Genomic DNA, 126,297 nt, shown 5'->3' with positions numbered 1-126,297 from the left:
GCAACAGCTCTACCAACTGCGCCACTGTGCAGCCTAGGTTAATGATTGTTTTTATTTATTTTTGTTTCATTATTTTTATTATTTGTTATTCTAAGTAAGATAGAAACTGTGGATTCCTTCTGACTTACTCTCCCTATACTTTTCTTTAACTATAGGGACAAATGTTTTTTTTGTTTTTGTTTTACTAGAGCAGGAGAGGCACAGGAAACAATGAAAAGTTTGATTTTGTTATTTACTTGTCAACTGGATAAAATAAACCATAAAGAGCAACCTTCAAGTTTTGGACTCATTGATTCAACTTTTATAGGATGTTTGGTTTGGCAAACAATCGCCACTACATGTATTAAAATGGTTTGTCTCGCAATTTTTTTTTTCCGGATCACACCAGTCACATGATCAACAACCGGATGTCACCAACTTGTCACAGGCGCAAACCACAAACAACACCATAGAAAGCAGCTGGAGGAAGATGGCGCGGATGTTTTTGCTCAGATCACATGTGAGTAAACCTATTCACATGTGATTTTAATAAAATATAATTTCAAGTATTCAAGTATTGTTACAGACAGTGGTGGGTATTAATTAAAAAAGTTAGCTGCAAGAAGCGCTCAAGTGTTAAATTCAACCATGTTGATACCCACCATGTGCCAAAACAATCTTATCCTCAAAAAAAGGGAAAAAAGAGAGCGAATAAAGAGAGGAAGCGGAACTACTGCGTGAACAGTCTTCAAGCACTTCAAAATAAGAGCATGAAGAGTCGTTAGCCAAAACCTCAACACAGACGTCAACCTTTTCTCAACTAAAAATATTACAAAACAGCTAAGTAAATTATTGCTTTACAATTTCCACAGAAAATTAATTTATAATTTATGGGAAGTTCTGTGTGGTAAATGTTTTCAAAATTAGCAGAAATGCTAAAGCGCTAACCTAAAATTAACTCCGCTGTTAGCAGATTAGCAGAAGTGGCCACAGACTATGCTAAATTTATAACAGTTCATTTTAATAGTTCAAACACCAAATATACCTTAATATGCATTTGAAGCACAATGGAAACCATCTTAGCTTGTGAAAACCATCTTAGCGAGACAGCCAAAAGCATGTCAATATTTCTACTTGCCACGTTGTTGTTTTTTACTTAGAATATTTTGGATATGGTCTACAAAAAGTCCACAAATTTTTGGAGTGACATTCCACAGAAAAATCTACAAATAATTTACTTTTTGTCAATCACACAAAATGCCCCCCGAAAAAAGGTTTGAAATTTGAATTTAGCAAAAAAGAAGTAGCTAACTTTAGTAGGGTTATGTATACTTTTGGAAGACACTACACAGGAAACAGGTAGCTATAAATAAAAGGTGTTTATAAGAACTACATCACCCATATTGTGGTAGTTTGTTGTGTGTAATTCCATTACAGTCCTTAAAGAAACATAAACATACTTTTTTTCTTTTTCTTCTCATTCTTCAAAACAGCTTTTCCACTTCAGGCTTCTTTCTTCCTCTCCCTCATTAGCAGAAAACAGAACAAATATCATGACTGGCCCAATTAGAGACTCCCCATCCGTCCTGTGCGTTCCTGAACGGGATGGGAGATTAATGAAAGGCCGGATGAATGAGGTTCTGTCGGCCCACTGTGGCAGAGGGATCCTGTAATGCTGCCAGCTAGAGACATTTGGCAGAAGATACCAATGACTGTGGTAATTAAGCAAAAAGCATGTTAAACAATAAGAGCAGCTCCAGCAGGAGAAAGAGCTGCGGCTCTTTTTACCGAGGGCATTTAAGGACAAGAGGAGATCTACTTACAGCAAAGGTTGGGCGTTTTTATAATTCAACTCGCTGTAGTTAGCTGGCGAGTGGCAAGAGATGCTACAGTGAGTGTCACACTCTTGGGATGTCTGGGTGTTTTAACACCCTTGCTTTTCCTCCAGTTTTGCTCAAAAACTGACTTTGAGCGTGCAGTGAGAGCATGTATCTATTTAAGTAAAGAATAATTTGTGGTGTGTACATTTAAATTTCACAAAAATTCACACTCAACTTTGATAAACTCTTGTTTGACTTGGTCTCTTGCTCCTCTTGTATGGAAAGCCAGGAGGGCCAAAATACATGCAACATTTGATGTGTCTTTCACACACATACTACGTTTTTTTATGTCTTAGTTGTTTGTCTAATTGGCGTATTCATTTTTTACAGAGCCTAGTGCACATATTTCAAACTCCAAAGTTTGACCACCATGGCTCTTTATGTGGCCTTGTAGGTGTCAAATTACATTAGTCAGTCCCTTCAGTTTTTTGCGGAAATTCATGTGGAATCAACAGATCCTAGCATTTTTTCTTGCTAGTGAATAATTTGAATTGATTGCAAATTTTCTGCTTAACTTGTCAAAAACATTGAGTTTATTTAATGTTAATTCCCACCTACAGGTGGCAGTGTTTCTTACTTTTTCCTCCTCTGCTGAGTCAGCATTACTTAATGTCGATTTATGTCCATGATTGATGTGGCAAGGAAAAAAAGTCAAATTTAATGTCACACATAGGCGCAAATATCGCAAAAATGTGTGATTTTGATTGCAAAAAAATTCAAAAGCAGTGACAAAATCCTGGAGGGACTGAACTTCATTAAAAGATGTTCAATATCAATTTTTAAGAAATACTGAAGTCAGAGACTATATATCTGTCAATATTTTATCAATTTGTTTATTGTTTTCATCAATGGATTCTGCTATGAATGAACATTTTTGGGATTCAACAGCCTGTATTACCATTGCCCCACATTTTTGTAATTTTGCACAACCCAAAAACTGAAGAATCTTTATTGTAATCTAAGACTTAAAATAAGGCATACAGCTTCAATGTGAGTGTTTACATATTTTGTTTCCTATTTTTGGATCCTTTTCTTTAAGGAAAACCTAAATTAAATTAGCTGATTCTGCCTCTGCCACTCTCATGTCTAATTGATCATACGTGGAAGTTAAATATGTGCCAGGTTGTAATTCTTGTCCAAAGTCCAGCAGTTTATCTGTAGAATGCAAATGAGTGATGGTTAGCAAAGAAACTCTTCCTCTCTTTTAGTCTAGAGCAATGCAAAAGACAGCACAATTTGCCTAAGCAACGGCCGAGGTAAAAGTCTGTGAGATTTGGACAATCCATGTTGGGGAACTTTGGATCAGTTGAGGACTAAAGCAGTATTCAGAAACCTGTATCCAAAAATATGAGAGCAGAAAGGAAATCCATATACATATAAAGCTTGAAACATTATGGAACACTACAAACCCTCCTATGTCTTTAGACTCTGGTCTCTTTTCCATGTTATTCCCTCCCTGTATGATAGGTTGCATTCACACCAGCCTCTAACTCCAGTTCACTTGCCTAGAAGGATTGGGGAGGTGTGAATGCGTAAACTCTGGTCCGTCTACAAACTTGGTTTTGCTGAAGTGAACTCTGGTGCCGACTGAATCCAGATGTGAACCCCTAACAGACCGGAGACTGCTCCAAACCCAGGAAGTGGACTAAAACACGGGGCATTCTGGGTAAATACAACCCAAACAAACAGCCGTGTCTAGTTTTAGTGGGAGAAATAGCTCCCACTATTTTATCAAAAACAAAAGAGAAATTCTACAACAGCTAAAATCTGATACCACCCCATTTTTGTTTACATATAGTGAAGAAGAAAGTTCTACGCAATATCTTCTTGAGCGTTACCTTCAGTGGTTCTTGGTGCAGCGCCACCATGAGGAAGGAAGTGAACAGGTTGTTGAAGGGTTTTGTTTGGCAATCAGAGCGGACCAGCTGAAAATTTTATAAACATTAAGATTTTAGTAATTTTGCTTCTAAAAAGCTAAAATAATACTTGACCTAACCCAAAATCCTAGAAGAGTCGGAAAAGAGGCACCATGGATGAAGAGAAAACCAAAGAGTGGACAGAGAAGGAGGAAGTTCAAACCATCTCTTCCACTGATTATATGAGTAAGGATCATATCCCCTACTCCAAAGACAGATTTAAAGAAGAGTGACAAAAGAAAATTAGGTGGATTAGCAATGCTTGGGATGTTACTGTGGCTGCCTGGAAAATGAGCTGCTAGGATGTCATTACAGTCATACATCGTCTTCATTCAGAGGCTTCTTTCAATCTACTGCAAGACAGACTGCTACTTCAAATCCTTCCTGCCTAACGCATTACCGTCTACGACTCTTTGAAGATACTTGGATGATATGAGTTACAACAACACTTATTTTTCATTTTAGACAATTAAAGTAGTTTTGAACTGAACTGAGATGAATTGAACTGAGGATTATATATTGTATATTTGACTACAAAACAAACCAGAACTCATTGATAAAACATCCACTTTTGCTTTTTGTTAAAAGGATTAAATATAGAGGGAATTCATGTTAACTCAAACAAAGGTGACCCAAAAATGAAGCGTTTTACCATAATATTAGGCTACAAAATGCAAAATATGCAATAGCGAACTGTTGAATCAAGTTTGTCCATAAATAGACATGTGAGGATTGTAATCTAGGAAAAGCAGTACAGACTTTCATCTCTCAGTTCAGCTCTTTCTTCACCATAATCAGTCATCGATCCATTTCTTGCTGCATCCGGCTGTTAATAGTAAGACCAGGATACTTGAGCTCTTCAGGTTGAAACTGAATCTCATCTCCCACATTAAAGCAGTCCATCCTTATCATCACTTGAGACTTTCTTAGGAGATACACAGCTAAATGTTGTCTCCTCCTGCACTAGGCATGCAAATCACCCACATTGTGGCTAGTAAAAGTATTTATGATGCAAAAAAGAAAGCCCTGAGGTCATTGTCAAAGGTCGCTGCACAGGGGCTGCAAAACTAGTGTGGCTGCATTTATATGCATTGTGTTGTTGATTTGCTTTGGATGTTAAGTGTTTTTATTTTTAAAGTAAGGTAATTAGGAACTTTAGAAAGTTATTTACACACTGCAAAAACACGAAATATTACCACGTATTTTTGATCTAGTTTCTGGTGAAAATATCTTAGTAAACTTGAAATAAGGCATAACTAATTTATAAGTAACTTTTCAACAAGATACAGGAGCTTTTAAGTGAGTAATTCTTTAATATTAAGGAAAAAGTACTAGTTCCACTGGCAGATTATGGGGAAAATGTATTTGCTAGTGTAATTAGTACTTTTTTATCAACTGTACTAAGATATTTGCACTGGAAACTAGATCAGAAATACGTGGTAATATTTAATATTTTCTGCAGTGTAGGAATGTGCCAGACAAGACAGAACTACAGGAGTGTTTCTCAATCCTGACCTTTTGGATCCACTACACTGTATGGTTTATGCCAGTCCAGCTGATTCATGATAACACTGAATCAGCTTGTTATCATGTCCGAGGAAAGGCTAATGATCAATATGGAGGATTAATAAAAGACAGGTTTGTGCAAAACAATGCTTATATTTAAAAATGTGTTTTAAAATATTACTCATGCAAAGGTGTGTGATTTTAACCATCTTCTCAGTCAGTACCAACACTACTAACCTGTGTATGTGGCTGAGGTTGGGCTTTATGGTGTCACCTATATAAAACCCAGATATAAGTCTAAAGTGGGTATTACAAAAATCTGTTCAGATTAAGCAACACATCTAGGAACTTATGTGGGCCCCACGTTTAGCTATTGTGGTCCATATCAAGCTTATGAAAGCAAATAACATGAGGTCAATATGCAAGCCACAGACAATCCTATCTGGACCCATTTCTGTAAACAGTGTCGATATAGAATAGAGATGAGAAATATTCTCCATTGTTCCAAAGTGGGGAAATTCGTGTGTACCAGCAGCAAGTTAAAGATGAACTGGATGGCTCCCAAACTAAAATTATTCAAGTGTAATTTGGCATGTGCTGGATTTAAACTCTTATTATTTAGACCTTTTAAGAGCAGAAGATATATCTTCTACTAGCTGAATCTAACATTAAGGTGTTTATTTTACCTCCAGAAAACAAGCTGACCATCTTTGACTCTAAAGAACGTTGTTATGGACAAATAAGAGGTGAGAAAGAAGTGAGTGTAATCCAATTAAATGTTAAAACCTCTTGCCATCAGCTACGTGCAGCTCAGGCAGTGCTCCGCCCTCAACGCGCACGTGCGTTCCGTCTCCGCGGCTGGCACAGCTTCTTATACGCATGCGCTAGAGGTAGTTCGTAATGCCATCATCCTCCTCATCCTTTTCTGCTGGACTGTTACAGACTGAGGTCAGTGGGACCCGAAGCTACTATCGGACCGCAGAAAGCAAGGACTCCCACGGGGAGACAGTGAGCTTCAGCCGGACACCGAGCCGAAGAAACCCTGCGGTGAGTGAACGTCTCCCGTCACTGCGTGCTGCGGTGTGGCGCCACACTGAAGCTATTTCTGAATAAAAAAAAAAATGGTGGATATTTTTCTATTATGTTACGGAATACAGCTTGTTTTTTTTTTTTAAGCGACCGCTAATTAGCCAGGTAGATTGTGGAGTGTTTAGCTTCGCGCTCGGGCACCGCTCCGTCCACGTTACTCTCTCCACTGCGGCAGAAGATCACGTCTACCGGCTTCACAGCGGCGCTCCGTCCCGACGTAGCTTTATTCCGGGTGGCGTGATGCTGCCCGCATGGCGCTATTTTTACATCCACATGTGGATGGAGAGGGTAAGGGAGGGGGGGGGGGATCCACTTCACAGCTGAGCATCCGGTCCGGCGCGGTCCTCCTTAAAACCGACCTGACGATCCGGCAGGAGGGATTTATGATGCGTTTGAAGAACACTGAGCCTGAAACACAGAAAATGTTAACTCTATAATCTCGCTTTTAGGTTAAAATTGATCAAATTAAAGTTTGTATAAGCAATATTCCACTTGATCATTTTAAAGAAAATTAAAAACGACAATTTTAAGTATCTGCTTGTGCTGTTTTCAGCAATAAAATAAGGATTTCACAAATGTAGTTTTTAATTTTTAACCTATAGATGAACAGATTCCCATCAAAAAGCAGCTGAACAATAAGAAAATAAAAATTTGATTTCCCTCTTGGATCATTTTGCTTCTCCATTGTGTGGCCCTCCAGCCTCTGTGCGACTAATTTGCATGTTGGGTTGATTGGATCTTTTGTTGCCATTGTTTTCCAACCTTTTCACTCACTTCCTAAATTGTGCTTTAAACTCAATGGTACCTTGAAGACCCACCAGTGTAGCTTTTTGGAAGTCCTGCTAACTCTGTGTGGGTGCTCCCAAAGTAACAAAACCTCTCTCGGTTGAGATTAAAACCAAATTACTACAGATTTATCATTGTAATTTGAAATGTTTATCAATTTAAGAGATGTAATGTAACATAATTTTATTTTATATTAAGACTTTCATTCCATTTTTATACCTTTTCATCAAATTCCTGGTCAAGGAGGCCAGAGTGTGATCTACGTGGGTTTAAAAAAAATCAACAAAACACATAGAACAGGACAATGAATGAAACATAAAATATTATTTTAATATATTTAGAGAGCCACAGAGCCCTGATCTAGCACATGAAAACCAATTCCATCTCAATATGACTGAACTTAAAAGTCCAACCCCTTAATTTTCAAATTTTATTTTAACATGAAAATCTAATTGAGAGTAAAAATCTCTTTCACAAGAGAATCCTGGCCAACACTGGCAGAAGCAATTCATCGTTAAAGTGTAACTCATGGTTAAAAAAATCTTCCTAGATGAGTCATAAAAAATTAGTTTAGTACAAGAGTCAGGACCAGTTCTACAGGGGAGACACTGGCCCCCATTGGCCCCCATCTAGAACCGCCCATGGCTACATGTTCTTACAGTAGATGACAGGAAATTATTTTAAATCATCAGCTGCTGAAATGCGTTCATGTAAATCGACGCTTGTTTCTAAAGAATATGGTGTTGACTCAGAAAAGTTGCAAGAAACACGTCAACTAATGTAATTTGAAGAAGATTTACTAAAAATAAGCCAAGCTGCATCCATTAACTCCAATCTGATTCGACGTAAAGCCAGTTGCATGTAGTAATCTGTAATGTTTTGAGGATTGGCTTTGATTTCCTCCCTGGCTCCAGCAGTTCTTCTGGTCGTTCGCTAACCGCTTATCTATCTGCTGCACAGCGGCGCACGAGTTCAACTCGCCAGCTCCGGGAGGTCAGACCTCAGTGGAAAGATCGCATGACTGCCACACGCGCTGAACTCGCAGGGAATCCATTGTCCCAGAACCGGACCGAGTCGCTTGTTTATTAATAGGTGTGTAACCAGGAGATATTGTCTAAAAGTGGATCAGAAAGTGAGTGACTGCTGTGTCATTTTCGGCGCCCTTTGCTTTGTGCGCGGCTTAAATGTTCCTGAGAGTGTTGGGCCCTGAACCCTGACCTTTTCTGAATGTCACGGTGTAAGTTTAAAAAAAACTACACATCCCAATATCTGGCCACAGATTTGAATTATTTAAAATGACCTTCACGTGACGTTCTGTTGCCCCAAAGCTGCTGCTTCTCCTGGTACTCTGAAATTTGTAATCTCGATTGTTAATCTTGAAGTTAAAGCAATAGACCTCTTGTTTGAAACAGGAAGCACCAAGTACCGTATTTTCCGCACTATAAGGCGCACTGGGTTTTAAGGTGCACCTTCAATGAATGGCCCATTTTAAAACTTCATTCATATATAAGGCGCATAGAATAGACGCTTCAGTTTGGGTTGCCGATTTGTTCTGTACTCTATTATTACACATCCACATTTGTAAAGAAGTGGTCCCGAGTACTTTACATAGTAGCTGCTCCAGTCATTGTTTCACTCACGGTGTTGGTGTTGCGATATTGTGTCCAACTGCATTCTGGGTAACACAAACCAACCAACACGCTGCCACCACAGTCTCTGTCTCTCTTCGCCCGCCTCCCCCCGACTTTAAATGCATTATCAAACTTTATAAACAAACCTGCGATCTGACAACTATCCCAGCATGCACTGCGCACTTCTTCTTCTACGGGGGATAATGAAGTCGGCGGCTGCTTACCGTAGTTGCCGGACCTGTTGTGTCTCAATATTGGTCCACATATAAGGTGCACTATCGTCTTTTGAGGAAATTGAAGGTTTTTAGGTGCGCCTTATAGTATGGAAAATACGGTACATGGAATCTATTTTTTTATTGTGTTGCATCAGTCATATTTTTGCAACCTTACACTGGACTGACTGCACCCTTTATCTAAAATAAAGTGCTTTGTGCAATCTTTATTGTTGGATCTAATCTTTATTATCGCAGTTTGAAAAGATGCATTGTTGCCATGCACGATGCAGCCAGTGGCTTAAGTGTTGAAATTATCTGGAAAATCAGTTTTTTGTCTTGCATGTTTACATCACAGGTTCTTCACATGACTGGTAAAGTTGATGCATCTGACTTGGTTTCTTGATGTATTTAAATGCGTTCTGCTACACTAATTGAGGTTTGCCTGGTTTTAAAACATTAAAATCCAACAGAAAAAGCAGCAGAGCAGGTTTACTTTCTCGTGACATTTGAATCAGGTTTAAAACTTGTGCTCACTCATTCCTTGAAGCAATAAAGCTAATGCTGCTAATGGCTTTCTTCCTCTTTTTGTGTGACTCAATGACTTCACTGTCCTGTGCTTGAAAAGCTGCAAATAACTTGGAAACTACTTTGAGCTAAATAATTTTAACAGTATTTTTATGCACAATGGGAAAATTTCTTATGAAGTTTGGCTGCAGTTTTCATATAAAAAATTTGAGGTAACTTTTGCATCCCGCTCCGGCCTGAATGAAGCATCTGTGACGTCTGAATGAATGCCCTCATTGAGAACTCCTCCAGGATTTGCCCCACTTTTACTGGCACCCACACGCTATCCTGATGCCTATCTGCACTTCACCATGGAGCCGTGGGACCGCCTGGGGGAAACGGCAGTTCAGCTCTAATCCCACTGCGCCGAGGCTGCTTCACGTTAACAGTGGACCAAAATTAATTTTACCCATTAGCAAGATTTCAGTCTGAACACAGACACTGGAAGATTTACTGTGATTATTGTTGTAAAACTGAAGCTGCATTGTAGCTAGTAAATGGTTAAATATTAGTGCAAATTATTTGACCTTTTCCTCTAATTCCAGATATTTTCCAAATCAGTCACTAAATATGACTCGTACTTTACATTTACTGGTGCTGACATTACTAGTTGAAAGCTTTCATACACTGGGACAGATTGAACTTTGCTTTTGCAATTGTACTTTCTGGCTGATCGCTGATTATCAATCTTTAAAAAGCCTGACCTGCTGATTCTGATCTTTTTTTTTTTTTTTTTTCCAAAATGTTGCTAAATATAGCAAGAAAGTTGCTGAGTTGGCAACAGTGGGAGGACTATCGTTGACTGCAAACATGCAGACATGCCCTGGTTTGCCGATCTATCGGTCAAACCTCTCCCTGCAGAGCCGACGAGGACAGTGGCTGAGGTAGCTAAAATTGGCTTCACATGCAAGTATCGGCAGATCACAATCTTCCAAAATTAAGAATATTGGCCGGCGGATAAATTGGTGCACTCCTACTTTGGTTTGCTTAAATGGACCTCTAGCAAGTTAAGCCTCAATCACATGCTTTTATTTACTATTGCAATGTTTGCCGGTTTTACACACATTTTACACAAAGATTCTCAGTGAGCTCCCATAAAAAATTCTGCCAAGCTTTGTGTGGTGATGGGCTCAGATCTCACGCCTCAGTCACGTTAAGACAGCTAAAATCGGCCTTCTATCACCTTAAGAACATTTCTGGGATTAAAGGACTAATGTCCCAGGAAGCTCTAGAGGCAGACCTGTGAAGACACAGTTGAAGTAATCAATGTGAGTAAAGATAAATGCATGGATGAGTTTCTCTAGATCTTGCGGGGAGATTTTGCCTTCAGGTGATGGAAGGCTGGCTTTGTAACTGTCTTTATGTGGCTCTGAAAGTTCAGGTCTGGGTCAATCACTACACTCAGATTTCGAGCCTGATTGCTAGTTTCTTGCTGTAATGAGTGACTGTAGATATGAGCGCATGCAAACTTCTGACCAGCATTGCAGGTATGGAAGAGAATGTTCTTGGTGTATTTTGTGTCGCCACATTCCTGTCCAGTACAGGAAGCCTGAGATGGGCCTGAGGTTGAGGCTCTTTGCCTGAACACACTGCTGCTTAAGTTAACAGTGAAGTGCAGGAAACCGTTGGAGGGGGGTTGTTTTTGTCAGACGTTGATCTTGGAACAGATGTGTGATCTGCTGCAGAAACTGAACTCGTGTTTTCCCTCTTTGGTTGTAGCCGGACTCTGACCGGTCAGAGGTTTACTCGGGTCCGCTGGAGCGTTTGCTTTAAGCGCCTCTCTATGACACAAGCAGACCAACAAGTGAGTTCCAGGTTTACTCGGAAGCCCCTGGATGACCTTTTTGCTGCGTTACTTGCACTTCTCAGAGGTCACACTGGATTAGAAGGCAGCTCTGTCATTTAGTAGCCTCCAGCACTCACCGTTTTAGAGGGGATCAGTTGCTCTGTTGGACGGGGTCTAGGTTTTGTACTGAGTGATTGACTTGACCTCAAGTGCTCTCAGCTGAGTAAACACACAAACTGATACTCGTAGCTGATATCTGAGGTAATTCTGCGGTTTTATCCAGCCGGTGCTGTCGTTTTATGGCTGCCAGAGTAATGCAAACATTTTATTTTTTTCTTAATATTTAACGAGGAAATGGAGTTTCCCTCGTGTTTGTGTTCATATCTTGCTGTTTTTAAAGGTTAAATGTGACTATTTCAGGAGAGTCGGGTGCTCCTTTGTGTTCCTGTACATGACATGGGGTCGGATCATTTTCATGCTTGTCAAACTGGCCAGAGGTGGTTTGAATGTGACGTTTCCATTTTGGAAGTTATGACTCGTGTGTCCCTGGCGTCCCGTTTCACTGCATGTGTGTTGTAATGCAAACCCGCCGCAGAGCTCCTCAGATGAAATGTAGCACATGTTTGCGTTCAGCAAACTTCAGGCAGAATGAGGTCAAGTTCATGCTTCATCTGTATGTGTTTCTTCACTTAGTTACCACATTACTTGAAAGTAATGTGATGTAATGGATGAGGATGAGTTTGCACCACATTCTGAGTGAAACCAAAAACCAGAACTAACCTGTAGTCAGGATCCCCTCCCCACAATTTTTTTTTTATTTTTCTTTTTGTATTCTGTATGCTGCACACAAACTGTATTATAACGGAGTTAAAATTAAACTTTAACATGCTGTCAAAATGCATGTTGCACTCTTCTGGTCATTTTCCAGGTCTAGATAAATATGGAAACATGAAATTAAACAAGGAAAAATAGATTTTGTCAATTTTTTTTTAAAGGTCTTAATGTGAATAATTAAGCAAATTTATCTGCTTTTTGAATTTCTGCACCATATGTGGGCTTTTTATTTAGCTTTTTCAGTCTTAAAACTAAAAAAAACAACTAAACCTCAAATCAACTTTTTCTTGCAGATAAACTATAAATGTGGTTTTCAGAGTTCAGTGTTTTGTTACTGTACAAATTATATCACGTTCAAGTAAGTTTTGTTTAATTCCGTGATATTTTGTCTAACAGTCTCAGTGCTGCCACCTATGGGTTTAAAAGAGGCTACTGCGTTTGAGTTTTCCTATTGGTTGGTTGACGTTTACATCACACAGCCCAGGTCAGGTATAAAACCCATCTCACTCAGACACACGCCACCTGGGGGTGAGTCAGGAGTTGGAATTTTTTTATTTAATTTTTTTATTTAGGGAAAAAAGTTGCTAATGTCTGAAAAATTGCTAAACATAGCAATAGTTGCTAAGTTGGTGACGGTGTTTTAATTTCTAATGAACATTTAACAGTGTAGCTTGTAAACATTTTAAATATCCTAAATAAATAATCAAAACAATGGATAAAATTAATGATGAAGTCTCTCTAAACAAAATTGTCCTTCAAACAAATGGCTAGTTGGGACCAAAGTACCAGACTGAGGACTTTTGTCGTCCATTTGTTGGTGAAGAGGAAAAAAGAGAAACAATAAATCATGCAAATGGAGTTTGATTTTAAAATGTCAAGTATAGTATTTCAGCTTCCCAAGCTGCATTTTGTTGGGAATATTTTCGATAACCTCCATGGGGAAAAATCTATCATTTCAAACGATCTGATGATGGATGCTCTTACCTCCATATCGGCATAAAGATGTGACTCGTTTCTGTCCAGACCTGGAGGAGGCCTGCATCAGGCTGCAGACCTCCTCCAGGTCTGCAGCCTGATGCATCATGACACCAGGTCTGTGAACGCCTCACCGTCATGGCTGAAACTCTAAGGAGGAAAGAAGGGGCTGAAAGCTAAGCCGTGTTATGAAACGGAACATGTCCTCTCTGAGGTTACAGCTAATGCTAATGTTTGTTTCTGTGCCTTTTAGTTTCAGTTCTGTGAAAATGGTTGTTTTCAAGCAGAAATCAGCACATCGTTTTTTTTTAACTAGTTTCTCCTTGTGGTGAAGATATAGGAAGCTAAATATTTGGCTGATGCAAGTGAAAGCAAAGGCGTGTCGTCACACTGAGGTGTCAGCGTGTTGCTCTGCGTAATGATTGTCAGAGCTCGCTTGTTTACCGCCTGATCTGAGCTAAAAGCCTTGTAGGGTGCTTGACCCCTGGTTGTTAATTAGCTCTCCTTTCCACATACAGCAGTTTATTCTCCCCTGCTGGTTGTAATTTATCCAAGTTTAATCTACAGGGAGAGGTTATTTTGGAGTATAGAATGCCATGTAAGGTAAATGAACCAAACAGAAGCAGAGCTGATGATCATAGCAGCTGCATGTGACCTAAATAAGGGGAAAAAGGATATTTTGATCGAATAGGCTCTGGCATTGTGCTTGCTTATCCACTGTAACTGTGTGATAGGTTACTAGGACAACAAAACTGGCTTTTTTTTGTCTTCTGCAACAGAAATAGCTAAAATAATGTCAACACATTCATATTATAGAGTATCAGGGCTAAAATTGTGACCTCAGGGTACATTTTTACAAATTAATACAGACGTTTTGAGATGGTTTTCACGTATGGAAAGAAACATCTAAATTTAAAGGCATACATTTACAATTTGTAAACTAGGACATTCTCTGCCATGACGTCAGAAATTAACTTCTTAAATTTATCACAAAATATTTTCAGTTTAATAAAGCCATGTCCAGCTGAATATTTAGAAAATAGACATTTTTATGCATTTTTGTGTTTCATCCACAGAACAAAATCAGTTTCATCATTAAAAATAATAACTCCAACCCAACTGAAGATTTTGGCAAACTGTTTAACTTTTCTGAATCCAAACCCATGTTTACTATATGTACAGGTCCTTCTCAAAAAATTAGCATATTGTCATAAAGTTAATTATTTTCCATAATGTAAAAATGATAAAAATTAAAATGTCATATATTTTAGATTCATTGCACACCAACTGAAATATTTCAGGTCTTTTATTGTTTTAATACTGATTATTTTGGCATAAAGCTCATGAAAACCCAAAATCCCTGTCTCAAAAAATTAGCATATCATGAACAGGTTCTCTGAACGAGCCGTTAACCTCATCATCTGAATCAACAAAGTAACTCTAAACACCTGCAAAAGATTCCTGAGGCTTTTAAAAACTCCCAGCCTGGTTCATTACTCAAAACCGCAATCATGGGTAAGACTGCTGACCTGGCTGCTGTCCAGAAGGCCATCACTGACGCCCTCAAGCAAGAGGGTAAGACACAGAAAGACATTTCTGAACGAATAGGCTGTTCCCAGAGTTCTGTATCAAGGCGCCTCAGTGGGAAAGAAAAAGTGTGGCAGGAAACGCTGCACACGAGAAGAGGTGACCGGACCCTGAGGAGGATTGTGGAGAACGGCCGATTCCAGAACTTGGGGGACCTGAGGAAGCAGTGGACTGAGTCTGGAGTAGAAACATCCAGAGCCACCAAGCACAGGCGTGTGCAGGAAATGGGCTACAGGTCCCGCATTCCCCAGGTCAAAGGTCAAGCCACTTTTGAACCAGAAACAGCGGCAGAAGCGCCTGACCTGGTTACAGAGAAGCAGCACTGGACTGTTGCTCAGTGGTCCAAAGTACTTTTTTTTTGGATGAAAGCAAATTTTGCATGTCATTCAGAAATCAAGGTGCCAGAGTCTGGAGGAAGGCTGGGGAGAAGGAAATGCCAAAAGGCCAGAAGTCCAGTGTCCAGTACCCACAGTCAGTGATGGTCTGGGGAGCCATGTCAGCTGCTGGTGTTGGTCCACTGTGTTTTATCAAGGGCAGGGTCAATGCAGCAGCTATCAGAGGATTTTGGAGAACTTCATGCTTCAATCTGCTGAAAAGCTTTATGGAGATGAAGATTTCATTTTCAGCACAACCTGGCACCTGCTCACAGAGCCAAAACCACTGGTATTACTGGCCATGGTACTACTGTGCTCAGTTGACCTGCCAACTCTCCTGACCTGAACCCCATAGAGAATCTTTGGGATATTGTGAAGAGAAAGTTGAGAGACGCAAGACCCAAAACTCTGCATCAGCTTAAAGCCGCTATCAAAGCATCCTGGGCTCCATAACACCTCAGCAGTGCCACAGGCTGATTGCCTCCATGCCGCCTTGAAGGCTGCAAAAGGATTCCTGACCAAGTATTGAGTGCATACCTGAACGTAATTATTTGAAGGTTGACTTTTTTTGGTATTAAAACACTTTTCTTTTATTGGTCGGATGAAATATGCTAATTTTTGGAGACCGGAATTTTGGGGTTTCATGAGCTGAATGCCAAAATCATCAGTATTAAAACAATAAAAGACCTGAAATATTTCAGTTGGTGTGCAATGAATCTAAAATATGAGTTTAATTTTTATCATTACATTATGGAAAATAATGAACTTTATCACAATATGCTAATTTTTTTGAGAAGGACCTGTATGTATGTAGGTATGCATATTTAATATTTTTAAACAATGTGGCAGTCATATTAGTAGAATAAAGACACAATTTCTCCAGAAGAATGAAAAACGTTCTTTTGATTGGGGGAAACTTGTAGTGTTATCAGGATTTGATTGCAGTAATTCTGCTGTATTCTTTGATACAATTGTGCAACAACAGTTTTTCTAAATCCTCCTGCTGAAAATAGTTTTACACTGTTCCAATTTGAAGCGCAATCTTATTTGTAAAACTGATACTAAACTCTAAGCTCAACTTTTCTCATTTGTTTGTGTGATTTCTGTCATTCTCCTAACATTACGGCTTTATTCTGGTAATAATCAACCCATCAAGTGTATTTGTAGCCTTGATTTGAAGGAAGGCCCTGTTTCAGCTGTTTTGCAGTTTTCTGTAAGTTCCAGATTCTTGGCTTTATTCTTGCATTATTTCAACTTTATTTTCATGTGACTTCATTGAATTGCAATTCTAGTCTTCTCTCATGATGTCTGCAGAAACAAAACTTTGTTCAGAGGGACGAGAAAATGTAAAACTCATTTTGTTTTACAGCTGACTTGGATAAAATATTAATAAATCAGAATTTAGGAAATATATTAAACCTTTGCTTCATTGTTTTTCCACACAGGTGCTGTTTTGAAGCCTGATCCGAGCTCTTCCCCCACCAAGTCGAGTCCGTACGCCGCCGCAGTCGTCTGCTTCGCCTCTGAGCCATTATGCCTCCAGCAGTGGGTGGACCTGTGGGATACACCCCACCTGAAGGGGGTTGGGGCTGGGCCGTGGTGGCGGGCGCCTTCATCTGCATCGGCTTCTCCTACGCCTTCCCAAAGTCCATCACGGTCTTCTTCAAGGAGATCGAGGTCATCTTCGACGCCACGCCCAGCCAGGTCTCCTGGATTTCCTCCATCATGCTGGCCGTCATGTACGGCGGAGGTAAGACGTCCAGGCGCTCCGACACCGAGAACCCACAGCTTTTCAACCAATCGGGTTTATCTGTGGAACACATTTCATCGGTATGGCAGCTCAAAGTGCTTTACGTCATGAAAACAAACGCATCATTTAGTCAACAGCTGTGGAAACCAATAACAGACATTACATCAAGTGCTTTCATCAATACTCACTAAATATGTCGGTCAACGCTTCATTGATTGTGGTTCAAAGGTAACTCCAAACAGGTGGCTTTTTAAAGGAACTTTGTGTTTTGGCTGTTTTTACAGTTTTCTGGAAGTTTGTTCCAGATTTGTGGGGCATAGAAGCTGACTGCTGCTTCTCCATGTTTGGTTCTGGGGATGCAGATCAGAACCAGAAGACCTGAGAGGTCTGGAAGGTTCATACAACAGCAGCAGATCTTTAATGTACTGTGATGCTGAGCTGTTTATAAACTAATGGTATTTTAAAGTCTATTCTCTGAGCTACAGGGACCCAGTGTAGGGACTTTACAACTGGGGTGATGTGCTCCATCTTTCTGGTTTTAGTCAGAACAGCAGCTGCAAGTATATTTTTTTATTTTTAGGTGGACCTCTGAAGACTCTTGTAGTAATCACTACGACTACAGATAACCGCATGGATGAGTTTCTTTAGATCTCACTGAAACATTGGTCCTCTAATCCTGGAAATGTTCTTCAGACGATAGAAGGCCGACTTTGTAACCGTCTTTATGTGACTCTGAAGGCTCAGGTCTCAGTCCATCACTTTGGACACCCTGCCCCGTAGAAAATGTAGTGGAGGTGGGAATATTCAAATAAATTATTACTTCTGTTAATTTACACATTTGTTAGCTACACTACCAAAAGCACAAAATTTTACCAAGCAATTTTGGTCTAGTTTCTACACATTTTAAATGAGACAAAATAACTTTTTTTAAAACACAGGAGCCTGTTTTTAAGTCAATACTTTTCATATTGATGAAAAAGTTCTAGTCCCATTGGCAGGTTATTTCACTTACAGGACATTTTTTCCATGTTATAAGTGAAATAAAATGCTTGTGAAAATGGTACTTTTTTAATACTAAGGATTTTTTTTATTCTAAAGCTCCTATTTCTTGCTCATAAGTGACTTAAGTTTTCTTATTTCACTAGAAACCACATCAGAAATACTTTAATATTTTGTTTTTGCAGTGAATTGGCTAAAATGTGGAATTTCTAATAGATCTAAGTTGATTCTGGTATTTTATTTTTGACCTGCCAGTAAAACTTGTGGGATATCTCTTGCTGCAAGCTTCCCACTGTAGCTGGAATATTTTCATGAAATAACAGAAATATCTTGTCAATCATTTGTCTCATCTGGTGAGTGAGTAGATGATGAAAGTGACACTAAACATTCAGTCGGTAGGTCTGAGGAATGCCTTTCCTTAAAAAAAAAGAAAAAAAAAAAAGACGTCTTCTGTCTCCTGAACAGTCTCTGAAGTTTCAACAGGAAATTTAATGCTGGATTCATTTCGAGAGGAGAAGTATGGGGCTTTTGGGGTGAAGCAGTAGTAAATAGTTTTTTCTGGAGTAAGACTCAGCAGGTGAATCTGAGCGATCCAATTTCCCGCTGTTGGAGCTCAGATGGGATTATCCTGAGGTCTCCTGTTTTGCCTTGTCCGACAGCAAAACAGGATTACCAGAGTACATCGATTTCTTTTACTGATTTCATAAAACGGCTCTTTTTGTAAAGCATCAGGCGTGACATTTCTGCTTCTTTACCTCCTTATCTGTCTCTCTCCAGTGAATCGAGACAAAACCATGCTTTATCTCTTCTTTTTTGTTTTCATTCCCTTGGTTGGGTAAGCAGAGGTGTGATCCATGACGATGTAGAAATGCACGCTCAGGTCTGCTTGCAGGTGGAGTTGCAACACGAACGCTTGTTTGTTGTGATGTAATCCAGCTAAAGCTTCTGGACAACGAACACACGGCGAATTAATGACTGACTTATCTCAATATTTAGTCTGCTTTAACACCGGGAATAAAAACACAGCACTGCAATCTAGAGCTGTTGGGTTTGTGCAACATTAAACTGAACTCCTTCAAAACTCAGGATTTGTATAGATGCTTGAAATCCTTAAAACCACTGAACTTCATTTAGGTGTTTTCAAGGTTTGTAAAATGCTTTATATCCAAGCTGCACAGTTTTGCTTGATTTAAAAACCTAAATTTGAAAAATGTTTACAGTTGAATTCACATATTTTCATACAGATATAACAAATTTTACTGGACGATAAATTGTCCCAGACTTTATTGGGATAATCAATATTATTATTATTATTTTTTGAGACAAATTTTCAATTAATATAATGGTAATAATTCAAGAACACATTCTCAAAGATGAAGAAACTTTAAATTTAATGAATGTTTAACACTGGAACCGGAAGACATTTTAAATCTACAAAATAAATTAACAAAACGACAAATAAAATTAATTATGAAATCTCTTTTAGCAAAATTCTTTCAAAAAATGGACAAATTGAGACCAAAACACCAGACTGAAGACTTTTATCCTCTGGTTTTTGGTAGAAAGGGGGAAACGATAAATCATTCAAATGGAAATGACATTGTCCCTGTTGTAGCATGTAGAACACATTCACAAAAAATTAACGGTAATAAAATATATTTTTGTGAATTGAAACTGTAGTTTTTTTGTTTTTATCTCTAAAGTTTGGTGCTGCAAAAGCTTAAACTCACCTTGAAATTCCTTGAAAAGTGCTTGAATTTACTGTGGGGAAAAGTACAAACCCTGAAAGTTGGCAACCTAGTTTCTGAGGAAACTAGGATACTAAAAATCCTAAAAATGTAAGATGACGAGACGTTGACGAGCTTACCTTGCGCTGCTGCTGATTAATGTGAAGTTCAGTGCGTTTTAAATGCGACGTCTTGATGCCTTTCATCTGGAGTTATTTCTACAGTTCTTTGATCAAACATGTCGATACCTTAAAATCTGAAACATTTCAGTCATTCTGCTGTATTTATGTGCAGTTTGGATCTTTAGATCCTGACACTTGATTGACAACCAAACATGAAGGGCAAAAACTCAAAGTGTTGGTATTTGACATTTGAACATAATAGCTTGTTTATCTTTCAGCTCCATTTTCATATCTATTCTGTTGAAGTGAACAAATTAGGGCTGTTGTAAACGATTATTTTAGTAATCGAGTAATCTATAGATTTTTCTTACGATTAATCGAGTAATCGGATAAAAACAATTATGAAATAAAATATTGGTAAATCTTCCATAACACCAGTGTTACTATCGGATATCAACATCAGTCTATTTTTTCCACATTTGTGCTTCCCTACCAGTTACTTTTTTGTAGACCGGGGGGGCAATACGGGATATTTCCGGCTCCTCCGTTCAGAAACTCATCTACCAGCCATGTTCCGCCTCCCGTTTGTTCAGACCGGGATGATATAAGTTTATTGTGCGGTTCGTCCGTAAGCTGCTCTTACCCTGTAAGCATCAACCCTCAGCCGCCCGCCGTGTTCAGTCTCTCCGCTCACCTGTAGAAATCCTCCTCAGCTTCTTCCCGCCGTTCAACCAGCAGCTCCGGAGCAGAAAGGCTGCCGAACTCCCGGCATCGCGCCGGTCATTTTAAGGATGTTTATTGGTCCCACAAAAACGATGAAAACCCGGAATTATCACCAATTAGTAAAATCCCCACGGGCCGAACTTGAAGATTGGATGTTATGCCGCTAACACGTAGCTTCCGTCAACAACTCAGAGGCGGAAGTCAGAGCTCCGCGCAACGCAAATAATGTTCAGGCTGAAACACGGTGCGCTAAATGATAAAACATAAATTAAAGAAGCTTCGAGGCAGGTCAATTTTCCTCGAGGAATTTTAATAATCGAGGTACTCGAATCACTCGAGGAATCGTTTCAGCCCTAGAACAAATTGATTGTACTGTAAGCAGATGGCTATGATAGAAATGAAAGATTTTGTGAGGTTTTTTTTTTTTTTTTGCCTTTGCTGATGCATTGGTCTTTATCCTCCTAAACAAGTGGTTTGTAACACCTTCATTGTTGCCTAAAAACAAAAAAAATAATTTTTTACCACTTCTATTTAGTAGTTTTATTGCAGGCAACTACATGTTACTGCAGTCAAACTTACAAAATAAGCTTCTTCAGGACACGGCAGCAATTAAAGTGATTCTCATCCCCAACCTGTGCACAATAACTGCATTTAATGATATATTTTCAAAATGATCTATATTAATTTTATTATGGAAAAAGCAGAAGAGAAAATGATTAAAAAATAACTATTCTAAATGTCCAGGGGTTTCAAGCGTCATTAATGGGAACTTATAGTTGTGATAAATGAAACTTCTTTTTCACATTAATGATGTAATAAATTCCTGCCTCTTATGGATACTGTGTGAAATATTTTTTTAGCTAATTTTCAGTTTTTTCATGGAATAATTGTATTGAATTTCCACTAAAATTAACTAATCTATACCTTTTTAGAATTCTTTTGTAATTGGGTTGTAAGCCGCTTTTTCCACAAATGTTTCAATTTTTTAAATTTAAAAAATAGAAATAAAATTGTGGGTCTTTAAAGTTTTGTACAGTGGATTTTAAGTTTTAAATTTTTAGCTAAATTTAAAACTTATTCAACTTTTGCAGCTCTAAACAAGTTTTAATTTGCACAACTGAGGATAAAAATGGCTTCCCATCCTAAAATGATTGTTGACCAGATGTTTTTCAAATACTTTGGTTTTCATCCATCTTTGCTGCAGTTAGTTGTTTCTAACTTTTAGTTATCATTTGATTCTAAATACGTTTGTTTACACACAACCATTTTCTTGTGCCAGATTGCGACTCGGAAGTTTCTTATTTTTTACTTTTAATTTTTGAGTACCGTATTTTCTGCACTATAAGACGCACCGGATTATAAGGCGCACCTTCAATGAATGGCCTATTTTAAAACTTTTTTCATATATAAGGCGCATAGAATAGACACTACAGTAGAGGCTGGAGTTACGTTATGCATCCACTAGCTGGACTAAAGGGAATGTCAACAAAACAGTCCGACTCCGGTCGGCGAGGAGAGCCTTCCGCGACTGGGCCGGACGATGGTCACCCTTCTCCGTTCCCGCACAGCATGTTTGTGGAGAATGTCATGCTAAATGACCTGCAGACGACCTGATTCTAGACGGTCGGTAGGTAGATAGGTCAGTCAAACTTTATTAACAAACCAGCGTTCTGACAATTATCCGAGCATGCACCGCGCGCTGCTTCTTCTTCTTCTTCTACGTGGGAAAATTAAGTCTTAGGCTGCTTACCATAGTTGCTAGACCTGTTGTGGCTCAATATTGGTCCATATATAAGGCGCAGCGGATTATAAGGCGCACTGTCAGCTTTTGAGGAAATTCAAGGTTTTTAGGTGCGCCTTATAGTGCTGAAAATATGGTAGTTGCAAAGAAAAGTGAGTCTGTGCCACCTCATTTTTACCTTGAAGTTGAAGATTACTAGTTTCTTCAAATTCAAAGCAGAAAAAAAAAATCAATTACGTACCCTATGAGCTTTCCATACATTTTAAGTGCCAGGCATAACATGCTCAAGCTGGACTTCATGAGAATCAGAAAAATTGATTTCTTCACTGGAATCAATCTATTGATTGGATCAATAAGTTACTTTGATGTAAACAGATGTTCTGAAAATAAGCTGCATGCAGCTGATGTACTCTAAACAGCAGGTTGGATTTCTCTTTTATGTATTTTAGCTGATATTTATTTTCTGCACATTTACAATGAAGCAACTTGTTAAAACGGTTCAGTCATGCAGAAGAAAACCTGATCCAACGAGAAGGGTCTGAATATCTGATTATTTTTATCTTCAACTCAGCTGACACAAAGCAAACCCGGCTGTCCTGATCTCGTTCCTTGGCTTTTTTCCCTCTATGAACAAAGAGCGATCCAGTTCCAGGAGGAATTGGGTTTCCCTTCTTGTCTCAACACAAAGCGAGCGCTTTCCTTATTCACCAGGACTTTCTGGCTTTTTGTGTTCCTTCATTACTCCTCCTGACTCTGCAGTACGCGCAGCCGCCCCGCCTGCTGCACTTTTCATCAAGTTTGAAATTACAAGGCAGAAGAAACAGGGGAGGAGTAAAAGTTGCATAACAGGATCCAGATGTCGAAGCGTTTCATTCTGAACCTTTTCTTTATTTCATAATTGACGGTGACTCCCTGTTACGGTCATTAGGATTGCAGAAGCTACATCTGAACAGGAGCTAGACTGAACGTGTGTGCTCGCTGTTTGAGTCGCACCGCGGTTCATGTGAGGTGGCGCACGTAGACACTCTGACTTCCACAAAGCTTTTAGAAACGGCTACTCATTCAGGTTGACGTCACAGACTGCTGAGTCACTGCGAACAAGATGCTCGACATGTTGGCACACATCATTTCAGTTATGCTCTTCATATAAACAGGGTTTTTTTTTTTTTACTCATTTCTCTCCTGCCCTTTAGCAAAGCATTAACACCTACTATCGTTGTGGGATGGCTATTTAAAACCCCACATTAGACATTAATAATTCACTGATGGATAAAGTGAAACTCTTCTCTGGAACCTTCAGCGATTTATCTGCTTATGGGAAGTGAAGTCAACGAGGTCATTTTAGAGGAAACGGATTTTGTTAAAGTTGTTGTTCGGACTGTGGTATGTTAACCACAGCTATGATGAAGCTCAATTTGATTTAAAAGGACAAGCAGATGTGTCAGACGCATCATAAATTAGAAGTTCAGGCCAAATAATTCATGGTTTGAACACATAAAATGTCTTGGATTTTTGTTATTCAGCTGATTTATGATCCGTTGTTGTTGAAAGTTTATCATTTATCATGATAAATTTCTTAGTATAACAATTCTGATGTATTGTTTTCACAAATTCCAATTGTTTAATACCACAAACTGTACATATTATTTGAATTATTCTATCAATACATTTGTAAATATGATTAAATGCAGTTACTGTGAGCAGTTTAGTGACTCAAATCACATTATTTTTGTGACTGTGTCCTAAAGAAGCGCATTACCTGTATGGGTTTGTTTTTAATCAGCAGTATTTGTGCTTGAAGCTGTTATTGCTGTCAAAAGCATGAAACAGAACATCAATCCTGTACTTTGTAGCCTTAATCTACTGAAAGTCTTGCTTCATCTCCTCTTGTGGCCTTAAAAAGGAAAAAAAATGCAGTTTTCTTTTAGAGGTTTTGCTTAAATCTGTTTAATCAGACTAAAATATATTTAGGAGTGCAGATTGAAGTTTCCTGACTGATCACAGATTGTTTGAAAAGACTGACTGGTTAATTTTGGCAGATTTTTATTTTTGATTTTTTTGTCGGCTTGCAAAAATATATTATTTTAAATAATTCTGATGTATTTCTTAAGAAATCCACACAGCTGAGCTGACCTAATATTTGTAATTTAAGTAACAAAAATTTATGCATAAACATATTTTTGTGTATTTTATGTAAACTACTGACATTTGATACAATATGAAACGTTGGGTAATTTAGTTTTTCGTTTTGTAGTCTTTTTCTCTTACCATCCAATTAAACACTTTTTTTTTTTTTTTACCGTTTTGAATAGAAAGATTCAGGCCCGGAGCTATAGGGGGGTCTGGGGGGCAGCTGCCCCCTGGCCCGGATGGGTGCCCATGGGGGCCCGGGTCTGGAGGTGCCAGGGAGGGAGGAATGGTTTCAAGTCGCTTTAATGTCTGATTATAGATTGAGAAAGTGCGCCCTCGCCTGTTCAGAAAGGTGTATGTAATGTTAAAGTTACTCTCTCTCAATGGAATATATAGTAGTCAGTCCCAGTGACTGTTTGACTCACGGTTTAGTCAATGTGCTTCCTAGGTAAAAATGAAACAAGAAACGCTGCCCAAACAGCACCGCCCCCAACCCAAGCCAACGCCCGGTCATTGACCCCGCCCCCCGGCCCAACACTGACTTGTTCCGCTAATGGAAAGATTTGTTTCTGAATCAAATCATGACTCCAATGATTTGATTGGAATTGAATCAAATTGCTAGACAATAAAATATTTGCTGTAACTCAGTCCACAGCTGAACAAAAGTGGACAGTGGCAGATTTTTTTGAAGACCAATTTTTAAAAAATGGCTGAACTAATTTTAAGTGATTTACAATCTAATGTAAGCGGCAGCCATGTTGAATCTGTTTGAAATGGTTCTGTTAAAGTACCACACAGTTGGGTTTCCTACAAAGGAAATCTCTTTCCTCCTCTCCTGTGGGTTTGTATTCGAAGCTACAGCTCTCATGTCTCCTCCGCTGCTGCCGCAACAACGGACCGTTTGTCCTGCAAATCATGCATTGTTGCACGGCTGGACCGCCTCTCCAGGTTGCCGTAGTACACAAATGACGCACATGCTCAGGTAAACCGGAGAAAACTGTATTAAACAAGCAGTTTCGATTATCGCTTTCATGTTAATTGAATCAGTCTGTCTTCAGGCTGGTAGCTTTGACCTGCAATTGAACTGTTTAATTTTCTTCACTTTCGGTAGCGCTGAAGTCAAAGCTCGTTTAATCCGTCCTGTAAAAGAGACTAAGGCGATTAGTCGCTAAGAGAGTTGGTTGGTTCAGGTTTTCCTAAGCTTCCTGGACGTGTTTACAAACAAGCAAGATCTGTAACTATTCCTGTAACTGAAGGATGTTTCGTTTGTGGCTCTGATCGGCAACAACAGCTCTATTTTTTTCCACCAGAGTGGGAAAGCTGACGTGAAGGTTAATGATGTCTCATGCGGTCTGCGGGCAGGAAATGATTCTGGATGGACAGAGTTTCTGCAGATGTGCTCCGGATTCAGTAGTTTAACATGACGCTGAACCTCTAATGGTCTGTGTTGGTCGTCTGAGATGAATTAAAGGAATATTTCTAATTATAAAGCACACATGCTGTAGTAATTTCATAAAATCTGATACCATAAGTGGTGTAAAATCTGTGAAGGGGAAACGCATCCTAAAGAAAACTTGACATTTGTTGCCTTTTTATTTAAGAAGAGCTCAATTTTCATTTACATGACTTATTGTTTTTCTCTTTTCTTTCTTTCTACCAAAAATTTTATAAGTTTTCAGTCTGGTGCTTTGGTCTCAACCAGCCATTTGTTTTGAAGGAGCATTTAGTTTAGAATTTGTTTTATTTATTTTGGATATTTAAAATGTCTTCCAGTTCCAGTATTAAATGTTTGCTGTAATTTAAAGTTTCTTTATCTTTGAGAATGTGTTCTTTCTGTCATTACCATTATATTACTTGAAAATCGTCTCAAAACGGCAATATTATCGTTTATTGCAATAACTTCTGTAATAATTTATTGTCTACTTATCGGACCGATAAGTCCGATAAACTGTGGATCCCAATTATAAAGTTTGAAAAATCTGTTCCCCTTCTTGCCTGTGGTGGCGAGGAGGGGAACAGGAATGACTGAAGGAAATGACACAAGACGACACTTGAGTGCATCTGCGTCCTTCATGAAATATAAACAAATGAAGCGCTGTTATATTTTAGGGGTTGTGGGATTTCTCTTTTTGGCAGAAGATCACGAGCCAGTTCTCAGACACTGGTTTGTTTTGGTTGCATTTACCCAGAATGCTCTATGCTCTAGTCCAGAAGTGAACCAAGACGTAGGTTTTTAGGTGGATCAGACTTCATGTTTGTTTTTGGTCACACCTCCCCGAACAAACCAGACCTTCTATACAAACAAACCAAATTTTGATCAAAGCAGACTAAACAGGGCCGGTGTTTAGTCACCCAAAGTGTTCATCTGTTCTCTTAAAGGCTCTGCAGATGGATTGAGGCCGGTTTACAAGTCATGCAGCTGGTGCAGCGCCTTCATTGGCTCTGCTCCAATCAGCTGCTTCTTTTCTCCTCTTGTATCTCTAGTTTGAAGCTGTTGGGACTGACTCATCACCAGCTGCAGCAACTCTACCTTCAATGCTTCAGATCAGCCTAAACACTCAGCGGAGAAGTTTCCTCTGTCAGATTGTGGTTAATAAATAAACCGATGCTGCTGCAGCCTGAGAAGCGTTGCTGCTATAATTAGAAGCTGGAAGCTAAACATGGTTCGTCTTAATCTATATGTTGACTGGCTTGTGGATTCCTGGGAACGTCGGGTCTTTACTCCTGCTCCATCTTCCTTTAGAGTGAAGATTAGTTTATGTAACCTCAGGGAAACGTCCCGACTCGAACAAAGAGTGATCCAGATTCTGCTGCGTCCTCTGTAAAGCAGCCATGTGTGCATTCTTGTGACCTCTCCAGTGCAAGTGCAATGCAGAACCAATTCACCCTGACTGTGGCAGCTCTCCAGCACACTCGACCTCGGTGGCAGACACAACAGAGGCAAAGCGTTTCTCGGTGGTGTGGATATGCACGTATCCCCCAACCCCCACTCCGACCTTTCCAGCCTCATGCCAAGTTTCAAGGGCAGAGCCGCCATGTTTTATAAGGGCCAGGGGCCTCCTGGAGCGTATCTGGAACAGCGTCGCTTCTGAAATCATCTCTTATTTTATACTTCCAGCCTTCTCGCTCTGTATGTGGATGTGCAATCCTATTTTGGATAAGTGGGGAAAGGATGTTTGGTAGTGAGCAGCTGCAACACTTGATGCGTTATGTCTGAGCTGATCGAAGAAAGCTGCAGTTCTGGGTTATTTCTAGTAACTCATGTTGAAAACTTGAGATAATTGGCTGTGTCCACCTTGAGAGGGGAACGGGCTCTGATTTCCTGTTGGAAGTTGAACCCCTGGTATTTACAGCCACCTGTGAAGCCTGGAAAGCTCCTCCAAAACATTTGGAACCGCTTATTTTAATAGTTCAAATGTCAAATATACCTTAACATTAATTAATACATACAATAGAAACAGTCTTGGCACCACATCGCTGGAGAAACGGTTTATTAGGAGCTTTTTCAGTCTTGCTCAGTGATTCTGAAAACAACTGAGTAGTCTTCACTCTGTCACAACTTCCACACAGAAGAGGGTTGCTAGGACTTGGGTGTGGTATGCTTTCTGTTTCCCAACCAGATACTCTTCAGTCAGAAAACGCTGATTCGGGCACCTGCTGATTTCTCTGCATCTCTAAAATCCATCTTCACAAAGTTTAAACTTGGGACTGAAAATCTTATCACGATTTAAATATTCTGTATCAGATGATGTCGATAATTGTCAAAATAGATAATTATTGATTTAGTTTTTTGTTTTTAAATGTTTGAAATACTGCCAAACTGGTGGCTTGACCTTTTCTGTTTTCAATTTTTAAGCAGTTATAAGAACTATAGACTGCTGCTGTGCCAGTTACTTAACACATTGTTGCTAGGTAACCGAAGAGTGAGTGAGTTGCTAGGTAACCAAAGAGTGAGTTAGTGGATTCCACCAGTGGTGGATTCCACCATAATGCAGAAGTTCAGTTCTTCTTGTGCTTTCCTGGTGTCTCTATTTATTTTTTTATTTTTTGCACAGTTTTAAAGAATGGCAGTTTTTATTTCTGCTACTAATTCAAATAAAATACAGTTTTTAAAAAGCTAGTAAATGTTGGAGAGAGGGAAATGAAGCTTGGAGCAATCCTCTGGCTGCTATCCTCTCTCCCAGCATGGCTGCTCACAGAGCCACTGATCAGGAACTGAACTTTATTTTACACCAGCAGAGAATCTCAGCATGGCTCCGTCTGGAGACCAGATTCATTGAGATTCCACCACAAAGCGCCACACGAGAAGATATTTTTCTTTTCTCTGCCAGCTCCACACTTCCACCCTCCCGTGGCCTACCTTCTGTCTCAGTTACGCAATAATTGTCTTGTTTTTTGCTAACATGGCGCCCTCTAGTGGTTGATTGGGTGATGCACACATTTTCCAAGTTTTCCTCTGTCCTGAGATTGTTTTATAGCAGCCAGATGTTTATTAATCCTTTTTTAGTCATGAAAACTTTGATAGTTCAGAGTCTGATCATTTTTTGCATTCCAGGGAATCTGGATTGCAAAACATTAATTAAAAAAAAAATCTCTATTCCTCTTGTCCTGCTCAGGTCCAATCAGCAGCATCCTGGTGAACAAATTTGGCAGTCGACCAATCATCATCCTGGGTGGCTGTCTGGCCGGTTCGGGGTTGGTTGCTGCTTCCTTCTGCAACACCGTGGAGCAACTTTACTTCTTCATTGGCGTAGTAGGAGGTAAGAGTTTATCTCCATCTCTCATTCTTCTTAACGGCTGTGGTTCCATTACAAATGTGTAAATCTTTGTCTATGTTCTGCTAATGTCGAAAAAACACTTTCACAATTGCTGTGTTTTCATTAAATAAGAAAGGAAATTAAAATCACATGAACAAGTTTGTTCAAATGATAAGTTAAGATTCGTGGCAGCGACTGATATTGATAATTCATCCATCAGAGGAGGCGCTGGCGTTTTATTCAGGCATTGGGGCTTCAAGCTCCTACTTTGGAGCGGCTACATATGCAGCATTTTGGGGAAATTGAAGTCGGCCATTTTACAAAAGAGGATTAAACGCATTTGAATAACAACTTTTTATGAACTGAGCGAAGCTTTGGTTGAGCTAGCTTGTCCGAAGGAGGAAAAAAAAACCCAAACAAACCACGAAGAAGACCGCTTCCTGTTGTCGTCTTTGTTTTTGCCACCTCATCATAGCGCAAAAACTTCACCAAAAAACTTGAATTTTTTTTTTTAATTCAGCTAATTTATTTTCGTAGTTTCAGTTTGTGTAATTTTCTGGTTAACAGAAATGCAGCTACATTTCGCCCCTCATTTAACCTCCCCTGCATGTTCTTCCCAGGGTTGGGACTGGCGTTCAACCTGAACCCCGCCCTCACCATGATTGGAAAGTACTTCTACATCCGCCGGCCCATCGCCAACGGCATCGCCATGGCAGGCAGCCCAGTGTTCCTGTCCACCTTGGCGCCCCTCAACACGTGGCTGTACGACGAGTTCGGCTGGAGAGGCAGCTTCCTGATCCTCGGCGGGTTGCTGTTGAACTGCTGCGTGGCCGGATCGCTGATGAGGCCCATCGGACCCAAACCGCAGCCGGCCAAACCGGAAGGCGACGCCAGTGCACCGGCTCAGCCCAAGAAGACGGTCCTGCAGACCATCAACACCTTCATCGACCTGACACTCTTCAAGCACCGCGGCTTCCTGCTCTACCTGATGGGCAACATCGTCATGTTCTTCGGCCTCTTCTCGCCACTCGTCTTCCTCTCCAATTACGCCAAGAGTAAGGAAATCAGCAAGGAGAAGGCCGCCTTGCTGCTGTCCATCATGGCGTTTGTCGACATGTTCGCCCGGCCCTCCATGGGGATGCTGGCCAACACCAAGTGGGTCCGGCCCAAGGTGCAGTACTTCTTTGCTGCCTCTGTTCTCTACAACGGCGTGTGTCACGTGTTCGCACCGCTGACGAAAGACTTCTCTGGATTTGTGGTGTACGCCATCTTCTTTGGCTTTGCCTTCGGCTGGCTGAGCGCGGTGCTGTTCGAGACGCTGATGGACCTGGTGGGAGCCCAGAGGTTTTCTTCAGCCGTGGGTCTGGTCACCATCGTGGAGTGCGCACCTGTGCTGCTGGGACCGCCTCTAACAAGTAAGTCTTCCACATGCAGAATGTGAGCAGCCATACAACTGCTCACATTCTGTTTTATCAGTAACTACTAATGGTTTTTAAGTACTAGTACTTCCTAATACATTTTCAGCTGCTGTGGTTCGCTTTCAAACTACTGTCAAACAAACCAAACCCTTTTAAAAACCTACTCGTTTCCTCACCTGTGGGGGCGCTGCAGCAACAACCACTGAAGGAAACGGGTGTAAAACAACTTAAACTGCTTATATTATATTCTGCTTTTCTTCGCTCTCTGGGTCGGCTTTACTCTACATGCAGGCCTGTTGCCATGGCAAGTTTAAAGAACTTAAATAGCTTTATTATTATAAATGATCAGGCTAACTTGACATCAAGGATTAAGCATCAGCATAGAAGTAATTACTGCCACCTGCAGGTGGGAGTTGGCATCACTGAACCCAAAGTTTTTGACCATATTTGTGGAAGTTTTGCAATATGCCATCAATTGGCATGGAAAAATGCATTGATCTGTTTTTTTTTTCTGTGTATGTTTATGAATTTCTTCAAAAACTGGAGTGACTGATAAATGCCTGCCACACTTTTTAGATTTTTTTTTTTTTCTAAAATGTGAACTTTGGTAAAGCCTAGTGGATAAAAAAAATTAACCTCCCGATTCCTTCCTTTAGGTACTTTCTATAACTACTACCACCATTACGACTACACCTACCTGACCTGCGGCATCATCCTCATCATCGCCAGCATCTTCCTGTTTGTCGGGATGGGCATCAACTACCGCCTTCTGGACAAGGAGAAGAAAGAGGAGGAGAGGAAGGAGCGGGAGGAGCCCAAAGAGGAGCGTGCCGCCATGTTGGAATCTCCCACGCAACCCAAATCGCACGACTCGGGCACCGTCACGATGGCCGACGTCGCCAAGATGGACGAGGACACGGTGTAAAGCTGGCAGGGCGGATGGACTGCGACACGCACACACACAGGAGAGCAGCAGTCACAGCCACGCACCACAACCCTGACGCCATAGCAACGTGTTTTTGCTCGGGTCGTCGTATTTTCTGTGCCTTTTGGAAAAGCTTTTTGAGCACAGGTACTTTTTATTTAATTTTTTTGAAAACACCAGTAGACGGTTAAGAAACAAGGATTTACATTTACTCTCAGGGTCTGGAGCTGCTGCAAACATCCAGAACTTCACATTTCTCCTTCTAAACCACCCAAACGGAGAACAGACTGACTTGACCCATTTATTTTTACTACTAACGGTTCCCCCCACCGCCTTCTGCGCTTCACTGTACGTAAACAAAAAGCTCGCTTCTTGTGATCGCAGGGACGTTTATCTGTTAGCTGCGGTGCTGCAGGAAAGTTTAAAAAGTAGGAGCAGTGATGTAGATTACTAACGCACGGGGAAATGTGTATTTTAGGTAGGTAGGGTGTTTTTAACCTTTTTCATTCTGACTTTACAGATAAAAGGACAGGACTGCAACCAGCTGACTGTCCTTGTTTATCTTTTTTATTATGAAATCTTCCACACAGAGTGGCTCATCATGCAACATAAGGATGAGGATGAACAATTTCACTGTGGTCCACCTGCAGTATTAACACACCAGTCTGGAGCTGATTGTGGCGCATTGACACTCAATGAGTCCAGATTTGTTTTTATCTCGCACATCATGGCACCTTTTTAGTGATTGGAACACAAAATTCCCTATAAAATTAGATATTTAGCCTTTATTTTTAACAATAATCATGTCTGGAAGTTGGTTTTTAATGTATTTAGTTTCTCTTTTTTTTATTTTATTGTAACCAGTTTTTATCATCTGGAAACTGAACAAAGTGTCATATCACGTAAATGTAGAGGCGAAACGGTGAGGTTGTCTGTTCTGGATGGTTTGAACCCAGAATGGAGGGATTTTTCAATTAGACACGACCAAATGTGGGATGTCGAGCTGTTTCAGCCGTTTCCGGTACTAATGGGAAGTCCATCTCTCCGGCTTCATGGGCGGTTTCTTCTTCATCTGCTGTTTTAAGTGTGTACACATTCCTCTGCTCTCAACCCACGTTGTTCCTTCAATCACAGCAGATAGAGAAATTATTTTTATAGAAAACGAGACACGGTGAAACCACAGAAATAATGTAACTTTTCCTTTTTTTTTTTTTGTTGAACGGTACTGTATTTGGCCACAGCACCTTTTTTGTGTGTATGTTTCGAGATGGCGAACAAATACTTGTTACTTTTCTGTAAAGTTTATTCTCTTAGTTGCAGTGGGAGTTTCATTGTTTTGTGTGTTTCTGGTTGATCATGAATAAATGGCTTTTATGACTTAAACACACTTGAGTTCTTTTTATTTAAAAAATGAACAGTTATTAAAATGAGTATCTGTCCCCATTGGGTCTACATATAAACTCAAACAGTTCTGAGTGGATGTTTACATTTGCATGTTTTTAAACTTGAGCATACTTTGTTTTAGTCAAAAGTTTGACTTCATGCATTTCCATATAGGGTCAAAAGATTCCTTTATCCACTGGTTAGCTGAATCTCCTTTTTTACACAAGTTGCAGGGAAATCATTGGGTTACCTAATCCAATCCCTGATTCTGTGAAAATATAGACATTTCACTGTGGGAATCTCATGTAAATCAACTTAAAAAATAATTGACTAGAAACTAGGTTTCCTCTTTCTAACGGCTTTGACTTTTCTCTAGGTGGATTTTCAACATTTCACACCTTTTAACATGCCACCAAAACTTTGATCAATTCAAATAGGAGGGAAATGCAACCAAAATCTGCACCCCTCTTAAAAAGACGCCTCATTCTGAACGGCCCAATTCCTATCTTTTCACCCACAAAAAACCCCATATCCGAACTGATTTGGATACTGTCAAATTGTTTTCAAAGCATCTTGTCTGGTCATGTCGCTTATCTGACTTTTATCTTACCGACATGAGACATGCATAATTCTGCACCAGAAGAAACCAGATGCGGACGGTAAATCATATTTACCAGATGTAAACAATGTCTAAAGACTATGAATTTAGGAAAGACGTCTCTGTCAGTAGCTACGTTTCCATTACAAACGCAAGTCTATTTCGCCATTCTGCTGATGTTGAAGCGACACAATTCTGCAGTTGCTGTTTCCATTAGCTTGTTCACCCGATAAAAATGGCAGCAACTTTGTAAACCTATCACTTCCTGTTATCTTCATCGTTTTTGCCAGTAGTAACACCTAGCAGTTGATCACGTGACTCGTGTGAAGCGAAAAAAAAAATGTTTTCGTTAAAATTTAAAATCGATCCATAAACGGCTCCATCCGTTAATACTTCCGCAAACAGAGCGTGACGTCAAAGTTCTTTATGTGCGCATGCGGGGCGCCGTTGGGGACGTCAACGGTTCTCACACAGAAGACTGATTTAATTATTAGTATAAGTGGTTGTTATTACTATTAACGACCACGCATACGTGTATTTTACATATTTTTTCCAAACATGTAAAAGTCACAAACTGCAGGCTTAGCTATTCAGGTGATTAACTCGGCCGCTGACTGAGGAGTGCTGGACCGTCAGGAGTTGGAGGTGTGAGTGGCCGTGGAGTCGTTGGGGAAAGAGCCTCGTCGATGCGGAGGCTTCCGGCAGAACAGCAGCAGCCGCAGTTCCGGAGAAACGCTGCTGGAAAAGGCGGAGTAGATCCAGGGATTGGTGCAGGAGTTCAGGCTGGCCAGCAGCATCAGCAGCGTGAACGCTGTGTCTGTAAATATGAGACACTCGGTAGTATCAAGGTTATTATGTTAACGGAAAATGAGAAAACATTTTCTTAACTGAGATGAAAAAAACACAGCAATTAGTGGGGGCAAACTGGAACTAACTGGAACTACATGGTGTGTTTATAAAACTAACTAAACGTACTTCGTTTTCGAGTTTAGTTTATTACCCTTTCCTACAGATGAGAAATAGATTTTATTTGTATTTTTTGTAGCCCGAACACAAGCAGTCAACGTCAATAAAAAATGGTATCGTTTGTTGAATATTCATTACACCATAAGTGCCTAAAGAGATATGATAGCTTTGGAGTTAAAACAAACTTTAATTTGACAGAATTGGGTCTTTTGGGTCGGCCGTACCTCTCTGAGGCGGGTCGGGGTCCCAGGCGGCCCACAGCTGCACGCTGAAAAACGGGGCCCAGCAGATGGAGTAGACCAGAACAATGACCAGGGTCATCTTAACCGTTTTTGACATGGCAGCGGTCACCTCTCCACCCCTGGCCACTGGGGCTTTGTGGGGGGGTGTGGAGCCAACAACAGAGGGCGCTGTGGGGTCAGACTGCAGAATATCAACACGTCTGACTTCAAGTTGGAAAAATATTCCCTGATGATGATCATGTATAACAAAGAGGGAGGATTTTCTCTAATGCAGACAGGGTCAAACTATACATCAAGTCTGGCTGAAAATGTAATAGACTTGAATTATTTTAAATTTTTATCTGTCGATTTAAAATGAAGTAAAAACAAAATTAGTCTTAATTATTCCATCCATTACCACTATAGCTGATAGTTGGTACAGAGTTCTTCTCAATATTTGTCTTAAAGCACCAGATCAGATAGAGCCTTGGCAATTTATATTGTATAAACTACCAATATAAATTCACATGTCAGTGTGAATTTATATAATTATATAAATGTTTTTAATTTTATTTATTTTAGTTTTACATGTATTTTTATCTATTTTACTTTCATATTTTTTATTTTTACTTTTATTTTTCATGTTTTTTATTTAGTTTAGATTTACATGAATTTTTATTTACATTTATATTTTTCATTTTTACCTTTATTTTTGTTTGAAATTTGTTTTTTCATTTATTAATTGCATTTTAATTTACTTATGTCTTTTCTAATTTTTACTTATTTTGCAGATCTAATGTTTTGTTTTTCATTTATTTTACTTATATTTGTATTTTTATTTATTTTACTAGTATATTTCACTTATATGTACTTTTCAATTTTATATTTATTTGTATTCAATGTTTTATTTTACATTTATTTTTATTTCCCTTTTATTTAGGTTTTTATTCACTTTACTTTTTAAGCTTTATTTTATTTTTTACTTCACATTTTAGTTTTTTTGCATGCTTTATTATGTGAGAGCAACATTTTGCCACAGAAAATCATCCCAAACACATTAAATGTAGTTTGCATCAAGCTTCCTGACCTCAACACTGGGGAAAATGTTTGCACTTTGTTTAAAAATGGGTCAGAACCAGGAAACCAAAACATTTAAAATGAGCTTAGCAGGAAATGTGCCAGATAGTTGCTGAAAGCTACAAAAAAAGCATGTGATCAACGTGCAGCTTACCAATACGGATGTATGTAAACATTTGAGGCTATCTGTTAAATTTTGACTTTGTGTGGAAGGGAGAAAATCCACAATAAATGTACCTTTTTCTTTTTTTTTTTTTTTTTTTGCAACGTTCAATAACAAAACAAACATTCAGAAAGACTAACATTGAAGCCCCTGATGTGTAAACATGAACTTCTGACCATAAATCGATTATAAATGAACTGAAAGTGTCTCACCAGCACAGCTGCTGTTTGTTTGTGAAGACGCGCTGCCGGACCGGACCGGACTCATCTGAAGGGCCGATCCACCATCAGAGGTGTTGGGCCTCCCAGGGTTGTTGAAGGTGAGAGGTGAGACGTAAACCGGCAGGCCAGACCTTCCTCCTCCTCCTCTTCCTCCTCCGCTCTGGCTGTCTTGTCTGGATAGAGGAAGAGGAGTGGGGGACAGGCGGCGCTCTGATCTCCTGTACAAACTCTGATGAATCTCCTTGAAGATGCGCACCTGATGGAGGTGACAGAGGAAAAAGTCCAGCGGCAATCATTTTTAAACTTCTCATCTCTTCTGTACCTGACAAAAAGTGATGATGAGGACGGGGATGATGAAGATGGCCAGGGTCATCCATGTTATGTAGGCTTTGAGGCCCCAGGACTGGGCAAAGTGTCCCCAACATTCGTAGACGCCTGGCGCCACTTCAGAACGGGAGAAGATGAAAACCTGCAGGGCGAACAGGTGAGTGGATGTTAAAGAGGATTTATTACACAAAATTCACATTTTCAATGTTTATAAAAACACTCTGATGTTTTTTAGCAAGAATGTTTTTTGATGTCTGGTTTTAAAATCCTCCCAACTGTTAAGTCAGAATCAACTAGCTGCGCTGTTACCGAGCAACCGAAAGGATTTCAGCCCTGTTACCTAGCAACCCAAGCAGAGTTCCAGCAAATCTTATCAGCTGGTTTTACCGCTGTATAGCTGTTTGAAATCAACCCCAGGGATTTTCTAGAAAAAACAAGAACATTTTTGAGTTTCAAAAGCAGAAAATATTTGACTTTTGAAAATCAGAAATTTCCAAATATTTTCTACAAAATCTTTTAGATTAATCTCAAAATTTGAGTTTTCTCTTTCAAATTTTTGATTTTTCTAACTCAGAAACTTCCATGTTTTTCTAGAAAATTTTGGATATTAATCTAAAAATTTTGGTGCTCTCTGTAGCAAATTTTGTGACTTTTCAAACTCAGAAATTGTTTTGTTTTGTCTAGAAAATTTCTGATATTGATATAAAGATTTCTGGAGTTTTTTGACTTTTCAAACTCTGTAATTTCCAGGTTTTTCCAAGTTTGAATAAATTGATCTAAATACACTGCTCAAAAAAATAAAGGGAACACTTTAACATGTAAGTGAACACTGAAGTGTTCCCTTTATTTTTTTGAGCAGTATATATTTTTTTGTTTTTTTGCAGAAAGTTACTCTTTTTCCCCCCTATTTTTTTTTATCTGCAATGGCCCTAATACACTGTCGTATAAAAGAGCTAATTTTGAAAGGAGCTCTTGATAGCCAGAACTGACCAGACTATCTCATTATCTTAGAAAGATTTTACACAAAAATTGTAATAATTAGATCAGTTCAATTTCAAAATACTTTAATGATCTCAAAGTAAAAAGAAACATAATAGATCACCTTTAATCAGTTATGAAAAGCTTAATAGTAATTTTTAAACTGGTTTATGTCTCATCATGCTCGCTACCTGTGGAAAGCTGAGCAGCAGGGAGAGACTCCACGCCAGCAAAATGAGCGTGTTCCAGCGCTTTGTTGCACCACTGCGGTGCGCCTGCAGGGGGCAGCAGATCGCATAGTGGCGATCTATGGTCATGGCCACAATCATGTAGGAAGAGGCGAACATCCCCAGAACCTGGAGGTATTTCACCAGGCGGCACAGGAAGTCTGGGCCTGGAAAGCGCCCCCTGGCGTCCCAAACCAGCTGAGGCAACACCTGATGGAGGAAAACCACAGGGAAAAAAATCACTGGGGAAATATTAACTTGATATGTATGCTCATACCATGAGCATATGTTGAGAGAAAAAATATCTTGTCTTTTGTGATTTCGTCTATTGACATATTTTAAATATTAGTACAATAAAGGCAGAATTTATTTGTTGCCTCAATTCTTTAAAATGTTCTATTCACTTATTTCTGCATATTGATCTGGATATAAGCAGGTTTTGAGTGGTACACATTTAAATTCTGTAACTTTTTAAAAATTACTAAAGATGTTCATCCATAATAAACCCCAAATATACTTTTAGTATATATATTTTTCTTTTTTTAATATATAGTGCTTGATTACGTCGTTTCTGCTCTCCGTAAACGTTCTGGACCCATTAAAAGTCAGCACGCGTTTACCTGGAACAGCGCCACCACCAGGTCAGCCACACACAGGTTCAGCATGAACTGGTGCAGCGGGCTGTGGTTCTGCCTCCGCCGCAGCAGAACCACCAGAACCAGCCCGTTCCCGACCAGCGCCAGCAGCAGGATGACGGCCAGAACCACCACCTCCGCCGCGGCCAGCAGGGGGTCCCGCTCCAGCTCCGTGAGGTTGGCAGCCGGCGGCGCCTCGGAAACCGCAGGCCAGTCCGTTAACTGGTGGGACTCGGTTACCATGGAGACCGGCATAATGGCTGCCAGGCAGAGAGAGAGATAAATAAAAACTGAAATGTAGATCCAGCTGAAACACTTTAGACTCAAAACTTAGATACACATGAATTCATTTAGTTAATTTTCAAAGGTGATGGAGTACAAAAATACAAAAAAAAAACCCAAAGAATAAAGTAGTGAAATTATGGGAATAAAATATTACTAGTGTAAACTTATATGAGAATAAAGGTATAGTATTCTAACTTTTATTCTCATAGTTTTAGTTTTCAATTTTTTATTTTGAAATTATTGTCATCCAACATTATTCTTGTGACATTATGACTTTACTCCCATGAATTTACTTTATTCCCGTAATTTAATAACATTTTTTTTATTAGTGTGGCTCTAATACTCCAGTTCTGTCAACCAAAGAAGTGGCTCTTCTTTGCAGATAAAACCTGTTTACTTCCTGTCTCTTTGTTGCATGAACGTGTTCACAGCAGCCTGACCAGCTTTCTGTGTTTTTGTCTCTCAGATATTTAGAGCCGCTCAGCAAATGAGGTGCCAAGTTTACACCCAACAAGACCTCGCTCAGGACAAACACAAAAACATCTGATCTGCTGGGCAGCAATTGACCGGTGCATGGTGACTGACCACCAACTGTTCTGCAGCCTGTTTAATAACCACACCAGGTCAAAGGTCGCCTCCAGTCACAATAGGCCCTGTTATCTTCTCTGGCATGAATGGCTGACGACAGATGACAAATGGGAGCCACTAATTGGGATAATTAACACGCAATAATGCAGCGATGGTGAAAGGTAATCTAATTTTAGATTAAAGCTCAATCTCAAAGCAGTTTTTAAAACATTTCTTGTAAATATTTTCTAGTTTTGTAGAAATTTGGGCTTTTTATCCTTGGCTTTTAAAAACACGGTGTGAGTTTATTCTACCTGTACCATTTTAAATTCTCTCTAATATATTTGTAGTTTTTTTTGTTTTTGAAGCTGAATAATCTCACTTTAGAAATTTAGAAAACCTCAACATTTAATTTAAAATCCTGACCTGACAGAGTTTGATGGGGGAAGTTGTCAGTTTAAATTAATCCATGATGTCCTTCAGAACAGAAACATTAAATGATTAATTAAATCATGAAATAATTATTTCTAGTTTTTAAAATAAAATCAGGCACATATGATTAATTCCGTAGTTGATTAATTATTTCTGGGGTTTTTTCCAGCTATACAAAAATAGTTACACGTTTAAATAATTATTTAATAAGAGTGCCAAATTTATTGCAATTTGGCACTCTTCGCTCTCCATATTTATCTGCAAAGGGAAAAAAATGCAATTTTTTTTTTTGCTGCTAGCTAATCTGCATTTTGATTATTTTCAGTTATCAGGTATTTTTTTAATTTGTGTCTTTTCTTACCTGATCAGAGTGTCTGTAAGTTCAGATACACACGTTGAGCCTTAAGGCCTTTGAATCCAATATTTAAAATAACTCCAGAACTGTTCTCAAATCCAGTATTGTCAAGCAAAACAAATAGCAGAGGATGAAACAAATCAAACATCTTCAGTCAAGCCTCTTCAGAACAATTTTAATGTGAAAACATGGACACAATATTGATACATTTCATGCATATTAGGAGTAACTAGTTTGAGTTTGGTAATATTTTTTTAATTTAAGAATAAAAACAGATGGAAACACCCTTAATGAGCCCTTAATGAGATTTTCCATTAAAGCCCTCGAAAGAGAAATCAGATCCGACTTTTTTCTTTTAAAAACATAATAATCAGACAATCTAAATAAAACACGTTTTGATTCTCTGCAGACCTGCATATGAACTCAAAAAACAAACAAAAAAAAAACAACCAGCTCTGGACCTGCAACGCTTGAAAGGCACAATTTGAATGGATTTATGTCGGAAAAAGATATCTGCAGGAATTCTGATCAGGATCTGTGGAGGTTTTTCATTCCTGGCTTGCAGAGAAACTCGAGTCTCCGAGCGTGTTTTGGTTCCCCTGCTGAGCCGAATATAGTGTGACAGAAAAGCTGCTGCTGTGAAGTACCATTAATGCATTCCCAAATCAAACTATGAAACTGAAACTGTCTCTGTTTTGGACACAGATAATTCAGGACATACTCTTCCCTCTGCAGCTGAACCGAATGGATGTGAGGCATTAAAGTGATTTATTGACATCAGTCAGAAGTCTGGTCACCTGCTGTTCTGCTCTGTTTCTGTTTAGAAGCCAAGAGGAAAAGGAAAAGTCGATCAATCTGCATCTTTTTCTGCTTCTTTAGTTTTACTTTAATTAATCTGAGAGGCTTTAATGAATCAAACTGCCTCCTTACACTGCCTTACACAATCTTACCAAGTATTTCTGGTCTAGTTTCTGGTGTAAATATCTTAATACTCTTGAAATAAGGCAAAACTAACTTAAAAGTAACTTTTCAACAAGATGTAGGAGTTTGTTTTAAGTCAATAATTCCTCAATATTGATGATAAAGTTCTAGTTCTACTGGAAATAATTTCACTTATAACAAGACATTTTTCCAAAGTTATAAATAATCTGCCAGTGTTCAATTACTGTTAACCAGAAATTAAGAAATTATTGACTCAAAACAAGCTCCTATATCTTGCTGAAATGTTACTTGTATGTTAGTTGTCTCGTCTTTCAAGCGTACTAACGTATTTGCACCAGAAAATATTAAAAATATTTTGTAAGAATGCATGTTTTTGCTGCAAAAATACAAGTATTATCAAGTATTTTTAGTAGTTTGTAATTCAAATATCTCAGTTCACTTGAAAGAAGACAAAACTAACTTAAAGCCAACTTTTCAACAGGAGCTTGTTTTGCATTAATCATTTCTTAATAGTGAAAAAGTTGTAGTTCTCCTGGTAGATAATTTGGGAGAAATATATTAGTGAAAAAATCTGCCAGTGGAACTTTTAGTACTTTTTTAATCAGTAAAGTCAAACTGAAGCCAACTCTCAAATCTTGCTGAAAGTTTCTTGTAAGTTAGTTTAGTCTTCTTTCAAGTGCAGCAAGATATTTACACCAGAAACTAGACCAAAAATAGTTGGTAAAATTGCGATTTTGCAGTGAAGTTTAACAGATTCCCAGTTTTAGTTGAGAAGGTTCAGACTTACTGAGCTCGTCCTCAGCGTCCCATAAAGTGTCTGCAGGAGCCAGGACAACCTGATCTGCTGCTGCTGCTGCACCAAAACGCTGCATCCATGCTGCGCCTGCTGCATGTGTGCGTGCTTTCCATCCCCGGTGACCTCTGCTGCTCACGCTAGCCCCGGCTCCTGTTTTCATCTCCTCCCTCTCCAGCATCCCTCTCTTTCCTCTGCTCTGCCCCCTTCTGCATTCACCAGGAGGAGAAAAGAGGGGCTGTGGGCAGAACGTCGATGAAAGGACAACTGATATAATTTCCAGCTGATTGCTTAGATTAAGAGGGAGCTGCTGTTGGTGACACTTTGATCCCCCGTCAATGCAGAGCAGCGGATCAAAGAGCTTTCATACAAGCACAATGAGCCGACATGAGTACGTGTCCTCTTGCATCACCTGCCGACTGATGCTGCGTTCCAGTTGTACTCTGAAATGGGAAATTTCAACTTTCCTGTTGAAAAAAATCAACTGGATCGCCCTGCAAATTCAGTCAACTGTAACTGCAGTTACTACTTGTAATTCTGCGCTCCAGTAGCGCAGAATTATAAAAAAATAGAAAAGTTTAATTCAATTATATGTACTTTTCAATTGAGCCTTTCAAGTGCTAAAGTAAACCTGATTTAACAGTATGATGACATATTAGGCCTATTGGGAATAGAAAATAAAAAGGAATAGTAAATTTTTGCCAAAAACCTTAGAAATTTTGTAGAAAAAAGACATAAAAATGTTTGAGCTCCAAAAGTGGAAAATTTGTGAAAAAAAAAATCTCAGAATGTTTTAGAATCATCTAAAAAATTTTCTAGAATTTTTTTTTCAAAAGTAGAAAATTTGCAATAAAATACTCAAAAAATTACAAAAGACAATTTTTTTCTAGATTAATCTCAAAATTTTAGAAATTTTTTCTAGCAAATTTTTAACTTTTCAAATTCAGAAAATTAACATTTTTTTCAAGAAAATTTCTGAGATTAATCTCAAAATGTCTGTGTTTTCTAGAAATTCTTTTGAGATTAATCTAAAAATGTCTTAGTTTATGGGTGGAAATTTACCCTTTTTTTCTTTTTACAAAAGCAAAAATATGCTGTCATGTAACAGTATTCTTAGCTATTGTTAAGAAGTCAGAATTTCTTCCTACTGTTTATGCTAAGAGCGGCCATATTGAAAAGTGAAATCCGCCCTAAAGGTTGTAGCTGGGGGTAGTGGGAGTTGTTCCCAGTGGGAAATCTGACTTTGGAGGGCGTTCCAGTTGAATTTCTGACTGGGAAATCAGGATTTAGAACCCTAATTTCCAAGTAATAGCGTCTCTTAAAGCCATGTTACATGTAGCGCTTGTAACTCTAAACGGAGCTAATTAAAAGCGGTGTTTGCTTATGGAAGGTAAAAGTTAAACGATGTTTATGGGCGTCGCCATTTTAAAATTCTGCCTTTTTATAGGGAACGCTGTTACCCACCTCTGAGTTCACACTTTCCAAGTAACTAAAACACAGCAAAACTTGAGAATGACTGCAGACCAGGTCAGATGTGATAGACTGGAGGCTTTTGGTGGAGGGAGAAACAGTTTTTCCTTTCTCTCCTTTGCATTCCACCTCTCCCCTCTTCCCTCATCTCTCCAGCTGGGCGCTAATTTGTTTTCTTCCCCCCGATCGCTTCCTCATTTGGAGAAGATTATAATTATCGAGGTCTCAAACAGAAGCAGTGATGCATGCGGCCCTGTTGTTATTGCTCTGTTGTTTCTATGTTGAACCACCAGAAATAAACGGTTGTCAGGTCTAAGAGGTGACTAGGACCAGTGGACTTTGATCAAAGTTAATGCAGGGCTGACCCCAGCCTTTTTGGGGCCCTAAGCAGATTTTTAACTGGGCTTTCAACACAGATGCTTTATCAATCCTAATAAAAAAGTAGTTTTTAACAAATTATTTATTCTTACACACCAACCTGTACTTATGTGAAAAAGTTATTGTGTCCTACTACTAACAGCTGATTGTGGTTCTTGACAGCAACAGTTGCTATCAAGGGTTTGAGATAATTAACACTGACTTTTTTATTTCACTGTGAAGGAATTTCTGCCCACTATTCCTTGCAGAATTCATCTAAATCAGCCAAATTTGTGTGTTTTCAAAGAATAAACGGAACATTTGGAGTCATGCCACAGGCACTCATCTAAGTTTGGCCTTTTACTAGGCCACTTCAAATTCTTTAACTAGGTCACTCAGAGGTGAACTTGAACTTAAAGTTGCAGCCGCAAGTCTTCGGAAGCATGTTTACTTTCGCAAGGGCTTTGGGTCATTTCTATCTAACTCAGTCATTTGTGGTCATATGCATGACATTTAAGTTATTTTGGAACATACCTGCTAGTTTGTGGTTAAATAATAGAATAAAATAACCATTTATTTGTTTCCCGGTGGAGTAATTTGCATTCCTGCAGATGCATAATGATGTAAAATTACATAGGAGAAAAAAAACTGAACAAAAAATTAGAGACATTCTAATAGTACACAATCTAAACACAACATTTTAATGGCAAAATAAAATACACATGGAAAAGACTTGGTGAGTAAAATGTGTGTGCTTGTAGAGTTTGTGTGCTTGAGACTTGTTTTTTTGCTACGTGGGCAGTAAGGAGCAGTGCTGATTATATAGTGTAAGAGCTGCTGGGAACATCCACGTTTGAGAAGCAGTCAGAGTGGAAAATGGCTCAGTGGCCTAGTTTGCATAGTACTTATATTCCTTTAAGGCGCAAAACTAAGTACAGCCACGAGGGGACGCCAAATACACGTAATTTGATCACAATGGGAGGAATAACCATTCTACCTGTTACACCACCCACTCAGTTACTTTTCTCGTATTAAGCTATCAATTCATCACTGGCCTTTTAAAATGAATTCTGTGTTTTCACTATCTTTATATTCTGCATAAAACTAAGGTGTTAACTTTTTTGATACCTGTTTGGCATGAGATATATAGAAAAATATTCAATTATATTTTAAAAATAGAGCAGAAAGTCAGTTCACATGTGGACCGCCTTGAGAAAAGCTACTCTTCTGATTTATATCGAAGTCAAACTTGAAGTCGCTCGCATGCTGGTAGTTGTAGTTTATTCGCGTATAGGATTAAATCGCTAAGATTCATGGTTTCCACCTGTAAACTTCATGTCCCAGAGTCCTTCACGGCAGTGACGCCTCCCCGCTCCTCACTCATCCCCCTCCCACTCCACTGGGCCGCGAGGAAGTCGCAAGATGGCTGATGTCGCTTGGAAGTAACGTTCCCCTCCGCAACATGAAGCCGTGAGCGTGGAAGAACGCGAGGGAGGCACCATCGGGCTTTTATTTTTATTTTCTTTTAGTTACTTTTCTTTTAGTTCGTCAAACATCCATTTCATTCCGCGTCGTGTCCGCCCCGGACTCGTCTTCGGGAGTTGACGCGTCAAAATCACGCCGGGGACCCAGCCAGCAGCTAGCGGCTAGCCACCGTTAGCAAATAGAAGCACAGCTAGCCACACTGCTTAGTACTTTGCTTTTTAACTGATACTTTAACCGCCGGCGGGGCATTAAGCTGCGGCTCCACATGTGCTGACGTTTCACAGGCGCATAAATGTGGCACAAAAAAATTCAGCTGTCATTAAAAAATAACGAATTTTAAAATCTGAACACTATGTCCGCGAACTGGCCATCCAGTCTGTGGGTTGCTAACTAATGCGCAGCTCTGCATCCGTTCATGTGGACTAATCAGAGGTATTATCATTTGATCAACATTTCACTGCAACATCCACCACCTCGCTGCATGTCCGTTACTCGCTGTCAGTTTGATTCTGGAAGCCGGTTGACAAGAAGCCAAATTATGGGAGCGGGAAATCTGTTGAACTTTTTGTAGTTGTCGGTAGCAACACTGGCCTTGGCTGGCATCACACCAAAAAAATCCACAGGGATGGACACTAATCTGAGCAGCCACGACCAAAAGTGAGAGGTTAGCATTTGGAAAAAAAAAATCTAACAAAAACAACACAGGGGTTGTTAATTTAAAATTAGTGCGCGGTGATCCTCCCCTACACCCAACCTCACCAGCCGGTTGTTTTCCAGTGAACTCAAAGTACAGTTTGTCACTACAGCGGAGACCAGTTAGCATTGCTAGCTGCCGTCTCACCCCACAACACGTTACAAACACGGCGTACAGAACGTACTCAGAAGCCGCTCCCGGCCACACACACCGGCTCAACAACACCGTCATGGGTGTGCAGGGTTTCCAGGAGTATTTAGAGAAGCGGTGCCCCGGGGCGGCGGTCCCCGTGGACCTCCTCAAGCTCGCCCGCACCGCGGCCCGCCAGCCCCCTCACCATCATCACCCACACCACCACCTACATCACCCCGGGCCCATGCCTCCCCCGCCCCCGCCTGCCAGGATCCTGATCGACGCTGACTCCAGCCTGCAGCGCCTGTACGGAGGCTACCAGACGGACTGGGTTTGCGGAGGCGAGTGGAACGCCATGCTGGGCTACCTGGCCGCCCTGTCACAGGCCTGTCTGTACCAGGGCGGCCTGGAGCTCGTCGTGGTTTTCAACGGCACTCTGGGGAAGGAGCGCTGGCCCGAGTGGGCGCGGCGAGCTCAGGGCCAGCGGCAGACGGCGCAGCTGATAGTCAACCACGTCGGCAGCAAGGCCACCCCGCCTCCCCGGGCATGGTTCCTGCCCCCGGCTTGCCTCAGCCACTGCGTCCGCCTCGCCATGTTCCGCTTCCGAGTGCGGGTAAGAAAAGAGGAGTGATGGTTGTTGTTTGAACTGGTTTTTGTGGCTTTGCTAGTGTCTTTTTGTGGTTCCTTTGTGCACAGAAGTTCATTCTAGGCAGAGTTGGGTGGTAACTTGGTGAGCCTGTCGCATTTAGCAATAAATCAGTTAAAACAGCTCAATAATTTCCATGTGCATGATTTATTGTTTTTCTCTTTCTGCTCTTTCTGGATGATAAGTCTTCTGTCTGGTGTTTTGGTCTCAACTCGCCCTATTTTTGAAAGACAGTTTTGTTTTCAGAGACTTCATAATTTATCTAGTTGGTTTTGTATATTTATTCTGGATATTTAAAATGTCTTCCAGTTGCAGTGTTAAAGTTTATTGATCTTTGAGAATTAGGGGTCCAGTGATTTCCTTAATTTTGGGAGATCAGTGATCAGCCTGTGAAGCCAAACTTATCTACCTCAGCAAAGGTTGAAAAATGGCCCACTGTCCTCATCTGCTCTCCTGTGAGAGGTTTGACCAACAGACCACCAGGTCATGTCTACACGTTCACAGTTAACAATAATCACCCCACTGTTGCCAACTCAGCAACTTTCTTGCTATATTTAGCAGCTTTTTAGACAGAAGAATTGGCATCTGCCAAAATTGGAATTGATAAGTCAGGGTTTTTAAAGATGGGTAATCGACGTTCGGCCAGAAAACTGCTGTCAGTGCACCCACTAATACCGAGAATGTGTTCTTACATTATTATTCATTACTTTTATATTACTTAAAATAGTCTAAAAGCAACAATATTATCATTTAATAGAATAACGTCAGGGACCATTTCTCATTCACCAAAATTTATCTTGACAGGCCTAGTAACAAAAAAGAGTAACTTCTTTTTTTTATGTACTTTAAGGACTGAAACACAAATAAGTTTTTACTGCCATGTCCTTTCTACTTTTACTTGAATAATTTTATTATACTCTTTTAATTTCTGAGAAACAGAGTTTGAGCTCCTACAAAGATTTTCTACAGGGTTTGGGTCTGGGGACTGGCTAGGCCACTCCAGAACCTAGACATGCTTCTTACGGAGCCACTCTTTGGTTGTCCTGGCTGTGTGCTTCGGGTCATTGTCGTGTTGGAAGACCCAGCCGCGACCCATCTTCAATGCTCTAACCTTGCTTAGGATCATTGATACGCCACCAGGTGAGATACTGAATGGAGCCCCAGTCCGAGGGAGATTGACAGCCATGTTTAGCTTCTTACATTTTCTAATAATTGTTCCAACACTTGATCTTTTTTCACCGAGCTGCTTGGCGGTTGCCCCATAGCCCTGTCCAGTCTTATGGAGGTCTAGAATTTAGTCTCTGGTGTCTTTGGACAGCTCTGTGGTCTTAGCCGTGTTGGTAATAGATGTCTTACTGATTGTGTTGGGTGGACAGGAGTCTTTATGAGGCTAACGACCTCCAACAGGTGCTTCTAATTTGGAATAATATGTGGATTGGACTTTATAGAGGCGAACTAACAGATCTTTGAGGACCTGTTGCTGGTTGGCAGATGTTCAAATACTTCTTTGCAGCAGTAACACACAAATAAATTATTTAAAAAATCATACATTGTGATTTCCTGATTTTTATTTTTAGTTTATGTCTCTCACAGTGAACGTGCACCTAAGATGAAAATGTCAGAAAACTCCATAATTTCTAAGTGGCAGAACTTCCAAAGTCGCAGCCAGGGTGTTCAAATACTTATTTTCCTCATGTAGAATCCCATTCAACCCTGGTTATTATAACTTGACTAAATGCAAACAGCACTGATCTACTGATCTTGCTGCAATTTTTTTTATTTTGCCAAAGAAGGAAAAACCATTCCCTCTATAAAATCGTGAAGTAAGCAGAGACCTGCAGCCCTTTTTGTGTCTTAGATCAGCAGTTATGAGTAGTTCTCATAATTGTTGAGTAAATACAAAATTAGACTATTTTTGTTCTATTTGAAACTTGCATCTTTACTGTATTATTGAGCAGCTAAAAATGTATCTTAATTATTTTCCTCTTGTTTTATTTTTGTATTTTATGACCCATGAGTGCTTTTTGCTTTATGGCTTTGCCAAAAGGTTTGGATTCTGCTAATCTAGCCTAACATAAAATAATTTAACCTTTGATACATTTTGAAACGGCAGCTGGTTAAAGCTGCCTGTTTTGTACTCACCATTTTTTGCTGATCAGACTTTTTCCTGCACAATTTCTGGTTTTCTTTGAGGCCTGATTCCTGTTTTTTTTTTTTTTTTTGTATCTAAGGACTGAAACACATAAAAGAAAAAAAGTTTTTGCAGTATCTTGGCCATAGTTTTAATTGTAATATAAAAAGAAACATTTACAAGTAATGTTTTATCAGATTTGTCCATCAAAGTGCATGATGTTGGTTGATGTGTCCATAGACAAAAAAAAAAGATGGACATTTTACTTTTTATGCATTTTTTGATTTGGAAAAATATTTAAATTTTCTAGTATTTATAAGGGGGAAAAAAATCTGATTTCAATCCCTAACAATTCACTTATGGTGGATTAAAACTGTTAGGCTACATAAAACATATATTTGTAAGCTAAATATGCAATTTATTTGTCAAGGCCACAAAAAAGATTTTATAAACATGTACTAAATTAATTTTAAAGCTTAAAATTTTTTTTTTTTCATATTCATGTGCAACAACAAAATGACTCTTGGCTTTTATTTAAAAATCTTAATTTTTGTAGAAGGCTAGTGAGTTCTTCCCATAAATATGGAAAGTGAGGATGCACTTCATATAGTACTATAGTATAGTTCACACTGCAACCTGAAGTGACCCAATTCCGATTTTTTTTATCCAATCTTTTTATGGCAGTGTGAACAGCACAGGTCAGATTCTTTTTGAATGTGACCCATATCCGATACGTCTCCGATTCAAATGTGACTTAACGTCCAGGTCGCATTCATCCGAACTGAAGGTCACTGATTCTCAACAAATCTCACTAAGAAAAACAACAACCATGACGGACTATAATGAGGATTAAGTTGTTGATATGCTGCTCCGATTGGACAACAACTTCAAATATGTAAGCTAAGCTCCACCGTTAGCCTCCATGTTTACTTCCGCAAACACTGAGCTCTTCTTCTTTTTATGGCGGTTGGCAGAACACAGAACGCTGACGCTATTGCGCCCTCTACTGCGCATGCGGGACATTTTCAGGTCGTTTGCCCGTTCACACTGCAGAACACATACAGGTAGCATTTACTGGCAGTTTGAACGGCCCTGGCAAAAAATTTGGAATTGCCAAAAAATCGGAATTGGGTCACTTCAGGCTGCAGTGTGAACATAAGGATCTGGATCATTTAAGCATAACATAGTGTTATGCTTAAAATGCAAATATTGCGTGCAAATATTGCGTGATAAAATACAGAATAACTGCTAAGAATCACTAAAATCATATTACATTTACTACTTATGAAACATTACTTTGGGTTTTATAAAAGCCACATTCTGAGCTAAACAAGCTGTTTCTTATTGACAGTTTATTTCTCTTGATATTTAAGTGTTTTGCGGAATTATGTACAAGAATTTAATATTTCTCTGTATTTTCATTAATGTCAGGGACTGTTGACTTATATCAGTGATTAAGACTCCTGATTAAACTAAAATAACAGTTTGATGGTTTATTAATTATTGGGAGTCACATAACCAGGTTTACTTACAGCAGGCCGAACAGATTATAAATTACCGTAAGTCAAAGCCGTTCCAACAGAGAACAAAATGTCCTCACGGTGTTCTCAAATTATTTAACGGTTGGTACGAAATGTCCTGTGGAAGAAGGCAATCAGAACTACAGTAGTTTAAATTACTGAATGTATATTCTGCTAAAAGTTCAACATGGTGGATCAATTATAGGTTTGTCAAATATGATCGACTGGCAATGAATTCGGTTAAACCCAACACAAGCTAAACAATTTGACAATGAAATGTCCAAATAATTTAATTTTAACAACTTAACTCAGTTTAACTCTTCCAGATATGTGGTGAAAATATTTGATTTTCTTTTTATCTATTAGGTTTAGTGAAGATAAGGTGATGAGGCTTTTATTTGAACTTAAATATAAATTTGTATAAACTTTGGCTTTGTTCAACTATTGAATGTAACAAACTTTCTTTAGAAAAAACAAGAGAATTTCAGTGACAAATTTAATTCTTCAGCTAAAGTGTTCGGCACTAAGTATTTTTTATTATTTTAAATTTTATAGTTAGTAGAGCCATGAACACCCAGCAATTTCTTACTAAAAAATAAAAAAAATGGAGCATTTTAATTCTTCTATCTTTTTTGAAGAAAGTTCTCATTTTTGTTGCTGTGAATTGACCCAAAAATTATTTAAACCAATTAAACCCAAAAAAATGTCTGTCTTTTGTTGAGTAAAAAAAAAAAAAAAAGCACTTCTTTGTGTCATTAGAATATTGTTTTTCATTTATTGCTGAGCAGATAAAATTAAATATTTTAACAATTTGGCTCCCTGAACACTTGAAACTTTGGGATTCTGGCCTGTGTTGCAAAACGTTTGTTTGACACGGTGCCGTGTGAAAGCAAAACATATCAGGTGAAAATATAGCAAATGTTGCAACTTTTGTCATTCTTTGCCATTAACTCCTCGAACCTTCACCCCCAGGTTGTACAGACTTTGGAGGACCACCACCAGGAGGTGCTGTCTCTCTACAGGGACTACGGATTTTCTGGCCTGATCGCTCAGGACTCAGAGTTTGCCCTCTGCAACGTGCCCGCCTACTTCTCCTCACACGCGCTTAAACTGAGCTGGAACGGAAAGAACCTGACCACACACCAGTACCTGCTGTCTGAAGCGGCCAGGCAGCTGGGCCTGAAGACACAACACCTGCCACTGTTCGCTGCTCTGCTGGGTGAGGAGACGCCAGACCGCCGCCGCCGCTGCAGCCCAGGACGGTTTACCCGCCGCTAACTGACCCGCCTGTCTCTTATAGGAAATCATATTCTGCCTGATGAAGACCTGGCTGCCTTCCACTGGAGTCTGCTGGGACCAGAACACCCACTAGCTTCCCTCAAGGTATTTGGACTTACAAATTTATCGCAATATTTTGTGGTACTGTTGCAAAAACGCTAAAAATTATAATTAAAAAATATATTTTTTATCCAACTGTATGTGCCACAAACAGAAATATTGTTCTTGAAAAACATTCCCATTTGAAACGAAAATTTATATCAAGGCCTGTCACAATAAATTAATAAATCAATTAATCGTATGGTAAATTAAATTAAATTTACATTTGCATGATTTATCATTGTTCTTTTTTTTTCTACCTAAAACTGGATGACTAAAGTATTCAGTCTCAACTAGCCATTTTTTTGAAGGACAGCTTTGTTTACAGGGACTTCATAATTCTTTTTTTTATTTGTTGTTTCTGTTGTTTTGTTTATTTATTTTGGATATTTAAAATGTCTTTCAGTTCCAGTGTGAAATGTTCATTGGAATTTATAGTTTATTTCAGAATATACTCTTGCATTATTACGTTATTATGATATTACTTGAAAATAGTCCCAAAATAACAAAATTATCGTTTATAACAATAAATCTTTCCATAATTTAACATCCAACAAGATTTATTATGACAGACCAGTTTTATATCTTTAATCTGCACACAGTATTTGCATTTAATCATATTTCAGAATCTACTGATATTTATCGACACTGTCGTGGATCAGAGTGGAGAAAATATCAAAAATAACATTTCCAATCATGCTGTCAGTTTTGTTTTATTATTCATCATCAATAACTGAAACTTGTGGCAATAAATGAAAATTCTCATATGATATGCATTGTGGTAAATAATGTACAGGGCACATTAAGTACTAACCTGGAATCTCAGCGTCTGGTTCAGGCTAAAGTGCCTCCAAATGTAGTTGTGCTTCTGTTCTTTTTTATTTTTTAATTGTTGATGACTAATCAGGTTTAACCTGCTGATTCCAATTTAATTTAATTTTCTCCGTAACACAGTTATAATTCACAGTATGCATTATAACTCTTATGTTCACAACTGCTGTGAGCAACCATTAATTATCTACATCAGGAGTAGAGAAGACTTCACGCCGCTCTGCGACACAGCGGTTCTCCCTCAGCAGGTTTTTATTATTTAAAGACAAAATAATTATGGCGTCTTACATCAGTTAATATTGTGGAACGCATTGCTGAAGGGAGTAAAATACAGATCCTTAACTCCATTTTGAGATTTGCAAAATGTTTTAAGCATTTTTTTAAATTTAGACACAAAAAAAGCTAATGCTAAAGCGCTAACTTGAAACATGTTGATGCACACCATGTATCAGTCACACAAAATTTGTTAAATCGCCCTCTACAGGATCAAACATGTTATTGCGTTTCTACCTGTATGTGAGACGCAATAACATGTGATTGTTTGGAACAGATAAACATTTGCTGAGTTATGCTAACGCTAATGATAAGTTTGCCTAAACAGTCTTTTCTCACTTCAAAATAAGAGCCTGAATATAAACGTCTAACATCTTGAAGAAGTATTAATAGTCGAAAACCAAAACTTTAACATAGATGTTGAACTTTATTCAGCTTGAAGTTTATAAAATAGCAGAGTAAAAAGAAAAGAACTTGGGCAGAGGTCTTAAGTTTAGTCTAGACAGGAATGTTTTATCTCAGTTGTTTTTTGCGGGACTTTTCTGTCCAGCAAAAGTTTGACTTATGCTTAAAAATCTTCATTGCGTTTTGCGACTTGAGACGGTTGATGCTACAGCTAACTAGCTGCTAACATGCCCTTGCTAGCTAGCTAACATTATTGTGTTTGTAACGGGTGAAGTTCAGATTTATTGCCAGTTGTCTGGATGACGTTTGTACATTTCTGTGGAGATACAGGTCTTAAAATTTAAGTTTGTGAAACTTGCAAAACCCCAGATAAGAGAAGCTTTAGCTAAGTTCCCTAAAAGCTTTCAAAATTAGCAAAAGTGCTAAGCAAAACTTTAGCTCTGCTATTGGTGGATTAGTGAATGTGCTCATTGCTTTAAAACGTCTATTTCTTCTCACTTCAGCTGAAACGCTGCTCATTGTTGACCCTCAGAAAGAATTAGTCAGGGTGGAAATGTTTTTACAGAGTTAAAATTACGCATGTCTACTTGTATCTGACCAGATTAGTTACTGTTTTGTTTTACTTTGCATGTTTAAAGAATGGGACGGTTACAGAGCCTGACTTTATGCAAAATTAACGAGTGAGAATGTTAGTGAAGCACGAACCAAAGCTTGGTTAAGAGTTAGCGCATCTGAAAATCAAGACTGGGATCTTTATTTAGTTTGTTTTAAAAGTAACCGATTTTTATTTAGTTTTAAGTGAACAGAAACTATTTATATTGGTAAAATCCTCCTCGCTTCATCATAAAATGAGCGTTTTGTTCTCAGTTTGAACGTTTTGCTGCGGTTTCAGGTGCGAGCCCATCAGCTGGTGCTGCCGCCCTGTGAAGTGGTGATCAAAGCTGTTTCTGAGTACGTCTCCTCCATCAAAGACCTGGGAGGCCTCGACACCATCGCCAGAGATGTCTTCAAACAGTCACAGGTGGGTCGCGACCTTTGCAGGATTAATGTCTCTGCTTCCTGAAGGCTGGATGGAAACCTGCCCAGTCGCTTTACATGTTTCTGCAGGAAAAATAGCTTAGCAGAATAATGTTAGATAATGTTTGATAAGTAAGAGATTATTACTGTGGACATAATCAAACATCATTACAGAAAAAATCCAAATGCTTTATAAGATTACTCTGACTAATGGGGGTTTCCATCGGCGATCAGTCGGGTGCTTTTCCGCCGCACCACGCAGCGAGATTAAAGTCTGCGTAAGACGATCTGCTAATTCAGTGGCGAATGTTTGCTGCACTGTTCACCAGTGGAAAGATTTCAGCAGGAAGCAGTTTTAGGCTGAAAAACGTGATTAAAACCACAAGAACAAAACCAACACCAGCAGCTCCAGGTGTGCTTTATGGTTTGATTCTGCAGTAGTAAACCCACATCACAGCGGGTAGCTAATTAAAAATATTATAATGTTAAACTAACTTGGCCACAGATGCTGAAACAAATGCTGGAAGCTTCGTGCAGAACAGATTAGCCAGATTCAAAGTGTTCATGGGGCCACTTTTATTAAAATCACAAAAAATTTGGTGATTTTTTTGAGTTTTTTTAATTATCATTATTTTTTAAGTGTGTTGGAAATAGTTAAACATAAAAGATGAACAAAAAAGCCCTAAATATTTATCTTTGTTTTTCCGACAAAATATTTAGTTTATTCTCAGACTTTGTGCCCCCAATCCTTTAAGTAAATTTTGCTGGATTTTTGTTGTCCTGATGCATTTTTAAAACCTCTTTGTTTAACTTTTATAAAAATGTTTTTTTACATATTTGTTAAAAGTGTCACCATTTTATTTGACAGATAAAAGTTCTATCTCCTCCACCTTTTCCCTGAGCTGCTATTGCCATCCAAAGAAATGCACCGGTTATAAACCACCAGTCAGAGTCAGGAGGAGGGTCTTAGCGCAGCCAATCAACCTCATGTACTCGCTACTAAATGTGCTAATGTTGGAGAAAGAACTTACAACAGGAAAACCTTTTAAACACAACAGGATGTGCAGCGTAGCAGAGAGCAACAAGGAAAATGGAAGAGATAATGAGCAATGCCACACGGAGATGATGGACAGCGCTAAGATCCGCCTCCTTTCTCTGATTGGTTGTTTATATTTAGCACTGGGAACACTGCAAGAAGGTGGAGAAGCTTGATATTTATTTTTTTTCTGTTTTATCTGTCTCTTAACATGCTGTCACGACATGGTGACAGTTTCAACAAATATGTAAAAAAAATATTTTTTATACAAGTTACATAGTGCAGCTTTACAACCAGCTGCACTTTGCTGCTAAATGTACATAATGAGCAGTTTTACTGGCACTAAAGTCATAATTTTAACCTTCAAAGTCATAATTAGAAGTATAAAATTATGACTTATCCTCGTAGTTATGTATTATGAATTTTTTGTGATACATTAAGACAACAATATAATGGATGTGCATTTAAAAACAATTCAGTGAATCTTTATAAGGGAAATAATGTGAGATTTTCTGTCATATTCTCTGTTTTCAGTCACGAATGGAGGACAAGGTGGAGCGATTCAAGAAAGCTGTGGAGTATTTCTCAGCTGCATCCAAACCACGCTCGCCCAACATGGGGCCCTCGCCTTTCATCTGTGAGTAGAAACCAGTTGTGGTTATAATGTTATGTGATCAGTTTAATCTGACTGAATATGTTTTATTGTGAAACCAGCTGGGCTAAAATTGAATTTCGTCTCCTTTCTGTGCTCAGTACCTGGGTTTGGACCCGTTCCATTTGGGGGACCACCTGGCCACATGGGACCCATCCCGCTTGGAAAGAATCAGGTAGATTTCTATTGTTTTTAGCTTTGGCTACGTCTTTAATCCCCACGCGCTCCTGTAAATAATAATTTCCTCCGAATCCCAGTTTCCGCCGCCGCAGGGTCCAGGGTTCAAGCCGCCGTATCAGAACGCTCCGTACGGACCAGGCTCCGCCCCTCTCTTCCACCCGCCTCAGCAGCCGCCCCAGGACTGCAACGACTCGATAACCGGCAAGATGGGCTTCTCCGATTGGTCAGCGCCGTACGATTCCACGCAGGGCGGCAGCCGCCTGCCCAACCATCACACCGGCACCCAGTCTGGCCCCTCCCCGTCTCCTTCCTCGTCATCAGACGGAGACGAACCCAACGATACCAACGCTAAGTAAATACGCTTCTACGTATTTTACAAGCTGAACAGAAAGACGAAGCGCTTCAGACCCAAACATACTCAGGCGAACTTCACACTGTGGAGCTCCATACGCGTAATCAGAGCGGACGTCAACACAGGAAAATGTTTTTGTTTGAAACAAAAAATGAAAAAACACAAACACACTAGGTTTTTCATTTATTAAATCAAAATGAATGTTTGGATAACAAGCTGTGAGGATGAAGTCAAACATTTTTTAAATTTCACATAAAAATTAATAATGAAGTATCGCATTGTTTTTTTTTTTTTTTTTAAAAATATTTTCCAATTGTTGATTCTCAGTTAAAAAACAAACAGGGACTCGCATTTTGGAAGGTCGGGAATTGTTAAAATCTGTTCCCTGTTTGGATTCATTTCAAAACGCTGGTTTCATGTTGTTGTTTTTTTTTTTAAAAAATGGTGACGTTGCTGGTGTTGTGCGGTGTTTTTGTGTCGTTCAGTGGCAGTAGTACTGAAAACAAATGTATGCCACACTTTTAAGATTTTTTTTGTTCAATTCATCTTTCTTAATTTTCAACTTTGTTGCTGTCTCAAAAAAAAAAAAAAGAAAAACCTCATACAGCTCGTTGACGATTGCCAGTAAAATGATTTAAGTTCTGGGAAAGTGGAAGAGGTGTGAATGTTTCTGAAACTCTCGTCTTCGCAGTCATCTAACAGACAAATCCTCTCGGTGGGAGGATCCGGCTGGAAGAGGGGGGCCGGCCTCCGGAGACGGTTCCCAAGGCAACGGGAGCGGGTCGAACATTCCGTCACTGTTGTCGATGGCGACGCGGAGTCACATGGACATAACCACACCCCCGCTGCCTCAGGTGAGACCTTCGAAAACCGGCTGATGTTACTGGGTGGGAAACACTTAGATTGATTTATGAATTTTAAAACTCGACAGGATTCTTATAAGTGAATGAAACCCTTGAAAATGCTTGAATTTTAGGCGTTTCAAGATTGGAAAAGTGCTTGATTTCTGTATAAAGTCCTTGACGTTGCTTCATATTCAAACTGAACAGTTTTGTAATAAATGTTTGGTCAAAGCCTAAATTTGACCAGCGTTATTTATAGCTGAAACTAGAGATCGACCGATTCAGGTTTTTAAGCCCAATGCCGATTATTTTACCTTTTTTTTTTCTGGGCTAATCCTTGATGCCAATGTTGCTTTTTCTTCCTCCACTTACATAATAGAAATTACACAACAAATGTTAATTAAGCGTCAACTTAAAACTGAAGGGAATAAAATGGAAATACAAAATATTGGAGAAAATAAATCAATGTATGATTTTTTTTTTTTTAAAGTGACAGTAAATAAAGAAATTAATAAATACAGAATAAATACAGGCTGATGTATTGTTGACTTCTAGTTGAAACCAAATATTTAAAGGTAATAAAAACACACATGCACGTTTCTTTTCTCACTGTCTGAAATGAAATCAGACAAATATTTATATATACATTTTATTTTACGATCATTAGTTATTTTTATTAGCTAAATACCAGAAAACTTTTTTTTTTTTTCCAGAAATGTTTTGTATTTTTCTGTGTAAAAACGTTTCTTAGCATAATATTCTGTAGACTGTTGAATACCATCACAAGACATTTAAAAATAACAGTGTTTTTATCTCAAACGATACTGGAAAATGCTTGAATTTTACTGAAGGAAAAGTGTACGAACTATGAACAGTTTTTTTCTTCACCTGTTGCTTCTTTCTCCAGGTCAGTGCTGAGGTTCTTCGTGTAGCCGAACACAGACACAGAAGAGGGCTGATGTACCCCCAGATCTACCACATCCTGACTAAGGTGATGCTCTCCTGACCCACGTCTCACCGCATTGTCTCAAAAACATCGGCTGACTTGTTTTAATGAGCAGAAATTGTTCAAACGGAAGCATCCAGTGAAGCCTACACTTGTTTCCTATCATCTATCTTTCTATTGGAATTGTCCATGTTTGATTACATGTAAAGCATAGATGAACAATTCACATTCAAGATTATATAAAATAGGAAAACTTTGCTTGGGAGCGATTCTTGTAATATTTCTTTTGTCCCATCCAGTTTGTCTAGTTCTTTATTTTTTGTCGGTGTCTTTTGTTTTGAACAATGCTCATTTCTCCCACTTCTATTTGTGTTTCCTGTATTTCAGACAATATGTAAATTTTGCCGTGATGTAGATTTATTTTATTTTTCCTATCCATTGTTTATGACAAATGGGCGTCCGTCTTTCCCCATTTCACTCTAATAGCTTTCTTTCTTACTATTAACATAATCTTCATTGGATATTTATCCTTTACTCTTCCTTTTATGATCTTGTTAAAATTACAAAGATATAATAATACCATGCTACTCATAATAATATTGTATCCCAGAATCTTCTTCATAGTTTTGTGCACAGTTTTCAAAAACGGAACAATTTTAGGACAGTTCCAGAGGCCTTCGCTTGTTTCGAACTCAGTTTCCCAGAGTGCTCTTCTGAGCGCCGTATTTTCAGAATAAGTGATCATTTCTGAGTATTTTGTCTCTTTTGAGGCAGACACAGCAAAACCCTACAGGGCTGTGAAAGTTCAGCTGTAAAGCTTCTTCTGATGCATCCTCTGGATCGGGTTATTATAACAGAAACGGTTGCTATGGAGATGTTGGGCGCTCACGGTTTGTGGTCGTCCCTCAGGGAGAGATGAAGATGCCAGTGTGCATAGAGGACGAGTGCAACTCGGAGCTGCCTCCTGCCTCCCTGCTGTTCCGAGCTGCCAGACAGTACGCGTACGGCGTCCTCTTCAGTCTGGCTGAAACGCACCGCCGCCTGGAGAGGCTCGCCCTCCGCAAGAGGACCCCGCTAGAAGGTGACGAAACAAAGTTTTCCTGACTCGGAGCGCAAATGATCTCTATAGGGTCTTAACAGGAGGTGGATGAAGTAGCCAAAGTAAGAGTAGCACTACTTGATCATATTTTTAGTCAAAAGTGAAAAGTAGCTTTCCAAGAAATTGGTCAACTAAGAGTATTAAAGTATTTAGTACAAACATTATTCAAGTACTGAGTAACTGATCATAAAATGTCATTTTCATGTCTGTGAAAGGTGCTATATAAGTAAAGTTTACTTACTTACATTCAGCAGGCAAAACGGAAAATTCCAAATTAGGGATGGGATACCAATTCCATTATTGATCTTGGTTATTGATTCGATTCCTTATTGATTCTCTTTCAGTTGGGAAATAAACTCTAGTATAAAATATGCACCATGTTGTATTCAATTCAAACTAAATTAAAAGTGGGTTAAATAATAAGAATCCATCTGTCAAATGAACATTTTAACATGAAATGCAATTTTCTGCACATCGACAGTTTTTATGCTTTTAATATAGTAAACAAGGTTTGTCTAAAAATACTGAATTTATTGATTATGACTGTAAATGTTAATATGAGATTATTCATACAGTACAGCGCTAACATTTAAACCAGGATGTGGAGCAGTTTAACGTTACCTATGACATTCACAGCAGGTGACGCTTTGCTGGAGGCTCCGCCCCTCGAGGGTCACCACTGTTGCTAAGCAACCGATCAAACACTTCACATTCGTTCCAGTCGGTTGTATGCTGCGTTTTTAACTGAGGATGTTGCTCCTTGAGTTGTGATTAAAGTTCTGAACATGTTCTAACCGGGCCGAGTATCGCCTCGTTTTGTCAAATATAAACAGATTTTAGAGCGCCATCTTGGATATTTTCTCAATACAGAGTGTATGCATCACTCAAATACGTCACACGTTATGGGAACCGATGAGCGGAATCGTTTAGCAAGCGGCTTAACGATTCAAAGTAACTGGGCTTACCAAGAACCGGTTCTCGATTCCCGTCCCTACTCCAAACATAAAGAGCCTAAATTTCAACTCTGCTTCCTCCTCCCTGCGTTCCAGTTCCTCCTGTCATCGTCAAAGAGTGGAGCAGCGGCAAGGCCAAGTCGGCTCTGACCCCGGAGCTGGTTCCGGCTCTGTGTTTCCGGGAGTGGACCTGCCCCAACCTGCGGCGGCTCTGGCTGGGCCGGGCCAGCGAGGACCGCTCCAGGAGAACCAGAGCCTTCCTGGCGTGCCTGCGCTCCGACTGCCCAGCCCTCCTCAACCCAGCACAAGTCCCTCAGCATCTGCTGCTCATGTGCTGCGTGCTCAGGTAGGAAGACTTGAGGCTGAATGTCATGAATTTGGCATCACACATCCATGTCTGTCTGTTTCTAGTTAATTGCGTCAAACTATTTTTATTTAAATGTGGTTGGTTCATTTCTATTCATGATTAATTCAGTTTCAATTAAATTTATTTATAAGTACAAATTCACAACAAATTTCGTCCCAAAGCGTTTTATAAAAAATAATTTTGGTTCAATCACACACACATTCCAGTTGATCCCAGTTAATAAACAGGCTCACTTATTCAAAAGGTTTCTGTTTAAAAGGAAAGCCAGCAGATTGCATCAATAAATCAGATTCAAAAAGGTATTTCTGAATTTGAATTTAAAAAAAGTATTTTAGGTGTATTCAGTTGTCCAAACTGTGGCCCTTGAAATGATTTTGTACGGCTCCTGACCACAAATCTAAAATAGCAAAAATGAGGTCAATAAAACAGAAAACTATTGATGACCCAAAGAAATTGCCTTTTTTTTAAAAAAAGAAATTAACATAAACAACAAAAATCTAACTAATAAAGTTGCAATTTTATGTTTTCGATCTTTAATTTGCTGATTTCATAAAAATGTTTTTCTTTGTTGAGCAACTAAAACAAAACCCCTAAAAAATCTAAAAACCCCAAAATTTCTTTTTTGCATTTAGTTTAAATTTCCCAGTTTGGGCAAAAAGTTCAGACATCACTGCTCTAAACACAATCCACATTTCATCACGTCTCATATTTTTAGCAAGGAAGCTTTTTTATTCATTTATTTTTCTAAGATTTTTTAGTTTCCTTTATTTATTAGAAGCTGGAAGGGAAGGTGAGGTTTGCTCTGTGGGAGTTTTCCTTTAGTCTTGGATGTTGTGCAGCTGGTAGGATTCTTGTTCCTTTACAAAAAAAACCTTACAAGACGCATAACAAAAGCAAACGCGAGGATGAGAAAGAAGGTTTGAAGCCACAGATTTGAGGTTCAGGGGAAGACACTTCCAGAACCTCTCTCTGCTTTTAGTCGTCAGCCTGGTGTGACGCTCAGTCAGCAGGTCCAGATCACAGGACCTCAGTGACCTGCAAAGGATGGAGGGATGGAAAACTCCTTTAATGTAAGATGATGCTGCTCTATTTAAAGCTCCGAGTCAAAAGCAGCTTCTCAAAGTGGACTCTAAATTGACGAGTAGCCAGAGTGTGTGTGTGTATGTGTATATATATGCTCTGGCTAAAGAAGAAAATATTTAAATAAATATATTTAGCCAAGTAAAGTAAATTAAAAGTTGTTTTGGGTGCAAAAAAATAGACTTTTCTGTAAAAGTCTCTACTTATTACAGGTTGTCTGCATATCCTTAAAAGGTTTTAAATTAATGTAACTAAAATTAAGACCTTAAAATGTCTTAAATTCATAAAAAATAAATTTTCCTTACATATGTTAATAATGGGTCTTAAGTTTTCTCCTTACAGAACTACTTGATCTCGAATATTCTATTTAGGTTTTTTTTCTGTAAAGCAGAAGTTTGATTCACACAAACAACGTAATCGCGTATGCCGGTAATAATTTTACCATGAGAAAAAAAAAAAAATCTCCATTTTGCATCAAACAAGCTGTGCTGGATGGAACAGAGTTGTGTCAATCTTGAACTGTAAGTTCAGTTCATGTGCCAAAAAAGGCCCTCAGACCTCAGTTTGGACACCCCTGAACCAGATAATATTTATTTTCCTGTTCCTAACATCTGGTTTTGACTCAGCTGTTGGTTTTCTGATGCTGCTCCATGAAGCCGGTTCTGGTTGGTTCTCCTCTCAGGTATATGATGCAGTGGCCCGGTGGACGGATCCTCCAGAGACACGAGCTCGATGCCTTCCTGGCCCAGGCTGTTTCCAGCCAGCTCTACGAACCCGACCAGCTGCAGGAGCTCAAGGTGACGAGTCGCTTTTTTATTCCCAGTCCGTCATGAAACAAATGAGAAATCAATTCACACTGAAGCGGCTCGGCCCGATTGAAAAGAAGCACGGTTCATTTCCCCCCCTCCCCATCATTTACATTGTGGCAGAATGTAACGGTGAAGCTACCGATTACAAAGCTGTTATAATATTACAGTTTTCAACTTCTTTTAACATATTTTCTTGTTTTTGATCTGCGGCAGCCATGTTTCTTTATTTTGTCGTTCTGTTCTCCGTGTCGTCCGTCAGGTGGAGAAGGTGGACGCCCGCGGCGTGCAGCTGGCTGCTCTCTTCATGGCCGGCGTCGACACGGCGTTGTTCATCAATGATGTCTGCGGCCAGCCGTTGCCATGGGAACACTGCTGCCCCTGGGGCTTCTTTGACGGCAAACTTTTCCAGAGCAAACTGGCGCGGGCCTCCCGCGACCGGGCCGCCCTGCTGGACATGTGCGAGGGGCAGGTAAGAGACCGAGGCGGGGGGCAATAAACACGGCTCAGGGGTTTCGGTTTAGTTTCTTCACACACTGGAGACAAAGTGCGACGCATATGCAGCAGGCCTGAAACAATCAGATTAATCATGATTTACCAATTATTGAAATAATTAACTAATTTAGCAATTAATTGATTAACTGCAGTGTACAGGCTCTAAAAATGCCATTTGCTGATAAAACAACACCATGAGGGCTGCAATTAAGTCAAAACTGTGCAAAAAATATATAAAATCTGCATTTTAGATGAAAAACCTTCACCTGTAAATATGTGCTACCCTTAGCTAACTTTATTAATCCCTTTAATAATTGATTAACTGGAATATACCGACTTAAAAATGACCTTTTGCTGAATTAATAGCATATTCACTGCAGTAATTAAACCAAAACTGTACAAATTTTTTTTTTAAATCTTCTTTGTCTGATATGTTTTACCCAGTTTTAGCATCACCTGGTTCAAATTCTCCTATTCAGCACCTGTATCTAAATATTAATGATTAATACTAAATGAATCAATCTATGACCACTGACGAAATGCTGTTATTGCATTGTAGGCAATAAGATGCTCATTTAAAAATGGAATTGAATTATTTGATTTTTTTCAATTTATTTCTAAAATTGTATTAAAAAAAACTTGTTCGATAAAGAAAGCAGAATGTGTAAATTTATTTATCTAATTAATCGTCAGAATAATTGAATGTTGGTAAAGTAATTGTCAGTTGCAGCCAGTTTCACACAGGCCTGATTCCATCTTTCTTTCACCGATCAGTGGTTTTCCTACTAAAACCAAACGACCGTCTGCAGCTGACAACATGTTGAGCTCGATTCATCCAGCGTCTCATCGTTCTGCTCTGCAGGAGGAGCTGGTGTCGAAGGTGGAGAAGATGCGGCAGGCGATCCTCGAGGGCATCAACCTCTCTCGTCCTCCTCCCCCTCCGCCTCCTCTGCCGCCTCCTGCCTTCCTGCCCCCCGCCATGGTGCCCCCTTTCTACCCCATGCCTCTCTATCCGCCTCGCCCCATGGGCGGCATGCCCCCTCATCACCCGCACCATCCTCATCACCCCAGCCAACACAGACCCAGAGCTTTCCCAGGTACGCTCCGGTCCAACACACACGGTTCTGAATGAACATGAGCTCAAAATTACAGGTTAAAAGGTCAGTTTGTGTGGAAAGGAGGAAAACGCAGCTGATAAAAATATCAAAAACTAGATGGAGGTTGTCATAAATAACCTGAGCAACAGATATTTACTTTTGCTATAAAATTAAAATATTTGGCTTGGCCTTCCTGAAACGATTCATCTGATTAGTCACGATTAATCGATTATTGAAATAATTGTCAACTAATTTAGTAATCGATTAATCGTTAACTGGAGAGGAAACACTTAAGTAAAAAGGTAATTTGCTTAAACACCACAGTCAGAGCAGAAATTCACTCAAAGTTTAAAAAAATAAACACATTTTGCATTTAAAACAGAAAACTTTCTTTAATATGTTCTACCCAGAACTAATAGCATCATCTATTTAAAATTGTTTTTTAAAAAAAGCATCTTTTGCAATACAATTATTAATCAGAACATTTTCAAAGCAGTAATGAAGCAAAAGCTGTACAAAAGATTTATAAATTTTGCATGTACAAATGTTCATTAAATGAATGCTTGTTGATAAGAAAACATTTTTTTTCTTATTTAAAGTATTTTAATTGTTTGCATTTTTAATGTCTTTTTTTTATATAAATTAAGCTTAAGTGGTTCAATGAAGAAGTCGAAGAATGTGCCAATTTTTTTTGTTGTTCAGTTAATCACCAGAATAATCAATTACTAAAATAATCCTACAAATACTTCTAACAGCACCACAAAATCAGATATTCTGATGAGGTTTGTAGATTTTTATGACTGACGTTGATCAGCGTTTCTTTCTCTGCCCAGGCATTCAGTCCATCCCGCCTCAGGGAGGGAAGCTGGAGATCGCCGGCATGGTGGTGGGCCAGTGGGCTGGAAACAAGCCTCTACGCGGCAGAGGAGGGTTCAACATGCAGGTGGTCTCAGTGGGAGCCGGAAAAGGGTGAGGCTCACCAGACATTACCTTCTTAGCTAAGATCAGCCATCCAGTAGATTGTCATGCACATAAAAACTGTTTATCTTTACAAATTGGCAACAAGTGAGTGCAAGCTCACAGAGTCCAGCTGGCAATGGTTGTGTTGAAAAGATTAAAAACTATTTCTTTTAAAATGTGTTTCTGTTTGTTCTGTGCAGGCGGGGTAAAGAGATTCCAGCGAAAGTAAAGGGAGTGAAAAAACCAGCTGCCAACAGATCACAGGTATGACATCAAGATCCCAGAAGAATTCATGAAGTTAATTTTAAACATTTATTTTCACTAACTTTGTTCATCTGCAAGGAGAATAAAAATAATCTACGTTACTACAAAAATGTTACGATCATAGTGCACGCTCGCTGGTTTCTGCTGCAGAAGAGCATTGTGGAGTACAATGTCCAAGCATATCAGTGGGAAAAGTTGGTGGAAGGACGACCAGGTGGGAGAGCAAAAGCCAAAGCTTTGAGATTCATGAAGCCCGGATGGATTGTCATAGTTTACCTGCTGAATACTGTCACAAGACATTATTAATAACAGTAATCAATAATAATTTTCTGGAACTTTGTTCCAGATTTATGGTACATAGAAGCCGAATGCTGCTTCTCCATGTTTGGTTCTGGTTCTGGAGATGCAGAACCAGAAGACCTGAGAGCTCTGGAAGGTTGATGCAACAGCAGAAAGACTCACTGTGGCAAAAAATAAATAAATAAAAAGATGTAATCTGTTGGGGACCAAAGACATTTCAGTGCTGCATCTATTTCAATCCTGAATTTATGATGTAATAAAATGAAATGGAGCAAAGTATCGAATATAATTTGGTGCTAAACTGCTCAGTGATTTATAAACTAACATTTTTCATAATTCCAATTTGAGCGATTTTATGGTTACTGGAAGAACAGCTTATTTAATTCGATGTGGTTTTTTTGACCGCCTCCCTGTCCTCCGCAGACGCCCCCACCCAGCAGCCCCACGAAGCCCTCCGAGGAGGCGGGCTCAGCGCCCGAGGTGTCCACTCAGCAGCTGAACGGCAGCTCAGCAGCCTCCGCCATTGGCCAGCCCTTGGAGCTGGCCCAGCCAATCCCGTGTGCCTTAGCCAGCAGAGACAACCAATCAGAGGGGGTGGAAGTGGAGGCCCCCTGTTGCCTTGACGACTGCCCGTCTGACGGAGCGCTACAGAAGGAGGAGTGATGGCGTCCTTCGCCGGGACGCGCCGCTCTCAGAGAGTTATGTGTTCGACTGCCTTTCCCCTGTTTTTTGTAGCCCCGCCCCCCCATCCCCCTCCTACGTCTCGTTAGCTGCGTGCACAATCGCGCGGAGCAGGAAGTGACGCCTTTTCACTTCCTGCGCCACGTGATGGACTGAAGCAGCTAGCCGTTGCTCCCGTTTTATTTTTACTCATGTGGTTTTAAATCGTTTTATGAAGAAAGGGTTTCTCCATGAGTCCGTAAGCGCCCCGCCCCAACCCGTTTCCACTCTTCCGAAAAGGAAAAAAAAAAACACATAAAAAACAGCTCCTGATCGTCACCGTCTCCCACTCAGAGCTTAAAGCTTCGCCCCCCCCTCCACCCAGAATCACCACGTCAACATAGTTTCTGATGTAGCGTCTTAAACGGTCCCGTTCTTTAAAATCTCCGCACACTGATGTTACGTTTGCGGCGGCGGCTAATCGGACAGGGTTTCAGCTAGCTGCTAAGCGCTGCCGCCGCATGTCTTTGTGCTCTGTTGCCATAGCAATCAGGACCATTTTTGTCCGAGATAAATTTTGGAGTTTGACTCTTGATTCATGGCAATGTTTTACCATTTTTCTGTGCAGTGACCCCCCCCACCCCTCCTCACTTCCACTACACACACACACAAACACAAAGTATTAGCTTGTGTGCTAGCTATCCCCCATTCCCCTTCTACATAGATCGATTGGTTAATTATCACTGGAGCACTTCATGGTAATAGTGTGCTATCTTACTTTGACCTATGTAGCATAGCCTAATGCTTAGATGTGCTGAGAGAGCCCCCCGACCCCCAAACCCATGAATTTATGCACCTTAAACCCTAAAGTATGCAAGATCGCCCCCTTCCCCCTTCGTCCTATTTGTCCCAAAGCTTTGATTGTATTAACCCAGCAGAAGCACTTATTGTTGTATTTTAAATAAAGCCCCTGTACGGTTGAATCGACGTTCTGTCAGGGATGTCCCCTGCTCCTGAATACATCTTTATGACGCGTAGAAGTACGTTTTTAAAAGGTAGAGATCTATTTGAGAGACGTCAGAATGTGAACAGAGTGGTTCAGCACTTTGTCTTAAAAAAATAATAATTCAACCACACTGGACAGTCCTTTTACCAGGCGAAATGGAAATAAAACTAAACTTTGAGGCACCTTCTTGACTTGAGGCCAAAAAATGAAAAATAAAGATGTTGTTGCCCAGAAACAGATGGAAGATGTTGGGAGTTTGAGGGGGGAAGCGGCTGCCAAGCAGAGTTCCCCCCTCCAGCACCTCACGGTCAGTCAAGAACTTTTCACTGAAGCTAAAAGGAGTCATGACTCCTGCAACAAAACCATTTCAGATCACTGAAAGTTTCAATCCAAAGTGTACGTCAGTAAGGTTCGCCGTTTCAGGTGAGCAAAATAAATAAAAATGGGCGCAGTAGCAATTCCTCCCAGGTCCCACCATCCCTCGGCTTGGAGCTGAGTCACGTCAGACCGACAGGAAGCCTCTCGCTGCCCCAAAGTCCTTCCCACAAACGCGACAGAGACTCTGTGGGCCGCATCACGCGACGCCCTGAGACCTCGAACACACGGAAACGTTTCGAATTAGAGCACTTAATGTTTGTAGACGATGAAATGTGCCCTACTGCTCCCCCTACCGACCAGATCCAGAAGTACAAGTAAACCCAGAAAGCAGTTGGAGCCGAGAGACGACAGCCATGAATATTTTTAATCTCCGAACTTCGAAAGATCGACATGGGAAAAAAAAGGCAAGTCAGAATAGAAGCACCTTATTTTCTTACTATATTACTGACTTGTGCTCGATCGTCGTGTGCCACAAACCGTTACAAAGACGAAGTTCTTCTGAAGGAAAAACAAAAACACAAACCAACGACCCTGACTGTACGCGTCAATGTAGTCACGTCAGACATCTCCCTCCGTTCCGAAATCGACCGTTTACCAGCCGGCGATTAATCGGTCAGCCGCAGCGGCGCTGCACCGAGCGGCGCCGTCTTTTCACACCTGCTCCAAATGAATCCGGAGGTTCCGGCTCGTCAGAGACGCCGTAGGTGTCTGTAGAGTCAGGTAGCAGCATCAGGGCCTAACTGGACCGCAAAACACAGACACAGAGACTTAGACTAGAGATTAGAGCTCCACTTGCCGAAATACCGAGTCTAGGTTTTCTAGGAGACAAAACCGCTTTCAACTTTTGACATTAGTACAGATATTAAGAAGTACAGATGGCTTTTTTGTTTTTTTTATTTTTCTGTGGCGAGCCAGAGCGTTATCTGTTCCACACGATGCCCTCTTTCAATTCGCTCGCCACGCCACACACTGATATATAAATAAAACACACACTCATTCACCCACACACCACATTCAGACAGGACTCAGTTGCATTCTCTCTGCTTTTGTGCAGACGTTTTTATGTTTTTTCGTGCGTGCAGCAGTCGAGTGATCGTCAGTTCGTCAGAGAACCTTTGGTAACTCGTTCTGACTCGAAATATCCCACGCAGGCAAGTTTGCACAAAAAAAAAAAACACAAAAGAAAGAAAACCGCGACACGGTCCATGTGTCGGCTTGGCACGCAACTGCACACACTGACAACACGCAGATACATAGATGTTAAACTATAGTTAGTATGGTTAAAAAAGAATCAACACAACACATGATGTAGTGTCCCGTTTTTGTCCTCGTCTGTTTTAGTTTGATAGATATTGATCGATGATTTTTTTTTTCTTCTTCTCTCCTCCTTGTTACTCTAACAGCCCCGCCCTCCTTTTGTTACAACACCTTTTTATTTTTTCACTTCTTTTCTCTGCCTCAAACACTCCTCGACCCTCCGAGGAAGTACATGCATCCTCACACGCATTAAAAGCAACCACACACACACACATAAACACACGGAGAAATATAATACACACAGATGAATCCCTACATTTCTCTCTCTTTCTCTCTCTGCCTCTGTTAGCCCTTTAGAAATCTTTTTTTATTTTATTTTATCTTATCCCCCTCTTTTCTCTCTTCTCTCTGGGCTGCCCCGCCCTTAATCAACCCGACTAACAGTAAAGGTTATATTAACGTTGATAATCAGTTTCTGTATGTATCTAGCCAGAGTGGAAAGAAAAAAAACCTGAAAAAAAATCAAAACTGTTTTATTCAATTGTGCAAATGTGTTTTTCTTACTATTTTTAATGGTATTACATCTCTCTAATCTTAACCTTCTACCATCGCTTCAGTTAGTACTGAAATACGCTTAGCCAACCTAGAGATTTGAACTGTAATGATTGCCATTCTCCTTACCTGTATCTATATGGCATCTTTAGACCACTTCACCGTTTCTTATGTATGTGAGTAAATATTGCCCGCTTCTTCTCGAATTGAAAATCGTCGTCTGCATAATGTTTGATTCTTACGATATCCCTTAAAAAATAAAAAAAAAGATCTCGTATTCAGTCCAAGCTGAACTCTCTGCACCCTTGCACAAAGCAGCAAAACATCTCTTGTGAACATCTGAGAACCAAAGCACGCCTCGCAATGTTCCCCCCCCCTTTTCCTCCCAAACCTGCCCCTCCCCCACCCGTTGTCTCCCCCAACCTGAACAGTCTACCCCCCGAGCAACGAGTTTCGGATCAATACGATGAGTATATTTAAATATTTTACAGCACGTGTGATTTATCTGACAAGTCTTTGAGGTTTAACGGTGGCGGTCGCAGAGGCGGGCCGGGACCGTGATGGAGCAAACGGATTGCAGTTAAATTCCCTCTCTGTTCAGTGACTGAAATTGAGGCGTCCTACAGCAACTCAGAGACGGAAAGACACAAAAAAAACAGACGTCTTTGGTCCTACTGGGGAATTTTCAGTTATTTTTTTCTATGTTTATTTGTTCTGCTTTCTCCGACTCACCTTTTAGCTCTTTGGCTTGTTGAAGGTAACAAAAGCTGCTGACAGAGGGTGAATTTTCCCACAGACACATGATGAGACATGTTCTGGTTGACGTTGATTAAAACCATTTCTAGAACCATTTCATACAGTTTAACATAAAAATCAAGCATATTGGATAGATTTCACAATTCATAAATAAGCACAGGATTAATTCTTTAGAGAAGAAACTTTGGGTTTGCTTCAATACAAAAGTAATCTGATATTACAGTACAGGCTCAAAAACAGCATAACATGATAGAATTTAGTTTTATTTGAAACTGAAACTATTTCTACATATTGCTACTGTTAAATAGATTTTTGGAGGGTTTGACCATAAATTAAAGCAAGAAGAAAAAATGTAGTTTTATTAAAATGCGTATTACACTGAAAAGTAAACATGAACTATTCAATTAGTTGGACTATCAGCTCCTGTTAAGGCTACAGTCAGCTACTAGATATGCATGCCGCCTGCAGCTGAAGAAACAAATTTATAAAATTATGTTTCTTGTTACCAAAGAAAAGGGGAGAGAAACACCTGCAGTGCTCAGCAACAGGTGGGGGAGGGGCAGCATTATGTTTTTAAAGTTTTACATATTCACAAAAATCTAACTTTCTCCAGCATAATATTAATATGCTGGAGAAAGTCGTGGCAATTCAATTTCTTTGTAAATGGGACAAAGATTTTAGAAAACTATCAATTATCTCAACAATCAATTATTTGCATCTCCTTTTTCTCCACAAATCAGACTTTATTTTTTTAAAATATGGATTTTCTTACTATTGTCCAGGTAAAGAGGACATGTTTTTCAAAACAAAAACATTATTTTTAAATAAAAAAAACAACATTTTGTGGCCCTCAAATAATTATCTTGCCCTAACTTTATAAGCCATGGTGTGTTTTAATAAATTATTCAACAAGGTGTTTTAGGGAAAATCCACCCTCTGCTCAGTCAAAGCCAGCTTGCCTCCCCAAAGATCTCAGCTGTGAGGAGAACTGAAGTCTGAAATGTGTTCTTAGAAAAGAATCAGTATTACTTTGTGTCGTACCGAGTCGCCATTCGCTCCGTTTCCTGTCCGGTTCTGGTGAAAAAGGTCGTTTACTGTTCGTCTCTGCGCCGCCACTGCCACCCCCCCTCCTGTCAACAGCGACCCCGCCCCGACCCCTCCGCTACCGTCTCCACTTTCCCAGTCAGGCTGATCGTTTCTCGTCACCTTGGTCAATTTTCAGCAGCGTGTGTCCTGATGCATCCGTACCTATAACCACCCAAAACTTACCTGTGCAGCGAAAAAAAATAAAAAAGGGTTCAAATGTATCCATGATATAATTGTTATAGAAATATTATCATCATTATTGCTGTTATAATTATGGTTGGTATAATTTGTCATTGTTAGCATTATGGAAGCACCAGACAGTCTGTGGAAAGAAAGCAAAGAAAGTTTGTTTCAATTTTGTTTTCCTTTTTTTTTCTCTTTTTTTTTCAAAGTTTTATTTGTCTGGCTGTTGGTGGTCTCATCACACAGAGGGAGGGGAGGAAAGGTTCAGGAAGAGACTAAGATGGCAGTCATGTTTGTACTGGTTGGGAAATGACTTACAGTGCTGAAATAAAATTTATTCTTTTAGTAAAAAAAATGACAGTTTGTGTCCAGTGTCTTTTTTTCTTACTTTGGACCTACAGATTAACCAAAAGTTTTCATACTCAAAATAGACATTTGTTCTCACCATCTGTCTGAACGTCTCTTATTTTACCAAAATTATTTCTATTTGCTAAATACCGTAATAGTGAGAGAATGTCATATTTATCTTAAAAATCTCAATTTTAAAGTATTTTTGAATTGAGTTATTTGTACATGTAATCCCATCTTTATTTTTAGTCTTTCCTGTCACGTTGCTTTGTTCAGTGAATACTTCTATAGAACTCAAGTTATTTGCCACGTCTCCAAATGCTTACATTTTAGTTTAATTTTGAAAATATTTGATTACCATAACGCAATTGCGTCACTGATTTAATAAAAAAATATATATACAAATAAAAATCTGTTGTGAACAAAATTAAATGTGTACTTTTGTGTTTTCAACAAATAATCGCCGAAACAAGTAAAAAAAAAACTACAAAAAATAAACTTCCGTTAATGTGACTTGCGTGTTTCCGAGTCACGTGGTAAGCCCGGGTGACGTATTTCCTGTGGAGGTCCTCCACTGGACGCCGCTGAGGTGTAGCAAGCGACTTTAGCCTGGCAGGCGCTCTTAAATCACCTGGGCTGAACATAGAGACCTGAGCTAACGCTTCTGGATCTTTCGGAACCAACAAGCGAGAAGTTCGGAGGGGCAACGAGTGGCTTTTACGCCCACGGACACCCTCACACACACTGCGGAGCGCTGTGGGAGTAGGGAGGGCTTGTGTGTGGGAGGACGGAGGTGACAGTGATCGGTGTTGGGGAAGCTGAGAACCGCCAATTCGAGCTAAAGGCAAGCTAACTGGCTGCCACCAACCGAACCTGGTTCGGCGGAAAAACAACCAGAAACGACACCTGCTTTTTAGAAAGGTGTCACAAAAATGCCGAGGAGGACTTCTGGTTCTGAATCCGAACAGGATGTGTTTACATAATTCCCCATGTTCAGGAACCGTCCAGGTTAGCGAGCTAGCATCACCTGGTTCACAGTTAAAATACACTGCTCAAAAAAATAAAGGGAACACTTAAACAACACAATATAACTCCAAGTAAATCAAACTGTCCACTTAGGAAGCAACACTGATTGACAATCAATTTCCCCTGCTGTTGTGCAAATGGAATAGACAACAGATGGAAATTATTGGCAATTAGCAAGACACACTCAATAAAGGAGTGGTTCTGCAGGTGGGGACCACAGACCACTTCTCAGTACCTATGCTGTCTGGCTGATGTTTTGGTCAGTTTTGAATGTTGGTGGTGCTTTCACACTCGTGGTAGCATGAGACAGACTCTACAACCCACACAAGTGGCTCAGGTAGTGCAGCTCATCCAGGATGGCACATCAATGCGAGCTGTGGCAAGAAGGTTTGCTGTGTCTGTCAGCGTAGTGTCCAGAGGCTGGAGGCGCTACCAGGAGACAGGCCAGTACACCAGGAGACGTGGAGGAGGCCGCAGGAGGGCAACAACCCAGCAGCAGGACCGCTTCCTCCGCCTTTGTGAAGGAACAGGAGAAGCACTGCCAGAGCCCTGCAAAATGACCTCCAGCAGACCACAAATGTGCATGTGTCTGCACAAACGGTTAGAAACCGACTCCATGAGGATGGTATGAGGGCCCCACGTCCACAGATGGGGGTTGTGCTCACAGCCCAACACCGTGCAGGACGCTTGGCATTTGCCAGAGAACATCAGAATTGGCAAATTCGCCACTGGCGCCTTGTGCTCTTCACAGATGAAAGCAGGTTCACACTGAGCACATGTGACAGACTGTGCTCAGACAGAGTCTGGAGACGCTGTGGAGAGCAGTCTGCTGCCTGCAACATCCTTCAGTATGACCGGTTTGGCAGTGGGTCAGTAATGGTGTGGGGTGGCATTTCTTTGGAGGGCCGCACAGTCCTCCATGTGCTCACCAGAGGTAGCCTGACTGCCATTAGGTACCGAGATGAGATCCTCAGACCCCTTGTGAGACCATATGCTGGTGCGGTTGGCCCTGGGTTCCTCCTAATGCAGGACAATGCTAGATCTCATGTGGCTGGAGTGTGTCAGCAGTTCCTGCAAGATGAAGGCATTGAAGCTATGGACTGGCCCGCCCGTTCCCCAGACCTGAATCCCATTGAGCACATCTGGGACATCATGTCTCGCTCCATCCACCAACGTCACGTTGCACCTCAGACTGTCCAGGAGTTGGCGGATGCTTTAGTCCAGGTCTGGGAGGAGATCCCTCAGGAGACCATCCGCAACCTCATCAGGAGCATGCCCAGGCGTTGTAGGGAGGTCATACAGGCACATGGAGGCCACACACAATACTGAGCCTCATTTTGACTTGTTTTAAGGACATTACATTAAAGTTGGATCAGCCTGTAGTGTGTTTTTTCACTTTAGTTTTGTGTGTGGCTCCTGTTGAGACGCTTTACCAAGGTCGAGAGAGTCACACGCTGTTAGACAAAGGCCCATAGTAAAAAGTTACATGTTTGATTAGACACCAAGGTCCATTTCTCACGAAAAATAAACGTTTTCCCAGGCCACAGAGACATGGTGTGATTTCAGGGAGTGTCTTCAGTCCATATTATCAGCTACCCTCCTCTTTCTCCTCAGAAGCTGCACAGACTTTTTTAGAAACTCTTCTCGGATGTGATGGTTAAAGCGTCTCCTTTCAGCGCTGAAAGTGAATAAAATAAGTAAAGTCTGAATGCTTTTCTTGGCTGATTTTATGCTCCGTGTGTCAATACAAATTATGATTCATCTATCGGGATTTCCATTACCAACACTCCAAATCCAGGGCTCCATTGGTTAATAAATTTGATTTCCATTGATGATTATTGTGTGCTTTTGTTGTCAGCACATTCAACTTTGTACAGAACAAAGTATTCAATGAGAATATTTCATTCATTCAGATCTAGGATGTGTTATTTGAGTGTTCCCTTTATTTTTTTGAGCAGTGTATATAAAGATAAAGATTGATCAGCTTAACAGCAATTAATTGCAAAGTCAATATTTGCCTAGAAATTGAACTTTATCCCCCCAAACACATTTAAACTTCATTGCAGCCTTAAAAGGACCAGCTAACATCGTTTCAGTGATTGCTCCATTAGTACAGGTGTGGGTGTTGATGAGGACGGGGCTGGAGATCAATCTGTCATGATTAAGTAAGAATGACACCACTGGACACTTTAAAAAGAGGCTGGTGCTTGGCATCATTGTTTCTCTTCTGTGAACTATAGTTATCTCTAAAGAAACATGTGCAGTCATCATTGCACTGCACAAAAATGGCCTAACAGGGAAGAACAGCTAGAAAGATTGCACCCCAGTCAACAATCTATCGCATCATCAAGAACTTCAAGGAGAGAGGTTCCATTGTTGCCAAAAAGGCTCCAGGGCGCCCAAGAAAGACCAGCAAACACCAGGACCGTCTCTTAAAAGTGTTTCAGCTGCGGGATCGGGTTACCAGCAGTGCAGAGCTTGCTCAGGAATGGCAGCAGGCAGGTGTGAGTGCATCTACACGCACTGTGAGGCGGAGACTCTTGGAGCAAGGCCTGGTCTCAAGGAGGGCAGCAAAGAAGCCACTTCTCTCCAGGAAAAACATCAGGGACAGACTGATATTCTGCAGAAGGTACAGGGAGCTGAGGACTGGGGTAAAGTCATTTTCTCTGATGAATCCCCTTTCCCATTGTTTGGGACATCTGGAAAACAGCTTGTTGGGAGAAGACGAGGTGAGCGCTACCACCAGTCTTGTTTTATGCCAACTGTAAAGCATCCTGAAACCATTCATGTGTGGGGTTGCTTCTCAGCCAAGGGAGTCGGCTCTCTCACAGGCTGGCCTAAAAACACAGCCATGAATAAAGAATGGTACCAGAATGTCCTCCGAGAGCAACTTCTCCCAACCGTCCAAGAGCAGTTTGGTGATGAACAAAGCCTTTTTCAGCATGATGCAGCACCTTGCCACAAAGCAAAGGTGATAACTAACTGGCTCAGGGAACAAAACAGAGATTTTGGGTCCATGGCCTGGAAACTCCCCAGATCTTAATCCCATTAAAAACTTGTGGTCAATCATCAGGAGACGGGTGGACAAACAAAAACCTAGGAATTCTGACAAAATGCAAGCATTGATTGTGCAAGAATGGACGGCTATCAGTCAGGATTTGGTCCAGAAGTTGATTGAGAGCATGCCAGGGAGAATTGCAGAGGTCCTGAAGAAGAGGGGTCAATACTGCAAATATTGACTTGCTGCATTAACTCATTCTGTCAATAAAAGCTTTTGTTACTCATGATATGATTGCAATTGTATTTCTGTATGTGATAAAAACATCTGACATACACACATGAAAACCAGAGGGCAGCAGATCATGTGAAAATATAATATTTGTGTCATCCTCAAAACGTTTGGCCATGATTGTACTGTCTTTCTCAGGGCAACTCAAACCCACCATCAGTATGAAGAGACAGCTGGAGTCTATACACATCCTGTGTTGTTATGGTAACCAATCCATATTCTGCTGTTGTATTACTTCGTTTGTGTTTTAGTATATTTACATTACCTCGTTTACATTTCCCCTCACTGTCAACATCAGGCTTAAGTTGGTGTAGAAAATAACACATTTGATTTCATTTATAAACAAATATTCTCTCTGCTGTGGTTTTCAAGTTGTAATTGGAAATGATTCAAAGATTGAATTTTTCACTGACATGACTGATTTAGATTTATTTTATTTAAAAAAGGCCTATTGCAAGAAGCAAAGGGAAAATATTGATTGCATAATAAATGTAAGCCAATTCAATATTTTTCATGTGGATAATTTACTGTTTTCTCCTTTTTTCTCTGTCATTTTTTGGAAGTACAATTTCCTTTACAGAGACTTTAATATTCACTTTATTTGTTTTTGTTGCTTTGTTTATTTTTGTGGATATTTAAAAAGTGTCTTCCAGTTTTAGTGTTAAATATTCAGAATTTAAAGTTTATTGATGTTTGAGAATGTGTTCTTGCATTATTATGCCATTATATTACTTAAAAATGACTTCAAAACATTGTTTATCCCAATAACTTATCCAGAAAAAGTGTTATTGTGACAGTTCTACTTAAAGATAATGGTGCATAATAGAAATTAATATTTATGCTTACGGAGGTTGTAGTTTTTAATCTGAGAATAAGGAAAATTACCAGATTAAAACGCTTTCAAAACATGTTACTTTTCTAATTTTAAGTTGAAAAAGCATTCAGTTGCATGCTGAAAAAGTGATTCTTTCTAGTTTTTATACTTTAATCAATATTAAATAAATTTTCACTAGTATTTCAATACCTTATTAATCCAAAAAAGAAATTAAATGATACTGTAGAACATTTAATTTTCTTTAGCGTTGTTGTAGATGATGGTTGTTTGCAGAAATTAGGTCCTGTAGCAGTCTGTGTAACAGCTATTATGAAAAGGCCTCTAACTGAAGACACAGCTCGTTTATAAGCTGATTCAGGGAAAATTCAAACAGTTGATTTATTATCTTGACGTTATCGATTTTTCTGTTGTTTTGATTTTTGACACACTTCAACAGTTAATTTAATCTTTTATTGTTTGTAAATAGACTTTTTGTACCAAGTGCTATAAATTATCCTTGTTCATCTCTTTGTGTGTGCTGGCGGTTAACAATTGGGCTTTTGAAAACAACAGAATTTTAATGTATTATTTATCTTTTGTCAACGTTTTCGAAACCAGAACTCAACATGGGAAGTGAGGATTTATTAGTTTATTTGCTGCTCGGCTCAGGAACCAGAAAACCTGACATTAAGACAACTGTATAAACCTGGACTAAAAGTATTATTTACATCAACTTCCTCTTACAGACAAGCTTATTTTTAGTTTATTTTTGGTGCCTAATGTTTACTGAAATCAGAACCCGGACAATGCAGTTCTGATTGAACCCGGAAGTGTTGGGATGTGTTTTATAGCGGTTGAATGCAGCTGCGCAGTGGTCAGATGGAATAAAATCAGGTCAGAAGTCAGAGCTCGACTCGCTCCTCTGAACCAACATGGGAGCGCGATTCTTATTGGACGACGTCACGGCTTTCAAGGAGGCGTTCCCGGAAGCTTGTAGTGATTGGCCAGTTTCGAATGAGGGAAAATGTAAGAGTTCTTACTCCACTCGAAAAATATAACATATTTGAAGGTTTATGTTAACATTTCAAATAGGAGCAGATGCGTAAAGATAAGAATCCCAAAATGATTGTGCCTTTAAGTTTGATTGTAAATGTTTTTACATGCGCACAAAATCGGCATTTTATCGTTTTATGTTATTTTAACTAGGGTGCAGGTGCATAAGACTCATTTTAGCTAAATACATGTTAGAACATTTTTGATTGTATTGTCTGAAGCACAAATCTGAATATATCAAAATGAAATTCCTTTTAATAGAACTTTTGCAGTTTATGAGTGATTGCTGTATTATTGTTACATAACTATTTAAATGTAATATTTAAAACATTTTTTTCATTTAAAAAAATATATAATTTAGTAATAATTCCACTCTAAAAATAAAATGCCACCGTTTATTGTTTATGGTGCCCCTTGAATCAAACTGTTTCAGTGAGTCAGTAGTGAGCCATCTGCTCGTAGACGAGCTTTGATGTGACGTCACGGGGTGTCCGGAGCAAACATGGCGCACATTCGGAGTTTGAAGGTGAGTTTAGAGAAAATAAACGCGTCTCTGCTCCGTTCCTGCAGCAATTCTGCTGCTTATATCGAACAAATGCGAAGCTTTAAGCTCTAAGCAAGCTTCCGCTGCAATGTTAGCCATTTTTCTCTTCCGGTCAGCTGATTTCCGTCTAGTTTAGTAGTTTGATGGTAACGGAGTTCAGCCATCAGTTCTGCTCATGCTTCTTTTGCCAACCTTCAGACTTTCCCATTAAATTCAATTTATAGCTTCTCAGATGGAGCCATTTTTTAAAATTAAAAATCGGTTTGTTGTCCTGTATGTTTCTATGTTGCCAAAGTGATGGACAATTATTGTTTTACACTATATTATATAAAATTACATCTTAAATCTCTAAATATTTCCAATTTTTTATCTCCAGCTAGTTATTACTGCCACCTTGACCTCAGTAATTAATATCGTAAGGTACAGAATTTCATTACTAGCCAAAAGCCAGGTCTATAGAAGTAAGTTCCAAAATAGTTTTATATATTTTACATCTGTCATCTTAAGTTATCCAAAATTGAAACAATTTATCACGATTAATCGATTTTTGAACAAAAAAAATCAATTAAATAATTAATTACTAACTGGAGTATAAAGACTCAAAAAAGGCAATTTTCTGGAAGAATAACACATTTAGAACAGTAATTAAGCCAACATTGTACAAACTTTTTGTATTTAAGGTAAAAAAAAAACAACTTTGTAAATATGTTCTACCCAGAACTACTCAACTGGCTTAATTTTAACTTAATCTGGTTCAAATTCCATAAAAACAACAACAAAGTATTTTTCTGAGGTATTTGTTTAAAATTCAGTGAGAAAAAAATCTGAATTTTATAATAAAAATAAAATTTACTTCTAAGCTGAATAGAATTGTTACCTAGGAAAGGCTGATTTCTCTCTCTCTCTCTCTCTCTCCTCCACCAACTTGAATCATTCTTTTATTTAATCTTCAAAATGTATTGTTTGTTGGATTTTGTAACAGCTGGCATCAGAGTTACAGTGTTCATGTTGGCGTTGGGCAGGGCATGGTCGGCCTGGTGACCGGCGGGGCGTCCGGTTTGGGTCGGGCCACGGTGGAGCGCCTGGTGCAGAACGGAGCGTCCGCTGTCATCGTGGACCTGCCGTCCTCCAATGGACAGGAAGTGGCTGGCAGTCTGGGAAAACGCTGCGCCTTCGCTCCTGCAGACGTGAGTCAAAGAAATCCACATCCTGTCAGGCAGAAAATTATCAAAGATTAAATATTTCTGTTAATACTGAAGTACTTTTCAGTTAAACTTATTTTTTAAATGTGATTTTATTAAAAACAATATTTCCCTTTTTTAAATGAGTAAAAGACAGACTTATTTACTTACTACAACAAGAAAAGTGCCAGAATAATCAATTATGCTGGAGAGGTTTTTGGATAGACTCTTTGGTACATTAATTACTTTATCAAGCAATAGATTTATTTATTTATTTATTGTAGATTTTGGCAGTATTAGTCCTCCATAATCTCAGTACATCAGTAAGTAAAGTTGTAATTTCCCCACAGTCCAGTAGGTGGCACTTTCTTTTCATTTTTGAACTTGTACTCTTTGCCAAATGATCTATCGCTCTTAAATGTCTTAAGAAAGTCTGTTGTTGTGACTCAGCTCTGTATTTAGTTGGATTTATGTAACAGATAAGCACAAAACATGCAGTTGAAGTAAAATTATATATTTCAACAAATAAATAGAATACTTTTGTTAGACACTATCCATGAAACAAAGAACCAGATTTTCTTGTTTTCAGACGTGTATTGTGTCGTTCCCAGGTTACGTCCGAGGCAGACATGCTTTTGGCCGTGTCTCTGGCCCGGGAGAAGTTCGGGAAGTTGGACCTGGCAGTGAACTGTGCCGGCATCGCTGTGGCTATAAAAACGTACAACTTCAATAAGAACGCCCCTCACAGCCTGGAGGACTTCCAGCATGTCATCAATGTAAGAAGAAGAGGAAGACATTCAAACATCTTGTTAGGGAATGTTTTCTGATTCATGCACGTTCTGCTGCAGGTAAATATCGCAGGATCCTTCAACGTGATCCGCCTCGCCGTGGGGGAGATGGGGAAGAACGAGCCGGACGCAGACGGACACCGAGGCTGCATCATCAACACCGCCAGCGTGGCAGCGTTCGACGGACAGGTGGAGCTTTACATCCGTCACCTGAAGCTACAGTAGCTGCTCCATTTCTCAGGTTTATCGTCTTCTCTCTCTTTGAGGTCGGACAAGCGGCGTATTCTGCTTCTAAAGGCGGCATCGTTGGTATGACGCTCCCAATCGCTCGAGATCTGGCGCCGATGGGCATCAGAGTCGTCACAATCGCTCCTGGTTGGTGTTAAAACAACAAATCTGCATCATAAACTGTGTTTCCTGTAGATGTGTTTCCATTACAGATGTGCGTGAAACTTTGTTGACCTACGGTCATAGAAGGTCATAGAAGGCACCACACAGTCAATGATTGTGAAAATCAGTAAACTTTATATGCAATTACACGCGATTATTGACTATAAAATTGCGCAAATTGGAAAAGAAATTTGCTCATTAGAATATCAACAACAATTTCTAAAAAGTTGTTTTTTGATAAAAAGTTTATGCACTAAGATGAGGTATTTTTCTGCCACGTAGAAATTTATGTATTTTGCAAAACTGCAATAGCAACACTTTTTTGCGTCCCACAAGTCGTTATCAACCACCAGATGTTACTACTGGCAGAAAAGATGAAGAAGAAGACAGGAAGTCATCTTCTTCTTCTTGCCTTAATTTTGACACGGGTGAAAAACCACCTCATCCTCGCACAAAAACTTTTTACCGAAAAACGTGAACTTTCTGTAAGCAAATTTATTTTTGTATTTTCAATTTGCTCAATTCTAAAGATTAATGGAAATGCAGCTGTTCACCATAAAATTGTAGATTGGAGTTACGAGAATAAACTCATTTAATGGAAACTGTTTTTCTCTAAAAGGTTTTTAGAGAAAAACAGTTTCAGTGCGAGTTTAGCGCACTGACTGAAATATGAATATATTTCATGTGTTTACGTCCATTGCCGCCATCATTTTCAGTGATATCATGTGAACGAGCTTGTGATTTTAATTGCATTGGTTACTTAATGGAAAAAACTGTAATTGCAAAGATTTTTGCTTATTTACAACGGAAACGCAGCAACAGTCTGATGTGAACCCGATAATGAATATTTCCTGAATCTGTCCTGCAGGATTGTTCGCCACTCCTCTCCTCGCCGGCCTTCCAGAGAAGGTGCGCTCCTTCCTGTGCCGCCAGGTGCCCTTTCCTTCACGCCTAGGAGACCCCGCTGAGTTTGCCCACTTGGTGACCTCAGTGGCAGAGAACCCGATGATCAACGGGGAGGTCATCAGGCTGGACGGAGCTATCCGCATGCAGCCCTGATCAGCTTGTCTGGGTGTGAAACTGTGAACAGTTGCCTTAGTATTTTACTTTGTAGAAAACGATGATTATAAACTCTCGCTTGAATCTGTGGATCTTTATATAAAATTTTTGTGTGTCTCAAAGTGTTGGTGTATTTCATGTTGAACATTACAGAAATAAACCTATGAAGGAATTCATTTATTATCTCAAAAATTTTTATTAGCTTCCCAAAATTTCTCAAGTGTGAGATTTTTCATGTGCATCCAGCTTTTTATTTTGAGTTGTGCATTAATATTGAATTCAACCTTTTGGAAATTTGTTAAGAAAAAGCTCTAAAAGCTGTTAATAAAAAAAAGCTTTATATGTCAGTGCAAAGTTGGGTCAGGACATTTGTGTTAATTTTGATTAAGTACATAATTTCATGTGGCTCGTAAAAAAAAAAAGATCGTTCGGAACCTTCACCGTCAGATTTACGGTATCGATTTCCGGGGATACCGTAAATCTGCCGGACAAGCAACATTCGTTGACAAGAGGGATGGATGATTAAATCGCTTTTCTTTGCCCCCTAGTTAGATTTTGCTTCGAAAAACAAAGTGATTGAACGCTGTAAAAGACTATTGTTTTGTTCAAGTTGTGCTAAAAGGAGTCGGCGTATTAGCGAAGCTAACTAAGGCTAAAATAGCATCTCAATGCTAAACATGTAGCAGCAGCACAGACGTTCCCAAGGGTAAAGTCAGCGTCCACGGTAAGTATTTGATAAACGTGTATCACTTTTGTTACAAACTGACTCCGGCCCCCACCAGAGAAGGGAAAAGTTATTTGGCCCTCACAGGAAAAAGTTTGGGGACCACTGTTTTAAAGTTTAATCGTTGTAATAGTACATTGCATCAATCTGATGATTGAACAACCTAAATAACAGTAAATGCGACAAGCTCTCACTAGCCTAGTCCCATTTATGGAAAAAGAGGTCTAGAATCCAGCAGTTATGTTTGCGTCTTTACTGGTTTTAATAAAAGAAAAAACAAAACAGATTCAAAACAAATAGAAAGTGACGGTCAAAAGACTTCTATAACGAGAAGTCTTAGACAACAGCTAATAAAAAGACCAAGGAATAAGCTTAAACAAGATACAATTACAGATCCTTTTCAAGTATAACAACAAAGAAAGCTCTCAGAAACATCTCAGATAATAAAAATTTCACTTTGTATTAAATTTCTACAATCTATATATGGCTTCGACACTATTGGAATATCTATTTATTTGATCATTTAGCAACAATTTTTTTTTAATTGAAAATGTTGCTTATTTTATTGATTTGTGGTTTTCGATAATGTCCAAAGAATGATCATGGGGAAAATATTCTTTAAACTACCACAAGTTGAATTCAACCCCAGTGCCAAAGACAGACACGCCCACTTTACGACCAAAAGAAAAGCCGGTCCCCAACACTTTAGCTTCCACACCTGTCAGACCGATATCAACCCCGATGTCGTCTGCCAGACCGACTTTAGCCTTCAGCGGACCAGCGGAGGCAGAAGCACCCGCTAACTCTGCTTTAGCGAAAGCTCTGGCATTCAGGGTCCCTGCAGAAACCCCGGCTCCTGCGCTGACGTTGGGTCCTTTAGCTTCAGCTTCAAACACGCTCCATTCAGCCCGGGCTTCACCAACTCCAGCTTCAGCGTAAACTCCTGCTTTAGGAATACGCTTCATTGGTTTGTTCTCCGGTCCATTTGCAAACGTCCCTGCTCGTGCATAGGTTTTTTTTAGCAGAGGCTTTACCAGGACGGTCAAAGGTGTCAATCATTTCCACGAGCCCAGCTGATCCGACAGTAAGGTCTGCCCCACCACGAACAGTTGCGTGGGCCTTTGCACCTGAAGTTTCACAAAATCTGAAGTTTAAATATCCAAATTTGAAAAAGAATACCATGTAGTGTCTTAGAAATACTCTACTGATTTATTAGATAATTCATTTCTAGATTCTAGAAACTTGACACTTAAACTTTACTAGTATTTCAAGAAAATCCAAATATAATAGAGAACAATGTGATTGGGTTTAATAAACATTTTTTAAATAAATCAACTGTATTAAATAATGACATGAAGATTCCCTGATCAATCATATGAACACGCTTCATTGCAGAGAGAAAATGTTTGCATGAACTTTGCTGCAACTCATAAAGTACTATATAACTGCTGTAAAAATCCAGAACGATTCTTATTTCCTGTCTTGGTGTCACTTTTAGTAGTGGTGGAAATAGCATTACTGAAACCACAGAGTACAGTTGGACAGGAGGCCCTATAACAAATGGCACTGATTGTCATGGGTGTTAACTTTAATAAATGTCTGTTTTACACCGTTTCTAAAATAACTTGGGTTAAAAGCCTACCTGCCATCTTCAGGATAAACTGATTCCTTCTGAAAGAAAGGAGCAGATTAGTCTTGAGTGTTGGAAATGCATTACATTTTTATATTAAATGCTCATAAATTTACATTATCCGGTACGATACGCAGTCATGTTAACAAGCATGAATCGATGAAAGTCAAACACCAGAAAATATAAATGAAATCCAAACCTCTATTGTTAAATAACACGGCACCGTTTAGTCACTTACTTCAGTGGTGATACTCAGATGTCGAAGTGCTGCTGCTTTCAGTTAGGTTGTATAAGTAGGGCTTTTGTTCAAACATCCTGTTTATCTTAAATGGGCAAAAGTCTTAGGAAGTGACACAACATGAATCTGAAAGAAAGTCTAGCAGCTATTAAGGGCGTAAAAAACCTTATGAGGATAAGAAAGTTGCACTTCGTATTTTGTGTTAATGTTGAATTTGATAGAGTAGATTGGAGGTTCCAGGGCAGGAAGCTGGTTTCAAACTCAGCTGCCCGGGTCTTTCTTTGTGAAGTTTCTTCTTCTTCTTCTTTTGTTTTTTATTGGCGGCTGGCATCCAACTTAAGGTGCATTTACCGCCACCTACCAGACTGGAATGTGGTCATCAGAGATCTCAGAGGGAAACATTTTTATTTTATTTTTTTTCCTCAATGATGTGTAGGATGTGCAAATCCACATCCTAACACACTCATTAATACATGAATTAATGCATGAGCATGCACTGGCATACACACACATACTTGGCCATATTCTAAATACGATTCATTAACCCAGTGTTATTTAAGAACCTAAATAAAAGATTTCTAACATAATTTGATTTATTATCTAATAGATTAATCATAGACAGTCCTATATTCTTCCTGCTTAGTGACAACTTTAAAAACTGGCGTTCCTCTAAGTATTTATCACATTCTAACAAGACATGCTTCACTGTTTCCACTTGATTGCAATAACTACAAGCCCCATTCTCATGCTTCCCTATTTTAAAGAGCGAACTATTAAGTCCAGAATGTCCAATTCTAAGTCGAGACATAACTACTTCCTCTTTCCGCCTTCCACTCAGATAATTACTATCTCCAACATTCCTCTGAATTGTATATAATTGTCTCCCATTTTCATGATTATCCCATAGCTCCTGCCAAATCTTAATAATTTCTTTTTGAATAATAGATTTACCCTCATTTTTACTCAAAGGTACATTCAGATGAACAATATCTGATTTCAAGGCCTGCTTAGCTAAAATATCTACTTCCTCATTTCCTTCTATACCTACATGAGCAGGAATCCAGACAAATTTAACCACGCATTTATTGTTATGAAGATGAACTAATAATTGGTATATTCTTAATATTAAATCTAATCTGCAGGATTTGCCAGATTTAATACTTAATAATGCTGCTTGACTATCTGATGCTATGATAAATGTATTTACTTCCCTAGTATCAGTATCAAGCAACCATTCTAAGGCCAATATAATGGCTGATAATTCAACTGTAAAAACAGCTAAATGATCAGCTGCTCTCCTCTTAATCAAGACTTTATGGTGTGGGATATTCACTGCTGCTCCAGTTCTACCACTATTTGGATCTTTAGATCCATCTGTATATATAATTATGTTGTCTTTATATCTTTCAAAATATTTATTAACTACAACCCATTCTGGAGTCTTTCCCTTTTTAAGAGTTTCACTTAATTGAAGATCAACTTCTGGAGTTAGAAATAACCATGGAGGAATTTCAGATTGAGGAACTGTAGCACTATACTGGAGCATATTTAAACCAAGATGTTTTGCCTTTATTTCCCCAATCCATCCAAAACTATTACAATTTAATTTATGATGTTCCCAACAGTCCTTCAGCACCATCTTAGTTGGATGATCACACTTATGTCCTTGTAGGTTTACCCAGTACATGAACATTAATTTCAACCTTCTTAATCTTAAAGGAAGCTCACCAGTTTCTACTTGTAAAGCAGCTAAAGATGATGTTCTGAAAGCTCCACAACAAATCCTCAATGCTTTTGTTTGCTCACTATCAAGCTTTCTCAAATGGCTGTCAGCAGCTGCCATATATGCTATACTCCCATAGTCCAAAGTAGATCTCATGAGCGCCTGATAAACTCCCAACAATGCACTTCTTGAAGCTCCCCATTCCTGTCCTGAGAGACATCTTAACAAATTATTCACTTTTTTACATTTATTTTGAACTGCTTCTATTTGATATTTCCAAGTTAAACTTTCATCGAAAATGACACCTAAAAACGTCACTATTTTCACTTGTTCAAGTTTATGATTATAAAGGTTCAACTTAACTTCCTTATGTCTTCTATAAAAACAAATTACTTGAGTCTTTGCAATTGATATCCTAAAACCCCATTTATTAGCCCACCCTTCCACTTTCAAAATGGCAGCCTGCATCTTTTTCTGCAAGTATACCTGATTATGTCCCCGAATCCATAGAGTACCATCATCTGCAAATAAAGATTTGCCTATACTACTATCTATCTCATCAAAAATATCATTAATCATAATATTAAAGAGAATTGGGCTACACACACTACCTTGGGGGGTACCATTTTCAACATCATATCTAGAGGAGAAATTCGCCCCAACCCGAACTTCTATTTCTCTACCAAATAAAAAATCCAAAACCCAATTATAAATTTTACCTCCTATACCAAGTTTCCCTAATTTAATCAATAATCCTTCTGTCCATAACATATCATATGCCTTTTCTATGTCAAAGAACACAGCTATCACTAACTCTTTGTTTGCTTGAGCTTTTCTTATTTCTGACTCTAGGCACAGAACTGCATCCATCGTATTTCGCCCTTTACGAAAACCACTCTGGAATGAACAAAATTTATTTTTATGCTCAATAAAATATGAAAGCCTATCTGTAACAATCCTCTCCATCATTTTTCCTAATTGGGATGTAAGAGCTATAGGTCTATAATTTGATGGGTCTGTTGCATTTTTACCAGGTTTTAATATGGAAATTATAACTGACTGTTTCCATTCTGCCGGAATTCTTCCAGTCATCCAAATCAGATTAAATAACTTTAATATAACAGTAAGAGATGAATATTTAAGATGTTTGAGCATTACATAACACACTCCATCCTTCCCCGGAGTTGATTGCTTAGCATTATTTATAGCTTTTTCCAACTCATACATAGAAAAGGGCATATCTATATCCTGGTTTGTGACTTCTCTCCTAGTAGTAACTTCTGGATTTTTATCTAATAAATCTAATTTATTACTTTTCATTTCTTCAGATAAATTTTCTGAACTATGTACTTTAACGTTTCTGCTAATAATTCAGCTTTTTCTTTATTACTAATCGCTATTTTCCCGTTTAATTCTAAAACCGGTAAGGAAAAACTCTTTTTAACACCATTCATTTTCTTAATAACTCTCCATACCTCTGACAATTTGGTCTCTCTTCCAATGGAATTACAATACTGTCTCCAACAAGCCTTCTTAGCTTCTCTAATGGTCTTCCTAACTATAGCTTGTGCTTTCTTATATTGAATTAGTGCCTCAAAGGTATGACATCTTTTTAACAATTTAAAAGCTTTATTTCTTCCCCTTATAGCAATACTGCATTGCTCATTCCACCATGGAGTAGACTTTCTATTTCCTCTTCCCTTTGATTTAGAAATTGAACTTTCAGCTGCATTAATAATGACAGACTTAATCATTGAATAACATATCTCCACATCACAAAACATATTTTCACCCAGTTTATTAAATTGACTATCAACTAAATTTTTAAACAACTCCCAATTAGCGTTACTTAACTTCCATCTTGGAATATGTCCCTCCTCTTCTTTCATCACTTCAGAACCAACTGAAACTAGAATAGGAAAATGGTCACTGCCCATTGGAGAATCACTCATCACCTCCCAAGAAGTTATTCCAGCTAATCTATTTGAAACCAATGTTAGGTCTAAAACACTCTTTAGATTCCTACAGCATTCATATCTAGTAGTGCTGACATCATTAAGGCAAACCAGAGAATGTAACTCAAGAAATTCTTCAATAGCCAATCCATTTGCATCTGTATTAAGACTCCCCCATATAACATTATGAGAATTGAAATCACCACACCATACAGTCTTACCTACATTTTGATCATTTACTTCATTAAGATTTTGAATGGACAACTTCTTGTTGGCATTATAAAAATTTGTCACCAACATTTGATCATTTTCTATCCAAATCTTAATAACTATTGATTCATAATTCTTCCCTATTGATTCCACTTTATATCTTATACTGTCTAGAACAAAAGTTGCTACTCCCCCTCCTTGTCTTTCTGTTCTATCATTCCTAATTAATGCATACCCAGAAATTTTGAAATCCAGATAAGGCTTAAGCCAGGTTTCTTGAATGCAAATCAGGTGAGGTTTAACTGTCAAATCTGAAATATATTTCTTAAACTCTAGACCATTACTAATAAGACTTCTTGCATTCCACTGGAGAATAATTAACATGACGAAGAAGGGCCGCCACTGCATGATTGAGGTTGAGAAGATTGTGTCTCATTTAATTTTTCCTTAATTGATTCCCAATTAACATTTTTACAATCAAGATACTTTTGGGCTGCCTTCACTATTATTTGAATTTTTTCCGTTTTCCTTTGTGTTTGAGCAGTACAGTTAACTACTTCTACCATGAACAATACAAAATCCTCCTTTGTCATGAGTAGAGTGTCACCTTTAATCTTGGAGCATTCTGAACATTTAGATCTTTCTTTTTCTCCTCCAGACACTTTCTTTGGATATAATATTGGTTGAACAGAAACTTTTTTCGTTGCTTCCGCATAAGTAATGCCAGTAGTGACTTTGATTTTCTGAACTTCTTCAGCTCTTTTACTAGCTGTGCATCCTCTAAATCCTGAACTATGCCCACCTCCACAATTACAACATTTCAGCGGAGCTCCTTCCTCACATTTCCCATACTCATGATCCCCAGCACATCTCCCACATTTCTGTTTCCCCTTACACACTGCAGCGACATGTCCAAACTTCTGGCATTTAAAGCATCGCAGGGGCGGAGGAATAAATGGTCGGACATCATAGCTCATGTATCCCACAAACACTTTATCTGGCAAACTGTTCTCTTCGAATTTTAACATGATAGAAAAACTATCACTCCTCACTCCATTTTTATTTCTTTTCAATCGTTTGGCTTCCACCACTTTCCCTCCTGAAACATTAGACTTGATGTCAACAACTGGTACATCAGGTGGAATTCCCGAAATGACTCCGCATACATACTTTTTGTTATCCAAAAGTCTTCCTCTCACATTCTCACCCAGGATTCTTTTTGTATTCATCGCCTTTTCTTTTTGTTTAATATCATTACAGATAATCAACAACGATCCATCTCTTAATACTTTAACAAATTTCACCTTTCCAACCAGAGCATTGATTTCTTTTGTGAGCTTTATTGGATTCCAGTTTCCAAAGGACACACCCTCTTTGACAAACTTCAGAATTACTTTAAATTCTGTCATCTTAATAGCTTCTCCTTCATCCTCGGAAACAGATGATTCTATTTGTTGTCTTGATTTTTTCCGTTTATGCTTAGCTTTTTGAATCTGCCAAGGTCCTTCATTTTCCACATCATCAGCACCCTCTTCCATTTCCGCACAATCACTACCTGTCACATTTCCCTCTGACATCCTTCCAACCATTCACAGTCTGGTCGTACCTCTTCCGCCAACCAGTCGACCCGGGTCCTCCAAACTTTCCTGCCGCAGGCGGCGGCTCTGCCGGTTGAACTAAACCGATCTCCTTCTTTGTGAAGTTTCTCTGTGTGAGAACTGGTTTCTACTAGAACATGGCCACTACTGCCAGGAATGACCGGCAGCCTCCTCCAGCATATCCTTTGGAACCTTTAGGGCAGGGGTTTCAAACTCCAGTCCTCGAGGGCCGGTGTCCTGCAACTTTTAGATGTGCCTCTGCTGCACCACACCTGAATAGAATAATTAGGTCATTAGCAAGGCTCTGGAGAACTTACCTACACAAGAAGGAGGTAATTAAGCCATTTGATTCAGGTGCTTTGTACCTGTTGCACATCTAAAAACTGCAGGACAGCGGCCCTTCAGGACTGGAGTTTGACACCCCTGCTTTAGGGCATTCCCAACACATGGTGGTATACAATAGTGAACTAGAAAATAAATAATTCAAGACATTTTTTACAAATAAAAATCAGAAAAATGTGTTCAAAAGTATTCGGCCCCCTTTTCTCTGAGTGCAACCCATTGCCTGATGGCAATACAGTCCACCTGTGTGTAACTTGCCCTCAGTACGAATACAGCTGCTCTGTACTTTTACACAATCTGGACCAACTGGACCTGAAATCAGGTGCGTCATAGTCAGAAGGTTAAAGACCAACCTTGATACGATAGCCGATAAGCTCCCAATCACAGATCTGAGACTGAAAGAACTGAACTGGGTGTGAAGGAAGCCAAGCCCACAGCGGTGCTGTCACCACTCTGTGTGAAGTCATCAAAACAGCTTCCCAAAAAAGACCAGACATGAACATTTTATCTGCTGTGATCCAGAAACTTGATAAACCTGTTGATGATCACCTCCGCCTGGAAGAGGTCTTTAAAGGGGATTTATCATGCTTTTAAATCCTTCCTTATGTTTAAAATCATTAATAAGGTAAAACCGCAGTACTTTGGTCTGAATTCCTCGTTATCGTAGCTCCGCAGACCCCTCGCTTGCCTTTGTTCTGAGGCGCGTTTTAGAGCAACTCATGACCTGCTTTTAACTGCAGACTCAGGAGACCCTGCTGGTTCAATCATTTTAGATTTGTCAGCAGGTTTTAACACAGTGAATTATGAGATTTTATTACATCGCTTAAAGCAGTCTGACACCAATGGGACGACTCTGCAGTGGTTTAGGTCTTATCTGTCTAGCAGAAACTCCAACTTTGTCTGCATAGATCACTTTTCTTCCTCTTCTGCTCCTCTGAAGTTCTGGTTCCCCAAGGATCCATTTTAGAACCTCTTCTGTTCCTAGGCCGTCGCTAGGAAATACTAATTATTATTTCACTGCTTCGTAGATAACATCCAGTTGTATCTCCCACTAAAAGCTTGAAGTATTCAATTGGTTGAAATTATCCTAAACTATTGGAGGGATGTCAACACTTGGATGAAGCTAAACATTTTATGTCTAAACAAAAACAAGATCAAAGTGATTTTCTTTGGTAATTCTGACCTGCTGGTTGGATGTAGCAGTGCTGTTTATTTACTTACTTGTGATTTTGTCAGGAATCTTTGGGTTATCTTTGACGGTACATGCCCCGCTGGCTCAGGTTACAGGATTATTGCAGATGATACACATTACAATGCCACTGGAATATCCAGAATTAAAAACAAACTTCCCAGCAAGATCAAGAGCAGGAGTTTGTGTATGTATATATATCTTTAGTTATACGTGTATGTAACTGGAGAAAACATTATGACTGAAAACAGAGTTTCTACAGGAACATTGCCACTACTGCAAGGGATAACCATATTAATTTTTTTCAATAATTTATGTGTATGTTACTGCTGCAAATAAGTATTTGAACACCTGTGAAAATCAATGTTAATATTTGGTACAGTAGCCTTTGTTTGCAGTTTCTGAGGTCAATGGTTTCCTGTAGTTGTCACCTGGTTTGCACACACCGCAGCAGGGATTTTGGCCCATTCCTCCACACAGATCTTCTCTAGATCAGCCAGGATTCTGGGCTGTTGCTGAGAATCAGAGTTGGAGCTCCTCCAGAGATTTTCTACGGGGTGTAGGTCTGGAGACTGGCCAGGGATAACCAACAGATGAATTCATGTATCTGCTCAGGGTTCCAGGAAATGGAAAGTGAAAGTGTGAGCTTCAAGTTAATGTGTAAAGTCCATCATGCAGTCGTTGGCACATGGTTTAAAGTTTATCTCAGGTGGATTTTGGATATGCATCACCACATTTGAGTTCATTAAGAGACATTCGTTGTTTAGGTTTTAGTAACAAAACATCAACAGAGTCGCTAACTTCTGTTGGCATACAGAGCATGGAGTAACAACTGATGAGCAGGGAATATCTTATCTGTTCTAAGAAGGAACATTTAAAAGCCAAAGTGGAAAGGAGGGAGAATAATGGAAGAGAAAATTAGTAATTTCTTTAAATGTGAAAAATTTAACTATATTTTTAACTAGTTGCAAAGCTGTCAGCTGGCCGTTCACATGGGCACCATCAAGTACGTTGTAGATAATTGTAGATACCTTTGTGACCCGACAGTAGAGCTATTGTGAGACTGCATTACTGCTGGAAACGGAAAACTGACAAAAGTTGAAGGTTTCTAACTAAAAGTGCAATTTAAACTAAATGCTCTGTAGTTATTGATTTGAATGAACAGTTAGCCAAAACATCCATCCATCCATTTTCTATACACCTTGTCCCTCAGTGGGGTCGGGAGGGTTCCTGGTGCCAAACGACTCCAATGTTTTCATAATTGTAATAATTTATAGCCGCCAAAGAGAATATGGGATGATCCATCAAGATCTTTTTTTCGTTTTCCTGTTTAAGAGAAAGACTTGTGTGCACCCTCCCTGGATGTCTGGGGAGATTATATGACTGGCGTTTCTTGATTCTTTTTTTTTCCCCCTTCAGAGATGAGATAGTTCTCTTCTTCTTATCAAGCTAAATTTTCCCCCAAAGTGACCTGCCATCGCAGCTGGAGTTAGTAACTTGAAAAATAATAACTGTGCAATTATTTGCACCCTGACAGCTAAAGTTATTTGCTCTGGGCAAACTATAGATGAGCCTTTGGCCTGGACCGTAAGCAGACTTGGACCCCGGGGTCTTTTTTTGTCCCAATGCAAACTGTCCAGCGTGGATCTAAACAGAGGTGACCCACAAGCACTATAAATGCTGCATTGGGCCAGATGTGGCACAAACTTATTCTTAAAAACATTTTTTGTTGGGGGCTGCACAGTGGCGCAGTTGGTAGAGCTGTTGCCTTGCAGCAAGAAGGTTCTGGGTTCGATTCCCGGCCCTGGTCTTTCTGCATGGAGTTTGCATGTTCTCCCTGTGCGTGGTGGGTTTTCTCCGGGTACTCCGGTTTCCTCCCACAGTCCAAAAACATGACTGTCAGGTTAATTGGCCTCTCCAAATTGTCCCTAGGTGTGAGTGAGTGTGTGCATGGTTGTTTGTCCTGTGTGTCTCTGTGTTGCCCTGCGACAGAATGGCAACCTGTCCAGGGTGACCCGCCTCTCGCCCGGAACGTTACCTGGAGAGGCACCAGCAACCCTCCTGTCCCCACTGAGGGACAAGGGTGTCAAGAAGATGGATGGATGGATTTTTTTGTTGGTGTCAGCCAGGCTCATAATCCCAGCAGATGCATGTACATGATGGTTATGTGGATCAGGCAACGTGTAAATAAGGATCTGAATGCTGAAGGCTTTGCCTGTGCCTCTGTCACGTGCACAGTCACAGGTTGGGTCGGCATTGGGTAAATGGCATCACCTGTTCTGGCACCTACAGCCATCAACATCTACAATAACTCTGTAGAACCTTGAATTAATGTGAACTACAACATTTAATTTCTCTTTGAGATCAATTAAGTCTTTTTTTAATCTTATTAAAATATGTTTTGGATATGTACATCGTATTTTCCATTAGAACTGATGGCTCAAAATAAAAATAGTAAAAATGAAAAAAAAGTCCTTAATATGAAATCTATGGACCAGTGAGTCATCGCAAAGATACAATCCACCGCTGAACCCCAACATACAAAATCAAATGAAAGCAAAGACATTAAAATAAACAAATATTAGATCAATTAAATTATTGAATTTAGTAGTAGTTTATTGATAGTACATAGATTTCAAATATTTCATTGCAGACGGTGTGTATAAAACTGGGTTTTATTCTATGATCCTTATAATTACATACATTTGCATTCAGTAACTTTATAAATGTATATTTGTAAACTGAAATTGAAACAAAATAAGATCTAAAAGTAGAGAACTTTACCAACAGTTCATCACAACAGCATCAGCTTTAAAGCTGTTTGGGTTATGAGGGTACTTTCCTAACACGACCAGATGACAAGCTTCAGGGAAAATGAAGTGAAAGTGAAAGTATGACCTTTAGTTTAATGTGTTCATCACGAAGAGGCACAGAGGGGTGAAATTAATTTTAACTGGGTATTGAGTATCCTTTGGAATATTTGAAATTTAGAAAGGAGTAACAACTGGACTAACGGCGTAATTTCTTTGTAGAATGTTGTGATATTCACAATAATCAAGTCAAATAAAATATTTCATAAAGTATTAAACAACTTGTCTCCTACAGTGGCAATTATATAAATTTAAATAAATTGAAAAGTAAAATAAAAAATGTGTTTGGTTGTCTTTTGCAACTTGAAAGAACCGACAGAAACAAAACTGTTTATTGATTAATATCTAAGAACTAGAATACATAGTTTATGTATCAAAACATTGGCAATTTCTACATTTTATAAAAATTGTATAATAAATAAGGGCGTTGGGACCATTTTTGTGTCATTCATGCTCATTCTGTTTCTGAACAGTCTTGTTTTGTTGACATGAGTCAATGCGAAGTTATGGTGCCTGCAGGAGAGCTAAGGTTAGCGTTGATGATGGATGTAGCCATTTTAGAAAACATGTTCAGCAAAGATCATCTTGATCAGCTGATGTATGTTGCAGAGTTAAAAAAAAACGATATGTTTGTATATGAGAACAAATCATAAAACATCTTCACTGTGTTGAGGAGTTTTATTTTTGCTGACTCAAGGTTTTCTCACTTCTCCTGTCCTTGTCTTGCTTTTGTTGAATAACTTTTTTAATGTGATACATTGTTTATTCCTGCTTGCATCAGTTTTACTTATATTTTCAAAAAAGAGGAGAAACGATGTTTGAAATGGTGCATTTCCATATATTAGAGGCTTCAGCCCCTATAACACCAGTTTCAGCCTGATAGTGGAGGAATGAACTCTGTCAGTGTTTCAATCTGCTTATGAGCAACATTAGAGGGTTCAGGCTCACAAATGGATGTTTGGAACAGAGAAACAAAATACAAAGAAATCTGAAAGCAAAACCAGAAAAATAAGGAAATCAGTACATCTTTATTAAGGATTTGATTATTTTAGGTACAGACTATGAGAGCATGGACAAAAGTAGATAAACACTCATAAATCAGACAAACTAGTTAACATGGGTACAGAATCTGTTTTGATTTTAAACTGGACTTTTAAAAGAGCAAATATGGAAAACATTTTCTGAACTATGACACGCAGCATTCGAGCTCACTGCCTAACAAAGACACGCTCGGTCTTTCACCAATGGTGAAGCCGGTTCCCAACACTTTAGCTTCCAGCCCGTGTGCACCAACAGACACCCCGGTGTCGGCTGCCAGACCAACTTTAACTTTCACTGGACCAGCAGCGGCAGAAGCACTTGCCAGCTCTGCTCTGGCAAAAGCTGAGGCACCCAGTGGGTTGGCGCCGGCTCCTGCGCTGGCGTTGGGTCCCTTAGCTTCAGCTTCAAAGACGCTCCATTCAGCTCGAGCTTTGCCAACTCCAGCTTCAGCGTAAGCTCCTGCTTTGGGAACACGCTTCCCTGGTTTGTCCTCCCCTCCTTCTATTGCATACGTCCCTGCTCGTGCGTAGGTATCTTTAGTGTAGGCGTCACCGGGACGGTCGTAGGTGTCAAACGCTTCCAGGAGTCCAGCTGGATCAACAGAGACGTTTGCCCCACCAAGAACAACTGCACGGTCCTTTGAATCTGAAGTTTTAAAAATGTGAAGTTTAAATCTTTATTAAGTAGACCACTTCTAGATAGCACTGTCTAAAGATGGAAAGTATGGTTTAATACTACATTTACAAAAAAATCAAATTTTGCGAAAGAGAACAATGTGATTTGGTTTGATTAACACATTAAATAAATTGAATGATTTTGTTTTATGTTTATGTTGTAGTTTACCTTTGTCCTATGTAAGCCCCTCCAGAAGACATTTTGAACTAAACGGAATTTGTGTAGAGTGAATCAGTTTAATTGCTAGTTACTTTGTTTTAAATACTGGTGGAACTAGCATTACTGAAACGACTGCATACTATATTTTCATCTGGAAATGAAGAAGTACAATAAATGACTCTGATTTTGTGATTGCCATGGATACCAGCTTTAATATCTTTCCACCATTTCTAAAATTATTTGCATTCGGTTTAAGGAATAGAGACTAAGTAAGGACTTGCCTACCTGCCATCTTCTAGGTGAAGTTATTCCCTCTGAAAGAAGAAAAAACAGATTAAAATGTTAGAAATGCTTTCATATTAAATACTCATACATTTACATTCTTTGGTAAATAGAAGTTAGAATCATGCTAATAAACTTGACTTGATGAACTTCAAATATCAGTGTTAGAAAGTCAGTTAAATGCAATAAAACCTCAATTGATTTCTATCAAACCTGAAGTCTGTTTAGCCTCTTTTATGGTGTTGCCTGGACCTTGTCAGATGTCAGAGTTCTGCTGCACTGAGACAGAGGCTGTATAAATATAGAAGAGGAGGTTCCTATCAGATGGGTGAGGCTGGACTCCTTTGTAGATTGTTTAAAAATGAGTAGTACGTAAAACTGAAACCCTAAGTTGCAGCAAACTGTGGTGCACCATTGCAGGGGGGCGTGGGATGGATGAATGAACTAAAACAATGATGAACGTGAAAATCAATGTTAATATTTGGTACAGTAGCCTTTGTTTGCAGTTTCTGAGGTCAATGGTTTCCTGTAGTTTGTCACCTGGTTTGCACACACCGCAGCAGGGATTTTGGCCCATTCCTCCACACAGATCTTCTCTAGATCAGCCAGGATTCTGGGCTGTTGCTGAGAATCAGAGTTGGAGCTCCTCCAGAGATTTTCTACGGGGTGTAGGTCTGGAGACTGGCCAAGGATAACCAACAGATGAATTCATGTATCTGCACAGGGTTCCAGGAAATGGAAAGTGAAAGTGTGAGCTTCAAGTTAATGTGTAAAGTCCATCATGCAGTCGTTTGCACGAGTGTAAAGTTTATCTCAGGTGGATTTTGGATATGCATCACCACATTTGAGTTCATTAAGAGACATTCATTGTTTAGGTTTTAGTAACAAAACATCAACAGAGTCGCTAACTTCTGTTGGCATATAGAGCATGGAGTCACAACTGACAAGCAGGGAATATCTTAAGGAAGTTGTTTTGCTGTATATATTTCAATTTTTATTAATTTCATCACATATATCAATTACTGGAAGATAATGTTTAATCTGTTCTAAGAAGGAACATTTAAAAGCCAAAGTGGAAAGTAGGGAGAATAATGGAAGAGAAAATGAGTAATTTCTTTAAATGTGAAAAAGTTAACTATATTTTTAACTAGTTGCAAAGCTGTCAGCTGGCCTGACTGAGTGAATTTAACACATACTGTGATTTAAGGAAGTTGCCGCCAGCCATCGCTATAGTGTAGTAATTTTATCTGGCCACACGATGGCGTCAGAGTCCGTTTACCGCCGAGTCAGAAAATGTTTCTGCTTGGTTTGGAACTGCGATCATCTCAACGCGAATGAGAACAAAACACAGGAGATGATTGTAGATTTCAGGAGAAATCTGTCTTAGAAAAAGCGTCTTCAATCAGAAGCTTCGTCAAATTAACTGCAATACAGATTGTTGGAGAAGATCTTTCCTGTTAATGGTCATCACCAGCGGCGCCAGATTCAGTTTTGAGATGGGGGCCGTGTGGGGTGGTTGTCACCTTGCACCCTCTGTTCTCACTTCCTACGCACCTTGAATGTCAGGTGCGCACATGCTCAATTTTGCCCCACAGTCATGTAAATGGGTAGTTTCAGTTATCAGATTTGGAAAAATGTCTCTGTTTATCAAAAGTAAAGTGTTTTTGTTCTCTTTTGTTTTGTCACCACATAACCTCAATTCATTCACCTGTCAATTTTACAACTAAGATACAATTTTATTTAATTAGCTGAGCTATGACTTTTAAAACTAAACAATTTTAAATTTAATAGAAAAAGTTTAATTATGCTTCAAGCAACAATTAATGACATTTTTTTCCCACCTTTGACTTTTTTTAAAAAAATTCAAATTATGTAGTATTAATGTTGATCATTAGTAAAACCAGCTGCTTTCTGAATGACCACAAAAAAAGTAAACGGGTAAATAATGTAACACTGGCACAAGAGCACAGTTTGGAACGGCAGTGCAGAAGCAAACTTATGCTGTAAATTCAGCAAGTAAGTAAAACTATTTAAGCGATCTAGTTAACAAGATTTATTTTAAGTTTAGAGAAGACTATAACAAAAACACTTGCTCATTTCAGTAGCAGATTTTCTGTAAGTACTGCTTCCGTGACGTCAGCCCAGCATACAAGGTCACATGAATGTGCAGACAGTCTGCAATAATCAGAGCAACACGAAGAGACAAGTGTGCAGCAGAGCCAATTAAGAGCACTCACTGTTAAAACAACTGAAACTTTGTCGGACTTTGAACACAACCAAACATTTTATTTGCAAAAGAACACTTCCATATGCCATTTATAATATGTCATCCAACTGACATTGAAAACTATTTGCATCTTAATGAGTCCAAGTTTCAGAGCTCAGAATTTTCCAAAGTACACCTCCCTTTGTTGACTGGCGAAGTAGAATTTGCAGAGTACTCAACCTCTTTTGAGGTTCACGCCATCAGTTAAGTTTTTGTGTATAAGCAGATAGGGGCTTAAGCCGCTGTTGGGAGGTTTTCAATCGATGGAGATCTTCAATCGATGGAGGCCAGAGAAGCTCCGCTCAGCTGTCGCATTTAACGCATTTAACATGGGCACCATTAAATATAGATAGAGAAGCCTGTCAACATCACTGTGTATAGATTGGGTGCTGGCAGCCTGTCTGTAATTGTAGATACCTTTGTGACTCAACTAATAGGCCCATCAGTAGAGCTATTGTGAGTCTGCAGTACTTCTGGAAACATTGACAGTTGTATGGAAAGCCTTTCCATGTCAGCATCACCAGTGAACATGTCCACCACATTCTGAGGGATGCTGATGCTGCCTGGGGCCTTGTTTATCACTTTGAGCAGCACTTGTTCGACCTCCATCAGCAAAACAAATGGGCTGACTAAACTCTCAAGTAAAGAACTGACTCCTGAAATACTCCTCTGGATTTTCCCACTGATGAGGTGCATTGCTGTCGTCATAGCGGACTCGGGAGGAACATGGGCTCCTGAACCAGTCCGTTCGTTAATGGCTGTGCTTTGTGCTTCTTCTAAGATGCTGTGGGATGTCTTCATGGATCTCATGTCTCTGGAGCATCTGCACTGCTGATTGAAAAGCTTCTGGTGAAACGTCTGTGAACTGGAGCACCCTCGCCATCTCTTCCGCAGATGAGAAAACTTTCAATCCAAACAAAACACTGACCTGCTTATCAAAGCTTGGATCCCTGGTGTTTTTTTGCATGCCTCTGTGTTTACCCCCATTCAGATTATTTCATCCAAGGTGTCATAGACTGCCTCAAAACATCCAACAGGGGTTTTGTTGCACTGCTCCTGGTTGTCCAACGGCACAGAAGTTTCAAGCCGGTGGTGGACGTGATACAAGCAGCAGCACTGATGGTGTTAAAGACGAGAAGACGTTTTGGTGAGTTTTTAATGACTTCATGTATATCTTGAATTAAACTACAGGCACCACGTACAATATTGCACTTTGAAGCAGCCTCTTGGAGGATTTCATTTAAACTGTGGTTGCACAGTGGATTGACAGATTTGGGATTAATGTCTGTAATACGTTTGGCCACACCTGCATGGAAACGGATGCACTGTATGTTATTAATATCAAGACCACATCTCAGTAACATGTCCTTGATTGTGAGGGTAATTGATGCATCATCTGTATTTGGACAGTCAGTCCAACAAAGTCTTCGTGGACGACATCATCAGATGAAACTTATCTGATATATGTAGAGAGCTGCTCATATATCCACCTCATCCAAGAAAGAAGTGAGACTCCCTATACATCTTGTGTAAAAGTTTTTTTATTGTTTCATGAGATGCATATTTCCAGAAATTTTTCTCGACTACTAGGTTCAACTAACTTTTGAAAATTGCTCTCTTCCTCATTATGGCCCCTGCCTGGCCAGGAACTGCAGACAGCGCTGCAGATCAATTAGCCCCTCTTGCCTTCTCATCTGTTCTGCCCCAACTTGTTTGTCAAGTTGAACATCTATTGGTGTTTTACTGATGTAAGCACATTTTTAAATACTTTTTTTTAATGAAAATTAGAATTCTTTCATGGCTGTCCAAAAGTTATTGGCACTTCTTCCAGTTGCTAATGTTCACGAAGCCGTCATCCCCACTTTTAGAAAAGGAGATGAGCTGTTAAACAGCGGCAAATTTGCAAACTTCACAGAAAGCTTGTTTCTTACTGACGCACAAAATTAGCCATTCTGTGCCTTTGTACCATTAGCGTTGAAATATTGATCTCTCTGCCCAAATATTCTGACTGTCTGACAGAAAAATAAGCAAATAAATACGTCTTTATTGGGGATTGAGCCATGTTATCTCAGGTTATCTCAGCGTGGACAGCAGCAGAAAAAACACTTGTAAATTAGATGAGTTGCTAATAAATCAACATGAATTCCTTAATTTGGGAACATAAATTGTTTTGGTTTTAATGTATAAGGGAAACTTTCAAAGAGTAAATATGGAAAACATTGTGTGAATTATGACAGGCAGCATTCAATCCCATTGCCAAGGACAGACACGCCCAGTTTTGGACCAATAGTGACACCGGTTCCCAACACTTTAGCTTCCAGCCCGTGTGCACCAACAGACACCCCGGTGTCGGCTGCCAGACCAACCTTAATTTTCACTGGACCAGCAGCGGCAGAAGCACTTGCCAGCTCTGCTCTGGCAATAGCTGAGACATTCAGTGGGTTGGCGCCGGCTCCTGCGCTGGCGTTGGGTCCTTTAGCTTCAGCTTCAAAGACGCTCCATTCAGCTCGAGCTTTGCCAACTCCAGCTTCAGCGTAAGCTCCTGCTTTGGGAACACGCTTCCCTGGTTTGTCCTCCCCTCCTTCTATTGCATACGTCCCTGCTCGTGCGTAGGTATCTTCAGTGTAGGCGTCACCAGGACGGTCGTAGGTGTCAATCACTTCCAGGAGCTCAGCTGAATCAGCAGAGATGTCTGCCCCACAAACAAATACAGAGGTCAGACAAGTATATGATCTTAACATTTTAAAAAGGAAAATCCTGTAGTGTATTAGAAATACTCTACTGGTTTATTAAATAGACTATTAGATTGTATCACCTGCAGAAGGCAGACATGCTCTAACTTTCACTGGACCAGTGGCAACAGAAGCACTTCCCAGGTTTGCTTGGGCAAAAGCTGAGGAACCCAATAGAGTGATGCTGGTTCCTGTGCTGTATTTGGGTCCTTTAGCTTTAAAGATCCTCCTTTCAGCTCGAGGTTTGTCAACTCCTGCTTCAGCATGAACACCTGCTTTGGGAATATGCTTCTCTGGTTTGTTCTTTGGTCCATTTGCAAATTTATCTGCTGGTCCGTAGGTAGATTCAGTATAGGTGTTACCAGGATGGTCAAAAGTGTCAGACATTTCCACGTCCCCAGGTAAATCAACAGAGTCCTGCTTCACAAACAAATACAGAGGTCAGACAATTATATGATTTTGACATAAAAAAAAAGACTGTAGAGAATTACTAATGTATTGCATAGATCATTTCTAGATTATTTATGCCAAAAAGGCAGGTAAACTTTGAAACTGAATTAAAACAAATCTAAGTCTTGCAAAGGAGAACAATGTCATTGAACACATTTTAAAAAAAATCAGCTGCATTAAATTATTAAAAGAACATTCCTTTATGAATCATAGGAAGTTATTTCATTGCAGAGAGAAAATGTTTACATGAACAACTCTTTCCTATGTAGGTTTTAGTTTTAGTGCTGGTGTAATTCAGTTTACTGAAACCAACGTGTACAATTTCAACTGGAAAGGAGGAAGCAGAACAAATGGCACTGATTGTTATGGTTGCCAGTTTTAGTAAATGTTCGTTATTTTCCACTGTTCCCAAAAGAACTTGGAATGGGTTGAAGGAATATGGGAACTCGCCTACCTGGCATCTTTAGGATAAAGTGGTTCCTTCTGAAAGAAAGGAGCACAATGTTGGAAATGCATTCAATTTTCACATTAATAATTATAAATTTACATTCTCTAGTACTACAGAAGATATAATAATTTCCACAAACTCAGCATGATAAAAATCAAACATCAGTAAAGAAAAATGAGCTATAATGAACTTCAAACCTCTGTTGTCAAAGAATTCAGCATTATTTAGTCACTTACTTCAGTGGTGAAGCTCAGACTTTGTCGGATGTCAGAGTGCTGCTGCGTTCAGAGTAGAGAAGAATTGGCTCTTGTTCATTCACTCTGCTTATATAAAATGGGCAAGAAACAGGAAGTGACGAAAATGAATCTGAAAGTAAGTCCAGAACGGATATCATGGTCATCATATTACATAGTGATGCTGCACTCAGAAGCAGTGCTTCCTGGGAAAGAGGAGACACAAGTTATTACTGATTAAAAATCAATCACCTTCTTTTAACTGCAGACTCAGAGGCTCTAACTGTTTCAATTCTTTTAGATTTGACTGCAGATTTTGGCATTGTGAACTATGATATTTTATTACATCCCCTATGACAAGCTGGGAAATATTGTAATAAGAATATTATTCTGATGTATATATTTCAGTTTTTATCATATATCACTGTTAGCTGTCAACGACTGGAAGACAGTTTTTGAACCTGTTCTAAGAAGGAACATTTAAAAACCAAAGTGGAGAGAAGGGAGGAAGACAGGAAGGTAGATTAGTCATTTCCTTAAATGTAAAACAGTTTATTATTGTTTTTAATAGCTGAAAAGCTGAATTCAACACATGCTGTTGCTGCCAGCCATCGCCATAGTGCGGTAGTTTTATCTGGCCACATGATGGCGCCATTGTCCGTTTAACGGCAGAGTCAGAAAAAGTCTCTACTCAGTTCTGCGATCATCTCGTCTTTAAAGTGAACAAAACACAGAAGATGATTGTAGATTTTAGGAGAAACGGGGTTGGTTAGATCAAACCATGTTTCCATCATATCCACACTAAGTGTAACAATAATGATGAAAATAAAACACACTACGCCTGCTGGCATGACTCACTGTACTCACAGTACTACATAACGGCTGTAAACCTCTAGAAAAGGGGGCCCCAAACTTTTTCCTGTGGGGGCCGCATAACATTTCCCATCTCTGGTGGGGGGCCGGAGTCAGTTTGTAACAGAATAAGTGTGACGATTGCAGGAGTGCCTAAATGTAAAATGTATATTGTTTTCCAGAAAGCACAACCAAATAACCCTCTCTGGGTTCTTCACAGAAAAAAATCCAGGAAGGATTATAGTCCGTATTTTCCTCACTATGAGCCGAACCGGACTATAAGGCACAACCCCAAAGTTTTCTTTTTTTTTTTAAACCAGTAAACATACACATATAAGCCTCAGATATCTCTGCCGCTCCAGGTTTTCCACAACAATGCAGCAGCAGCAGAGGGGGGCGGACACCCAAAATTTGAGTCATAACAGGTCAATTGAATATCACATTTATTACGGTTGAAAAAGAAAAAGTTGCCAAGTTTAGATTTAACTGAACTGATTACGGTAGTTTCCGAACAGTAACTGTAACAGTAAAAGTGCTAATCCTTCGTGTTGCTACTAGCATGGGCTAAATGAAAATGGGTGCCTTCTTCTTCTTTAGATTTCAACAGTAGCTTGCATTCATTATTGTTGCACTACTGCCATCTACTGGATCCTAATATCTATACCTCAAATTCTCATAATGATCCCAGTATTATTTAAAAAACTGTTAAATAGCCATCCATCCATCCATTTTCTTGCACCCTTGTCCCTTAATGGGGTCGGGAGGGTTGCTGGTGCCTCTCTCCAGCTAACGTTTCGGGCGAGAGGCGGGGTACACCCTGGACAGGTCGCCAGTCTGTCGTAGGGCACTGTTAAATAGCATTTCCCCTCAATGCTATTTAACTGATCAACAACATTCTCATATTTAACATATTAAAACCTAATTCCATTTTAATGGGCGCTTTCTTTTATTTTCAATGATTCACTTTGTAATGGTCTCGCTATCGAGTCTTGTACCAAAACTAATCAGCCAAACTCCTTTCACACGAGTCTGGATTAATTAGTTCTTACTTTATTTCCATGTAGAATGGAGTGAAACTGTCAAAACACAAACAACTCAGGATGAGCTCAGAGCAGCTTACAGAAGTGTTTTACATTCAGTTACATACATTAGAAGTACAACTGATACAACGGCTACCTCAGAATGCTATGAGCTGCAATGCTACATAACGACCTAAGAAATCTTAGCAGCCTGCTAGTTAGCAATGACGTAGCACATAATCAAATCGCCCGCAGGTATTTCCAAAACTAATTCAATAAACAAGTTACTTCTTTTATCATATGTTAACATAAAGGCTTGTTTTAAAGTATAAGCTGCTACTTACAGGCATTGCTTCGAAGAACTCGACCTGGAATGCGGCGTTCATATCAGACACGTGTGTTCATCTGCTCTACTGCTGGCAAACAACCATACATAACCGTACATAACATAAAAGTCAAGCAGTTCCCCAAAAGTCCAACAGATGGCTGCATCCATCCATCCATTTTCTTGCACCCTTGTCCCTCAGTGGGGTCAGGGGGTGCTGGTGCCCATCTCCAGCTGACGTTCCGGGTGAGAGGTGGGGTCACCCTGGACAGGTCGCCAGTCTGTCACAGGGCAACACAGAGACACACAGGACACACAACCATGCACACACACACTCACACCTAGGGGCAATTTAGACAGACCAATTAACCTGACAGTCATGTTTTTGGACTGTGGGAGGAAACCGGAGTACCTGGAGAAAACCCACACATGCACAGGGAGAACAAGGAGACTCCATGCAGAAAGACCGGGGCTGGGAATCGAACCCAGAACCTTCTTGCTGCAAGGCAACAGTTCTACCAACTGTGCCACTGTGCAGCCCCAGATGGCAGCAATGCGCCATGCAAAACAAAACACCCACAGTTTACAGGACACACTTCCTGCTAAAGAGCCCCCTCGTGGTTGAAGAAAAATCCACATATAAACCGGAAAATACAATATATGAAAAAAAAATCTTAATGCTCTCTGGTATTGTTAAGGGGGCCGGACCAAATGTGGAGGCAGGCCGGATCCGGCCCGCGGGCCGTAGTTTGGGGACCACTGCTCTAGAATGATTTGCATTTCCTTTGTAGGTTTCATTTAATTAATGGTGGAAACAACATTACAGAAACCACTGCTTACAATTTCAGCTAGAAAGGAGAAAGTGCAACAAATGGCACTGATTGTTATGGTTGTCATTTATGCCAGCTTTAATAAATGTCTGTTATTTTCCACCTTTCCTGAAGTAACTTGAATGATCGAATATTAATGCCCCATGGGGAAATCGAAAAATTCAGTACAGTCTGTCCAAGAGCAAAAAACAAACATAAGACATGGGTAGACGGGTGCCTGAGGCTGCAGCCATGGGCTTCTCCACCACAGTGAGCAATGCTGCCTCCTGGTGCATCACATCTACCTAGATTGCTGTTCTGGGTGCCAACAGAGGCAGTGAGTTGAGGGGTGAGTGTGTTGAGTGTGTGTTTTTACCTATGCAAGTATGTGTGAATGCATGTGAATGCATTTTTAAACAAGTCTGTGAACACTGCGCCAGATTACACCAATGTAAGCCCTCTATGTAAACCCAGAAAGAACCAAAATAAAATGTGAAAGTAAGAAACACATTATCACAACAGCGTCATCTTATCACCAAGGCCAGATGAGTTCATGCAGAAGATTCTGGGAAATGTGGGAAAGTGAAAGTATGAACCTCAGGTTTATGTTTGTTTACTGTGATCCACAACAGCATCAGCAGCTCGGTGCAGCAGCTATTCTTCCTCGGGTCAGTTTATATTAAAAATAAAACACAGATTACATTTACAAACAAAAAAATCACATTACATATAAGTATTAAAATACTATATTCTGTTTTCAATCACCTTTAAAGAAAGACAGATTTTGGTTTAAGATGAGGAAAATAAAATTCATTTCTCTAGTGTAACAAAAATAAATGATACCTTTGAAAGGCTGCCCTTTGTCACCGATTCTGTTCATTACTTTTATGGACAGAATTTCTAGGCGCAGCCGAGGTGTTGAGGGGATCCGTTTTGGTGGCCTTAGGATCGCATCTCTGCTTTTTGCGGATGATGTGGTCCTGTTGGCTTCATCGGAACGTGATCTGCAGCTCTCACTGGAGCGGTTCGCAGCCGAGTGTGAAGCGGCCGGGATGAGGCTCAGTGCCTCCAAATCCGAGGCCATGGTCTTGAGCCGGAAAAGGGTAGAGTGCCTTCTCCGGGTCAGGGGGGTCGTCCTGCCTCAAGTGGAGGAGTTTAAGTATCTGGGGATCTTGTTCACGAATGAGGGAAGAAAGGAGCGGGAGATCGACAGGCGGATTGGGGCAGCGTCTGCCGTGAAGCGGGCGCTGTACCGGTCCGTCGTGGTGAAGAGAGAGCTGAGCCAAAAAGCGAAGCTCTCGATTTACCGGTCGATCTACGTTCCCACCCTCATCTATGGTCATGAGCTTTGGGTCATGACCGAAAGAACGAGATCACGGGTACAAGCGGCCGAAATGGGTTTCCTCCGCAGGGTGGCTGGGCTCTCCCTTAGAGATAGGGTGAGAAGCTCGGTCATCCGGGAGGGACTCAGAGTAGAGCCGCTGCTCCTCCACGTCGAGAGGAGCCAGTTGAGGCTCGGGCATCTGGTAAGGATGCCTCCTGGACGCCTCCCTGGTGAGGTGTTCCGGGCACGTCCCACCGGGAGGAGGCCTCGGGGAAGACCCAGGACACGCTGGAGGGACTATGTCTCTCGGCTGGCCTGGGAACGCCTTGGGATTCCCCCGGAGGAGCTGGAAGAAGTGGCTGGGGAGAGGGAAGTCTGGGCCTCCCTTCTGAAGCTGCTGCCCCCGCGACCCGACCCCGGATAAGCGGAAGAAAATGGATGGATGGATGGATGGATATTCATATGTAATCACATACATGTACAATAACATTTCTACATTCATTAATACACAAACATATAACCCTGTTGCTATTAGCAATAAATCAAAATGAGCTCAATAATTTCTATCTGCATGATTTATCACTTTTCTCTTTTCTCTCTTTCTAGTAAAAATTGAACCATTAAAGTCATCAGTCTGGTACTTTGGTCTCAACTAGCCTGTTTTTTAAGGGGAGTTTTTCCTCTCCACTGTTGCCACATGCATGCCGGCTGCGTCCAGGAGGAGTGAACGCTGCAAGTCAGACTCCATACAATCCATCTCGTTAGATTTAACCTTTTTGTTTTTATTAATTTTAACTAATTTTTTTACTAAGTTAACCGAGCTTAATACTTGATGTTTAATAATTATAATTGGAATTTATGCCTGATTGAGTTGACATGATGTCTTTGTAAAGTGCTTTGCATACAGAGGAGTTTTCAGTTAGATTGTATTTATGTCTGAGGTTTTACAAACGATGCGAAACTGAATTACAATTAAAAATCTTTTTTACAGACACACAAATACCTTCTACCAATGTCCAAACATTAATTTTAATTGTTTTTGCAGATGAACACATCTTTATTTTTCAGGCATTTAATTTCACTAAGCTACAAAACTTTATTTGTAAGCACAAGATTATGTGCTTACAGATCAAGTTTATAAGCTTTCTTTGAGAAAGTTGTTGAGCTTTGCTAAGGTTTAGCGACACAAACCAAAGAGCTGAACCCTTTTCCTCTGATCTGATCTGTTTTGGTGAACAGAACTGGTGCAGAACTTGGATCTATTAATGAAAACATTTATTTTAATTCCTGGAATGCCGTTGGCCTCAGAGGTTATAGTAAAGTTGTTGTGGAGCGTCAGGTGGAGGCGTCAGGTTTGTAAACTTTGAGGCAGAAAACTGTGAAAGGAAAGGGATAAAATTCAAATTAAGATCATGAATTATAAATTAATCTCCAGTTTAAACAAAATCCAGGATGTTTATCCACCTCGGCTTGTCTCCGTCTCATATTGTTGTTGCTGCTGCTGCTGCTTGACTGCCTCCTGCTGGTCGAACCTATGCAACACAGCCTCATATGTCATTATCTCGTTCTTTTTCTAGTGTTTTCTATTAAATAAATCCTGAAATGTATTTTAATGTCAGCTTACTATCAGATTCCCTCATTGTTCTCCATTTGTAGAGGAGCAGCACAGCTGCAGCAAAAAATGCGGCGACACATAAAGCCAGAGGCAGAACGTAGCCTGAAAGAGAGGGAAGGAAGATCAGCTGCTTTAACACCAGATAAATACAGGTCAAAGGTCATAATCCTCTACACACGTTTGGGAAATGGTAACTCTTTGTTGCAATTAAATTATTTGGCAGAGAGGAATTACAGTGTCGGTTGTGATGTGAAATTTACAGGTTAGGATGGTTGTATGGACGATGCAAAACATTTTCATTAAAATTTTTTGCATAAAATCTTTCTTAGATAATGAGATTTCAGTCTGATCAGTTCTGCTTGTTTTGAGCAGTTTTAGGGCTTCTGTCACTTTAAATCCAAATAAAATGTTGCTGGCCCCAACTCAACGTTTACAACCGCACGTGAAAATGACTGCAAACAGATACACAATTATACAAACCTACGTCTTTGAAAAGCATAAGTGGAGCCTCCTGAACAATCAAAATGAATAGAACAGGTAGTTTCTGGATGGTAAGTCAACAACAAAACGCCTATCTTTTCCAGCAGCCATTATACAGTGCATACAGCGGTGAAACCAGCTGACAAAACGTGCTTGAGCTCTGCTTGTGTTGCTAGGTAACCGGCTGGGCTAAGGTGATTTGTGACGTTACTGAAACGGCTCATTTTTCAGACACCAAAAAATATTGAAGTGCTGCCAAAAAAAAAACATCTGGATGTTTTTTAAAGCGCTTGGAATGTTTTTAGAAACGGTAGAAGCTGAAATGGAAGTACAAAATGTGTAAAATGTGAATTTTACGTAATAGGTCCGCTTTAAGTATGAAATACTGAAGCTAATGCTTAGAGTTTCAGTTTTGCAGGTCATGACCTTTCGCCTCTGTCTGCTGTTCCAGCTCCTTCAGATCTGTGAGTGAAAACATAGAAGAAAAATATATCTGTGAATTATGACTAATATACTGAGGCATAAATTAGCAACTTGGTGACAGGTGCTAAGGGCGATCTTTAAAACTTCAGAAAAGAAACAAACAAAGCTAACATGTGAAAGATGATCATTAAATATTCTTGTAAAATTTAATATAATAAAATTAAAAATCCTGAATATTGAGAAAACCACTCAGATGTTTTTTGTTATTTTCCACAAATCTGCAGGACATTGTTCAGTTATTTGCTCAAACTGGCCAGAAAATGCTACTGGAGGAAAAAACAATACACTGCTGTACAAACAGGTTTGTAAAAAATATCTGAAATTTTGAGATGAATCTCAGAAATATTCTAAAAAAAAAAAAAAAGAACATTTCTGGGTTTGAAAAAGTAAAAAATGTTTTTACTTTATCAAATTTACTCAAATTTCCTACATTTTTTTAACGGAAATGTACTTCTCCATTCTTATTTCTGCCTATAATATCTCTAATGTGTAAATAAATGACGGGGCAATAGTGTTGTTTTTGTTCTTTAGAGATATTTTAAGAGCTGGTTGAGCTACGGTGAACCTCATGAACCCAGGATGGCAACAACAAAATCTCTAAAATCAATTTGTTGTGGAGGAAATTATATTCATTCAACATCAACATTTTGATATTTGATTTCAGTTCTGCTGTTAGCCATTTAGCCTGATCTGACTGAAGCACTTGATTTTATTAATAAATAAACTTCATGTTTATGACGGTATAACTGGAATACTTCTTTATGCCATTCATTTTTTTTATCAGTTGGATATTAACTAATGGGATATTAATAATCCTGAATAAAAATAAAACTCACCGTCTGTGACATTTACGATAAACTCCTGGCGTGAATCAATCATTAAACGCCTTTTTAATCCGCACCAGTAGCGCCCGGAGTCGGACTGGACCAGCTGTGAGATGTTCACATACAGAACAGTAGAAGAAGCTGGAAAGGTTCCTTCTCTGTAACTGATGCTGTATCGGCCTTTATGAGCCTCCGTAGCTTCGGTTTCAATGAGAACGTCTCTGTTTTCACACGGATCTCTGCAGACGTACTTCCCTCTTCCAGACAAAGTGAAGGAGCATTTCACTGTGATGCTTCCTCCTTTAGTTTGGATCAGTGTTTTCGCACCGCAGAGAGCTGCAAGAAAAACCAACAGTTAACATTAAATGTTGGAACAAGCTGTAGATCTGCTCTGCACACTGAAAAAACCCCACAAAACCTTACCAAGATTTGACTAGTTTCAACTGCAAATACCTTCGTACACTTAAAATAAGAAAAAAACAAACTTACAAGTAACTTTACTGCAAGCTAAGAGCTTGTTTTAAGTCAATAATTCCTTGATAATGATTAGAAAAAGTACTAGTTCCACTAACAGATTATTTCACTTATAATGAGATTATTTCACTTATATTTAACTTATACCCATTTTATAAGTTAAATAATCTGCCAGTGGGACTAATACTTTTAAAAAAAATCAATATTGTTAAATTATTTACTTAAACAAGCCTCTATATTTTGCAGAAAAGTTCATTTTGTCTTTTTTCAAGTTTCACAAGACAGTGGACCAAAAATAATTGGTAACATTTTGTGTTTTTGCAGTGTAACAAATGCTTCTGAATGCATTTGTTTCTACCGTTTTTGTATTCTTACAAAGTAGGAGAATTATCCAATCCAGGAAACTGGAGCAGTTTCCTGGATTGGATTCCAAGCAAATATGGAATTATAGAGATGCAAAATCCTAATTGTTTTAGGCATCTTTCCTTACCTGACAGGAGGCAGCAGATGAAAGTTTGTCGCATTTTTCTTTAAAATGTCTTTAGTCTGCAGAAGAAGGATTTCAACTATTTAGTCACATGCAGTCCATAAATTTCTGACCAATGAGGAAGGAGCAGCTCTGCAGTCGAATGTCTCTATTCCTCCTTCACTGCAAAATCTAACCAAGTATTTTGTCTAGTTTTCAGGAAAAATACCTTACAACACTTAAAATGAGACAAAACTAACTTACAGGTAGCTTTTCGTCAAGATATCGGAGCTTGTTTTCATTCAATAATTCCTTAATATCGATGAAAAAGAACTGGTTCCATTTGTATTTCACTTATAACATGGGAAAAATGTCTAGTTAAAGTTTAAATAATCTACTAGTTGAACTAATTACTTTTCACAAATATTAAGGAATTATTTACTTAAAATAAGCTAATGTATTTAGCTGAAAAGTTGGTTGTAAGTTAGTTTAGTTTTATTTCAAATGTGCTAAGATATTTACACCAGAAACTGGTCTAAAAATAGTTGGTAGGTTTTTGTGTTTTTGCAGTGTGGTGGTTTTATCTTCCTCATCCTCACCTGGTTTTCTGATGAAGCTGCTTCCAGATTCAGCCGCAGGTTTTTATTTCCACATCATAACAGCCAGAGACGCTCGTCTTGTTTAAAAACATTTCTGTGATGTTTCTGTTTTCACCACATCCCCAATATGAGGATCAGTTTCTCCACCTGACATCTGAAAGTGGATTCAAAGTTCAACTCGTTCACTTTCTGCCTCTGGGGAAGTTTTAAGTGAAATAAGACGATGAAAACTGATTCATAAATATCTCAATTTACCTGCTGATATTTAAAGCAAGTGATCCCAATCTGTTATTTTCTCTTTAATAGATCAAATATTAAAAACAAATCAGTTTTTTCTTGTTCCTTGAAAGCAAATCAAAGTTTTCTATGAAACTCATCCACAAATTTTGTTGCTTGATGCATTTGTTTGGAAATGAAGGTCAGGACAGACATAAGGTGCATGAATGGTGAGGAATTTACAGAAAGTATAAAAAGCTTTATTTCTTATTGTTTATGCATTAAAACCACAAGGCGTTCTCAATTCCTGACCAAGTTTAGCTCCATTGTGTCACTGAAGGTCATATTTTTTCAGTTCCCCTAATATTTTCCACACCGATTATTATAGCAAGTTAGAACACAAACTTAAATTGATTTTATTAGGATTTAATATAACAGAAATATATATATTAATTGTAGTTAATGTAATTAAAACCAAAAAGTACAAAGTTCAAAAAGTTGTGGCTTAAATTTGTATTCATACCCCTTTACTCTGATACTCCAACACAAAGTTCAATCAACTTAATTTCAGTATGAATCCAGCTCCTACAAACATGACTTTTATGGAACAGTGTCAAAATTTAGTCCCATTAAAGTCAAGTTGATTTTTTATATTACATTTCAGCCACAAGGTGGTTAAAGTTCTTTACATCATAAAAAAACACAATACAGTCAAAATTATTAAACATTTTGTCAAATTCCATCATTAAAATTGTCAAGCAAATACACATCAAATATGTCGGCTTTAACCTTGATATAAAGGAACTCAGCGTTTCAGCAGTTTTGTAGTTTTCTGGAAGTTTGTTCCAGATTAGAGGAGCATAAAAACTAAATGCTCTTTCTCCATTTTGGTTCTGGTTCTGCAGATGCAGATGAGACCAGAATCAGAAAACCCGAATGTTCTGGAAACTGAGCAAGTCTGAAGTGTTTTTGTCAGGTTGGCAGAAAAAATGAGGAAATTGTTGAAGGAAGAGACAACAACTATGGGAAATATTGCATGAAATATATGTCATAGAGAAGTTAGCAGGAAAAATTATTTTTTCTCATAAATTACATGTTAAAAAATTATCGTATTATGTATTTTCCAAACATGTTTCATTTTATGGTAAAATCAAGTACACTAAAAAAAGAGACTGGAGCTCTAACTTAAAATTTATTTGTTACATGTAACCAAATTAAGTTTATGTTTAATATGACGACTTAATAATATATTTTAAAAAATAATAATTTGATTACTTGTAATAAAATTAACTAAATTTTTTAAGTCGTTGGGTCTAATTTCTTTTTTCAGGTTATCTATGTTACCAGATGTTATAAAAAATATATCAAATATGACTTCAAGGAAATGTGACCTTTTAATATAATGCCTTCAAATTGGGCCACTGTCTCTTTAAGAAACTCTTTCTGAAACTCCGCCTACATTCAGCTCAGTGGTTGCCATGGAGATTAAAGAATTTCACAAAGAGGCATGTAGGAATCAAGGCAACAATCCAGGTGTCTTATCTATAAAAACACTGTGCGCCACGGATTTCTTAACATTTTCAATGTATTTTATATATAAAATATATATAATATATTATATACAATGAACAGTTAAAAAATAAACAAGTTTGTTTGTGAAATTAGGAACCCCCCCTCTCCCCACCCAAAAAAACAACAACAACAAACAATCCAGGTATGTTTTTGATGAGAGAAAAACATAACATGATGTAAAGCTAATATATATATATATATATATATATATATATATATATATATATATATATATATATATATATATATATATATATATATATTTTATTTTTATTTTTATTTTATTTTTTTACATAATACTGCCGCTTTAAAGCACAAATAAAGAGAATGTCGTAAAAACTTGGCGTCCTAAGTGAGAGTTAAATAAGTTGGTTCCTGATCCATACTGGCTGGATCAAGGTTTTGGTAGTGGGAGTCTTCAGATCTGGATCCTAGTGCCCAGTTTTCATACGTCACCTGAAATAAAAGAAAACAAATGTCTTCTAATGCAACACTGCAGATTAATTTAGTATCTTTTTTATGTTACTATCTGGATGTCAGAATCTCTGTTTTTGGCTAATTCTGGTAAAAGTTAAACTTAACCAGATTCTGCAACCTTCATGTTACCTCTGTGTCTGACGTTCTCGTGTCTGCAGCTGAGGGGAAGAAAAGGTGAACAAATGTAGAAGAGTAAATAAAAATGTGAACAAATGCTTCCCATAAATTTAATTTGTAAAACTCTTTTGCTTGTTGGTTGCATTTAAATATGCACATTAAATAAGTCTGTAAATGGGGTTTACCATTGGCTCTCGTCCTCCATTGGTAAAGCAGAATTAGAAACACGGCCATTGAGACACCAGTCGCCGTGGCAACTCCACCGACAATCAGAGGAAGAGCTTGAAGCAAAAAACATCATTTATAATTTCAAACCCAGCTGTGAAACATAAAGAGCTAGGAAATAAATGCATTTCAGTCCATTTTAAGCTCTACAAATTGCATTGGGTTCATTTAAAGTAAAATCAGGTTGGAGTTTTTGTGAAAATCAAGTAAATAACCAAAACAACAGGTGTGATATGAAGGTAAATCACCTGATATCCTGATTTGTTTGGATGTTGCTGCTGTGGTTGAAGGACTTTCTGCAGTTTCTGGTAAAAACACAAAATAATCAGTGAAGTTTAATTTTTTTTTTTGCAAAATAAAGCTGGATGATATCTATAATGCATAAAAACTGGATTAGTGGGTGTTTGGGTTTTATTAGTGTTTTTAATCACCTCCATGCACTAAAAAGCAGGTGGTTCAAGTTAAATTAATTGGTCACAAGTAGTTGAATGAAGTTTGTTAAACTTATTTATTTACATTTGTTTAAACTTGGATGAACTTAATTTGATTACATGTGATCAATTAACTCACTGTGTAAATCTGTCAAAGCGGTGCTGGAGACTCTCTGAACCTGAAGGCTGCTGATCACTGGATTTTGTGAAGTGACTTCTGAAGAGTCCAGATTCTCAAACAGGTTCTGTGTTGTTCGTATGAAGTTCCCTTGAAACGACACAGAAATTAGTTTCCAAAGTCCATTTTGCTTAATTTTGAAAACAATCAGATATTTATCTGAATTAGTTCCACATATGGAAGTGGCACAGATTGGATTTTCTTTTGGGTGAAAAGATCAGAATTGGGCCGTTGAGTTTGCTGTAGAAAAGATGGATATGGGTCAGATGAGGACCAAAAACATGGATTTGGTGTCACATTTGCCTGCAGTGTGAACATAGCCTTTCTTTTTAGTCACTCTTAAGCTCACAGGATACTAAACTCCCAACACATTTCCACATTCACTGTCTGCAGTGTCTCATCTGAGTGGTTTGCTTCATAGATGTGATGAAATTGTGACGCAGTCAGATACACGTTAGTCACTTTGGGAGCAGCTGCTGAGTCGGCAAGCTGCTCTGACTTTGGCTCAGATTGTGTAAAAGCTGAAGCGACTCATTGCTGCCATGACATCTTTCCACTAACGATGCAGATATATGAGGTTTAGTGTCGGCCGATACAGAAAAACTGCTACATTTACATAGAATGATTTTTCTTTTTGTAAATTACAAATTTGTTTGTTAACCCAGTACAGCACACTTAAATACACCCAACAGCTGCACAAGCTTTGTCAAACATGTGAAAACAACACAATGATTTGTTCATTCAGTGCAATCATGAGTGTAACAGCCAATGTGAAATAAATAATAAAGAAACTGACAAACGATAAGTTGACTACCTTTGGTCAAACAAGTAAAAAAGCAAAACTTCTATCAAATCACACTTATGGGAACTTTGTATCTGACAGCCATCTTGGTAGGTATCCATAACTAACTGTCAAGGCAGTTGCTATGGTGTGGCTATGACAACAATGAACAAACCACAAACCTTGAATAAGCTCTGGTCTCTTTCCTATCTCACAACATGCTTACATGGCCCATATTATTTTTATTACAGCAAGTCCTTTCAAATATCTCATTTGTTTGAAACCTTAGAGCTCAATCGCTAATTTGTTTTTATTTAGTTACAAACAAACAAATTGCAACTGGGAGACAAGATGAAGCCATTGAGTGCAATAAATGTATTGTTTAAAAGTAACTTAAATGTGTATAAAAAATGTCCACATTTTATTTGACATTTTAACTAAAGCTAACTAGCTTTATTTGACTAAGCTAGTTGGCACTTGGCGCAATGCTATATAGCTCTGCATGGTGCCTGTATTGCATCTGGTGATGGAGTGAATCGTGCTGCTGTCATGATGTCTTGAGCTAAGATCATAGAGTTTGGATGTCTGTGGTAACATTGAATAAAGTGGCAACCTTTGTGCATCATGGACCTGAGCATCTGACCGGGTTGCTGTCATTCCCATTTGTTTCCACCTTGTTATAATGTCACAGTTGATGCTGGTGGGATATTTAATAGCCAAGAAAGAAGAAGGTTCCACTTTTAATGAACCTACCAGGTTCCACTTAATGACCTACCACTTAATGACTGCAGTCACTAAGTGGTAGGTTCCTAGGTGTGAAGGGGTTTGTGTAAGATACGATTAGTCAGATTTATCATGTCGGTGCTACTCTGGATTTTACGGAAGCGCATTGCTATCACGCAGGAAAAAAAAAATTCGAGCGCTATCAGGTTATAACGTGATACGTATCTTGTTAAAACGTGATACATATCACGTTATAACGTGATACGTATCTTGTTAAAACGTGATATATCTTGTTAAAACGTGATAGTTATCCTGTTAAAACGTGATGAGGCTCAGATGTATTTGCTGAATATTTTCTGTTCAGATTTATTTATTTTTTAACAGTACACTTGCTGAACAACGGCAACGGCTGTTCGTAACCAAGCAACCGAAATCAACAGAAGGCTACATAGTGGCAAAAGACAAAACTAGATCCTGTTAAGCCTTCTTCAAAATAAAAGACTTCCTCTCAAGTTAAAATGCATCCCTGTAAGCCACAACAGCCAAACAGAAAGGCAGGTGCTCTAGGACAAAAAAATGAAAGAAAACAGAAGGCAAAAATAATAGCAAATATTGTAAATGTGATAGTTAATTTATAATGCATTCCAGATACGAAAAGGCTTTTAAATCTCTCATGTTTGAAGTTTCACAATTCAGATAAAGGTTTCACAAATCACAAACTAGGTTTGAAATATTCTGCCACTGGCATAGAATAATCTACTCCAGATTTGAAGTGTCGATGTATGTTTGTTTTTAAAGCATATCAGGTGATTTCTTAACACTTTCATGTTAAATCTAATTCCATGATTAGTTACTTATTTACAGGGCTGCACAATGATGTAGTTGGTAGAGCTAATGCCTTGCAGCAAAAAGGTTCTGGGTTCGATTCCTGGCACGGGTCTTTCTGCATGGAGTTTGCATGTTCTCCCTGTGCATGCGTGGGTTTTCTCCGGGTACTCCGGTTTCCTCCCACAGTCCAAAAACATGACTGTCAGGTTAAATGGCCACTCCAAATTGTCCCTAGGTGTGTGTGTGTGTGTGTGTGTATCTCTTTGTTGCCCTGCGACAGACTGGCGACCTGTCCAGGGTGTACCTCGTCTCTCGCCCAGAATGTCAGCTGGAGATAGGCACCAACACCCCTCCCGATCCCACTAACGTACAAGGGTGTAAAGAAAATGGACGGAGTTACTTAATTACAGTCATATGTTAAGTATAATTTAAATGCTCATTATTATTTACTGAATGTAACTTGATTGTACATAATTACAAAAAGGTGATGTGAAAAATAATTAAATTCAAAGCTTTATTTATGATTTATTTTGACAAAAGGGAAGAGAGAGGAAGTCTTTTATTTTGAAGAATGCTTAACAGGATCAAATTTTTTGTCTTTTGCCACTATCTAGCCTTCTGTTTATTTTGGTTGCTTGGTTACGAACAGCCGTTGCCGTTATGCACCTATTGTACTGTTCAATAAAAATGTTTTACAGAAAATGTTCAGCAAATACATCTGAGCCTCCGTTCTAATTGCTCTTTAGCCATTTCCCGAATCAGAAGCTGCAATCGAAAGCCAACTCCAGCTTCGATCCAGACAGTCAGGAACGCCGCCACAGCTAGAGAACCAAACTGACGTTTCCTTCTGTCCAGCCCCGTTCTGTGTAGGATCCTGCTCAGAGTAGCATGCTGTTAATGGTTTTAACCACAGTGCAAAGCAGCATCCATATCCGTGTAGACCAAACATGAAGGGAAACCTGACCAATTCATGTTAGCCACTGTAATAGCCTAGCATAATACCGCCACTTCCTGGACATAGAATTATCACGTTTTAACAAGATACGTATCACGTTTTAACAAGATACATATCACGTTTTAACAAGATACTATCACGTTTTAACAAGATAACTATCACGTTTTAACAAGATACGTATCACGTTTTAACAAGATACATATCACGTTTTAACAAGATACGTATCACGTTTTAACAAGATAACTATCACGTTTTAACAAGATACGTATCACGTTTTAACAAGATACGTATCACGTTTTAACAAGATAACTATCACGTTTTAACAAGATAGTATCACGTTTTAACAAGATAGTATCACGTTAGTCCCACAATGTAATATGTTCCAGAAAAAATAGTCCCCACAATGCATCAAATACAGGATACACACCCACACAAAACAGGCTTCTACTAGCTTTGACCTGAACCAGTGATGTCACTCATTCTCTTGACAGTGATGTCACTCATTGTCTGTGACATCACTGACATCACTCCCTTTATTCCAAAATTCCAGAGCAACTCATTTGTTCTACAAGCGAACAAAGTTTGAAGTCCTGCTGATTTATTCTGTTTTTATAAACACAAATTCATTTAAAACATGGCATACAGTGGCTGTTATCAATGTAGGGATGAAGATCAGTCTAGCCTGTCGACAGACCGAAGTTCTGAGCCCACGACCCCCGATGAATTGGAGATGGAAAACAACGAACTCCGGCAGTTGGTGGAGGATCTCCGACGGACCATCGAGTGCTCCAAACCTGGTAGGAGATCCAGGCAATCGGTCTTACGAGCTAACTGTGACATGTTAGCAAGTGAGAACGATGCACTAAGAGCTCAAATCATGTGTTTTCGTGTAGAGCTGGAAAGAACACAGCTCAGACATGAGGACATGAGAGCTGAAGTGCGTTACCTGGAAGAAGCTCGACTGGCTCTGAAAAACAGACTCATGAGGCTTCGGAAGAATTTGAAAAGGGCATATCTGTGCACTCAAAGGCGATCCGAAGACCTGCAGAGTCTTTCAGAGGAGTTGGGCGATATCCGGAGCCAGTTTATCAGAGACTGTGAGGAAATTGACTACCTTAGACAGCAAAACAAGACTTTAATGTCTGAAAGTGTTGGGCTGAGGGAAAGATTGACTCGACAGCCGTCTGAGGAGCACCAGGAGATCCAGGGACCAGATTCAGCTCTCGGAAAGGTCTGCAAAAAGGTAGGTACAGTTTTCAGAACCATGTACCGAACAGGTACTCTGAGGTACTGGATACCAGAATGGATGCACTAAATCCATGCTGGTATCCCTCGGGTTGTTCTGGTTAAACTGGCCACCTTGCTGAAACTGGTTCCAGAGAAACAGGTCACTTTGCTGATGCTGATTCCAGAGAAACGGGTCGCTTAGCTGATCCTGGTTCTAGGGAATCAGGTCGCTTAGCTGATACTGATTCCAGAGAATAAGGTCACTAAGCTGATCTTGGTTCTAGGGAATCAGGTCACTAAGCTGATCCTGGTTCTAGGGAATCAGGTCACTTAGCTGATACTGATTCCAGAGAATCAGGTCACTTAGCTGATCCTGGTTCTAGGGAATCGGGCCACTAAGCTGATCCTGGTTCTAGGGAATCAGGTCGCTTAGCTGATGCTGGTTCCAAAGAATCAGGTCGCTAAGCTGATCCTGGTTCTAGGGAATCGGGCCACTAAGCTGATCCTGGTTCTAGGGAATCGGGTCGCTTAGCTGATGCTGGTTCCAGAGAATCAGGTCGCTAAGCTGATCCTGGTTCTAGGGAATCGGGTCGCTTAGCTGATGCTGGTTCCAGAGAATCAGGTCGCTAAGCTGATCCTGGTTCTAGGGAATCGGGTCGCTTAGCTGATGCTGGTTCCAGAGAATCAGGTCGCTAAGCTGATCCTGGTTCTAGGGAATCGGGTCGCTTAGCTGATGCTGGTTCCAGAGAATCAGGTCGCTAAGCTGATCCTGGTTCTAGGGAATCGGGTCGCTTAGCTGATACTGATTCCAGAGAATCGGGTCACTAAGCTGATCCTGGTTCTAGGGAATCGGTTCGCTTAGCTGACACTGGTTCTTGTGCCACCCAACGGATGTGGAGAGACGTCAGTTTTCTGCTCCATGATTCACTAAACGTCCGCCAGCAGTGCTACTGATCTTTAACAGCTACCGATTTTTAACAGCTACTGATTTTTAACAGCTACTGATTTTTAACAACTACTGATTTTTAACAACTATTGATCTTAGGCAGGATTTTCTTACCCAACCAAAAAAACATTCACACATTCACACATTCACACGTAAAAACACATACTTGTGCACAACTTTGTATATCATGCCTTCACTCACAAACACACTTAGTATAATTAAATTCTATGAAATAATTTAGTTTTCTTTAGAAATCAAATAATTATTTGCATAAGTTTACTCCCTAAACTCTTCCTAATATCTAATACATTAACCTTTTCCTTAATACTTTCAAACTCTCTCTTCATATATCTTCTCTCTTTTTCATATTTATGGCATTCTCATATAACATGCTCTATGGTTTCGTATTTATCACAGTAATCACATTTGCCAGTTTTATGTTTTTGAATTTTAAAAAGTGTATAATCAAGTCCTGTATGTCCAAATCTTAACCTTGTTATCACTCTTTCCTCCTTTCTATTTCTTCTTCCATTTCTCCTTTCTCCTACAATCCTCAGAATTTTATAAAACCATCTTCGTGTTTTATCTTTATCCCACTGTTTTTGCCATACTTTCATCAGTTTCTCTTTAACAATACTCTTTCCTTCAGATTTACTTATTTTAACTGTAAATCAAATAGGACTTTTAATTGCCCTCTTTGTCATTTTATCTGGCCTCTTGTTTCCTTCTATTCCAATATGTGCTGGATCCCACACCTTCTTCTTCTTCTTCTTCTTCTTCTTGTTCTTCTTCTACTTGTTTTATGGCGGTTGGCAAACAACTTATAGGTGCATTACTGCCACCTTCCAGACTGGAGTATAGATTTGATGTTCTACCTCTATAATCTTCCCATAATACCTGACTTCCTAAGAAAACTAAAAATGCTTTTAAATACTATATCCTCAGATGACTTTTTGCAGCAAATGTTTAATATCTAATTTATTTTTATTTCTATTTAACTCTCTGATTAACACCTCTCTTTCCCGACTATACTTATTACATTCTAGAAAAATATGCTGCATTGTTTCTGACTCTCCACAGTAACTACACAAACCTGTACTATGTTTGTTAATTATTTTCATAGTACTATTTAGTACTATGAAAGTACAAACCTTAATCTTGATACAACATCCTCTTCTTTTTTATTCCTATTACTTTCCCTACATTCCCCTACTTTCTTTGAATGCTATAATAAAATCTTGCCTTTTCTTCTCTATCCCATAGTTCCTGCCATTTCTGTATTTTACTTATACTTTTAACCTGATTTGCTGCACTCTTAGCAAATTTATCCGCCAACTCATTTCCTACTATTCCAATATGAGCAGGAATCCAAATCAACTTAACCCGGGATCCATATTTTTTAATCCTAAAAATTGATTAATATCCAATATGACGTCTTGTTTCTTAAATCTGTTCTAAAATACTTATTAATGCACTACTTGAATCTGAACAAATCAATATTTCCTTCTTTCTTGTTTCCTCACTCTATTCTAGAGCCATTAATATAGCCATTAACTCACCTGTGTAAACGGTCAATCTATCTGTTACTCTTTTATTTTTCATAATACTTAAGTCCGGAATTATAAATGCTATTCCAATTTTATCATTTATCATTTTAGAAACATCTGTATATACTTGTAAATACTCAGCATATTCTTTCTTTATATACCTTTCCATCTTCTTTTATATATTTGTCTGCCTTTTTCCAATAAGCTTAAATCAACTTCAGCTTTTCCACTTAACCAAGGTGGAGTATCAGGAATATTCACCACAGGACTAATTAAATAATGATTTATTCCTATCTCACTTATCTCATTATTAATAATCCATCCAAAACTATTAATTTTCTTATTTTTAACTGTTTCTTGACAAGGTTGTAACATAACATTTGGAGGATAATTTTCCTTATGTCCTTTAACATTTGCCTAATAATGTATGGCTGCCGAACCAAACACTCCTGTCAAACAAATGTTAAAACATGCCTTGAATTGTGACCAACTGACTAATTGTCAGCACCAATTCATGCTTTTACATGACACACTATAGCCTCTATTATATTTTAAAGTAATATACAATATTTTAAATAATTTTAATATTAAATAATTTGGTTTTCTTTACTCAGAATCACTTTGAAATCTTTCTACTGTATAGATGAGAAACAGTCATTTGTTTTCTATTTTAAGTCATTTTCCTTTTTTTTGTTTTCCATTTTAAGAGACAGGTAAATTCTAGATGTGTTTCAGTTATTGGTGTGAAACTGTGGAATGAATTTAATGATGATTTTAAGTTATATCCTTTATGTGGGCAATATGCCAAAATAAAGTGATTGATTGATGAATTGATTTTTTAGGATTTATTTTTTCAAAATTGAGGGTTTTTCTTCCAGGTCATGTGACATGTTGACTCAAAACCACTTTGAAATAATTCTACTAGTCTGTATAGAAGATGCAGTCATTTGTTTTCCATTTTAACCCTTGTATGTCGAAATGGGGTCCAACCGACCCCACATACGTAAAACCTGTCATTTTCCATAGACCTCTATGTTTGCCTCAGTCCTCGCATGCACAAGGGTTACTATTTTTAAAAAAAAACAAATTGTCAAAATTTAGTATTTTTCTTCAATAGCTTCCAAGTCATGTGACCTATTGACCCAGAACCCGTGTGAAATTGTTCTAGTATCCCGTATAGATGAGGCACAGTCATTTGTTTTCCATTTTAATGCTTTTTAAAAAATGTTTTAGCTATTTTCTTTGTCAAAATGTAGTATTTTTCTGAAAGCTTCCAAGACATGTGTCCTATTGATTCTAAATTAGTGTGAATTGTGTTAAATCTTCTGCTAAATGCCAACAATATTAACTATTCAGTGTGAGTGTTTGGCTTTGAACCAACATTGTTTAAGTTTAGAGAGAAACTCACCTTCAATAACTCTGATCTCCAATATTTCCTCATATACCTCAGACAGCGATGACCCGGCTACTCCGCACCTGTACCGTCCAGAATCGGACATTTTCAGCTCTCTGATGGTCACCTGCAGATTTCCATTACGATATCTGAGGTGGAAACTCCCATTTTGAGCATCCGCTGACTTCGTTTTGATGATGATGTTGTTGTGTTTACATTCCTCTCTGCATAAATATCGTCTGCCGCCTCCAACCAGAGTGAACGGAAACTCAAAGGAGACGTTTTGTCCTTCGGTTGCTGTGTAAACGGGAAATCCTGCTGCTGTGTTACTGAGAAAAGATGCTCCTGGAAAACAAAGATTTAAAAGAGTCAGTGTTTTATGCATCCCTTTGAGTAGATAACTGCACCTAGATGTGCTTTTAGTGCATGTTATGAGATCTGCAGGCCTCCAAAATGTCTTGAATTTATGTGGAAAAAGCTGTAAAGTTTGGCTTTGACCATATTAGGTCATGTGTCCAGGAACTTTGACGCTATGGCTTAAAAATCAAATCTCTGACTTTTCATACCTTCTATATTAAGGTAAAAAATTTACAATAATAAAGTCAAAATAGGTCAAATAAAATGGTCATAATATTAGTAGAATAAAGTTGTAACATTACAACTATTCTTGTTATGATTATTCTCATATTATGTCGCTTTTATTCTCATAATTTTATTATTTTAATTTCCAGAGTAACTCATACATATTAGATCCAATTTTAATTATTTTTTTCTAACAAAGAAATTACAAATGACAAAAAAATATTTTCAAAAAGTAACTTATCATCCCTTCTGTAAGGCTGTATGACGGCCAGGCTATGAGAGTTTTTTTCTAATTAAAAGAAAATAGTCATAATATTATTTTACCAGAGGAACGTCTTAAAATTATGAAACAAAAAGATGTTTTAATGATTTTTACCTTTCTTTGAAACAGACTCAGTTGTTTATACAATAATTTCAAAGCTGTTCCTGATGATAATTTGATGTTAATGTATTAAAAGACAAAGTATTTCCTTATGTATAAATCTGACACCAGTAGACGATTCCTCATTTACATTTTTTGTCTGTTTTTGTGTTGGAGTTCTGATAAAACTACGAATTCATTCTCCTGAATATTGCGACTTATTCCCATATTATTTCAACTTTATTCTCGTAATTAAAAATTTTTCCATTGTAGAATTGACCTGAATTAAAAATATAAATAACAGAAGAAGTGAAACACACTTGTTAAATAATAAGTAGGGAAGAATAGTATGTAGTGAATACAAAGAGGAAGCAGGAAGAAAAAAGTAAAGATTTAATCAATAAAGTTTTGTAGGAACTTTACTTTTACTGTGTGGTTTAGACATGAAAATCTGACACATCTGGCAAGCAGGTAAAGACATTGAATTATTAATTATATATGTTATATTTAAAAAAATTTGAGAAGAAAGAAGAAGAATCGCTAAACAATCCAAACATTTCTCAACAAAAGAGAGCTAAATAATCCACAACAGACATAAAAATATTGAAAAAGACCAAAACCAGCTCCGTGGCTGAATGATAATAAATAAACTTTGAATATTGTTTAAGAAAAGACATGAGTATAGTTAGATTTAGCCTTTAAGTCTAATTTTTATTAGAATCTCTTAGTTTTTCTTGGTTATAAAATCTCAGTGTCAGTTTAGTCAGACACTTTTTTTTTTACTTATTTCTTAAAAATACAGCCTAAAACCATTTCTTCATTATTCTTCCAGACAAAATACAGATTAATTCAAACGACTGAAGTGAAAAAATAATTTACATGGTTGTGAATTTGTCATGTGCTGCAGAGACAATAAAATAAACATGTAAACAATAATGAAATCTTTCCCACCTGTCAGGAAGCAGAAGAGCAGAGTTTGTTGTTTCTTCATTCTGAATCCTAAAAAGTCCAAACTGCCTGATGGGTTTGTGTTTTTGTTCTCCTCTCTTCCTCCGTCACTTTCATGCAGACGCTGGTTGTTTCATTAGCAGATGATGCTAATGCTAATGCTAACCTCCCCGTCACTTCTTTTTTTTCTCTTTTTTATCCTCTGACTCATCCAGATGATGTTTAATGTGCGATGAGATTTTCTGCTAATGTTTGCAATTTTAGTTGCTACTCAAAAATGATAGAAACACAAACAAAACAAAATTTGGACTAATTTTAAATCGTCTGTTATGTTTTCGTTGTATTTTTTTACTGATATAAATTGCTTCAGTTGAAACTGTTCAAGCGAGTTGTTCCTATATAGTGTAAATACTTTTGAATAATTTTAACGGTTGAAAATTTGACCACATTTTATTTTTTGGGAGGGTTGAACAGAAACAGTCATGCTAATAATTTAAGGATTTAAATCTTATTCACAATCAATAATTAAAAAAATAATTCCCTTAAGAAATACTCAAACCTCTCCAACATCTGGTCAACAATACGGTATAAAATAGTTTTGACTTTTTTCTACTGTATTTTATTTCAAAATAAAAGCCTCTCTCTGAAACCAGAGGGAAAAAACAGTCAAGAGACAAGAAAGTGTTTAAACCAGGATGTCTATAAACATGTATTCTGAAGATATTAGTTGCGTAAGTGATAAATTTACATCATAATCAATTTTAATTATTAAATGAATAAATAACGCTGAAGATTTGTGTTATAGATTAATTTTGAGCATGCGTGCAACTGATAGATTTGTAGTTGTAGTTCCAGCAGTCATCCAGCAGATGGCGGTGTTTGCTGGGTTTGTTTGCGCTGTTTGAACCACTGACTGACTGGCAATGTCACAAATATGACAACAAAAATAATGTAGATATGAACAGTGATCAAAAATAATTTATTCTTTCACTATTTTTAAGGTACAGAGGAACATCTGAGCTTCAGCTCTAGCT

General features: G+C 39.0%; 7 protein-coding genes and 2 long non-coding RNA genes across 12 annotated transcripts; 4 read left to right on the top strand and 5 right to left on the bottom strand.

Annotated features, from left to right (window-relative positions):
- Window positions 1-6,153: 6,153 nt before the first annotated feature.
- On the top strand, window positions 6,154-32,797 carry LOC103467894 (monocarboxylate transporter 1-like). Its single transcript, XM_008414622.3, has 5 exons — window positions 6,154-6,328; window positions 16,568-16,872; window positions 28,931-29,074; window positions 29,692-30,486; window positions 31,146-32,797. The coding sequence occupies exons 2-5, from the start codon at window positions 16,656-16,658 to the stop codon at window positions 31,412-31,414; spliced, it is 1,425 nt and encodes a 474-aa protein (XP_008412844.1). The 5' UTR covers window positions 6,154-6,328; window positions 16,568-16,655; the 3' UTR covers window positions 31,415-32,797.
- Window positions 32,798-42,026, bottom strand: LOC103467895 (vasopressin V2 receptor-like). Of its 2 annotated transcripts, XM_008414623.3 has the most exons (7): window positions 41,579-42,026; window positions 38,196-38,470; window positions 37,540-37,785; window positions 36,366-36,512; window positions 36,035-36,299; window positions 34,586-34,771; window positions 32,798-34,212 (listed from the first exon to the last, which is right to left on the bottom strand). In XM_008414623.3, the coding sequence occupies exons 1-7, from the start codon at window positions 41,763-41,765 to the stop codon at window positions 34,028-34,030; spliced, it is 1,491 nt and encodes a 496-aa protein (XP_008412845.2). In that variant the 5' UTR covers window positions 41,766-42,026; the 3' UTR covers window positions 32,798-34,027. The 2 variants fall into 2 exon arrangements, with proteins under 2 accessions (XP_008412845.2, XP_017161449.2); XM_017305960.2 differs by lacking the exon at window positions 34,586-34,771 and having other exon boundaries at window positions 41,579-42,025.
- Window positions 42,027-44,790: 2,764 nt separating this feature from the next.
- fam120c (family with sequence similarity 120 member C) lies at window positions 44,791-71,587 on the top strand. Its single transcript, XM_008414621.3, has 17 exons — window positions 44,791-46,335; window positions 50,992-51,238; window positions 51,320-51,402; window positions 53,798-53,926; window positions 55,493-55,595; window positions 55,712-55,785; window positions 55,868-56,142; window positions 56,834-56,996; window positions 57,892-57,975; window positions 58,840-59,011; window positions 60,079-60,328; window positions 62,112-62,226; window positions 62,498-62,707; window positions 63,593-63,827; window positions 64,661-64,796; window positions 64,988-65,051; window positions 65,775-71,587. Exons 1-17 carry the CDS (start codon window positions 45,820-45,822, stop codon window positions 66,012-66,014), a joined length of 3,096 nt encoding a protein of 1,031 aa, XP_008412843.2. The 5' UTR covers window positions 44,791-45,819; the 3' UTR covers window positions 66,015-71,587.
- A 6,605-nt stretch (window positions 71,588-78,192) lies between these two features.
- hsd17b10 (hydroxysteroid (17-beta) dehydrogenase 10) lies at window positions 78,193-81,897 on the top strand. Its single transcript, XM_008414620.2, has 6 exons — window positions 78,193-78,285; window positions 79,326-79,490; window positions 80,096-80,260; window positions 80,333-80,461; window positions 80,539-80,647; window positions 81,531-81,897. Exons 1-6 carry the CDS (start codon window positions 78,262-78,264, stop codon window positions 81,719-81,721), a joined length of 783 nt encoding a protein of 260 aa, XP_008412842.1. The 5' UTR covers window positions 78,193-78,261; the 3' UTR covers window positions 81,722-81,897.
- Window positions 81,898-82,141: 244 nt separating this feature from the next.
- LOC145552300 (uncharacterized) lies at window positions 82,142-99,568 on the top strand. The gene is made up of 2 exons (XR_014088298.1): window positions 82,142-82,445; window positions 99,405-99,568. It is a non-coding gene; the product is annotated as an uncharacterized LOC145552300 (long non-coding RNA).
- LOC108166419 (uncharacterized) lies at window positions 82,763-84,601 on the bottom strand. The gene is made up of 3 exons (XR_001776773.2): window positions 84,314-84,601; window positions 84,088-84,116; window positions 82,763-83,572 (listed from the first exon to the last, which is right to left on the bottom strand). It is a non-coding gene; the product is annotated as an uncharacterized LOC108166419 (long non-coding RNA).
- Window positions 95,002-97,232, bottom strand: LOC145552110 (uncharacterized). The gene is made up of 3 exons (XM_081608510.1): window positions 96,571-97,232; window positions 96,361-96,389; window positions 95,002-95,886 (listed from the first exon to the last, which is right to left on the bottom strand). Exons 2-3 carry the CDS (start codon window positions 96,365-96,367, stop codon window positions 95,387-95,389), a joined length of 507 nt encoding a protein of 168 aa, XP_081464636.1. The 5' UTR covers window positions 96,368-96,389; window positions 96,571-97,232; the 3' UTR covers window positions 95,002-95,386.
- LOC103467890 (uncharacterized) lies at window positions 98,314-102,585 on the bottom strand. 2 transcript variants are annotated; one of them, XM_017305614.2, is made up of 4 exons: window positions 102,490-102,585; window positions 102,260-102,288; window positions 101,439-101,775; window positions 98,314-101,315 (listed from the first exon to the last, which is right to left on the bottom strand). In XM_017305614.2, exons 3-4 carry the CDS (start codon window positions 101,740-101,742, stop codon window positions 100,852-100,854), a joined length of 768 nt encoding a protein of 255 aa, XP_017161103.1. In that variant the 5' UTR covers window positions 101,743-101,775; window positions 102,260-102,288; window positions 102,490-102,585; the 3' UTR covers window positions 98,314-100,851. The 2 variants fall into 2 exon arrangements, with proteins under 2 accessions (XP_017161103.1, XP_008412837.1); XM_008414615.3 differs by having other exon boundaries at window positions 101,439-101,772; window positions 102,490-102,582.
- An 11,247-nt stretch (window positions 102,586-113,832) lies between these two features.
- Window positions 113,833-125,742, bottom strand: LOC108166418 (uncharacterized). 2 transcript variants are annotated; one of them, XM_081608509.1, is made up of 6 exons: window positions 125,267-125,742; window positions 123,388-123,717; window positions 114,612-114,668; window positions 114,324-114,419; window positions 114,151-114,179; window positions 113,833-114,000 (listed from the first exon to the last, which is right to left on the bottom strand). In XM_081608509.1, exons 1-6 carry the CDS (start codon window positions 125,304-125,306, stop codon window positions 113,893-113,895), a joined length of 660 nt encoding a protein of 219 aa, XP_081464635.1. In that variant the 5' UTR covers window positions 125,307-125,742; the 3' UTR covers window positions 113,833-113,892. The 2 variants fall into 2 exon arrangements, 1 of the variants encoding a protein (XP_081464635.1); XR_001776772.2 differs by lacking the exons at window positions 123,388-123,717; window positions 125,267-125,742 and adding an exon at window positions 114,934-116,061.
- Window positions 125,743-126,297: the final 555 nt, after the last annotated feature.

This window comes from Poecilia reticulata, chromosome 7 (genome assembly GCF_904066995.2).
Source record: "Poecilia reticulata chromosome 7, P_reticulata-male-v2, whole genome shotgun sequence".
Lineage (NCBI taxonomy): Eukaryota > Metazoa > Chordata > Actinopteri > Cyprinodontiformes > Poeciliidae > Poecilia > Poecilia reticulata.
This window is presented reverse-complemented; position numbering and strand designations above follow the sequence as displayed.

Excerpts from the sequence above, each read along its gene's own strand:
- LOC103467894 (XM_008414622.3), top strand. The coding sequence starts at position 16,656 with ATGCCTCCAGCAGTGGGTGGACCTGTGGGATACACCCCACCTGAAGGG. Across the intron at positions 29,075-29,691 it reads CTTCATTGGCGTAGTAGGAG|GGTTGGGACTGGCGTTCAAC; the intron begins GTAAGAGTTTAT and ends TGTTCTTCCCAG. Across the intron at positions 30,487-31,145 it reads GCTGGGACCGCCTCTAACAA|GTACTTTCTATAACTACTAC; the intron begins GTAAGTCTTCCA and ends TCCTTCCTTTAG.
- LOC103467895 (XM_008414623.3), bottom strand. The coding sequence starts at position 41,765 with ATGCTGGAGAGGGAGGAGATGAAAACAGGAGCCGGGGCTAGCGTGAGC. Across the intron at positions 38,471-41,578 it reads GGACGCTGAGGACGAGCTCA|CCATTATGCCGGTCTCCATG; the intron begins GTAAGTCTGAAC and ends TCTGCCTGGCAG. Across the intron at positions 34,213-34,585 it reads CCCCGACCCGCCTCAGAGAG|ACACAGCGTTCACGCTGCTG; the intron begins GTACGGCCGACC and ends TCATATTTACAG.
- fam120c (XM_008414621.3), top strand. The coding sequence starts at position 45,820 with ATGGGTGTGCAGGGTTTCCAGGAGTATTTAGAGAAGCGGTGCCCCGGG. Across the intron at positions 60,329-62,111 it reads CTCATGTGCTGCGTGCTCAG|GTATATGATGCAGTGGCCCG; the intron begins GTAGGAAGACTT and ends TTCTCCTCTCAG. Across the intron at positions 63,828-64,660 it reads CAGACCCAGAGCTTTCCCAG|GCATTCAGTCCATCCCGCCT; the intron begins GTACGCTCCGGT and ends TTCTCTGCCCAG.
- hsd17b10 (XM_008414620.2), top strand. The coding sequence starts at position 78,262 with ATGGCGCACATTCGGAGTTTGAAG. Across the intron at positions 80,261-80,332 it reads ACTTCCAGCATGTCATCAAT|GTAAATATCGCAGGATCCTT; the intron begins GTAAGAAGAAGA and ends GTTCTGCTGCAG. Across the intron at positions 80,648-81,530 it reads AGTCGTCACAATCGCTCCTG|GATTGTTCGCCACTCCTCTC; the intron begins GTTGGTGTTAAA and ends TCTGTCCTGCAG.
- LOC103467890 (XM_017305614.2), bottom strand. The coding sequence starts at position 101,742 with ATGTCTGACACTTTTGACCATCCTGGTAACACCTATACTGAATCTACC. Across the intron at positions 101,316-101,438 it reads AGCATGTCTGCCTTCTGCAG|ACATCTCTGCTGATTCAGCT; the intron begins GTGATACAATCT and ends TTTGTGGGGCAG.
- LOC108166418 (XM_081608509.1), bottom strand. The coding sequence starts at position 125,306 with ATGAAGAAACAACAAACTCTGCTCTTCTGCTTCCTGACAG. Across the intron at positions 114,180-114,323 it reads ATGGAGGACGAGAGCCAATG|CTGCAGACACGAGAACGTCA; the intron begins GTAAACCCCATT and ends TCTTCCCCTCAG. Across the intron at positions 114,001-114,150 it reads CGAGAACGTCAGACACAGAG|GTGACGTATGAAAACTGGGC; the intron begins GTAACATGAAGG and ends CTTTTATTTCAG.